The 144,179-nt window shown below is 34.8% G+C and overlaps 3 protein-coding genes across 8 annotated transcripts in view; 2 read left to right on the top strand and 1 right to left on the bottom strand.

Annotated features, from left to right (window-relative positions):
• The window catches only part of stas (Transmembrane protein stas), a 58,385-nt gene extending 4,991 nt beyond the window's left edge, over positions 1 to 53,394 (top strand). The window contains exons 2-7 of one of the 6 annotated variants that reach the window (XM_069828679.1): positions 6,969 to 7,086; positions 24,248 to 24,404; positions 34,665 to 34,793; positions 36,985 to 37,183; positions 46,385 to 46,523; positions 46,681 to 53,394. In XM_069828679.1, coding sequence (XP_069684780.1) covers positions 6,969 to 7,086; positions 24,248 to 24,404; positions 34,665 to 34,793; positions 36,985 to 37,183; positions 46,385 to 46,523; positions 46,681 to 46,850 — 912 coding nt within the window. In that variant the 3' untranslated portion in view covers positions 46,851 to 53,394. Of the gene's footprint in view, positions 1 to 6,789; positions 7,087 to 22,897; positions 23,122 to 23,154; positions 23,338 to 24,247; positions 24,405 to 33,172; positions 33,626 to 34,664; positions 34,794 to 36,984; positions 37,184 to 46,384; positions 46,524 to 46,680 lie in introns of those variants that run through there. The other 5 variants (XM_069828680.1, XM_069828681.1, XM_069828682.1 and 2 more) reach the window with 5 other exon arrangements.
• A 14,547-nt stretch (positions 53,395 to 67,941) lies between these two features.
• LOC138701611 (uncharacterized) lies at positions 67,942 to 79,623 on the bottom strand. The gene is made up of 6 exons (XM_069828677.1): positions 79,008 to 79,623; positions 78,562 to 78,719; positions 77,881 to 78,062; positions 77,319 to 77,448; positions 77,102 to 77,231; positions 67,942 to 69,164 (listed from the first exon to the last, which is right to left on the bottom strand). The coding sequence occupies exons 1-6, from the start codon at positions 79,408 to 79,410 to the stop codon at positions 69,076 to 69,078; spliced, it is 1,092 nt and encodes a 363-aa protein (XP_069684778.1). The 5' UTR covers positions 79,411 to 79,623; the 3' UTR covers positions 67,942 to 69,075.
• Positions 79,624 to 79,767: 144 nt separating this feature from the next.
• Positions 79,768 to 131,036, top strand: LOC138701610 (zinc finger protein ztf-16). Its single transcript, XM_069828676.1, has 5 exons — positions 79,768 to 79,877; positions 87,380 to 88,089; positions 109,258 to 109,498; positions 110,495 to 110,881; positions 121,929 to 131,036. The coding sequence occupies exons 2-5, from the start codon at positions 87,407 to 87,409 to the stop codon at positions 122,325 to 122,327; spliced, it is 1,710 nt and encodes a 569-aa protein (XP_069684777.1). The 5' UTR covers positions 79,768 to 79,877; positions 87,380 to 87,406; the 3' UTR covers positions 122,328 to 131,036.
• The last annotated feature ends 13,143 nt before the right edge of the window (positions 131,037 to 144,179 follow it).

Raw genomic sequence — 144,179 nt, 5'->3', positions numbered from 1 at the left:
CATATACTTTGTCTTTTCGGGATTTACTTCCAAACCTATATCTGTACTTGCTTCAAGTAAAATTGAAAATAAATTAGTGCATAAATGAGTGACGATGTAAGTGAATAAATAAGTGAGTGAATAAATAAATAAATAAATAAGTGATTAAATAAATGAATAAATAAGTAAGTAATAAATATATAGGCGAATAAATATGTAAATAAATAAATAAATAAATAAATAAATAAATTAGTAAACAAGTATATAAACAATTGAATAAATAAACAAATAAATACGTAAGGGAATATATAATATATGAATAAATAAACACGTAAATAAATAAAAAATGAATGAATAAATAAATAATGGAGTAACTGAATAACTAAACAAATAAATACGTTTATAAATAAATACGTAAATAAGTAAATAAACTAACAACCAGACAGGTGTATACAAACTCAAATGCAATACTTGCAACAACTTCTACATAGGACAGACAGGCAGATCATTTCAAACAAGTTACAAGGAACTTAGCACAGTCATAAAAAAATTACAAAACACTTCCACATACGCAGGACACATCATAAACGCCAATCACACTTACAGCAACATAAACACAGACATGGAAATTCTACATCTCCAACCAAAAAACCAGAAACTAAACACACTAGAACAATACGAAATATACAGACACACAAAAACACGCCCGCATCAAATCCTCAACACACAACTCAGTTTCAGAACACACACACTCTTGGACTCCACATTACACTACATAAACACATCCCCACAGGAAACGCAATCAGAATGCGCGAAGACCACCAAGTTCTGAGGATAGCCTACAACAGGCTGAAACTAGTCAACAAGGTAACCTAGTTAATTAGGACGTGACAACATATATATATATATATATATATATAATTTATATTCCGAATATTATACTGATATAGTGTTGAAAGTAGCATTTGAAACTTTTAATAATTATTTTGTTGTTGACTGCTTTTCTAAATCCCAGCTCATACTTTTCTGCTAAAAACTGATGGGCATCCCCCCTTTTCTGACGGTCCTTATAATTTGGATTTGAGGCTCGCCAAAGACAAGGATAATTCTTATACGTTTTCCTCATTAGACCAGTTCATCACACTCTCACATACAGATAACCTATGTGAAAATACTCGACAAACTAGTCGAATGAAGCGAACCTATACAAATGTTTGGAATGAAAACAGCAGCTCCTACGGAAGACCTGAAATCAGCTGGTGAAAAGCAGATAGTTGCCAATGTCTCCCGGTCCCAGAGCGGGAGACTCGCGCATAATTTCCCAGGGCTTGTGCGTACACAATTTATTCCTGCATCTCGACTTGCGCATATCTGCCTAACTCGCAACTGCTGTTTGCCTCTCGTTATTCCTGCTCAGTTGCAAAAGTGGAAACGACGTTTTAACTGGCAACTGTTGTTTACCTCTCATTATTCCTGCCCAGTTGCAAAAATGGAAACGCGGCTTAACTCGCAACTGTTGTTTGCCTCTCGTTATTCCTGCTCAGTTGCAAAAGTGGAAACGACGTTTTAACTGGCAACTGTTGTTTACCTCTCATTATTCCTGCCCAGTTGCAAAAGTGGAAACGCGGCTTAACTCGCAACTGTTGTTTGCCTCTCGGTATTCCTGCTCAGTTGCAAAAGTGGAAACGACGATTTAACTGGCAATTGTTGTTTGCCTCTCATTATTCCTGCCCAGTTGCAAAAGTGGAAACGCGGCTTTAATGCATGCATGGACAATCTTCGCACCGCTACTCCTCCTTCGGTGCGTTCGAGTAGCGGAATAAAGTTAATCCGCGTGTAGTGCAATCTGGCCGCCACATGCTTCAGCCCGTCCGGGCTTGAATATGCATCGCTGACATAAGCGAATGCTGAGATAGCCCAAATTTCGAGGTTATTTAGAGCAGAAGTCTGATGCCTTATGTACACAGGCGACAAATGTGTCAATAACTTTTAATGAGCGTTTGTACACAGGCAACGACGACAAAACTGTCTCTCATAAGTTGAAAGAATTATGGAGGATCCGCAACATTGCGACGACTTGTGTGTCTTACGACTAGAATGTGCGTAGTGTAATCAGATGAGACCGTGTACACCAGTAACAGTTTTATTGACCGGCCCTCGATATCTAGTTATTTCTCAATATTTTTTCTTTGTTTCATAAATTATTTTCTTCGTGAGAAGAGACGAGGAATTTTAGTAGTGTCTAGGGGCGGCATCACTCCTAAATCTCTTAGCATAATACAGTATCTTATCCAACATCTCTTAATAAATTATAAAGGCTACAGGGTATTTCAAAATTCAACCGAAGAAATTTAAGGGGTTGTAGAGAGGTCCTAGGTAAATATTTTGAGATAGAGAACTAGAGGTCTACGGGTTCAAACTTGCACGTAATGGGGTGAAATATTTATTGGGCCAGTACGTCACTTATTGAACCTGCATGTAGAATAGCGGTAAGTTTGGATACAATGTTGTTATTGTGTCTATGGCACAATAGGTAAACACTGTAGATGGTTTCTGTCAGAGGATGACGTCGAAAGTTCGAAGTTTAACAGGTACTTTTTTTTATTTTCTTAACTTAAGGTACCGGTACTGTAACTTTAAACTTGTGTTGTAACATTTAAGGGACCCTTCAGACGATGTCACTTTAGTGCCGTTACGAACGTGCGTTAGCGCTGCTTAATACGCTAAATTTTTGTGGAGAATTTTTCAGTCTTCCTGTGAATATAGACGTAGAAGGAGATATACTTTTGGTAACTTTGCTTAGACGGAGAAAGAATAAACGTAAATATAGAAGAGACTGGGTTCATTTTTAGTTTTGGAAAGACTGAATCGAGGACTATTCCGTACCTTCTTTGATGATTTATATCAGGACGATAAATATTAATTTGAAATTGCGCAAATGAGGGACATTATGGCATAAAACATATTTTTCTTTAATATGTAGGAATTCAAAATTAAATATAACAAGCAGCAAACATGAAACCAATTATATTTATAGCAGGATCGGAAGTGGAAGTTCACCTTGGCACAAATTAAGATTTTGTTAGATAGCAACTTTTGCTGGCGACCCCTTCAATTAATAACTCGACCAGCTCCTTTATTGTTGAAAATTTACGAATCTCTTCCATCATTATAGACCGAAAATTAATCAGTTGTTGAGGAAAAGTAGGAGATAAAATATGTAGCATAATATTTCCAAAGTATGTTGGCTTTTTTCGATCATTTCGTTTCCGGTTGTGCTGAATATTGATTACAGGAGGAGCGAGAATTTGGCTAAGATATTATTCACGCTTTGAACGCGCAAGTTAAGCTGCTGAATTATGATGTCCAGGCAAGTTTAAAAAAAAAATAGGTACTCGAAACCTTTCTTCTGCATTCTGTAATCATTTGTCAACTGCCAATTCATCAAATAACATCATAACATGGCGAAGTCATGTTGTTTTGAAAACAGAGTCCATTTTTCAGGAATTTGACTATTTCTTTGCTCCCTTTAAAACAGTACTGGAAAATTTCTGCTCAACTCCATATTATTTCGGACTTTTTTAATAGTGATGTGGCCATCAACTTTTGTTATTTTAGTTGGTTATTTAACGACGCTGTATCAACTACTAGGTTATTTAGCGTCGATGAGATTGGTGATGGCGAGATGAGGCCGAGGATTCGCCATAGATTACCTTGCCTTCACATTACGGTTGGGGAAAACCTCGGAAAAAACCCAACCAGGTAATCAGCCCAAGCGGAGATCGAACCCGCGCCCGAACGCAACTTCAGACTGGCAGGGAAGTGCCTTAATCGACTGAGCCACGCCGGTGGCTGTGGCCGTCAATAAATCAATGGAATTTTCTTGTAAATATTTTGAAACAATACTGGTGCACTGTAATATTTTACACTAGAAAGAACACAAGCATAAGTCCAAAGTAAAAGGGATTTCTTTTTCAATGCAAGAGCTGTATTTTTTCCGCAAGATTTGTTAGAGAACAGTATATTCTCAAGGTTTATCATCACCCGCGAGAATAAGCTATGAATTCGCGAAGACTATCTCGCAGGACAGAATTTTTTTATTATTTTTTTAGTGTGCGTTTGGTTGTCCCATTACCCAAGGCAATATTTAGTTTCTGCTATCGTGGTAAACTTTCACTAAAACACACAAACTTGCCTAAAAGTTCCTTATTTTTCTGAAAGTCATTAACGGAATCATTCAGAATTGAATTTAAATTATGACCTACACAATGTTCGTGCGAGACGAAGACAGAAAGAGTTGAACAGGTGTTGGAGAAGTAAGGGGGATTAACGTTGCAACATCAGAAAGAAAAAAATTATTGCAACTAGAGAAGTGATTGTTGAAAGAAACATAACTATTCTAAGAATGCTGTAAATAGTATACCTTTGAAATGTATGAATGAAATATGAATGTTATTCAAAATCGAAATGTCTTCATGATAATATAGAATAGTTTTCTGGGCTCTTTGAGCCCATGGGTCCCCCAGCATCGTGGATCCTGCGTGTCCATTAGTTACAGCCCTGCATGCATGGCATCAACATTTTCTGGAGTGGTCACAGAAAAAGGTCTTCCAACACAGTGTTCATTTTCTTCCACAAGTGAATTTTTTTTATGGTAGCATATGATGCCTTAATGTATCCATCATGATCGAATAAATTTTCTTGCCCGACAAACCTTTCACAAATACGTAATAATAATTCATCATTGCCCAATAAAATTGAGTATTTTATCTGGCATAATTTCTTTAAAAATTCATAATATAAACTTAGCTAAACTTATCACAAATCATGGAGTAACTATTTATGAAGCAACATACTCTTTTCCTATCTCTGATTGGATGACAATGTATCAAAAGAAGAACAATTGTTGCATACATCTTAAGTTTAATTAGTGAAATACAGTCAACTCCGGATAAAGTGAACCTCTGCTGACTTGCATATTTCGTTTAATAAATCCGAAGTGTCTCTCCCCTAACCTTAAATGATAGGTATGAATGAAATTTTGAACAAAAAAATTAAATGCTATACAGTAATTAAAATATTTCATTTTTGTGGAATGGATTACACTGTATACTGTTACTCACAGTTGATTTACTTAAACTATTCTATTGACCCACGTCTGCTTGCAAAAGACCACATTCAATGTCACTTATAATATTCGCCTTGTCTTCCAAAGAAAACACTTTACGGTTCGACATTTTTATAGAGTACATTCACTGTTCGAACACTAGAAACAGTCTGATAGGTAGAAATGACAAACGCTGTTATGGTGTGACTGCATACTCAGCCTTGGAATTTCCCGGGTCACTTAATGGAAACTGGGAGGGGGGGGTTGATGGAGTTTGAAAGCCATCGGAATCTTACCTTTATTTATGCTCTGGACATAATGTTTGTTTTCTGTTACTAAAAGAAGGCAATTTCAGTTTCCGTTGTTTTGATGCTATCCATCATAATGGAAATGTTTCCGAGAACAAAAGGCGACCCTTTGACGGTGGAGGATTAGAAATGACAGTAAAGTAGTGTGAGAACAGAATGGCAACCCTTTGACAATGGAGTGAGGCAAGGTTGTCATGCATTGTCTGGATCTACAGTACTCTTGGTTTCACAAGTAAAGAACCTTCGTTGCAGGGTTGGGTTCAGGAAGCCATAAATCTGACTGACACGCTCCACCAATTAGTAAAACTGTGGACAAAGATACTGCCAGAAGACCGCCGAGAATGCTGTGTTGTGAATTTTCCATTTTTGAAAGAATCTAACCAGTTGCAAAAGAAAATACATTTAAAGAGTCAAGCCAAGCGCAAACATGGCAACAGCTGAAAGTTTTAGCAAGTTCACCTCCCCTAACTGGCCTGTCAACACTGTCATCTGTGTAGAAGTGGTATGAGGCCAGGGTTCTTTACTTGTGGAGCCGAGAGTACAGCTCATTGTCTAGTAATCACTAAACCTGCCTTTGTCCTTTGACTAAAGGAGTAAGAAACTTAGAATGTTGATCTCAACACATTTTTTCAATTTTATACAAGAAGGTCTGACTTCAAATAAGAATTTGTCAGGATACAACTCTTGTAACTTCAATTTTTAAGGTTCACTATAACCAAAGCAAGGGTTCACTATAAACGGAAATATTAATGTACTTTTTAATGTATACGGGTTGGGATCAACAATAATTTAGGTTCACTATAGTCGAATGTTCACTATATCCAGAGTTGACTGTATGTTACTAGTCAGCGATATTGCAATGGAGGGAGAAAGGCATTGGCTACCCTACCTCATTTTTATCTCCTAGCTAGTTTCCTTATGAGTGATGCCTTATTGGACTATTGTCATACTCTTCTCCATGATAATAGCTTTTTCTTTTGTTTGTAACGAAAGTTCAAGCCTAATGTATACTAATGCAATAAGTTTTATAGTCATACAAAGTCTAGTTCAGATTCGATTCTTCTTCGTGAAAACAGACACGTAGGCCTACCTATAATAAGGTATCTCTCCCATTTTATGAATATGCATTAGTCATGATAATGTAAAATGTTGAATAAACGTGACTGTTTCTTTTCTACTATTTTTTCCTATTTAATTTACTGATGCTTGTAAAAATAAGAAATCGAAGACACACATGATTACAAGTTTATTTTTCTTTAGCTCGTTCTATCCCCATGGGAATTCTGTATGATAACTCATACAATTCAATTAAGCAGAGATATCATTTCCATGCATGAACCTACAGTGTGTGCAATGTAACAATGAAATTAATTCTCTGCTTAAATATGAAAGTGTTACTGAAAAACAATTTCTTTCTCTTCAAAAAAGGAAAGGCTATAATGCTCAGTCAGTTAACATACAATCCTCAACAACGTGCAGACACCAAGGTCAACACTCTGTAGAGCATATTAGGTATCCATTATTTTTTTTTACATAATATTTAAGTGTTTCTGCTACGTGGTACAACCATTTAGATTTCCGGCAACAAAAGGACAATAAATATAAAAATAAGTCAGTTATGTGACAGCTGGATTCTACTACTCACAGTAGCAGTCTCGGGACACATCATGGATATAATCATAGAACTAGAAGGTAAGTCTATTTTTGTGCATTGTCTTCTTAATTACTGTACATATTAATTAGCACATGGCTCCCAAAATAAATTAACTTTTTTTTACCATAAATAGCCTCATATTCCCTAGACAGTAACAATTAAATATCTATTAACAGGCAAATCCATATTATACCCTAGTTAATTTACCTTATAATTCAAATAAAACATCACCAATATTAAGAAATACCAGTACCGGGTAACAGATCTTTAGCTGTAAATTTTCACATAGCCCTAAATGGAATATTCCCTTGACACAAATTGTAAGTGTTAATAATAATAATAATAATAATGATAATGATAATAATAATAATAATAATAATAATAATCATCATCATCTTAATCATAATAATGATGATGATGATAATAATAATAATAATAATAATAATAATAATAATAATGATAATAATAATAGTAATAATAATAATAATAATAATAATAATAATAATAATAATAATAATAATAATAATAATGATGTCTTCATTTACATAGGTATATGCACAAATTGTATTCCTTAATCCTATAATATTAATTATATTACATGTCATTTTCTTCTTCCTACCCAGAGTGTAAACGATATCAGTCCACTGAACAAAATGTCTAGTTAAATTTAATTATCCTTTATAATTTTATTTTTAATTTTTAAAATACCATGGTTCTAAAATTCATTGTAGTCTAATAATTTGTTATGGTTACCATTTGTTATTAATTGAGAAAAATTCGCTCCAGTACCGAGGACTGAACCCAGGACCCCCAATAGGACCAAAAAATTAATCTTTACATCTAATTATTTGTTTACAATTCGACTGAACTTGAATGCCATTGCCAATGACCTTGTGCCCTGCACATACCAATACAGAACAGAGTATCAAACGACTGCTTCAGCATAGGTATTGGGCAAAGAAAATAATGGCTGTCTATTTTCATTTTAAAAAAAGTTATATTCACAAACCATTTTTTTATTTCGGGAAAACCTTGAAATTACAGAAAAACATTATTTGACATTTTTCTTCAGTTATTTATCCTCTACCGCCAGTATTTTTTTGGCAGTTTATATAGCTTATATTCTGTAGGCCTACAATAAAATATACAATGTACGTATAAACTTTAATATGCAGATATTAGTTTCTGACTTAATGACAATAGGCTAATTATACACACACACACACACACACAACAAAGGCATTTATTAAACTACCGTACATACTGATACCCAAAGTATTAGTAGATTTTCCACAGTATACCATTTCTTCAGTATTTTCTCCTCTCCTGTGATGTCTGTTGCAACATGACGGTCTTTTAGCAACCAAGATTTAATCATAATCATAATAATCATAATCATTTATTACATCCACTGATCATATACATGATATGGGACATGTCATATTTACAAACTAATAATTAATTACATAATATACATAAAAGCAATAACTATAATTAAATGCAACACAAATACAAATATAAAAAACTTGGAACTTGATTGAAGAAAACCACAGGTCGGTCGATTTCGGCTATGAGTCCCGTTTGCAGTATTTTTTGAAGTCAGGAGTCAATTTTAACCATCGTGTCTTTCATGAGAAGACATACAGTTTCCCTGAAAAGGAATGAGACGATTGAATATTCCTAAGTCTCAGATGTAAAACACTGTGCATGATCAGAGACCAGAACACTGATACACAAGATAACGAATATTGAGTTACTTAGATTCAAGCTATTTGGTTTGTTACTAGCATCGTTCCGGAATTCACTTCAAAAACTGCAAAAAATATGATAATATTACGTAAATAAGATATAAATATATACGTAAATCGTGTAGTTTAATCGACAATGGACCTTCATGACTAGATCGACACTCCGCACAGAAAGTAAAGCTTTCGTGTCGCTCCAATAGCTCAGACGCTAAGATCTCTGCGTGTTGTGTAGAAGAGAGCGAGTTCGATTCTTAGTCTATATCAACGATTTTTTTTTAAATAATGTTGAAATAGAGTTTTACAAAGTCCTCAGATTAAGTGTTAATGATCACAGAAATTACAAAATTACAAGTTATAATATTATAAACGTTAATCTAATGAATGCATTTATACACACACACATACAATGTATATATATATATATATTAAAAACTAACAATTAAAATCAAATTAAAAATATATTCCTAAGCCACACAGACAAACGATTACAAAGGTTTAGAGTCCTTAGGCCATGTCATTTGTTGAGTAATTATTACAATATTTTATTAGTAGCTTTCCCATATGTGTAATAAATGCACTCGCACAAAACAATTTTTGTTAAAAATGTGGCTTTGGATTATTTCATTCTCACCCCTTCAGTTGATTTTAACTATTTTGTCTACGTGTTTAATTTAATGTGCATTCAATTTAATTCATGTTATGATTGAATGTATAAGCATTGTTGCAGTTCTTGATTAATTACATATATTAATACTATTAAATGCATGTGTTAAGTAACTAGTTGCAGTATCTTTTGCAAAATCTTGAATGTTTAAGTTGTCAATAATATTTCTGTACTATATACTATAAGACGTTAAAAGAATTTGCAATAGATTTGGGATCCTCTACTTTATAATCACTAATTTTAATGAAAAAATATTTTCTTTCTTAGGATATCTACAAGTTTAACTTTAATAATATTCCGAATAGCTTTAATTGCATTATCTGTATTTTGTGCTTTTCTATTCAAATATGTTCTATTTCCCTCTTTCATAAATTTTGATAAATTACACTGTACTTCTTGTAGTATTTAAGAATATGAGGATAGTTACATTGCAGCTCATTACATATAGATTCTTCTTTTTAATACATGAGATTTTTAAGTCCCTGCATTATATACATGATTTTACTTTTGAATTTTTTCACAACATTGAGTGGAGAACATCCACTGAAGTGATTCTGAAATGAAGTGAAAAATACAATACATTTACTCTTAATATCAGTAGTACCAGTAACATATACGTTTTTCCAAGATTCATTTTGTAGACATAAATGTAAATAATCACTAGATACAGCATTTACGACCCTTTTTTAGTTTTTAAATTAATATTTTGAAATTGTTCAGTAACATTGGAAACAGGATTTGTTTATCATGTTCATACAAGCCATTGACTATAGGTGCTGCCGAATAGGAATTCAGTCTAATTCAGTGTACAAAACTTTTATCAATGGCTGTGCTACTTCAGCTTGTATGCTGGTGGGGAAATGAGTCTACGACTAAGATTTCCAGTTTCAAGGAGTGAATTTAATTTACTTTTGCGGAAAAGTTCCGAGAGATAATCTATGTCTATGTCACTACAGATCACAAATTCCATATGAGATTTCTAAAGTCTTTTCTTTATAAATTCAATGTTGGCTACAAATATTAATAAATATTAAGAAATATGAATGATTGTAGTTAGAAGTCTGATTTACATTATAAAAAGCAAGAAGTTACATTCCTCGACAAGATTCGAACTTTTCGATGTTTGGTTTTGTCGTCCAACACATAAGCACGGACCTATTCAATGCTTATGTTAATAACCTACAATTTAGCTGTAGCAATGTGGTGTCATAACTTGGGGTTTGTTTACTTAATGTAATTAGATTTAATTTGATGAGCTTCGCAACAATTGGACTTCCTGTTATATCTTGTTATTTAAATATTTGAGTTAGAGTTGATTTATTAACTCTTACTGTGCAAGATGACCCTTATTTCAATAATTCTATATCACGTTAAATAGTCATTGTCTACACTAAAGTATTATCATCATCCCTCATTTCTCATCTTAATGGCGACGTGACATGAGACAGTGAGTTATAGCTCTAGTTGAGGCTGGATATGGGGCTAGATCTGCTGGCCGTTTGGTCGGTGTTTCTGGAAGTACAGCCGAGAGGTGGGTTCATCATTACCAAAATTCAGAGGAGGTCGAAAATCGCCCTATTCCTGGGCGTCCTCAGATTTCTTCATTGGAAGAGGATGCTCTCTTATTCGAGGAAGTTCGACAGGACCCCTTTCGGACTGCTAACGAAATAAGAGCAACATCTAACTTTCCCGGTTCTTCACAGACTGTGATCAGCAGGTTGAGGAACCGCGGTATTAGGAGCCGGAGGGCTGCGCAAATGGAAATATTGGGGGAAGCACAAGCTGTCGACCGTCTTGCCTTCGTTACCAATCGAGTGGATTTCGATTGGAGAAATGTAATTTTCTCCGACGAAACAACCATCTCGAGTGATTATGAAAGTCCTGTCCGTGTCTATCGTGAGGATGGTCTCCCACATGATCAGCGCTATGTGCACCAACGTGAAAGATCAGGGCGCTTTAGCATATTGTCACAGTCTAGTATATACAGTCGCGAAGCTCAATACGTAGTAAATATGCAAACATTAGATTGTTGCTCACCACTAGGATCGCTAATATCGCCTCATTACAGGCTATGCAAAATAGTACCGTCACAGTCTATTGTTTCTAGCACCCTCAAAACTCAAGCTTCGTGACTGTATATAGTGGACTGTGATATCGTGTTGGGGTGGATGTCTTACGATGGACCTGGCGTTATAGAACACATCGATACATTGATGGCCGGTTTAATACGGGAACTTACGAGCACATTCTGGAAAATATATTCCTTCCTTCCGCCCCTAGAACGTTTTCCCGAAGGAACATTGCTGTCCAACAGGATAACCATCCTGTGCACTATGCCGCAAGCATTCAAAGATGGTTTCGAAGTAGACCCGAGATCGAAATCATTAATTGGCCTCCGAAGTCACCTGATTTGAATGTCATAAAAAATGTATGGGCGGAATTGAAAAAGAGAAGGATAGCCACCTATGCCCACCGACGCCCTCGAAATCGAGACGAATTGTGGGATCAAGTTGTTGAAACCTGGGAAGATCTCGCCGGGGATTAGAATTTATTCCACAATCTCGTGACATCCATGCCGTACCGATTTAGAGCTGTAATAGAAGCTGATGGCATGTGGACAAGATTTTAAGTTGACAGGTCTCTTTTTGTTTCTTGTGATTTTTGTTTGAGGAAAAATACTCTTAACTTTCAAGTAAGATTTATTTTTTTGACGAGGTTCAGCCCACTTGTAAGACCCAGAAATTGGGCATAAATTATTCATATTTTTCGACAAATTAGATAGTCTAGGAACTCTGAAGAAATTAATTACACCTCAATAAAAAAAAGTTTCACCTGGGATCGAACACGAGACGTTTCGGTTAAGCAGTGGAACCGACACGCTACTATATGAGCTACCGAGACAAGACAGTGACAACAGCAGTCTAGAATGTAGATCCCATAGCAGGCATTTGCCATTCGGTACAGAGAAGCAATGATAGCTTGTGACCCTAGCTATGTTGTGAAATCGTGGCCTTAAATGGCTGTCTTCTTCGTGATTCTTATTTTGGTCCTTGTCCTTGTTGTGGTCCTCGTAACAATTCTTGCTGTATTTCTCATGTTACGTATCATTACGTCGATATCGAGTGAACCGCACTGTAGAACTTTAACTTCCGACGACCAAGAGTCGTCTCATTCCTTTTAAGGGTAACTGTACTTCTCGAAGTCAAGATCTGAAAAAGAGGAAGTAAAGTCTTTTGAAGTAAGGCATTCTTTTTCTATTCAGTTATGACAATTTTCAATAAATTCAATAAATTCATTCATACTGTAAAAGCAGTTTTTGATTAAAATTTTATAAAAAGCTTTCTTAAATTTCTGATGTGCAGATATTTCTTTAAGATAATTTGGTAGGCTATTGTACGTAAGAAGACCAGCATGAATGAAAGTGTTTTTATATAGAGTTGTGTTAAAACTTTCAATAAAAATATTATCTTTATTTCTTGTATTGTACTGGTGTGTGTCTGAATTTGTAGGAAAGCTATGCAAATTATATTTGATAAAATTTAAGGTTTCATAAATATAAATACAGGGTAATGGCAAGATATGTAATTTTTTTAAGAATGGTCTGCAGCTGGTAGTTTGAGACACTTGAACTATGGCTCTAATAGCTCTCTTTTGTAGTTTAAAAATTTGGATTGCATTGGGTGAATTATCTCAAAAGATTATACCATACGTTAGGATAGAGTGAAAGTATGCAAAGTACAATGTGCGAGCAGATTCAATTGATGATGCTCTTATTAGTAATCACAAGGCAAAGCAAATTTTACTTAATTTCTTCCCTAGTTCCTGAAGGTGTACGGACCATTTTAAATGTTCATCTAGCCATATACCAAGAAATTTTGTGTTGTTAGAGTATTGAATTGTTTCATTTTGATACTCTATGACCGGTCACTCAGAATTATTATTTTGTGAATGATGAAATAAATGGCTATGGTTTTCGACTTATTGATTACCAGTCTGTTTCTCTCAAACCATTCCACTAGTTCATTTATTGTCTTTTCTATAAGAAAACGCATCGTATTGACATCTTTTCCTGATAAAAAGATACTGGTATCATCTGCAAAGAAAGTTGGTTCTCCATGACTGATGTATGACTTTAAATCGTTTATATATATATATATATATATATATATATATATATATATATATATATATATATATATATATATATATATATATATATATATATATATCAAAAAGAGAATTGGTCCAAGAATTGAGCCCTGTGGAACACTATACCCTATGCGCTTTTTTTTCAGACAGATAATTTATTATTTTACCATTTTCTTTACAAGTGATCTCTGTTCTTTGTTCACGGTTTTCCAGGGAGGAAGTAAACCAACTGTCTGCCAAGCCTCTAATTCCAATAGTTTTTAATTTTTCCAACAAAATAGTGTGATCCACTAGATCAAATGCTTTTGAGAGGTCTAAAAATAATCCTATTCCTATTTCTTTCTTGTCGATAGATTCATATACTCTTTTTAAAAAGTTTATAGTTGCCGTATTAGTTGATTTACCCTTACAAAATCCATGTTGGTTTTCAACAATTATACTATGTTGGGTTAAAAATGATACAAGCCTCTTATGCATAACCTTTTCTATTATCTTAGAAAAACAGAGAGTAAGGAGATTGGTCTATAATTTTGAACTTCCATCTGTTGTCCTTTTTTATATAAGGGTTTCACTTTTGCCATCTTTAAACTGTCTGGGAATTGGCCTTTTGACAGTGAAAGATTTACTATGAAAGTTACAGGAATAACTATATTTAGAAAACATTTCTGATAATAAAATCTGGAATCCCATCGATGCCAGCTGATCTTTTATTCCCAAATTGTTTAATAATTTCCGTAATTTCTGTTTCATTAGTAGGATTTAGGAATATGCTATTACAATTATCCTTGAGTTTTGTTATATTATTGTTTTTAATCTGTGTACTGTTACTCAGTGTAGTTTCTGCGATACCTACATACTTGTCAGGACTGAAGTAGATCAAAGGAGGCCCAACAGTTCTAACAAGAAACAGGTTTTTCATGATGCTAACTAGGAGTGATGATTTCAGTGGATAGACAAAGAAGATGAGTTTGGACGAGCCTTGGTGGTGCGAAATTCGAATATTTCTCGGTTCAGTGATCAAAAATATAACAAAAAGGTGCCAGAAAATATATATATACAGAGTGGAAGTGAAATAATCTTGCAGATTTTCGGAGTGAATAGCTCGTGTTCTATGTAACAAAAAAAGTGTAATACCATATTGGTGAAAAGTTGATAGTTTTCTCAGAAAATATGTTTTCCATCAAATGTTTAATACCCTCTTATTCAGTAACTATTGCGAGGTCGTGATTTTTGCCCATATCGATAGAAACACAAAACTTTGTTGAATCAATTTCTTTTGATCACCTCATTCACTGTCTTAAATGACATCAGACCCAGTATTTTATATGAAGTTCTTATAAGCACATCTCTCATTGTCATATGCTATGACCAATTTCCCAAAAGCAGGATTTCTGGCTTATTGATGTTAATTTTAGCATAATGTCGAACCCTCATATCACTTAATCGTTGTTAGAAGTTCTGTTACATGGTTCGGATTTTTCAGCAGAAAATACTGATCTTTTTCTTCTTGCTCTCGGATTTTGAAAATCGGCTGATAAGCCATGGCTAACGAGAAAGACAGGCTACGGTGTGCGACATCACATTCTTAGACATAACATGACCAAGATTGAACAATTACCAATTACCTTGGATTGCTCTGAACGTATTTCTTCTCAAAAACTAAGAAAAGCATTGCGTGAAGATTCTTTTCAACAATGCAGCAAATTGAACAGTAAAGGTTTGGGAGTTGTTTTCTATTCTCACTGGAAGAAAGGTAATTCGTGGATCTCAACCAAAAAGGGACTTTCGAGCAGTCAGTGGACGCAAGCCATTAAGATGAACTGTAATACAATACCTGTATGTACTCTCCCTGGTAGAACTCTTGACTCAACCCGTTGCAGAAGATGCGACGAGCAAGAAACGCTTCCTCACATCTTGGGTTTCTGCCATCATGGAGAAATGCTCCGAATCAACAGACATAATATGGTTCGTTCTCTCATCACATCTTCAATCCGTCAGAATGCTTCCTATGAGGTTTATGAGGAGGTTGGTTGCGTCTCTTCTGATGGCTCTACTAGACCTGTTGATATCATCATAATTGATCGGCAGAAGGATAAGGATGTCATTCTTGATCCCACAATCCGTTTCGAGATGAACGAGCAACAGCCATAAGAGGTGTGTCATGAAAAACAAGTCATATACGAGCCTCGTTGTCAGCATCTTGGAGCACAATACCACATCACACATTGGACAGTTTTTGGGTTTTTTAAATCAACTTAAACAATTTAAAATTTCTGATGCAACAATTGATGCCATAGGATCTCATGTGTTAAAATCATCCTTAGCTATAATTAGTAATCATTTGTACCCAACACACTTTTATTGTAAATGATTTCCTATGTTTTCCTATCATTTATCTTAATGTTTTCATTTTCCTTTCAAATTGTCACATGATTATTCTTTATGAATTGATTAGTAGGCCGATCTATTCGAACCCTTATTTAGGGCGGCTTTTTTAATTTAAAAAATTGCTTGCTGCATCTTTAACATAATATGAGTTTAATATAGCAATTCCTTTGTTTTTTAGAACTTTGAACATGTATTTATATTAGGCGATTGTCATGATGACCATGACTAGACCAAGATAAGCATGTGACTTAGATTTGCGCCATAGCCACACTGATAGGACAACAGTCAGCCATGCAAGTGCAAGCTAGACAAGTCCACTTATGTAAGGGAGGTTGACTCAAAATAACAAAAATGGAAGAATCCATTATAAATCTAGATAACTTTTGCAAGAGTCAATATTACTTTATTACGGAAGTAAAGAAGTTGCAAGCAGAGTGCATGCATGGTTGTGCTTATCACAAGACAAAAAGACAAGCTAATAATGAAAGTAAAAATGGTGAATCAGTAAAACCACGTGAGGAAGATAGATAAAGCAAAAAGGAATGACAATTTTATAAGTTGTAGTAACAATAAATAATAATGAATCTACGTCAACTGTAAATGTGCAAACTATAACAACTGTGATCAGTGTTGAAGAAAAGCAAAGTTACAAAGAATTTTTTAGTTATTTTGATAAATATTTTATTAACAATAAATTCGATTATATTTGTAATGTGTGGCAGATGGCCTTGGTTGTAAACTCTGCAAGCCACACCAATGTATTTGCGGAGGAATTGCTGATATTTACGTCCATCATGCACTCAGCTGTGCGAGGAGCAAGGGTCGCATTCCCAGACATACATCACTCAATGATATCATTAAAAGATCTCTGACTTCTTGTGGCATCCCGGCTCTTTTGGAACCACCAGGTATTAATCGTGTGGATGGTAAACGACCTGATGGTCTCACCTTAATTCCATGGTCTAGAGGAAAATCTTTAATTTGGGACTCCACTTGCGTTGACACTCTAGCTCCATCTCACTTGCCGAATACCTCCAGACGCATAGCATCTGCTGCTGAATTAGCCGTGAAAAATAAAGTCAATAAAAATGCTCATCTTTTAGATAATTATATCTTTGTCCCCTTTGCTGTGGAGACCTTCAGTCCTTGGAGTCATGACACTAAAGTTTTGGTATCTCAAATTAGCCAAATTTTGATCCCCATTACAGGTGATCGTCATTGCACTACTTATTCGCGTCAACGTTTAAGTATTGCAATTCAACGCAGAAATGCGTCAGGGCAGGGGAAGTCTGCCATCTCGTGGCGCAACAACAGTATATTCCACATTATTCCCAAACATGGGTTTCCAAGCATCCACTTGGTCTTTGCTTTTGACATTTATTATGTAGTTGCAATCTCCTGTTAAAAAAATTCAATCATACCTGTGACGAAAGAGGATAGATAAGTCGATAATGTATCTTCCCTTTCAGTCCTCTTTCCTCAAGCTGATAGAAAGTAGATGTTTGTAATAGCATTCCATCATATGTTAATATTGTCATAATCCTCCAACTAGAATATATTTATTCATGTTTTTTTTTTTCTCATTTCTGATCTATACAATTGCAGTCATCTTCTCCTGTGTTTGCAGTATACCCACATTGAGGTCTAAGAAGTCCAATTCGAGTTTACTCATTATAGAAGTAAGATATTGATATTATGTACACATTTTCGTAATAGGGTAAGCCTATACCACATTGTTTTACTATTTTTTTTAGTGACGTAGCAAAAAATATAACCCTTTTCATGTAGGCACATTACTTTTATATTATGGCAGTTATATGACCTACATGCATCCCCCAGACTGTTTGAAGGACCACATCTGCCACTGGTTAGCATGTACACATGACCTTATCGGGAGGATTGTCAGACTAGTCCACTGACCATATTCCTTCTTTACCACTTAGGAGACAATTATGCACGCCATGGCAGATCAGCATGCTGAAATGGCATTTTCTTCATTTAAGTATATTGCTGTGACTTTGTCCTCAGAGACTCGTTTGTTGAAAACAGGTTGGACTATGGGAAGGTGAGGATAGGAACTGAGTAGAAGAGAGTCACTACTCCTTGCAATCCTCATTGATTGCTGTAGAAAATTATACACAATCTGAGGAAGCTTAACAAAAAGAAAGTTTTTCAATATGTACCAGCACACTGTGGATTATCTAATAATGAAGCTGCTGATAATCTTGTTAAGAAGGGAAGTAATATCTTCCAAAACTCTATGTCAACTTTATCATTTTCAACAGTTAAATGATTAATCAACTCAAAATATCAAGATATATCATACCATTTCCACAAAATTTCAAATAATAAAAGATGGGAGTGTCTCAATGTACAATTCCTGAGTATCCAAGAAAAGTGCTGTTGCATCCTTTCGATTTTACAAAAGGCATGACTATTTGTCAAAACACTTGAACAAAACTGGCATTGTTTCTTCACCACTTTGTATATTGTGCAGTCTTCAGGAAGAAATGGATCAGAATCATCTTCAACGATGTCCAGCCCTTTCCTCTAAACCCACTGTGTGTGAAAAATATTGGAGAGCAAGAAAGTTAATGGCTTTATTGACAAGCACTCAACATTAGTTAATAACAACTACGTGAACAATTGACATTTAATGTAGCTATCATGCACGTCAAATATACAGTAGCTGTATTTATACTTTCATATTTAATTTTGATTATCTTTTGTAAGTGTTAGTGTTTTTACATGATTGCAAGATAATCTCTTCTTAACTTCGTCGTTTCTCTACTCATGGATCTTCATGACATGGCGGTGCGTTCAGTATAGTATGATCCTTATATTATCCATTATTATGTTATTCTCTTCACTATTGTCGGCAGTATTTGTTATTTCATCATTTAAAGTCTTCATTTTATTCTCCTCAACATAATTACTTTCCTGATTCCTTAAGGCTACTCCTTTGATTGTTTTACACTGCTAAAGAAAACTGGGTAATGAAAAGCACAGGAACTCCACTTCCTAACCTTTTTAAATTCATTTGGATAACATAATAAAATGGAGTAGGGTGTATAAAAACACAATGCGAATGCTGTAGTTGCTATAATCCAATCCACCAAAAATAATTGTTTTCCTCTCTTGCACACAGTGACGTATATTTTTTACCAATGTATGCAGAGGATATGCCACAACTCAAATACATATCGTATTATTGGTCCAGTAAAAATAATCGTCTTTTACAAAAGCACTTTTGCTCTTTCAATATTTCTGATGTTGTCACCATTGCTATTTTGGTCGTTGGTGACTCTACCAGAATGTCTTGCAAGTCGTGCTAAAGAAGACAATATAGCTGTCTGTGAATCCTATGCAAATTCAACATTTATATTTGATAGGTCTGTTCACTATTTCCTTTGTTATGATTGTTAGTGACAAAGTTAATGAAGAAAAGTGCCTCTTTAATGTTGTAAGTGATATGTGTGCTGTAAAGATAGTTTATAAAGATAGGCACTCACTTATTAGAATGGATTTGTTTGGCATGTTCGGATTTTTCTTTGCACTACCATGGAGCATCCCCACTTGACTGTATTGCCTCTGCCCATATAACTGGATTCCGTCCGAATTCTAGTCATAGAATTCTAAATGGATTTCCATAAGGGCAATAATGAAAATGAAGAATGTCATTACAAATATCGATTACAAGGCCTCCAATCGCGGTATTATTGAAGGTATAAATGAAATATATGACGCAATGCTTATTTTGTTAGTCCAACAGTATGAAGAGCTTAACATTTTATCAAATTGGGATCATAGCAATGTAATAAGCAAAAAGAACATAAGGGATGAGATTGGGGAAATAATGCATCAACCAGATATGTTTTTCATAGTTTATTTAAGTTATTCATTTTATTTCCAGGTTCAGTATAGAACACTACAATGGAATAATGCGCTCTAGCAGTAAATTATAACACTATTTAATAACCAATTCGGAAATTCGTACAAGTGAGTGATAATACTGTATAATAAAAATCCGAACAAATTTTTTCCAGCAAGTGCGTACTTTAATGGTGATGTTAACTCATGGTGCATTCTCATAGTCATTCGAAATGGCGTTCCCTAGCTTGACACTGAATAAAAACTGAAGTAGCATATTGTTAGGTATCGTAAAATATCTCACGGCTGACAAGAATCCACCATCTACCAATAAGTTATGGATGAAAATAGGCGATAAAATTACAATAACATATATAGGCTTACATAAGTGTTATGTCCATGGGCAGGTCTTTCACTGCAAACCCAGCATTCCCCAATCTTTCCTATTTTCTGCCTTTCTCTTGGTCGCCACATATGATTCACATATCTCAATGTCATCTATCATCTGATATCTTTTTCTGCCCCGAACTCTTCTCCCATTCACCATTCCTTCGAGTGTATTCTTCAGTAGGCAGTTTCTTCTCAGCCAGTGACCCAACCAATTCCTTTTTCTCTTTCTGATCAGTTTAAGCATCATTCTTTCTTCACTCACTCCTTCCAACACAACTTCATTTTTTATTCTGTCTGTCCACTTTATATGCTCCATTCTTCTCCATATCCACATTTCATCATAGATTAATTAAAATGACAAGGGAAACTGAAGTACCGGCTCCTTTTATCAAATTTATCACCATAAAATTAGAGTTTACAATATCTGCTAACAGCTCTTTTGTCCACCAAAAATTCCACTGGGCCTGTCAGATTTATTATTCTTGTTAGTTTGGTGAAACATTAGCTACGTACTGGTAATTTTTTTACCTCTCTGTATGCCTGTATTAGTTACTTTTATGTGCTAGGGTACCCTATACAGATAGAAAACCAATGCAAAGATGTCTCTCTTATCATTTTACTTCCCCTTGCTACACTAATGATGCTCCAGTCAACAATACCATATTGGCAATACAGTAATTTTCTCTTTTACACTAATTACATATAGCAACATGAGTTCCAATAGACAACCTGACTTGGAAAATGTGGTGGAATATGACAGCACACATTCGTTTAACACAATATGAGGAATGAGTACAAAAGTGCATTAGTCAAAAGTGTGTTTGTGTTCATTACTATATTCCATCGAGGACTTCGTTCTGTACGAAAATTCACTGAAATTATATCACAGTCTAGTATATAGCCTACAGTCACGAAGCTTGAGTCGTGAGGGTACTAGGAACAACAGACTGTGCCGTACTATTTCGCATTGTCTGTGATGAGGCAATAGTAGCGATCCTTCAGAATTAGAATTAGCCACGAAATCCCATGAAGGGCAAGGGCCTCTCCTGACTATGCAGGGTGGCTTGTCAAGCATTTCCCGGTTAGCCACTGCAGGAATGATGGTCACTTTTGTAATGCCATAGTTGAGGGGTCCATTGTTCACTAGTCACTGTTTGGGTTGCAAGTCACTTTGTGATGAGCTTCCACTGTTGTCGGTCTTTCGCTGTTCTTGACCACAGATGACCGAATTTTGATCTAAGTTCGTCTGCCCACCTTGTCGTCTGTCTTCCAGCATTGCATTTGCCAATCCTTAGGTCCCATGTCGTAAGGATGTGTGTCCACCGGTTCGCATTGAGTCGCATCATGTGTCCTGTCCATTTCTTCTTCAGCTTGTCGGCCGTCTCTGCTGCGTCTTTGAGGTGTGTTTGGCTCCTTATGTCTTCGTTACGTAGTCTGTGTCTGAGTGTGATGTTCAGCATCTTCCTCTCCATTTTTCGTTGACACTTTCTCAGCATGTCCTGCTCTCTTTCCATTAGAGACCATGTCTATGCTCCGTATAGGAGAACTGGAAGGATACAGCTGTTCATGACTTCGCTTCTTAATTTTAAATTGTATGTCTTGTCTATCAGAATGAAATGGAGGCTCCATAATCTCCATGCATTTCCGATTCTTCTTTGAATCTCGTTCTGTCGTCTATTGTGAAAGGACATTAGTTGGCCGAGGTAGATGTACTCAGTCACATAGTCTAGTTGTCTGCTTCCTATTGTGATTGGTATTTTGGAGTTGTTAGTCATGACTTTTGTTTTCTGTGGGTTTAGTTGTAGTCCTACTTCCGTGCTGAGGTTCTGTAGCTCCACTATCATTGCTTCCAGTTTTTTGGCTGAAATGGCTAGGAGTATAATGTCGTCTGCAAACCGTACATTAGAGAGCTTCTTCCCGTCAATAGTTATTCCGTCATTGATCTTTCTCTTCCTGAACACTTCTTCGAGAAGGCTGTTAATATTTTAGGGGACATAGGGTCTCCCTGTCTGACTCCTCTTTGAAGTCTGAATTCTTTTCCTTCCTTGTTCAGTCTGATTTTTGCTGTGCTGATGGCGTAAATTTTTGTTAATATTCTTATGTATTTTGTTGCCACACCATGTCGTTTCAGTGCTGTCATGATGGGTATATGTTCAACTGAGTCAAATGCCTTTGAGTACCGTAGTCAATGAAGGCTAGGTACAGGCTGAGGTTAAATTATTATCCTAGTGGTTAGCAACTATCGTCTGATTTTTGCTGTGCTGTTGGCGTAAATTTTTGTTAATATTCTTATTTATTTTGTTTCCACACCATGTCGTTTCAGTGCTGTCATGATGGGTATATGTTCAACTGAGTGAAATGCCTTGGAGTACCGTAGTCAATGAAAGCTAGGTACAGGCTGAGGTTAAATTATCCTAGTGGTTAGCAACTATCTATGGATGCATATTCCTTATGTATTGAGCTTCGTGACTGTATATACTAGAGATCATGATTATACCTTACACAAGTTTTACTGCAAAGCTTGCACACTCATCAACATCAAAGTTCGTGATGTTCTGTTCTCTTCGTCTAACACTTGTATACGACTTCTCTCTTGTGTCAGGCTTTGTTGATCATATGCCAATTCGCTTCCTTGTTATTTTCTCTATATCGAAAATAATAGTGGAGACCTGAAACAGATTATTATCTATATGTACCGTTTGAAACAAGGGATGACATGCGACTTTGAAATGTAGTGTAATGTGGACAATTTAAATAACGTATACGTATATATTTTATCCGAGTGTTTTTTAAATTTTTGGAATAAGAAAAGAGCAGCTGAAAATTGAGTAATAATTCAGTAATGACTACCAATGCTAATGAAGGTGAATTATTAATTCAATCTCCAGAAATAACTTCAACAGCTATATCATGTGTCAATAAATCATATGGCGATGTTCGTCGACGGAAACCATTACATTCATTTCCCGCATCTCTCAGGAATCCTAACCAAAGAAATATTCCTTCAACACCCAGCATCACTTTTCCCTCATTTATTATGGTGAACAATGGTAATGTAATCGTCTGAAAAATAATAACATGTAGGTTTAGTCAAATAGTATTCTTTTAAAATAAAAATGTGTATTTCTAATTACGTCTGTTTAATATTTATACACGTAAGTAATCATAACTGCAGTAGAAATTGTTAATGATTTAAATATGTGTCGTACAGTAAACTCATAACCTCTCAAGTTGCATGATACATTGTATCAATTCAACTCGCATGACCTATATTGTAGGTACCAGAAGTATACCGGTAATTGTTCATAGAAGTGTGAAATTTCAGAACACGGATTCCTTCCTTTCCCTCTTACTTCAAAATTCCAACCTTGTGCATATAAAATAAATTATTGGCACTGAAAAGTGCCTTTTCGTAAGCATGATGATGTGCATTCGACAAACGCAGACAAATCTGCCCTTTTTAGTATTTCAATATATAATTGTCGGTGAGGAATCCGTATACTGAAATTTTCCCGAAATGTGTTATCGACTCGACACTTTTCTATCTTTAAATGTAAAAGGTTAACTTTTAGAAAGATACACGTAGGCATACCTCCGTAAGTGAATGGCATTAATATTCATTCTTCATTGCTTAGGCTTACTAAGGATAAATAGAATCTCATGCTTAGCCTTCCATGTTCACGATTTTGGGCCAATTTTCGATGTCTCTCCACACCACATACGGGACTGACGTTTGATTTGCGTTTTATTATGGGTTAGATTGGTTAAATGAGGCGAGAGGCCGAGATATGTGACAAGGTTAGTGGTTTAGTTGAGGGAATATTTAAGTGACGTGAGGCCGAGGAATGTGAAAAGGTTTCAATGATTTAAGTAGACCTATGTTTTCTCTCCCGAGTGTAGTGTGGGGAGATATCGGAGTTTCACCCGATTTTATTTCATTGTCTTGTGTGTTCTTCATTCCAAGTAAAAGAGTAATTTAATTTTGTTCAGGTCCTGGTAGTGGAGTTAAAGTGTTTAAATCTTCCCTGCAATTGGCAAATCAAAATGAAGACAATACTCGCCGAGCATTTATTGTAGTAGGTGCCATATTCATCATTTCGTTACTGGCTCTGTTCTATATCTACATGAAGTTCCCGGATCTTGAACCGTAAGTACCGGCATTGAGTGCAGTACAAGTTATTAGGCCTAGTTATTCTGACCAAACTGACGGAACAGTGTCTAGAATTCCACGGCAACATTCTTAAGAACAAAGTTCTGAATGTAATAAATTACCAAACTGTGATTTTAATCTGCATACCTCACGACACTGAATGTCTTTTCTTATGCAGGGAAACAAATGTTACCCTTTCCGAGAAAGGCAAATGATCTAAATTTTCATAAGAATTAACAGAATTATCACAGACTTAAACTTCCAGAGAATTAATACAGGCACATAGAAGACTAGGCCTACTCGCAAACTACACGTTCAAAACATGATGTCGGCTGGTTGGCACAGTTGGTATAGTGCTGGCCTTCTATGCCCGAGGTTGCAGATTCGATCCTAGGCCAGGTCGATGGCATTTAAGTGTGCTTAAATGTATCAGGCTCATGTCAGTAGATTTACTGGCATGTAAAAGAACTCCTGTGGGACAAAATTCCGGCACACCAGCGATGCTGATATAACCTCGGCAGTTGCGAGCATCATTAAATAAAACATAACATAACACAACATGATTCACAAGAGTAATCTTGTAGACAAGTCTATAAATTACCGTACTGCTGTACATAAAATTTGACATTAATTCTGAAGGAATGCCTCTCCATGGATTTTAGAAGTTCTGAGCATTTATAATTATTCTATATTAAATTCTCAACATTTATATGTGTAGGCCTATATTGTTGCAAAAGGACTGTGGTTTTACATGTTTTAGATTTTTTTAAGTTATACATAGTTTTGGACAGTAGCGTAATGTTATGTTTGTTGGTAGGCAATATTTACTGCTTGGTAGCAATTGGAGTACCTTAGTTTAGGTTAGCTTAGTTTAGCCTGGGTTGGTTAGGGTACAGGTTAGTTTAGGTTGCGATAGATTAATTTGGGTTACAGTCGAAATTATGTTTTTCCGAATTTTTTTTGTATTAGCTTTCAAAAGTCGAGCATAAAATCGTCGTTTGTCAAAAGAAAAAAGTCTGACAAAGGAAAAACTTTACAGTCTGTACAAAAGAAATCAAATGATCTGGAAATGTACAAAAATTTTCCCAGACATGTTCAAACATTTTTAACAAAAGCCAGAACAGGTCACATTGTCACAGAATTGTACCTACACAGATTTCACTTTTCTGATAATCCTACTTGATCATTTTTTAAATGAATTTATTTCTTATCAGACAATCTATCAAAGGTAGAGAAGTGATCTTGCATCATATTGTAGATATGACATGCATAAATACAAACAAAAAATTTCATCACAGAATGTTGGATAGTTTTTGAGTAAGTGGGAAGTGCTTCATCATTGCACAGTGAACTGAATTTTGAAAAAAAAAAAAAAAAAAAAAAAAGTAAATATTTTTATTTAATTGTAAAAATATTTTTTCATATAGCAGAAGGACAGTGTTTTACACATACTAATTTTCATTGTTGTACAAGATACAGTATTGGAGGAAAGATATGTTGAATATTTCCAAAATTTTACTGCTGTAAGCTGTTCCTAACTCCTTAAGAGAGGAGTGTATTATGATAATAAATTATTGAAAGAATTTTAGTTTTGTTGTTTAAATATGCAGAAATTTGATCCAAACCAATTGAAGTTTTCGTTACTGCAAAGAAATTTTAAACCCTGCTGCACTGTGACAACGCTGTAAAGCTGCCTAGGCAGATGCAGCTCACGTATGTAACGAATGGGTGAGACGAGACTGATTACTACTTTAAAAATCAAAGTGGGAGGTAATTATTTTTAACTGGCTGAAGAAAATGCTCGTAGTACGACAAAAAAGATTTTTTAAATCATTAATTATATTTGTATAAGTGTAAAATAAGCTTTTCTTATTGGCTGTTTTCACCGAATATGTAATTAAAATTAAGTCGAAAGGTTTGAAAATAAAATGGTTTGTACATCAGCATTATAAACAGTCTTTATCATTAGTGAAAATCGTGCTTAATATACCACATTATCATACTAGTGCCGTAAAATATTACCATGGCAACTAAAACGTGTCCACGCCTGTGGAGTAACGGTTAGCACGTCTAGCCGCGAAACCAGGTGGCCCAGGTTCGATTTCCGGTTGGGACAAGTTACCTGATTGAGGTTTTTTCCGGGGTTTTCCCTCAATCCAATATGAGCAAATGCTGGGTAACTTACGGTGTTGGACCCCGGACTCATTTCACCGGCATTATCACCTTCGTCTCATTCAGACACTAAATAACCAAAGCTGTTGATAAAGCGTCGTAAAATAACCTACTAAAAAAAAAACTAAAACGTCATGAGTTCTATTAATAAGGCATCATAACTTGTATCATAAAGTTCACATTATGAAACGATTTGCTAGTGCTATAATATTTAATACATCAAATTTGTCATAGTAACCTCTTTCTTCAAGGACCAGGATTTCAAGCTACACATCATTACAAATCTGATGTTATTTCTTTATTATTATTCTTTTATAATACCACAGTCTGGTATATACAGTCACGAAACTCAATACTTACTAAATATGCATCCATAGATAGTTGCTAACCACCAGGATCGTTACTATCGCCTCATCACAGACCCTTTCCCTAGCAGACGATAAAATGTATTGTACTTTCAATATCGTGTTCTTTAAAAAAAATAATACCTTCCTTCCACTATTGAAATATGAAATACGTAAGGTTTATATATTATTTTCATAAAGTGTATATTATATTTTATGAACTCACCTTCCCAGATCTTTCGGAAGGATAACTCTGACCTCTTTTTCTTACAATTTATAGTGCTACAAACTTCTCCTTGTCCCATATTATTATTAAAATTATTGTATTTTAGTCATTTACAATTATTACAACCTATAACGAACATTTCACAGTTTACATAACTTTTCACAACAATGCGAAATATGGCACAGTCAATGCCTTTTCGATCTAGACCAGACCGTAATGTATGTTCGGGTTTTCTATTTTAGTATATGGAGCTCAGTGAAATATTATATTATAACTTTATTGCGTATCATTGCTAAGTTTTATTTAGTGTAATGTATCCATAAATTCCGTTTACTTTTTGCATAATATGTTGCGGAAATAATTACAAAACTGTGTTATTTTAATGTGAAGTCTAAGAAGAGAATTTTACATGTTAACATAATCTGTTCGCATCAACATTTTAAGTTTAGAATTGAAGCTATTTTGAGGTTTAATAAGAAAGAATTTTTATTATGATTTTAATTTAGCACATCTACCTTCCTTAATGTTAGACAGAAAATTTACCAAACCACTCCTGTGAAATTAGTATATGTACGATTGTGTTACTTCGTGTCTTAGGTAGTAGATAAATACAATAATTCAGTACTCAATTGTAGTATTAAAATACAGACAAATTGAATGTTCGGCGTATCCTACATGACATTATGTTTAATTATAATGTATAATTGCGAATATAGGAATATAAGTTGAATACAGTAAACATAACCTATAATTTCAACATATCTAAATATCCGTGCGGTGCAACTGAAAATGATTGAATCGTGCATAAATTAATGTACAAGAATTTCGCAATATTTAATCGAAATAAAGGCAGGTATTACACTACGAACAATGTAATTTCCACACCATAAATAATATTACACCTTAACTCGCAAGTGAATTAGGCTATGTCTGAAGTGTCTCATAATCATTGTTTTAAATGTTATTAATGCAATTACACTACATTTTAGAGAAATATATGTTACTCTTTGTGCATTCCAACTAATTTATATGGTTGAAACGCTGCCCTTTGTAATCGGGTTAAGTGAATCACATAGTCTGCTTTCTGGCATGTGTTAGATCACGATGTCAGTGGCACAGTCTGTTGTTCCTAGTATCACAGTGCTCCAAACGGCTAGCAACTATCGCGAGAAATGCAAAAAAACATCCCAAGCTTCGTGACTGTATATATTAGACTATGATAATACTGTCATACAAAAAATAGCATATGAAACTCGTTTATAATAGTATACAATTATTACATTCGTAAAAGGTATGAAACTCACTAGTTTGTTTCATAATATTACTGTTTTAATTTTGTTTGTTACTTCAACGTGAAATAAATGTATCGTATTTTTATTTTTTCCTTTAGAGTTTTAAATGTTTTAAAATTTTGTTTTTATAACGTGAAATATGCATCATTACTGTTCATGATCTCTAGAATATTCAATTGATATGGAAATGTAGAAATATTCCCTTATGTTATCCATTTAGTTTGAAAGAAATGTGTCTTATTGCCTGTGTTTTGTCAACATTTAATTAAAATTAGGTTATAGAGTTTATTTTAAATTGTTCAAGATTTTGTTTAACTTGAAACATGCAGTGTTCATTCTTCATTATCTAACACAGTTTAAACATAAAACTTAAACGGTATATCATCTGTATTTTTTCTTATGAGTTTAAATGCAATGTACATGACATGATGGCATTGACCTTCAACAACCCAGGTGGAGGGATTTGTTAAGAGCAACACAACTCCCAGCTGCTGCTTATAGGGCGCAGCATTGCAAGTTCTCATAATTCATGTATTTTAAAATGCACGTTTTTCTGAAAAACTATTCAAAATATAACGAAATGATATTTGACTTTTTTGTTGCTCTTTATTCAAGAAATAACCCACCAGAATTATTGACATTACATATATATATATATATATATATATATATATGTTGCTTATTTGACCAAAAAAAATTAATGAATTTTTTTATACAGGTACCTGGTCATAATGTTTAACCTTGTGAGAAAGTTTTTTTTCTCTTATTTTTCGCTTATATTTAAGAGGATGCTACCAGGCAATGAAATTTTATATTTTAAAAACGCATGAACGCAATTATATATGTAATGTTATTTATAAGTGTTTACTACAAAATGGAACATTATACACAACTAAATATAGTGAACTAACAATATTCTATAGGATTTTTAGAAGAGTGTCTCTATGGCAATTACTAGGCCAACATAATATATTTTTTTAGCGTCAGGGTTTTTCTGCCTGAACTTTTTTTATCAATAACAGCAAGTATTGTTTTTGTTCTTCGTTTGTGGTATCCAGTTTGTTGTATTTTTCCATCAGTGTCACTCCCCTCTCTGTAGTATCGTTGCAAACCCTCATGAAATGGACAATTTCTGTACTTGTTTTGTAACCATGATCTTTCTTCCAAATCTCAAAATTTTTCTGTAGAATCTCAAATGAAATATCAGCGATTCTGAAAAATCTGAGTGTGTTGCTTGATACAAAACATTCTAAATTTTTTGTAGCAATTGTATCTGGATTCACAATATTACGTTTTATTGGAGACTCAATTTCCTCATTCCTCAAGGGTCCAGCACCAACTGTTTACTTTCGATTGAAACATTTTCGTCAATAAACTTTCGATTGAAACATTTTCGTCAATAAAGATGATGCAACCAGTTCTTCTAACAGGTACCATAAATGGCCAAGAAACTTCTTCTTAGCTATAGTGGATTATGCTTGATTCATGTCTTCGTACTTCTTTAGATCTTTAGTAGCTGCAGGTCGTTTCTAGGTGCGCGATATGATGAGTCTGCTTGGAATCAATATTTTATGTACGAGGGCCATCCAGAAAGTAAGATTCCCTGGGATCATTTACAGAAAGAAAACATAATTTCATGGAAAGATTTAATGGAACAGATACAACAATTGTTGAGCTATTTTTCAACACATTTCTCAATGGAATTGAGACTTACGTCATACTGTGGAATCAACTTTTATATCCCTGTGTCGTAAAAGTTTGCCATTTGTGATCGGAACAAGTGTGTGACAACTGTCTGCACCTCTCTTTTGATACCACGTAATGAAAAATCTCTCAGTTCTGGTGGGGACACATTGAAAAATAGCTCAACAATTGCTGTATCTGTTCCAGTAAATATTTTCATGAAATTGTGTTTTCTTTCTGTAAATGGCGTCAGGGAAACTTACTTTCTGGACACGCCTCGTAAATTTTTACTGTAAAAATTCAAATATAACGAATTTCCTTCTTTTGTCTCTTCATCATCTTGAACTGGCCTCTGAACAAATATAGGCTATCTTTAAGAAAGAAATAGATTTTGCCATCCACTTGAGGACAGTGAAGTCCAGCAGAAACTCTGAAAGATATTCCTTTTTCAGAAACTCCTCCTAGGAAGACAATAGTATGGTTTAGTACTTTCTGGTAGTCAACTTGGGGTTAGAGCTCTTCAAGTTGTTTCTGGCTGGACAAAAGTGATTGTATCATTGGCAATATGTTGTACTTCATTCAGGGTAAAAGCATCAGAGGTAGCAGTTTTATAATGTGCGTGTTGAATTGTACTCAAGGCATTTCTGAATCTCTTAACAATGATATCTCTAGGGTTTCCAACTGTCCCGTATTTCCTAGGATCGCCCGTATTTGCCTCTAATTTTTAACAGTCTTCCGGCTCCCGTATTTTTCTCCTCTTCTAGCATTTTTCTCTCTTATTTTTGCAATATAAAAATCATTATTCTAAACATTTGATTTTGACGTGAATGATGACTGTTTATAATGATGAATTTTGTTGTTCCAGAGATGTATTAAAATGTGCAATCTTTTTGGAAGGTAATATTAATATTATAATTTTGGAAAAACTGACTACAGTAAAACCCCGATAAGACGCTGTTCAAGGGACCGCGTATTAGGCGGGTATACTAATTTTGACTCATATACAGTATCTGTTAGTATTTTTCTTTATTGAAATACATGATTCATGAAAGGTAATACAGTATTACTCCATTATGCAATTACTGTAGGCTACTGTACGTTAAAGACATTTACCATATTGTATGTATGTTCTGTACTTAATTCTTTCGAAAAAAGTCATTTATAGTTGTTTGCAGTGTGCATGTTCTCCAAGCCCTCATGTTTACTACACTTCACTCTCTTGCGCTTACATCCTTCCGACGTCACAGCTGCAGTGATTGAGTCGCGATTTTTTATTATCATTCTTAATGTCGATGATGGGATTCCTAATGAACCAGAGAGTTGTTTGTGATTAAGAGTACTGTTTTCATCGTACTTTCGTAAGATTTCCAATTTTTCCGACACAGAGAGTGCTTTTCTTTTAACACTTATTGTAATCATACTCATAGACACTTCAATACACTAAGGACAACAAACTGACCAGCAAAAATTTCCAGAATTTTATTACGGTCAAGTGAGGAATGCTGCTTGAGAGAGAGAGGATTAGCAAGAGAATTGAATATTGTAACTCTAAGCTGCGCAGGTAAAGGGTCGAATACAAGAGCATAACTAGAGGATAGAATATTGTATAGTATGAAGGTATAATTGCACAGGTAAAGGATCGAATACCAATACTTTTCAGGTTAATGGCACCAGTAAGTTCAATGGCCAAAATGTTTCATTACTGTTATAGTACATTGCTGAAAATTACATCGAAAATATTCCACAAAAACAGCATATTATGCGGGACTTGAGCGCAACAAACGGGGTATTTTATAAAGGTGTTATATATGAAATGTTCAGGGACCAGACAAAAAAGCGTATTACATGGGATAGCGTAATAAGCAGGCGCGTCTTATAGAGGTTTTACTGTAGTTTGTTCTATGCATTTCAAGTAGTAATGCTCATACAAAGAGTTGTTTCATCTCATGAACAATAATTGGACAGATGTTCAAAATAGGAGTACGACATCTAATCAAATCAGAGCTGCAAACTGCAATTGACTTCAACTATTACGTGAGACAAGATCTGTCTCAAAATACACTTAATTTAAGCTTAGCTGTCGAAGTGTAGAATAAAGGTGCTTTTTAGTAACTGAACTGAATAATTTGCCAGTTTTCTATGTGAAATTTTGTCGATTTCTTAATCTCCCTTATTTTCTTCAAAAGAAGTTGGCAACACTAGATATCTCTGACGACTCTGGCCCAGTTGAAAATCCACATGCTCTCCATGATGTGATGATGGAAAGCCAACTATAACATATCTTTGCCCATCTTTTGCTCAAGTTTAATACATACTCAACTCCTTAGTACAGTATTTACTGGAGTAGTGTAGAAGTTCATACATTTTATTCGGTCGCAAATTCTCCATGCTGTTTCATGAACAGCCAAAGCTGGCAATTCTCCTGACCCAAAAATAACTCTTGAAGCTGCAAGAAACTGATCACCTCTCTTCCCAGATACGAGAATCGGAAAATGATCCACAGTTTCATGTCCAGTAACATCTATCATTTTTTCATCCCAGCGACGAGTGGTCTAATACTGTCATAATGTCAACAACTAGCATATTGTAGATTGCATGGGGAGGGTTACCACATGAGATAAATGAAATGAAGTCATGGCACAGTGATGCCAAGTACCATATTCCTTATCTCAGGTTCTCAGAGGAACTAGTGAATGTCTTCATGTTCAGTTAAAATCACATTTTTTTTTTCGTTAATTTGATATGTGGTAGCGACCTTTAAAACTTAATGAAATGTAATAAAATTTTAATCAGCGTTTTTTCTCAAGATGGAGAACAGAATGACATGGTGCTCCAATAATATTTTAAGAGTTGGATTTTAAGAAGCACAATATATATATATATATATATAGAGAGAGAGAGAGAGAGAGAGAGAGAGAGCAGTCTATGACATTCTCTACGGCGCTCAGCAGCAAGTGGGCCCAGCGTCAGTGCTACAATCTTTCTCTCTCTCTCTTTTCCTGCCTTCAAGGACACAGCACATGGTCACATTTCAGCTGATAGCTGCTGTTCAGTTGTGTATGAGTTCTGTTGGCATTTGTAATAGTGTATGTACTTCTTAGTTGAAGATTGAAGATTGTGGCTTAATATGGCACTACAAAAGTTTACATTACAACAAAGGATTTATCTTGTCGAGTGTTACTTTATAACGAAGAATTGTGGAACATTGCGATGACGTTTTGCAACGCAATTTCCTGGTGTTCGCATTCCACATAGGACGACTATATTAAACTTCGTAAACAAGTTGAGAGAAGTGGGATCAATTCTGAATAAATGTGGAAAGAGAAACCCAAGTGTACTTATTGAGGAAAAACTCGATGAGATAGGAGATCTTCGAAAATCTCTCCGTCATCTCTTACAAGAAAAGGGTGTTTCGAAAACCGCAGCATTTAGAGCCACTAAAATTCTTAAATTTAAGCCCTACAGAGTGACAAGGTGCATGAATTACAGCCTAGAGATAATGTGAGTCACGTAAATTTTTGTAACTGGGTTTTACAAAGTGTTGCCGATGGTGTTGCGAATCCTACAGTAATTATTTTCACAGATGAAGCATGGTTTCATTTACATGGCCATGTTATAGTGCAAAACAATAGATACTGGAATACAGAAAATCCTTATCTCATTCATGAAACTCCTTTACATGATGAGAAGGTTGGCATATGGTGCGCTATAACTGCACATAGGATTATAGGCCCTATATATATTTTGATGATACAATCAATGGTGACAAACAGAACACAATACTCAACCCATTTTTTTAACAGTTAACCGATATTGAGTATCAGAGTGCTTATTTCCAGCAGGTTCAACAACGGCCCATACAGAAGCCGAAACATTGAATTTGATAAGCAAAATATTCGAGGACAGGGTTATTAGTAGAAGATTATGACCTCTAGGTCCTCCGATTTGTCAGCCTGCGATTTTTATCTATGGGGAAATCTAAAAAATAAAATATACAAAGACAATCCCCACACAATCCATGAGTTAAAAGACAGTATTATACGAGAAAAAGGGAGATGAACTAGCATGTATAAATGCCAATTTCCTTCGGAGATGTCAGGAATGTGTTGCAGCAGAGGGACATAATTTTCAATACCTTCTGTAGTAAAGATTAGTAAACAACATGAATATTGTAATTTTAATAGTCGACTCTAGTGATTGTAACGGACCTAGTTCACTGGGAATGACGAGCACTGATGCCGGGCCCACTTGCCGCCAAGTGCCATAGAAAATGTCATACATTGTTCTATATAATATACTGTATATAAAAGAAACTTCATCAATTGGTATATTGTTTGAAATAATTTTACATCTCATTGGCATTTTTTTTTTCTCTGAATGCTATAATTTTTGTTTTCATAGCAAATATTTCCATGTTTTATTGGTCGAATATTCTGTTCAGTTTGTATAGGTTTATCTATTAAGTCTTCAGATTTCCTTTTAAACCAAAGGAAGCTTCTATGGTTTAATTTTACGTCAGGAGGTCTTTCTTTGGTTCCAGAGATGAAGTGCAGCATATGAAGATACCTTGGGACATTGAAGATGCCAAACAACTTGGTCGAGTACTTGACCGGTATAAGGACAAATACTTCTTTGAGGTTCTGTTGGCTATTTTCGTCACTTACATATTGTATCCTTTTTGACATTTATACAAATCACATAATTACAATAAATGCATTTTATCGAAAATCGTGTGTCCTCAGATCAGGATTTAGTTACCTTCAAGACACTACACAAAATATTTAAATAAATCATGAGTGTAATACATTTTTATGGATTTAGCATTTGAAATGTCGTTTATTTGCCTTTGTCATTAAAACAGAAGTGAGCTTCTGGAGCAGCAATTTTATTTATTGGAATTTTCATATCTATTTTCATTGTACGAGGCACGTCCATAAAGTAACTTTCCCACTCGTCCCACAGCTAGCAAACCATATGTTGCGTGAAGCGAATGCATGTACGTGATAGAGTAATGTCCTGGCATGGCGCATGTGCTAGCAGAACTTCCCAAGTGCTCTGAGTAGCTTCGTTTCATTGATTGAAGATGGATGCTCCTATTCCAGCTCCCGCCACGTATGAAGTGCGATCAGTGATAAAGTTTTTGCATGCATGGGGCATAGTGCCGATTGAATTTTATCGTCAGCTGTGCCAGGTCTATGGGCCTAACATCATGAGCAAACAGATGGTGTGTTGCTGCTGTAGACAATTTTCAGCGGGACGCCAAAATGTGCATGACGAGCGCAGTGGGAGGCCAACCATCATCACAGACGACCTTGTGGAGCAACGCACCATCTGCTTGCTTATGACAGTAGGCCCATAGACCTGGCACTGCTGACAATAAATTTCAATTGGCGCTATACCCTGTGCATTCAAAGACTTTATCACTGATCGCACTTCACACGCGGCGGGAGCTGGAATAGGAGCATCCATCTTCAACCAATGAAACGAAGCTACTGAGAGCACTCGGGAAGTTCCGCTAGCACATGCGCCATGCCAGGACATTACTCTATCATGTACATGCAGTCGCTTCGTGCAACATATGGTTTGCTACCTGTGGGACGAGTGGGAAAGTTACTTTAACAGATTTATTTTGGACAAATTGTGGGATGAAGTGGCAACAGAATTGAATTCTACACATAAATAAATGAAAAATATGTGGTTATATTACAAATTGGAGATATGTTTATTATTTTATGAATATTGACATTATTTATTTTATAATAATAATAGGTCTACATTATTTTAATTACTAGTTATGATTTATTAATAAATAATTTAATTTAATTGCTTTATATAAAACACGTTAACAAACTGTGATATCAACAATCAAAATCTTCACTGTTATGTTCTGTGTAGAATAATAGTGGAATGTAATATCAATTTAATAACAAAATAGTTATTTTATTACTAATATTAAACTTCATAACATGTTACACAAGAGGATGCTGAAAGAGATCATTTTTTTAATATATCCCTTACATGACCTGCAGCTGAAAGATGTCTGCCACTCAAGTTTCTTTCATTGGCCCTACCTGGGAATGCTGTAACATCTCTCAAATTATGAAGCATTCCTTCTTCGTCAATAATTGCATTGTGCAACACGCAAATTGCTTCTATTGTGTCATTGGCAATCTGCACATTAGTTTCTATAGCTTTGGATAATATTCTCTATTTGCTATAAATTATTCCAAAAGCACATTTTGCTTTTCTTCTAGCTCTAGACAAATTTGTTGAAATATTTTATCTCAAGATCCAAATTTGACTATTGTATGGTTTTGGAAGATTCAACAGAGGATATGCTTCAGAACAGCAGTTGAAAATTATAAAAATTTACTCCTTGCATTGTTCCAACTTAAACACACCCAACTATTGAGGTATTGTGTTACTAGTATCATGTCTTGAACATTGCTGGTATCGTTTATTGTCACTCCAACATAAATGTAACCTTAGATAAATCCTATCTTCGAAATATAAAAAAATTCTCTATTTCACTAGCAGCGTCATCCAGACTTTTTTAATAGATTTTATTCAGTTTTGATATATATCAGCTTGCTTGTCTTTGAATTTGATTCAAATAAAAGGCTTGAATTTAACTAAACACTCATAATGTCATAATGCAGGTGAATATGTGCTACATTCCTTTGTTGAACTGTTTATTAAACAAACTTTAAGAAAGAAGTGAATAGTTGGCAGACATACTTTTGACAGTTATATAGTATTCAAATGATTTGAGGAACAGGACACGTTATGCAAGAGATACATTGTATAGTTGTATGAAACTGTAACTATTGCATTATATGCTTCTTAACTACTGCCTTCAGTTTACAGACGTTTGCTATTCCTGGCTCAATATCACTATCGATATTGTCTGGGTTTCTCTTTAACTTTCCTCTAGCTCTTACTTTAGTGTGCTTCTGCTCAGCTACAGGTGCCTCACTGTGTTATATTTTGTCATACTTTCTTGGGCGACGCCTTGTCTACAAATACTTCCCACAAAAAGCCTCAGACTGGGCTGAAAAGGTAAGTAATGGCGAACTCACTTTTCAGGAGGAAGAAGTGCTTCTTTATAAGTTGTGTAGCATATCACTTCCAAAATACTTACTTTTAATTTTCTCATAATCAAATCTATTAGGGCTTCAAGTTTTAGGCCCTTATCACATTAAAATATAGGTTACTAACAGTTTGTTAGTGACATGTTTTCCTCAAGTGTACAACTTCGTTTGAGTTAATGTATACTCATAAAAATGCATAATACTGAAAACATCTGGATTAATGATCTATAACCCTATGTACCTATGTACAATTTTACCTGAAAACTGTTTAGAGAAGAATGAAATTTTGTTTCAAGAGATCTCACAGCCAGGTGAAATCATTCCGGCACATCGTTCCAGCACGTTCTGCCAGAAAAAAAAACACATTAATATTAAGCTGTTGTTATGAAGAGATCTGTAACTAAATTATTTCAAGATCACAATTTTTTTTTTATTCAAAAGAAAATGACAAATGGAAGAGAACGGTAAGAATATACAGTAATATATATATATATATATATATATATATATATATATATATATATATATATATATATAGAGAGAGAGAGAGAGAGAGAGAGAGAGAGGCTGTGTACTCTTCACTTTGTTCTTGTCAGAAATGGACATTTTGTAATTGATTACATGATTACAGTCACTATTATTAAAGTTATTATTTATCAGAATCGCAAAGAAGGTGCGTAACAATATGAGTTTTACCATAATGTTTTAAATTTATTTTTTTTAATTGTTTACTATCAACTGTATAAAAATTAATATATAACATAATGTTAAAAAAAAATTATTTCAAATAAACTTTGTAATATGCAACTTTTTTTTCATAATTCTAATTTGCTCATTATTCAGCCTCTGTTTAAAGTTTCTATCTGATAGTCTATTGGCTTTTGGACTGTTTGTCATTGTGGTGAATGAAAATAGTTTTAAGCTAGTTAATAAAATAGCATTGTTAATCCCTCACCCATCACAATGATGGTAAGAATTGTCATGAAAATTGCACAAGCCAAAATTCTTACCTCTTCTTCCAAACAAATTACGTTGTTGTTGCACCACTGCACATTTCACTTATAAAATGTATATGGATAGGTTCGAGGAGATTTTATAATTCCAAACTTCAATTTGAATTTTAAAAACCCTGAGTTACGGTACATCTATTATGTTCTATACACTGTACACTTTTTTCTAATAGGCTATAGAATGTTTACCATCAATATTTCCAATACGATATTATTGCTTTGCGGTTTTATATTCACTTCTTTATATCTACTTTAACTCGTGAGCTTATATTGCCATAGAACACAGTGATAGAATATAGAATTCTGGACTCTAGATAGGTATAAACTAGAGATTAAATTAAATTAAATTAGATGGGTATGCCTAATTTTAACAGAGACGAGGAAAAGAATCATTTTCAATATGAGTACTAAATTACGTATTTAAAGTTATGCTTAGGCCTACATTATATGATACTTAGTCTGCCCTTACAAAAATAGGTTTACTGTATCTCCTATTTCCTCTGGAGAAATGAGTAATAAATTAATTATTGTTGTATAAGGAAGTTTAGACATTTGTATGAACTTTCTCGCTTACAGCTTTTTAGGCGAGAATATCCACATGCCAGATAGTACAGTACAACCTTCAATATTTTTTTTTTAATTAAGTCACTGTTTCTTTGTCATTACGAATAACAAAGTGCACTGTATTTCTACATATCTGTTGCTTTATTTCGCAAGCTAGTGACTCCAAGATCTACTGATTTTTTAAGCAACTAAATAATGAAAATTGGGATAAAAATGACTTCAGTAAGACTATTTAAACGTAAGTGATAGAAACAGATCGGCTCATGATGCTCGCTGCTCTGTGGTGGATATTTTCCGTCCTTGGCCCTCATATCTGTTGACTCTGTCTTTAACGTCTTATGCAGCGTGTGTCAACAGTGTACTGCAGCGAGCACTGTATTCGTTTAGACCATATGCCTTCTTATTCTGAAACCGGTATAGACTAGACTACATTTGTTGCATAGGGCTACAACTTTACAGTCTGACGTGAATGTGAATTTGATAATCTCGAAAGTTGCCATCTTCAGCAACATATCAGTACCAGTATTTGGTTGAAATCTGGCAAGTTGAGGAAATTGTATAACACATTTATATTAAGGTTATTTTGTTTTTTTTTTTTTTTTTTTCGTAATAAAACTGTACTTACATAATTTTCTTCTTATTCTTTATATTCTATGAAACTTTTGGGGTTATTAGTCTCCTGGAATTTATCATATGGGGGAAAAGGGTTTCAGGGAAAGGTAATTCGGGAAATAAGATTTGGGGGAAATGTCCATTCAGGTGATTAGCTTCGAGTGTAGGTCCAGGAATTGATTTACAGAACAAAATAACTGTTAAGATAGAAGCTAATATTAATGTAGACATCACTCGAACACAGCAGGTAACAGAGAATCTAGGAATATGGCAGTGGACATGTCTAAAGTTCTTAGTGCCTGCCATTTATACCTATCTGACATTGTCATCTAAATTTACGAGTATATTAAGTATAATTTGTGATTTTCACGGTCATTAACATGGTAGGAGGTTTTTGAAGCTCTAGTCCTAAAGAATAACTGCACACATTGTATTCTTCACCTGATATAATTAGGAACATTAAATCCAGACATTTGAGATGGGCAGGGCATGTAGCACGTATGGGCGAATCCAGAAATGCATATAGAGTGTTAGTTGGGAGGCCGGAGGGAAAAAGACCTTTAGGGAGGCCGAGACATAGATGGGAAGATAATATTAAAATGGATTTGAGGGAGGTGGGATATGATGATAGAGAATGGATTAATCTTGCTTAGGATAGGGACCAATGGCGGGCTTTTGTGAGGGCGGCAATGAACCTCCGGATTCCTTAAAAGCCAGTAAGTAAGTAAGTAACTCCTAAAGAATAGTTCTTGAAAATGAATCCAGTAAATAGATTTCTCCATTCCTCTTACCTGAAAATGAAGCTGATATGTAGCTCCAAAACATTGGATGTCTCCACATTTGTAACATGCTGCAAATAACCAAAAACTTCCCACCACATACATGTGTACTGCATGAATTGAAATGTAGATGTTTAAAAAAAAAAGTCAATTTTCAGCAAAACCATTGTATGAATAAAAGTTGTACCAAATAGCATTCTCTATTACCTTTTAGCATAAAAGCACTCTATGTCCTTACACCCATTATAATATTAAATAGCTATATATTGTTACTGCTTGATTAGAACATTTTTTTGCAGAGAGTGACTAACATAGCAATGCCTAGATGGAAGGACAAATCAAGAATGATATGACCCTCAGGTGAAAGAGTAATTGGGCTCCTTGAGTAAAAAAAAATAATAACAATAAGAACTCACCTCTTTGATGTTGAACACAGGGACGAATTTAACTCACATTCACACGTTTATTAACACTTTTCTTAAATACTAGACTCTAGTTTAGAGAGGAACTTCTCGGCACTTTGAGAAGGTAAAATCGTAAATTGTGTCTTCAAAACAAATCTCCGCCAAAATTTCATGTTCAATATTCATCAAACTTAAATTTTTTAAGTGTGGTTGTGTCATGCAATTTCTTAATCAAATTAATATTTTATTAAATTTAGCTTGGAAAATTAACATTATGCAAATGCATTGGTTACAAACAGTGTCAGCAAAATTCTCAATTCACATAACAATTTCCTACTCGAAGATGGGCAGGAATGTGATTTACATTATATTATCTTTTTTTTTTTTTCTCCATTGAAACTGAAATAGTTGATTAGTACCAGTAATCTGTTCTGAATAAAATTTTCTTAATATTTTTTTCTCGTTCTTTAGCTTTCTTTCACTAAGCACAGCCACTTCAAAATGCCTCATTACTAGTGATACGTTAGTCCACTACAGTGCAGTAATGGTTAGCACATCTGACCATGAAACGAGCAGATCCAGGTTCAAATCCTGGTTGAGATAAATTACAAGTTACCTGATTTTTACCACAACCACTTGAAGCAGAATTGCTGGGTAACTTTCGGCATTGGACCTCAGACTCATTTCACTATTATAATTACACTTTACCTCTTTCATCATCTCCGTTTCTTTCCTAAATTTTGGGCTTACTCCGATGTAGAGTCAGCTGTGGGTCACCACCAAACTTGGACCATGTGAATATGTGATCATTCATTGCTGGTGGTAGTGCTGTACACTGTGGGCTCTCCACTGGGTTTGTGGTAACTCATGGGACTGGGGATAAGGGACCGCAGTGAGGCCTATGCAGAAAGGTAAAGGGATAATGTAGGCTGTAAGGGAGTTCAGAGTCGACATGCAGGGGGATCTGTAGCATGGGGGGGGGGGCCCTTAGGACATGTAACCATTCCATCCTGGTTAGTACAATGGGCCCACCCACCCGAGTGGCCTGCATGCGAGGATAGTACCAGTCTCTGAAGAGGGACAAATAGATAGAATGATACATTAACAGGGAAGAGTGTTAGAATAGAAAATAAAATTTAATAACTTGGTAGACATACTGACACTGAATGAATACTCTCAGATGCTGTGTAGCATAAATCATTTGATGATAAAATTCTATTGTTGTAACATTTTAAAATAAAATTTCATTAAATTAGTAGTATAACAAACTACATTACTCCGATATGGGCCTACACAATAAATTAATAAAGGAATCTGGTTCCTTTGATAATATAATATATAAAAATATTTATTGAAATATAAATCATTTGAATGACTCTATTCTTACGTCAGTTGTAATGGTTATAAGATGAGAGAAAAAGAGCATGTGAGAGAGCTGAAAAGTAGCAGACTTGCAAAGTCACGCTTGAGGTAAAACAAGTGTGAGAGAGAGAGACAGACAGACAGAGAAAGCATGGATGCAGCTGAGATAGAGTATTGTCATGTGGGAAGAAGCCATCTTGAAAAGAAAGAACATGCTTAAATATCAGAGAGTGCAAAGGTTGATGAATATTAAAATAACGAAAGCTTATTGCACAGTGTCATATGAAGCATCTTGTGTTCTGGCAGCAGTTAAGCCAATAAACATAAAAATTCAAGAAATACTGGAGATATATAAAGGTACACAAATCGCTAGCGAAAATGGTACACTGACACCACCTGAAGACGCCCCGAAACTAAACGAGTGGCCCCACCCAGCAGCCAGACCAAGAGTCCAAGAGGCACAAGAAAACCTACAATACAACATAGAAATATACACCGACGGGAGTAAGATAAATGGGAAAGTCGGAGCAGCAGCAGTTATCTTCCAAAAAGGGGAAGTGATTAAGAAATTGAAGTATAAACTAAGCCCGCACTGCTCAAATAACCAAGCAGGACAGATAGCAGTTCTACAGGCACTGAAGGAAATAGAAGTCAACAGGGAACTGCAGATCAGAGAAAAACTAGGTGTCGTCAACACAGATAGCCAGATCACAGTAGCACTTCTCAGGAACAGTCAAATCCGCAACACAATGATAGAACAAATAAAGGCTAAGATCAAATGTCTGCAGGACAATGGTTGGACTATCCACATAAACTGGGTGAAGGCACACGTGGGGCTGTACGGAAACGAAATAGCAAACCAGTTGGCGAAGGAAGCTGCACAGGAAGACAGTGGGGAGGTAATATACAACAAAATCCCTAGAACTCACATCATTCGGGAAGCAGAGGAGAAAGGACTACGCAGGTGCAGGACCAATGGGAGAAGACAACCAAAGGGAATTCCAGCAAAGGGTTTTTCCCAGTAGTGCAGGAACGGCTAAAACTGAGGATCCCACTTAACGGCCAAATAACAGCCATCTTATCTGGTCACGGTAAGACTAGGGATTACTATTACAGATTCAAAATTGCTGAAAGTGCAAGGTGCAAGTGCGATCAACAAGAACAAACAGTGGATCATTTGATATATTAGTGTTCTTTACTCAACAGTGAAAGGGATGCATTAAAACTAAGCATTAGACTAAAAGGAGGTCAGTGGCTGATAAGTAACTGCGATCTCGTCAAGGTCTACTTGAAAGAATTTCTAAGATTTGTTACCAGAATCGACTTTGACAAACTTTAAGGCAAAATGACATTATTGGTTTTTATTATAACTAGAGGAATTGTAATGATAATTGTAATCGAAATAGTTCATTCGTAATCCTAATCCTAATTGTAATTCAAAGAGTTTAAAGTAGTTAAAGAATTGTATGTAGTGTTACGATGTAACGGAGCATACAGTATAATAAATAAAAAAAAAAAAAAAAGCAGGGAGGACAGAGAGGCAGCAACAAACAATGCCGTTATTGATCAGTGAATAAAGTTTTGCTCCCAAAAATTAATTCTTGATCTGACCCCATTATTATTATTATTATCATTATTATTATTATTATTATTATTATTATTATTATTATTATTTTTTTTTTTTTTTACATCCATGCATTAAAATGGCACTGCCTGGATGTGGCACTTTGTTTAAATCCAGGCCTGCTCCAGATAATAGACACCCCATTTATTAACAAGCATAATCTAATAATGGCTACATCTTTTGACAATTAAATATATTCAAAATGTAATTTTTTGCTATAGTTCAAAATCAATAAATGATTAACAAGGAAACAAACAAGTTTTAACATTTCCCTCAGTAAAAATCATAATTTCAAACATTATATTTGAAGTGCAGACCAAGAAATGAAGCAGTCACAAAGTTCCGCTTATGCACTCTGCATGACTGCCTAGCTCAACACCTCCATCGTTTTGGCTTACTACCAGACCCAAGATGTACCTTGTGTGAACTACAAGAAGATGTGAACAGGGACCACTTACTTTGCTGTCCAACCTTAACCAAAGTGAAAGAGTGTGACCGATACTGGGAGGCAAGGAACTTAATGAGACAATGGACTTTTCTTCTCCTTTTGCATTCTATATCTTATTTTTTATTTTATTTTTTTTATATTAAAGTTGTGTGTAGGTCAAAGATGTAAATCTCAATACCTGTCATTGGAAAATAATAAAATATTTGAAGTGCAGACAATATTCCAGTTTTGAAGCTTATATAAATTAGAAAAAGAAATGTGCGTATTTATCTGAAAACGTGTATCCCTGTTAAATGTTCGTAATCAAATACATATTTGTTCATTCAACAAGCCACATTGGACAGCTGTGGTTCATGTATGAATTGTCGAAATGATATATTGTAGAGCAACTTAGGAATTTTACTATTTGTTGTAGGAGTTATTCTTTTTCTATTTGATCAATTCCTTCACATAACGGTAGTAGACATTTTTCATTAGATATGTGTGAAAAATGTGATGTACTCTGTTCAACAACTGTATTTGGAAGCAGTGAAAAATACCGTTACTATATATTGCTTATCTTGTTGTTATATACAGAGCATTCACTTACATAATGTAGGTCGACCAGGCAGCATGCGACCAGCATGAAGGCCATGCAACACGTGGCAAACTGTCTCCCACACACTTGGCATTTCAGTTCAGTCTCTCTGTATGAGTGGTTGTGTTGACATTAGATTGCGTTTTATTCTTCTGATTGTGTTAGTGAAATGTTTAGTTTAGCTTGCTCACATGGCACCACAGAAATTTATATTAGAGCAAAGAGTTTTCATGGTAGAGACTCATTTGAAAGAGAGTGATTGCAGAAAGGTAAAAAGACGATTTGCCAGAAAATTTCCTAATGTTACTGTTCAACATAGCCAAACCATACCCAGTCTCGTAAAAAAAAAAAAATTAGAGAAACGGTATCAGTATTGAATAAAAGCAGCAAAATACCATGGCATATACTTATTGAGGAAAAACTGGATGGAATGGGGGAAAGGTTGGAACACACCCCACAGAAATCTCTCCATCGTCTCGTACAAGAAACTGGTGTCTCTAAAACCACAGCATATGAAGCCATTAAAATTCTTAAATTTAAGCCTTTTAGAATGACAGCAGTGCATGAACTGCAGCCTAAGGCTAATGTCAGTCGTGTGGACTTTTGCAAAATGTTGTCAATGGTGTTGTGAACTTAGAATTAATTTCGTTTACAGACAAAGCATGGTTTCATTTACAAGATCATGTTATATCCCGAAATAATAGGTATTGGAGTACAGAGAACCCTCATTTCATACATGAAACTCGCCTATACATCGAAAAAGTATGTGTATGGAGTGCCATAAGTGTACACTGAATAATAAGGCCTATATTTTTTTGACAATACAATTAATTAATGGAAATAGGTACAGAACAGAAATACTCAGGCCATTTTTTGAGCAGTTAGATGACACTGAATGTGAGCATTCTTATTTCCAATAGTATTCAGCAACTATATATATATACAGCAGATGACTCTTTTAATTTCATAAAGAAAATCTTTGAGGATAGGATCATCAGTAAAGATTTGTGGCCCTCTAGGTTGTCAGATTTAATGACCTGTGACTTTTATTTATGGGGGAATCTAAAAAATAAAGTTTACAAAGACAATCCACCAAGTATTTTTATAATATTAACACAGTAAAGAAGTTATTGTTAATCAGTGATTATACAAATATAAAAAAAGAGTACCAAACAATGAAGAATCCACATTCAATTCAGGAACTGAAAGACAGTATAAGAACTGAAATTGGGAGAAACACGGAAAAAGAACTTGCATTTGTGAACTCCAGTTTCCTTAAGAGATGTCATAGATCTGTTGCAGCAGAAGGACATCATTTCCAGTGCGTCTCATAATCAAGGTAAGTTCAGTAATAATAAAACTGCCGAGCAGGAGACAGTTTGCTGTGTGTTGCATGGCCTTAGTGCCGATCACACGCTGCCTGGTCGACCTACATTATGTAAGCAAATGCTCTGTAGTTAACAAAGGAGTATTGACATAATACCTTTTGAGGAATAATTTTCAGATATCTGAGTCACTTTCACCATTTTAGTCATTCGTGAGTATTTGTTATGAAGTGTTCATATGGATTTAATTTCATGAAGATTGGAAATGACTATTTTAAAAGTTTCGTTCATCAAACTAAATTGGAAAGTCGAGCAGATTGCATTGCTATTCAGCATTCCTTTCATTTAACATCACTTCTTTTTAATTATTGCAAATATGTGCCTCAAATTTGGTGAACCTATGATTGGGAACAATTTCATTCTTGTATGATGAAATATATATTTTATGTGTACATATTTTTCAGGTAAACAGACACAGAGGGAACTTACTAAATTATCTCTTGTTTCTCCGTATGACACCTTTCTTACCTAACTGGTTTATCAACATAACTTCTCCTATTATTGATGTACCTCTTGTTCCATTTTGGATTGGTACATTTTTAGGTAAGTTAATTTATGTACTGTATGTACGAATGTTTATAGTTAAAAATCAATATAATGCAATAAATCTGTTTGAGAATTCTACATTGTCAAAGTATAAAGGTAATATTGGTAGTTGGAGAACCTTTTCATTCATTGTTTCATTTCTTACATACATCAGGTGTGGGACCACCGTCTTTCGTCGCAATTCAAGCTGGACGAACTCTGTATCAGCTTTCTGCTTCAAGTGATGCGTGGTCATGGACATCTGTAATCTTTTTAGGACTTTTCGCTTGTATGTCATTGGTTCCTGTTGTTCTGAAAGGACGAATAAAACAAGCTGTAGAGTAGTTAACGAAAGTTATAGGTTATAATGTTTATTGTGCATACATCATTCACGTGATTATTTGATGGCGCATTTCTTGTGTTGCATTCAGATCAGTGCATTTGTGCCTACTTATTGTGGTAGGTAAATTCTCAAGATTTACTTTGTTACAGTTTTACTTCACATATTGTCTTTGTTCCTTGTTGTTGAATCTTTTTCATTCGAACAGTTATCAAAGTGCCTTAAGAGCCTTTACATTGTATACCTAGAAGCCCTGATCACATATATAACAGACTGGCCATCTCTCTGTTAAAAACAGTTACATGTGGAAGAGAACAATCACCAGGATCGCCATTGTCAATTGGTAATGACTACTAGATGGAAGTACAGTTGCTCCATGCAATTCAAATGAGAGTTACAATGTAACTACTTCTGCAGTCACTAGGTGGCAGCATAGTGAAATTGATAAAAGTTGTTGCCTTCAAAGCCCATAAGGCTTTTCAATCTGTTATATGTGATCTGGGCTAGAAGTCTCGGAAAAATTACAGGGCATGGAAAAATTGGCCAGTATGTGTCAATACACAGTATTATGTTTCTTTTTAATAGTACCACCTAAATTAAACATTTGCTACAACTGCAGAGTAAATACCTAAGAAGAGCATTTGTGAAATTTAAACTAAATAAACTAGAATTTTGTTTAGTGTGTTAAAAAAGTTACATTTCATCTTAATTTTAGATTATAGAGAATAATTGAGTGATTAAATAATAGGAAAACTTATCATTTTTATTGTAAAACAATTAATAAATAATTAAATAAATACAAACGCACATGTTTTTGTAGAGCTGATTCATTCAAAATTTCTCGATAGTTTTAAAAAAGATTTGAACTCTTATTGTAAGTGATTTTTAAAATAGAAAAACACATAAAGGCCTGCACAGATTGTAGCTTTTGGTATAAAACACTCCAGTACAGTATTTATAAAACCACAAATTTCAATTTATCATTAACTTCCTTAATTGATTTATGTCATACTTTTTTTTAGGCGGAAACAGGTTGTATTCGAAATGTCGTTTATTGAAGCCAAAAGTAAAAGGTAAGATTTTGGATTATAAACCTGACACATGATTATTCAGATTTCATAACAGAGTGAATATAAACAATGCAAGAATGTTTTGTTTACATGTTGAATTTAATGTACTTCATGCATTAAATTTAATCAGCATTTTACATTTTTTGCCTGAAAATTATTAAATTAACTTAAAATTGATGTAAAATGTTCAAATACAGGGTGATTCACGAGGAAAGGTAAAAAATTGAGGATGTGAATTCTGAAGTCATTCTGAGTGAAAAAGTTCATATGAATATAGATCTGTTTTCGAACGGTTACGGAGATATGGCTCTTTGATTTCACAAAAACTTCTGAGATTCCATTGTACCAACTCGCATTTAGAGACAGATAACAGACAAATTTAAAGTTTATATTCACGTATGCATACATACCTAATATTCTAGAAGTCGGAGTCGATGTTTTCGCGCGTTTTCAAAGGCACCTCCTCCTGCTTCAATGCACTGTTGCACTTGGGCGTGAATCGCGCTGGTTGCTCGGGAGAGTTGCACGTGGCTGTCTTTATGCCGCATCCAAAATACGGTCGATTAGCGTTTCTCTCGTTTCCTCGTTCCTTTGCTATACCAAGTCTTTCACCCAACCCCATAGACAGTAAATACTCTTCAATATGGTACCCTTCTGTTTGGAAAGCGTTGTTCATATTCAGCGACAGCATGCAAGGTACTTCCATCGCACAAACCATAAACATAGATAATATCGGTGTATCCTGCAGTCGAAAATTTATAAGGCATTTTGAAAAACACAACTTAACACTTCCGATAACTGTACCTGTATAACTACTGTACTGTAGGTAGCCGACTGAACTGCTGTGAACCGATAAGTGATAGCGTATTTGTTGTGACATTTGTTTCTCTTCTCTTATTTACATCGCTCACAATGCAGATTCCAATGTTACATCATTCATCGGTGATCTTGTTTCACGTCAGCAGCATATCGCTGGCTAAATGTTACAAGGGTGTAGTAATATTTCTGATATAGACATAGAACCTTGTAATATTGAGCCAGCGATATGGTAATGTCTGATTCACATTGGGGCGAGATGTTTTACCAAAAAAAAATGCATCTAGCTCCACCATCGTTCAAAAACGGACCTACGTTCATATGAACTTTTTCACTCAAAATGGCCTAAGATATCGTATCCTAAATTTTTTACCTTTCCTCTTGAATCACCCTGTATAAGTAATAAGAGTTTGTAGAATGGAAAACAATTCAGGAAATAACTTTGCAACTGATTGTTAGAAAAGATGCTGTGCAACTGTGTTCTGATTAGAAAATATGCCTTGCATCTCTGTTCCTACCTCTCCAGATTATTCTTCAAACCTTTCACTTAATTTTGCTGTGTAATTGTTGTATATGTTCTGTGTATATTGGATACTATTGAGAGAGACTCGCCACTATATTAAGTTTATAAATTTAAATTTTTATGTTAGTCAGCATGAGTGAAAAATTCTATGCATGACTTCTTCTGATGCAATGATGATAAGAATGCATGTAAATAATACGAATGTGTGTTGTTCCTAACATGTTAAAAACAAAAGAGTTTCATTGAATTAGGTTTTGTTTTCTTTAACAAATGGTAATACTCAAACTATAAAGTACCGATAGGTATTGTATTCATGTTCAGTTTTGTCAGATATGTGTTGTTATGTTGCTATTTATAAATATTTTAACTTGTAAGTTCTGTATTCATATCTAAGAGTATGTGATTCCTACCAGATTATAAATTCCATGTTTGAAAAGAAATTTTAGAATTAAATATTTTATACTTCAGAGTTTTATTTGTAATTTAGAATGGTAGATATGCTCTGCATTAATGAACCAAAAAGTGCATATTCGTTATGTACCCTTTTTTTAAACCTTATAATAGGGAATAAAAGAAAACTTCACAAAATTGAAGGAAAACTTCGACTAATTAACAAATTACATAAGAACATTCTGTTTCATTTGCATTATGATGTATTTATCGACACAGTAAGGCATTGAAGTTCAATACGATGATGTCAGAAGCAATACGAAAATATTTTACAATGAAGGAACTTCATTATGCTATAACAACAAAGTGTTGCAATAAATTTGTGAAACAAGGATAAGTTTATTTTTCTGAATTTTTCGCTACTTTTACGTTCATTAAAATGCTTCACTGCCATTAAGAGTAGTTTTTCTTGTTAACTTATTTTGTGCATGTCCATTTAATCCCAACACAGTAGTGTGTAGATGGTGTTGGGACTGGATACTTAAATTATCACATTAAATGGTAAACATGAAAAACACATCTTCTGTTTAAGAGAAAAATGGTGTTGTACATTAGATTTATATGTCGTAAGCATTTTACATAATATCTTTGTTACGGTACTAGATTAATTACGTTTCTTACAACTTCAATAAAAAGTGGATTGTGTTAGATGTAAATATAATTATCTGAGATCTGCTACTATACTTCTGATTCATAAATATCCTGTTTAAAAACTTGCACATGAAATCAGTTGTTAAAATAAATTTGCAGGAAATATGAAATATTGAATTGTCTTGCTCAGAGGTTCTCAAACTGTGTGTTGTCATGCCCTGATGTGTTACTGGATTTTGTCTGGGGCATTGCAGCTATAAGGAGAAACAAAAATATTTAATATAGAGTGAAATGCAACATGCATATTTTCAGTACCTGTACATATTTATTTTATTCTAATTTTGTAAGTTTACATTTAAAAGAATACAAGCTAGTAATGTAAATGATCATTTTCTTTGAAAAAATACCACCAAACCGAATTTTTTTTAGGGGTATACAAGGGCATCGCACAGAAAATGTGACGTGAAGGACAGCATGGTCTCAAAAAGTTTGAGATCTCCTGGTCTAGATAATGCCAATAGAAGATTTCCTGTCAAATGCAAGTACAAGACGAACAGTTGAGTGATTTTGTGATTTTGAGCTTTCGTCTTGTTAGCAAGCACACTCCCTTTACCCATTGTTGGGACTTATCAATGCCCCCAAAGCAAATGAAACAACAAACAGTGTATACATTAATTTACTAAAAATAAAACATTGAGAAAAATTATTTACTCACCAAAATTAACAAAAAAGATACTGCAAATGCCCACCTTCGTTTTGCAAGCATTTTAGGCATCTTTTAAATTACCCATCACTCATTGCAGTCCCCTTCGAGAAATGGAGACATTATTTTCACAGAAAGTGTTTTTCAGTAGTTCCAGGGTGCCAAATTTGATTTGTATATTTTTTAATTCTTCCAGAGATCCAAGGATAGAAATATGGCATTAAGTCATGGAATTTAGAGCTAATAATTCTACTGTTGAACACTTCATGCATTGCTTGCATTGTAACTTTGATTGTCTGTGTTCTGACAAAATTCTGTTGAAAATATACTAAATTACGTACTCACTCAGTTAACTCGCGAAACAGGGGGGAGGAGCAGGTATAAAATCATTGTCAGTTATATGTCATTAATAGTTTTCAACTTTCCAATTACAGAGGGGCAGTTAATGAAGGAGGTGGTTAGATGACTTGGAGCTCCTATATAGATTATTTAGGAAATTTACATAACTATAGGGTGAAAATAAGTTACATTCTATAACAGGGAGAGATTGTGGTTAATTTTCCCATTGTGTTCCCACTCACAAAATTGGCACCTATGTGCAGGATAGTTCTTGTACTGCGATAATTTTGTACTGTCTTATCAATAATTTCATAGTGGTGTTTGCAGTACCATAATATTGTCCCTTTACTATTGAAATTCTCTTGCTGATAAGCAATGTCATCCAAACATTCTTAGCTGATGTCTAGATTTCTTGTCTCTAACACTCCATCTCACGAAATTTATTCATCAGTTCATGAACAGCTGTGCAACTTGGAACTTCATTGTCAGGAAATTCTTTCTTGAAATCATCTTTAACCTTAATAGGAGTTATATTAGCAGATATGAATTGCATAAAAACTCTCTTTGAAGAATGTGTAATACTTCAACTGATCTGTTTTATACTTTATGACTATTCTTACAACAATACAACACATAAGTAAAAACAGCTGACACTACTCTATAGTCAATTGGCTTTGATACTAAAATATTCGTTTCTTCTAAAGTACATGAGACAAACTCTGTCTAGTGAATAACCACCCAACAGTTCACTCTGTATAAATATAATAAAGTTTTGCGAAATTAATTCATTATGATGAGATTTCGTTATTCTGAAATATAAAAATGGCTTTAATACTAAAATATTTGTTTCTTCTAAAGTACATGGGACAAACACTGTCTAGTGAATAAGTACCCAACATTTCACTCTGTATAAATATAGTAAGTTTTGCGAAATTCATTATGATGAGATTTCGTTATTCTGAAATGTAAAAATGGTTTTAATACTAAAATATTTGTTTCTTCTAAAGTACATGGGACAAACACTGTCTAGTGAATAAGTAACCAACATTTCATTCTGTATAAATATAGTAAGTTTTGCGAAATTCATTATGATGAGATTTCGTTATTCTGAAATATAAATATATATGTAATAAACTATTGGCGACCAGAAAAAATCTTTCTCTAACTACTTTATTACTCTGTAATTCGTTAAATATCATTTCATTGTATAATGACATTGATCTGAATGCAGCTTGACAGAAAAGAACATATGTGTGTCATATTTTCCTCTAAACTCAGGATTAGCTATGTTGATCTCATTAACAATGGAAACATATTATATGAGTAATTTCATTAATTCGAGTCAGCTTATAAGTTTCCTTTTCATTGCATTTGTTTATGGATGACTTCCTGGTTTTTGTGTATTGGGAATACAGTCTGCAGAGAAACTGATAAAATAATTCTTTCAATACTCCTCTGACCTGAATATGGGAGAATTTGATTTTAGAAGCATCAATTCTTAAATAAACGTTTCATAAAATGAAATTTATGGTCTGTAAAATAAGAATTCCATTTAGCTAGCTAACTCTGAGGTAATTGCTCAATCATAATTCAGCCTAAAAGGTTTTTTAATTAATATTATTTTCAATTAAGGAAGTAATAATGTAGTAACATGGTCTATTGCCATTCTCTCTGCTATTTACTGTAAAGTAATTATTGAAATAGTAACTTCCAAGTTTATTTCACTACTGATATCGGCACATTCTACAAAAGATTGCTTTAGATCTTACCTAATTAATTGTTAACATTCATGATGTAGCATTCAGTTTGTTTGAATTGAAGACTGACTATTTCTTTACTTTATAGAACAAATTACGAAATACACTGATGGAATGAATTAATTTTAAGTTCCCGTTCTTGACATGTTCAATAATTCTTCACTTCTATTTGCAGCTGTGTATTTATTAATCATAATACTGTAGAGCGGGAGCTAGGTTAGCTACATTTGTACATAATTGACTATTTGTGAACTAGCATGTATCTAATCTCTGGCAAAGAAAAAGGGATTTTTATATTAACCATAACTTTTACAGTGATTCAATTGCCTGCTCCTGCCTCCTTTATGTGCTGTTTCTCTGGAGGAAAGCAGGTAATGAATGTTACTAAGGTGAGGTCTATCAGAGTTCTGATGGAGGAAGACACTGTACATAGAGCATGTGGTGGCCTATTCATAGTGCAAGTTATATCACTGACATCAGGAGGCCATCATATTTTCCTTCTCTGAAATGCTCTCGTAAATTTTAAACAAGTTCGTAGACTGATAGACTAACTATTTTCTTGATTCCATAGTACAATAAAAGCCTGATATACTGCAGATTCAGATGTAATGTTGTCAGAAGTGTATCGAATGTCTAGACATTTGACAATTAAACCATTAATCTTCTTGCATTCCCAATGTATTAACACTAAGGTATCTTCTTCCTCTACAGCTGCACGTCTTTTAAGATGTTCCATATTCATTTCTCCATTGGTCTTGCAGAGGATATAGGAAGGTGTATTGAATACTCCTATTCGGTATAAATGGCGTGATAAACAAACAGTCATGGCTGTCAACAATCTAAACAAAACGACAGTAAATTTTCGTGGAATTTCTTCAGGATTTAATATTATTTTCCATGATTTGCCCTTTAATCTTATTCTCTATCTCTTTTTTCTGGATTAAATTAAATTTGTTGTGGATGATTTGTCGTATAGACTGGAAAAGAAAATACCTGCTGGCTTAATTTCTGTATTATGTTTTATCTCATTTTGCCAGGGCATTTGCTATTTCATTTCCGTGTTTATTACAATATGAGGGAATCCATTGTATACTAATGACCTTTTTTAAATTGATCAAATGATCAAAGTATGTTCCCTGAAAAAAAAATCTACACCAAATATCAATTTACTGAAATTCTTTTACTTGCGTGGTGCTATTTTTTTTTATCTTCTATACATCTGTATACAATGTGGAACAATTGTGTGTAATCTCATTTGAAATTCTCACTTGCAGACATAAAATAAATAATTATTAGTCATTAATTTTTTAATAAATGTGCAATAGGTATTGTATTCTGTTTCAGAAGAGTAAAGGTGTACAATTAGTAAGTTTTCTTATTTATGCTTTATGACATACAATTATGTGTAGTAGTGCATTGTTTTGTCTTTATTCCTCGTCCTCCTATCACGTTCTTTGTCACTGTACACTACAGGTAACCTTTCATTATACTGTAGATACGCTATATGCAGGGGTAAAGTGTGTCCTTTGACAGCCATGTTATATTGAGCTTTTACTGTACTATATTTACAATTTCCTATTATTATTACTACATTTCTTATTTTATTTTAATTTCATTAATACTAAAAAGTTTATAAAACAGTACAGAAATAATTTGGAAAGGGTATATGGAAAAAAGATAGTAGTGTTAAGCAGTTTACCTTTCTGAAAAGCAAGCTCACATCTTAAGCTAGAAAAGTAAATGCCCATGGAAATTTTGGAAGAAATCACGAACCTAGAGATCGTCATCTCAGAGTGGCTCCACTTTAACACTTATCTTTTCGACACGACAAAGATGTAGGAGCTGTCTGTACACTCTTAAATTAAATTTAAATTATGGTTTATTTAACGACGCTCGCAACTGCCAAGGTTATATCAGCATCGCTGGTGTGTCGGAATTTTGTCCCACAGGAGTTCTTTTACATGCCAGTAAATGTACTGACATGAGCCTGTCACATTTAATCACACTTAAATGCCATCGACCTGGGCTGGGATCAAACTTGCAACCTCGAGTACAGAAGACCAGCACTATACCAACTATGCTACCCAGGCCGACTGTACACTCTTGCCATCACATAGTCTGAACATGAAAAACTATATAGATGTACTGTTATTCTTGAATTCATTGTATTAATTGGTAAACAAATGAGTGCTCCTCTAGTTTTTATACTGTTTTTCTTATACATAACTCCTTCACACATCCCGTCCTATCCATTCTGTGGTTTCCATTAAATTGTGTGCAGTTCTACATTATCAAATCTCATTAACTGTTGTATTATCCCCTGATGAAATCTTGACATGATTTAAATCTTTCATATTATGGTAATTAACCAAAATTATCGGAGGGATATATATTCAGCACAGTTCAGTTTCGATTCTCGATTATATTATGGTTATTTTCCTCTTTGAAATCACTTGTCAATGCATTCGCCATATTCTTAACATGACGTATTATGCATGATAAATTGAATATTTTTGACACATGGTGTAGTGTGAAAGTGATGACGATGAAGCAATGACTTTGGAAGTAGTTCACATATTTTATGGGAGAACAGATTTATTTGCCAAACAGTATTAGTTTGCATTGATATTTGTAATTATTCACTAAATACAAGAATTGTCAACTGTGCTTAGCCAATATGAATCCTTGTTAATTATATTTTTCTAATTGAGCAGGATTAAAGTAAAAGTAACAGTTTTCCCTAATGGAAAATTCTGTATAGTAAATTTGACATTACTACCATATAATTAGGACATTTTTTAGATCATCATTTAACAGGGACGTGATCAAAGACTATGGTATACTGAATGTCTGTCATATTAACTCAGTTTATAATGTATGCTCCATTCCAGTCACATTACAAAGTTTCTCTTTAAAATGTTTTGAGGTAAACATTACCCTGTTTTAATTCATAGCACAATGTATTACATAAGATGAGTATGCTGTCCTGTTTTCTAGGTTAATGTTAGAATATAACATGGAAGTAATCAGACATTGCCACAAGCATTTTTCCATCCCATAATTTCTCAGTCACTGTTATTGGAGCATTTTTAAGGAGTCTTCTGTACAGAAAAACTAATCCCTTGCAAATCCTATTCCATATGAGGTTATGTTTCTAACTAGTTAAAGAAATAATATCACTATTATTTCTTGCTCCGACTCAGTTTTTTTTGTTACAGAGTGGAAGTGAAATAACCCTGCAGATTTTCAGAGCGAAAAGTTCGCGCACGCACACGTGTGAGTGCGTGCGTGTGTCACTTGCGTGATTCAGGTTCCACATACTGCATATAGATGGCAGGACTGTGACCCATTTTCAAGTTGCACCCACCACTTCGGCGGGCCATGTTATGCATGATGTGTATCTGTGAAGTGTTATGTCTTGTATTAGGGTGGATGTGTGTGTAAGTGTACTGTAGGAAATGGGTGAAGACGATGATGAAGGTGAGAAAGGGAGAAGAAGAAACCCGGTGCCTGCATGTAGCCTACTCCTGTCAAATAGCACCAAGGGGGCCACCAGGCTTAACATCCCCATCCAACAGATGAATCACTATCAACAGTGACATATGCTTTCTCTTCATATGCACTGCGGAGAGATTTGGGATTTAACCCAGGCATACTGGTGTACAATTTAGTGATTAGAAGTTGTGTACTGTCATCTCTCCTAGCCCCAAGGTAGAAATTTTACATGAAAATTTCTGACCCCGCCGGGAATCGAACCCAGGCCGGCTAGTCTCTAGGCAGACGTGCTACCACAGAGCTAACTTGGCGGGTAACAAAAAAGTGTCATATCACATTGGTGAAAAGTTCATAGTTTTCTCGGAAAAAAATGTTTCCCCCCCTCCCCGAAATGTTTAACACCCTTTTATTCGTTAACTATTACAAGAGGGATCGTGATTTTGTCTATATCGAAAGAAAATCTAATGAATAATTTATCCCTCTGGCATATTTCAATAGCATGGACGGTTTTTGTGTAAATTTAATATAAAAACCACTGATTTCAAGCCACTGAACGATGTAACCAGATTGCAACATTGTAGCCAGAGAGGGAGGTGGGAGGTAGTTCACCTAGGGATATAGACGTGAGTTCGTTGATCTTTTACATTTCTATTACGAGAAAAAAAGAGCAGTGTGTTAGTTGTGATGTTGCCAGACTGATGAAACTTCCAATTTATACTGTATATATACTCGTATATATAGTGTTTCAAAAATACACGGCAAAATTTCAAGGTTGGATTCCACACATGTAGAGGATCAACAAATTTTATATAAACATGGATCTGGAAATAGATAATTATTGAGATATCAAACAGTTGAGTATTTTATGTTAGTATATTACTAGCTTCATTTCACAGTCACTGAGATAAAACACACACATACGATCATTACACCATTATATACTGCAGAAATCAATTAAGCAGGAAGCACATCAAAAATATATGCACCAATTTAACACATTTTTAAGTTAACCTGTTAAATTTGTGAACCTTTCTTAGGTACTGACTTAGCACATGAAAGGTCAGCATACTCTATTGTGTTTAAACCTAGCACTTTTGCATAATAAACTTTCTGAGTTCTTGGTAGAGGTAAAATGTGTGCCCAACTTTTCTCCAGAAACTTTTTTCCAGCTTCTATATAAACTTGAAATACTTCCTGGATATTAATGTACTAGCTTTTCTTGCTCACAACTTGTACAAATTCTTTAAAATTTTATATTGTAAATTCAGATTTTGCAGTCAACCATGCTATTCTTTTTACAAGGCCTCCAATAGTATTTATTATCCCTTTTTCAAAGAAGTACCATTCTATAGGAAATCCAAATATGTCAGACAAGTATGTCATATTGCTTAAAAAATTTGACTTGTTTTAGGTTGGGAAGAATTTGAACCATTTCTGGAAAGAAAAAAAAAATCTCATGCAAATGTCAACAGCATACTTATATGCCAGATAATCAGAAACAAGAGCAAAGAAATTATTGAATTTCACTATCACACTCCTTTTTAAACCAAGCAACAGCTGTAAAAATTGAGATCTGACTATCATTCCAATGGGCAGCCTGCATCATACATTCACTTCTCTCATGACGACACAACTTGAGCTATAAATTTACGAAACTCAATTTCAACAGGCACATGCTTCTTGTGCAAGTCTTTGAGAAGAAATTTAATGTTTTCATGTATTATGAAGGTACGTACATTGTAGGAAATGTCATTTCTCTTCCACTTTTATTTTTTTGAACTCAGCTCTTTTCTTCCTATTTCTAACTTTCTCTTTTTCTTCCCATTCTTTATATTGGTAATGCTCTTTATACATTGCCTAAATTCACGTCTTTGTGCTGATAATTTTGTCATGAAAGAAACATACCTTGTTTAACACACTGATGTAGACTTAGCCTTAGCAGCCAACCACACGCACATTCATCTTCACTAAAGTCTCGCTTATTACTGACCAAGAAGTAGTAACTAAGAGTGTGAAGAGTCAGAGAAAATTGCACCATTACGATCTGACATTTTTGTCATGGCGTTTGTATGCAGAAAAACTTATTTTAGAGATAAATGGTTAAGTACTTTTTTTGTTTGTACTATAATGTAGATTTTGAATCTGAAAGGAATTTTTATTCCATCGTTTATTATACTGTTTAGGAAAGTATTTATATGTTGAGGTTATGATCTGACCAAACTTGCACCAAGTAATTACATGTCATTTTAGGTGAGTTAACTCTTTTCTAAAAATTACATTGTATCATCTTTTATGTTGAGAAAATATGTGACATGGAAAAAATAAATTGTTGTTTGTTGTTTTCTAATGCCAGGCATTTGACAATGAAATCATTTGACCTCTTGGACTCCAATATTTTTCAAAGATATTACCATTGTCAGCCACTGGAGCACAGATTTTGTGGTGTTCCAAATCCATTTCTTGGTTTGAGTTGCACAATGGGCAGTTAGGGGACCGATATATTCCAATTCTATGCAGGTGTTTGGCCAAACAGTCATGGCCTGTTGCCAATCTAAATGCAGCTACAGACGATTTTCGTGGTAAATCGGGAATTAACTGTGGATTATGATGCAGAGAATTCCATTTTTTTCCCTTGAGATTGTGTTATCAAATTTTGTTTGTTGAAGTCTAAGTATGTAGATTTCATAAATCTTTTCACAGAGTAATAGGTTGATATACTGCGTGTTCAGTTCAAAGTGTGCCATGGCTCGCTGTATGCCGTCACGTGGCTAGTCGATGAGCCTAGAGAATTCAATCTTCCTACACTTCCTCAGAGGTATATTACATATGTGCCAGAGAAGTTGCCTAGCAAGCACGGCGTTCATTCTGAAGAGTACTTACCGATACGTACGGTAATGCCGGTAGTGGGAAGGAATGTGAACTGTTTCGAAACATGTACTGAGGTGAGTTTTTTCTTACTGTCGGGATATGGGGAGAGGGTTAAGACGATTGCTTACGTATTGTTGACATTAACTTCGATGGTCAACATGGACACGGAGCATTTGATTTGTATTGTGGAATGTTGCTGTACGCAATCGATGATAACAAATATCCTGCGTATGACTTGCCTGCGCAAAACACAGTTCGAAAGAGGTTATGGTAGCACACAGACTTTACAGACCGCCATCTGTTGCTACGACGTTCAAGTTATACCGTACACGTTCTCAAGTTCAGATTGAACGCCTTGATTAATAGGCATCTTCTCAGACACAAAAGCTGAAACTCGCTTCAAATCGCTGACTCATCAACAGTGACGTCATGACACACTTTGAAATGAACACCCAGTAGTAACAGGTCTGTAAGTAGCAGTGCTCCCCTTCTTTGCTAAAGCATCCGCATTCTCGATTCCCAGGATTCCACAATGGGATGGTATCTATTGGAATACAATTCTTTTATTGAATGTTATTAATTGAGAGAGCATTTTAGTTATTTCGGCTGTTTGAGATGAAGGTGTGTGTCTGGAGACTATTGATAGAATAGCTGCTTTGGAGTCTGACAATATAACTGCATTCTTAAATTTATTGATGTGGCATAGAAGATTTATGAGACTTTCACTTATTGCAATGATTTCTCCATCAAAACTTGTTGTTCCATATCCAAGACATCTATAAAGTGAGAAGAGATAGCACGTAACACCTGCACCGGCACCTTGTTCCCTGGAGATCAAGGATCTGTCGATGTATAAATGAAGCCAGTTTTGTGGAGGGTACCTAATATTAATTGTCTCTAAAGACAATTGTTTCATTATTTCAGTGTTTGCTTCTGATTTCAGTATTTCTTCTGTTAAATTTAGATTATACTCTACAGGGTGTTTCAAAAATACAGGGCATAATTTCAGGTATGTATTTCCCACATGTAGACAATCAAAATAGTTCATTACAACATGTGTCCGGAAATGCTTTATTTCCGAGTTATGGCCTTCACAACATTGAAATTCACCGGAACATTTTTCTTTCCGCAGGTCGTTGCCGTCAAAGGAGACATTAAGAGGGCACTCTGACAGTTCATTCCGAGGCGAAGGTTACATTCAGTGTTGTGTGGGCGTTAGACTGTGCGACATGTATTCAAATCAAGAGCTGGCAGAGATACACTTCATGTACGGTAAGGCGGACGGCAATGCTGCGCTGGCTCGTCGTTTATACCAGGAGAGGTACCCACAGCGACAATGTCCAGATTGGAAGACATTTGTACGTCTCCATTACCGTCTGTGCGAGTATGGAAAATTTAACTCTCCTGGTTTGGGAAGGGGACGACCAAGATCTACAACTCCAGAAGTACAGGAGGAGATTCTGGAGGCTGTGAACATGACTCCTATCAGCACACGAAGGGTAGCGTTGCAAGTCAATGTTCCTCATACAACTGTCTGGAGACTGTTGAAAGAGTATCAATTGTATCCTTATCATTTGCAACGTATACAGGCCCTGTCACCAGCAGATTACCCTGCACGAGTTAGGTTCTGTCAGTGGTTCTTGCAGCAGTGTGGTGTAAATCCCAACTTTTCTGCCTTTGTATTATTTACAGATGAAGCACAGTTCACACGAGATGGCATAACAAATTTCCACAATCAGCATGTATGGGCGTATGAAAACCCACGTGCAACTGTTCCATCTCATCACCAGGTGCGGTTCTCCCTCAACATGTGGGCCGGTATCATTGGTGATCGATTAGTTGGACCCCATGTACTTGTAAACAGACTTACGGGGCAGGCGTACACAAACTTCCTGGAAAACACCATACCTCATGTTTTAGAAGACACTCCACTGATCAATCGTCAACACATTCACTTCTTGCATGATGGCGCTCCTGCACACTTCAGTCGTATGGCTCGCCGGTACTTGGATCGAAGGTTTCCTGATCGATGGATAGGTAGAGGTGGCCCAATTGCTTGGCCTCCACGCTCACCTGATCTGAACCCTCTCGATTTCTACTTGTGGGGCCATTTAAAATCATTGGTTTATTCGTCTCCGGTGCCTGATTTGGAATCCCTTCGGAATTGAATTGTGGCATGTTCTGAGGACATACGCAATACTCCTGGAGTTTGGGATCGTGTTCGCAGGTCAATGAGACATCGATGTGAGGTCTGTATTCAAGCAGGAGGTGGACATTTTGAACATCTTCTGTAATGACAACGACCTGCGGAAAGAAAAACGTTCTGGTGAATTTCAATGTTGTGAAGGCCATAACTCGGAAATGAAGCATTTCCGGACACATGTTGTAATGAACTATTTTGATTGTCTACATGTGGGAAATACATACCTGAAATTATGCCCCGTATTTTTTAAACACCCTGTATATTTAATAGAGTTAAAGGGTTTGGTTTAATTTGTAAGTTTTCTTTTAAATTCAGAATGTTGATTTTCTGTTTTAATTCTTGAACCATGGATATGAAACTTTTTTGAGTTTTTAATCTACAGAGAGGACTGTATGAATGCCAACTGTTTCCTGGTAATCTGATAAGTTTTTCATATTGAATCAGTGCTATTTCTTCTGTTGTCATTTTGATGCTGTTAATATTAGTGAGGAATCTCATAGAATTTATTGGAGTTGTTTTAATTCCACCATTAATGAGCCTGAGAGCTTGGTTTTGAACAAGTTCTATTTCGTTTATGAAAGGTGAAGTAATTAATATTTCTCCGCAGTATGTCAGCACTGGCTGTATAAACATTTTATATGTAGTGTTCAAAGTATTTCTAGAGCATCTCCATTTCTTTGCTGCTAGTCTTTTCAGAAGAGAGAATCTTTTACGAGCTTTTTCAGAAATGTATTTCAATGGTTGCTCCATGTTAACTTACTGTCTAAAATAACTCCAAGATATTTGGATTCATAAATCCTAGGAAGGTGTTGGCCATTGTATTGGATATTGAATTCTCTTTCTTTTTTACTAAGTGAAAATATTTGGTAGTTACTTTTGCTTAAATTGAGTGACATCAAATTTGATGTGTTCCATTCATGTAGTTGATTTAGAGCTTTAAGAGCAGAATTTTGAATTTTGTCTCTATGTTCGTAAGATCCGGAAGTCCACAAAACTTTATCATCTGCAAATAGTGCTGTTTTCATGTTTGATTCCTCTAATAGGGAGGGTAAGTCATTTATATATATATATATATATATATATATATATATATTGAATAAGGTTGTGCTGAGGACAGCACCCTGAGGTAGACCTCGATATGTATGTCTGTAACTAGAAAGTGAGTGATTGAATTTAGTGGCAATGAATCTCATTCTGATATTCATCTGAACATATTTCTGGAGTTTAAGTAATAATTTATTTCTCCAAACAGAGTCATATGCTAATTAAAAGTCAATAAATATTGCCAAGGTGTCTTCTTTCTTGTTAAAACTGTCTTTTATTTCTTGGCCAAGGCGTATGACTTGTTCATTGGTAGAGTGTAGTTGTCGAAAGCCGGCTTGTCTTGGTGATAAAAGATTTTGGGATTCTAAATACCAAGTTAATCTGTTGGAGATCATTGACTCCATAGTTTTTGCTATCATGCTTAATGGTGCTGTTGGTCGATAACTATTAATCAAGAGCAGGTTTTCCATTTTTGTGAATTGGTACAATGATTGCTTTTTTCCAAGCTGCAGGAATGAGGTGTTCCATGATAAATTGAAAATGGATAAAAGTACAGACTTGGCTTTTTCCCCCAGATGTTAAAAAAATTCTAAATTAATGTTGTCGGGACCAGAAGATTTCTTGGTTTTTAAATTTTATATAGCTATACTTAATTCTTTGGAAGTAAAATTTTGATGAAATATTTCAGGTTTTGTGATATTACTAGTAATATTGTTTTTATTATTTTTATGTAATTCTCTTTTGATAAATTTCTCGGTTTTTTTAATATTGGGATGTAATCTGTGAGAGTTTGAGTAGTGTTTATTAAATGCGTTTGCTATATCTCTACTATCTGTTAGTGTTTGCTATTATGAATAGTAGGTTGGCTAGTATTTTCCTGTGTATTGGATATATTCTTCAGAAATTTATATGTTTTAGCGCTATCGGTTCTGTAATTAATATTTTCAATAGATTAAAACTGTTCTTTTTTGCTGTTATGATTGCTTTTTTAAGAATGGCAGTCTTCTTCCTCCAATCTTGAGTGTCTTCTGGTGTTTTGCTATGTTCTGCTTTGGTTCACTTCATCTCTATGTTGTTTCAATAAATTCAGGTTTTCTATTTTTTTTTTTTTTTTTTTTTTTTGGTTTTACTACGATTTCAGCATGATTAATATCGCAAGTTTTATTTATGATACTTACGTTCATAACATACTTTTTTCCAAAATATAGTTTCACTTTTTACCCCTCGAGTTGACATGTTCATGGAATCACTCATTTCTGACAAGTGAAACATAAACTGCAAACTTATAGAATGCATCTCACCTACATTTTCAAGGATGTTCCTCATCTTTCAGTTACAGTCTTCTGTTGGTAATGTGGAATATATTATAATCATAGATTGTTATTCTGTTTATTACGTTTGTTGCATTATACTCGTATGTTGTAAAAGTTTGTGGGGGGAGGGGAGGAGAAGCTGACAAGACATTATATGTTAATCCAAAAGTGCTATCATTGAAGTTTTATCTTCTAGATTCTTTCATAATACAATTTTTCAAACCTCTTCTGTTGTAATTGTACATAATGAGATGACATTAAATCCTCTATACATAATATGACTATAGACATTTTATCTTACAATTGAGGGGTCTAAAAGGAAGGGGGTACAAGTTTCCTTTTCTGACTTTTGAGAAAAATATTTTCCAGATGATTGGTTATTTTAAATTCTGAAGTAAAATTTTGATTTGTTGTGTATACTTTAGTAAAAAGTCCCCACGTCGTGGTCTAAGGCATCCTGTCTAGGACTCGCATTACGGAATGCGCGCTGGTTCGAGTCCTCATGGGGGAAGAAATTTTCTCATGAAATTTCGGCCAGTGTATGGGACTGGTGCCCACCCAGCATCGTGATACACTTGGGGAACTACAATAGGTAGCGAAATCTGGTTACGCATGCTAATCACACGATACCTCCATTCTGGTAAAATATACATACTTTAGTAAAAAAGTTACATTCAGAGGTATTTTTTCATGCATTTCAAACCAATTTATATCACCTTATTAGTAAAAAAAACTATTGTTACATGCCACTTTTTACACGTTGATTGCTAAATGTCCACTTTCTCTTTCACAGTTTGACTGCTAAATATCTAATGGCCGGTTTCACCAAGCTTCAGTAAATCAATCCAAATGAAACATTAACTTGTGAACATTAAAATATTTAATGATTCACTATAATGCGAGCTGTTCACCAACCAAATTTTCTTAACATTTAACGAAAAGTAAGTAATGGGTCATTACAGATAAATAAGTGCGACCAATGAATTTTTCATAACTATATCAGAACATTTATCTACAAAACCACAGTCTACTACATCGCAAATCATGTACAGTCTTAGAAAAAAAGTTTTGTTGTGTCTCTGGTAGTGAAAATGTTGAAGTTTTGACCGTGATCTACACGAGTACGTTTATATGTGTGCTGTCTCCATAGACTTCAACCAGAGCAGCTGTAAGTGTCTCGTAGCATGACTTAATTTATGACTTTCCGGTGGAGCAGTCAGTAGCATGCTGGCTTGCAGACTCCCAGACTCACATTCGATTCCCAACCAGAACAATTTTTTTTTTATTAATGTAACTAATTTTTATACATGTTACCTCTCTTCATCTTTTTATAGTGGAACGAATTATTTCCCAACTCTGGCTTGCCTAGGAGAATAAAAAAAACTCTTCAATTTTCTTTCTGAAGTAAAAGAAAGATAAACAAATTAAAGAAAAGTAAAAAAAAATACACATGTGGATTTAATACTTTGACCACATCCACTGGCATCTATCACCGCCTGGAATCTTTGGGGCATTGAGTCCACCAGATCGCAGAAATAGTTCTGGTCCTCAGCAAGATCTCCCCAGGTAGCCAGAACTTGATCCCACAACTGATCTGGATTTTGAGTGGGTTGTCTCGATATTTGTCAATCCTCTTTTTTTCAGGCCTTCCCATGACACATCTTTGAACGTTTATGGCAGTGTGCTTGGGGTGGTTATCGTGCTGGAAAATTAAATATCCTTGGGAAAGAAAACTATTATAAATTTCATGAACCAGTTCTTCCACTTCTGTTTTAAACCCGGTGCAAACAATAACATTCCCTCTGGATCCATCCTCTTGGCCATCTTGTAGAAAATGTCTCTGATGAAGCATTATTATAGCATCTAGTGTGTGCATGTTCATATCTTATTGCTAGCTATAATATCGCATAAAAGCATAGCACTATATAGTATAGTGTCCTCTGTGTGCTGGCCTTTAGTCAACAGTGTGACTATTAAACATAATAAAATATTAATAAAGATTTAAGTTACATGTAGTTAAGGAATAACGATTTTCACACCCCATTACTTTATTTATAAGTCACAGGGCAAAACATATTTCCACAAATAATGCGAACCGTGTCTAATTAATTTCAAGTAAATCAAGATAATGGTCCAATTTCCTGATAGTCATATCCTGGAGTATTGCATTGGTTCATACAGAACGTTTTCACAGATGGCTTTAGTCTAGTGGACAGAGCGCCTGTTTCCGAATCAGTTGGTCGCGTGTTCGACCTCGCTGTTATGCATTTCTTTTTTTTCCCTATATTTTTTAAATTAATTTACTTCTTTATTTGTTAACAGTTTTTACCGCACTACTTATTTACACCGAATTCTTTTCCCTGGAACTTGTTCTAACTACTAAGGGGCAACATACAACGAAACGAAACTAATTATACTACCTTAACTAGTTGTTCTCTTGTTAATCAGATCGCTCGTCCTCTGCTCATGGGCACTGCCTCCTTTATGGGACTATGCGACAAAACTTTTTTCTAAGACAGTACCTGCTACATCATATGCATGCAGGCCAATAATGAAGCAAGGCAATTACAAAATAATAGTAAATGGAGAAAAAAGTATTATATTATTATTATTTTCGCCATAATTATAGCTTTGTAATTATTGCATTCCTGATTACAGTGGTGACTTCATTTGAATTGATTTTATTTTATTGGGTTATTTTATGACGCTTTATCAACATCTCAGGTTATTTAGTGTCTGAATGAAATGAAGGTGATAATGCCGGTGAAATAAGTCCGGGGTCCAGCACCGAAAGTTACCCAGCATTTGCTCGTATTGGGTTGAGGGAAAACCCCGGAAAAAAAACTCAACTAGGTAACTTGCCCCGACTGGGATTCGAACCCGGGCCACTTGGTTTTGCGGCCAGACGCACTGACCGTTACTCCACAGGTGTGGACCTTCATTTTAAGGAGTATGATATTTTATATACAATAACTGCAATTTAGATATAGATAATATTCTTGAAATCTGTGATTCAGAATGAAAAAAATTAAAGATTTATGAATTTGCTGTACTATGAAGTATAGTTGCAGAGCTGAAAGAAAGTAGAAACTTGATACCAAATATGCTGTGTTAAATAACTATTTTGAAGGTAGATGTTCAATGTATGCGTAAATTTAATTTTAATAAATGGAAGTTAATATACCAATTAAGTTTTGTTATGTTTGAATGCACATTGTGTATTAATTTACTAATATTTCTTAGGTATATAGTTATAATAATCACTTTCATGTATTAAAATAAAAATTATGTTGTATGTTACCTAGTTGACTAGTTTCAGCCTTGTCATAGCCGTTCTTATGATATTCTAACCTATGATCAGTTTCTTCTAAAAATTTTTAGTACCATGATCTTCGTGACGCGGTATCTTTCGTGAATTTTTGTGTCATTCAAATTTTCAAAATGATCGTTTCCTAAATGGTTAACATTATCTCCATCTGACTTTTAATTTTCGAGCAGTTCCAGAAATAAAAATTCTACATCAAAACGTTCTGCCATTTTGTATTGTAACTAGTGAACCATTAAAAATTTAAAGACGGAAATTTCTATCACTAAATTTAATGATAGCTTTACAGATTCGTTAGGTTAAAGATGCTTGGTGAGCTATAAAAATGATTTAATGAACCGGCAAATAAATTAATGAATCATTAAAACTTTAGTGAAGCTTGGTGAAACCAGTCCAGTGACTGTTAAATTTCAAGTGGCTTATCTTAGCCGTGGGTATCAGCATATTAAAAAGCATTGCAACCTTTTCCTATTTCCTCTCCTTTCCACTGCAAATGTGATGTTGCACAGTGGCAAAGATAAAATATAAGATCTGTACTATGTACTACTGCACTTATCACATTGTAAAATGAATATGGAAACAGTGAAATAAGTAGCAACTCAAGTTCACTAAAATTGTATTTAAAAAAAAATAATTACAGTTGTATCAAACAGTCTTTCTCGCTGTATACCATACAAAATAAAATCTAAATGGATGGGAAGAATTCAATTTGAACACATTCATTCTTCCATTAACTAGGTACCATATTGGATATTACAACACATACCACCATGCTTTTGCTGAAATCAAACTCAATATAAGTGCTACTAATATCCCAATCTGTGTATAAAAACATGAACTCGAAAATTAAATTTAACTCTAAATTTTACTACATTATAAAAAAACTCAGTGGATAATATCCAAACTCACAGCTTTTCTATTCAAGACGTATCTTGAGCACGATATTAAAGTTTATTTAAAAAGATAATAATTCCAAATTGTCTATTCTGTAAAGATAAAACAGTGAGCAATGAAGAAAAATCATAGACAAACTAAAGAACATTTACTTACTAGGAAGGGAAGCGGCAATTGTGTCATATCAATGACAAGTTTAGTTGACTTTTTTTATCGCTGAAACAAAGTATGAAAATAGGATATTTTGATTGTTGAATCTACCTTCTTTAATCAGGTGAAGAAATGTTAAATCTCATTATTAAAAGCAAAACACTACCTAAAAGTCTATTTGTATTTATGTGCCATTTAAAGGATTTAAATGTCAAATCGTGGTAAAATAATGGCATTTCATGGATTATCATTAGTCATATAGTATGATATTACAGTTGTTGGAATTTCTTAAATGGGAACAGGTCATTATAACAAACTATGGGTGTGAATGAGAATGATATTATTGTATGCTTGTTAGGATTTTTGAAGTCGGAATAGGTCATTTCGACTTTAACTACTGATGAAAATGATAAGTGACATTATACTTGCTCTTTTCTTGTTGAAGAGAAAATAGATACTTTATGTTGATATTTCCCATATGGTATTTCATCGATCTCCACAAAATATGCCTATTTGGTATGACAAAATCTAATTTTGGGATAGTACTTGTTTCCTTAGTGCATTAAAGTTTTAAAAGTTGTAGTTACATGACACTCTACAATATTAATAACATTATGCTGGAAGTCAATATTATTATTTTACAGATGTTCTGGTACTTGAAAATTCATTTGAAAAGGAAGCTAATTCAGCTATAGGGAGCCTATGTAGCTGATGCTGATGGCCGTGCTGTTTGCAACAGGACTGCTCTTTGGTCGGTAAAACCAGCTGTTATAGTACACTGAAAGCAAAAAAATGCACACCATGGATTAAATAGAGTGTATCATTTACTTCATGTACATACATTATTTGTTAATAAGCCATAATCTGAAACTATAGGCCTACTGGAGTGAAATCTGGACCGAAATATGAACAAAAAATTGTCATTACATACATTTAAATAAGTACAATAACGGTAAGCAATTATTTTGTAACTAGTATTTTGAATAACTGCTTTGAAATTCGCCCATATTGTCTCTTATTAGTATAGCAATATTCAAACCTACCCAATACAAAAACACTCATGATATATTAATCTCGCATTTCACTGACACTGCATTGGTATGCTTCTGAGATACCTTTTTTTATGGTGCATCTGTTGTTAGGAATTGGCAGTTTGTTTCTATGCTCGACAAGATTTTAACTTTAATAAAAGGTCTTGTGCTATTAAGTTAAGGTGACTATATTTCTCAGAGTCGAAGCTGGGACTAAATGGGTAACTACCACAAGTACCCACGTCTCAGTAATTTTGCCAATTAGTTAGGCCTACAAATATTATCACAGTCTAGTACATGCAGTCACGAAGCTTGGATGATTTTTTGCAATTCTCGCGATAGTTGCTAGCCACTTGGAGCGCTGTGAGTATTAGGAACAATAGACTGTGCCACAGCCATCGTGATCTAATATAGGCTGTAAGGCAGACCATGTAACTTGCTTAACCCGATCACGAAGGGTGGTGTTTCAACCATATAAATTAGTTGGAATGCATAAACAGTAACATGTGTTTCTCTAAAATGTAGTGTAATTCCATTAATAAAATTTAAAACAATGATTATGAGACACTTCAGACATAATTCACTTGCGAGTTAAGGTGTAATATTATTTATTGTGTGAAAATTACGTTGTTCGTATGTGTAATACCTGCCTTTATTTCGATTAAATATTGCGAAATTCTTGTACATTCATTTATGCACGATTCAATAATTTTCAATTGCACCGCACGGATATTTAGATATGTTGAAATTATAGGTTATGTTTACTGTACCATTTGCCCCTTTCTGTCTAAATTTAGTGATCTCCAATGCCTTGCCATTCATATGAAAATTATAGGTTATGTTTACTATATTTAACTTATATTTCTAAATTCGCAGTCATACATTATAATTAAGCATAATGTCATGTATGATACCCTGGACATTCAATTTGTCTATATTTTAATACTACAATTGAGTACTGAATTATTGTATTTGTATCTGTGGAGTAACGGTCAGCGCGTCTGGCCGCGAAACCAGGTGGCCCGGGTTCGATTCCCGGTCGGGGCAAGTTACCTGGTTGAGGTTTTTTCCGGGGTTTTCCCTCAACCCAATATGAGCAAATGCTGGGTAACTTTCGGTGCTGGACCCCGGATTCATTTCACCAGCATTATCACCTTCATTTCATTCAGACGCTAAATAACCTAAGCTGTTGATAAAGCGTCGTAAAATAACCTACTAAAAAAAAATTATTGTATTTATCTACTACCGGTACGAAGTAACATAATTGTACATATAGTAATTTCATAGGAGTGGTATGGTAAATGTTTTGTCTAAAATTAAGGAAGGTAGATGTGTTAAATTGAAATCACAATATAAATTCTTTTTTATTAAACCTCAAAATAGCTTCAATTCTAAACTTAAAATGTTGACGTGAACAGATTATGTTAACATGTAAAATTCTCTTCACATTAAAATAACACAGTTTTGTAATTATTTCTGCAACATATTATGCAACAAGAAGTAAACGGAACTTATGGACACATTACGCTAAATAAAGCTTAGCAATGATACGCAATAAAGTTATAACATAATATTTCACTGAACTCCATACACTGAAATAGAAAACCCGAACAAACATTATGGCCTGGTCTAGATTGAAAAGGCATTGACTGTGCATTTTTGTGAAAAGCTATGTAAACTGTGAAATGTTCGTTATCAGTTGTAATAACTGTAAATGGCTAAAATATAATAATTTGAATAATAATATGGGACAAGGAGATGTCTGTAGTACTATAAATTGTAAGAAAAATAGGTTAGAGTTATCCTTCTTCCGAAAGATCCAGGAAGGTGAGTTTATAGAATATAATATATAAACCTTATGTATTTAATATTTCAATAGTGGAAGGAAGGTGTTAATTTTTTTCAAAAGAACACGATTTCGAAAGTACAATACATTTTATGGTCTGCTAGGGAAAGAGTCTGTGATGAGGCGATAGTAGCGATCCTGGTGGTGAGCAACTATCTATGTTTGCATATTTAGTAAGTATTGAGCTTCGTGACTGTATATATTAGACTGTGATGATATTCTACAACTGCTTCTTGCTTCCTCTATGCGCTGCACTTACAGAAGCATCAACCTATGAATCATGAAAACGCGAATATCTTACGATTGTGAAACTGATTAAACAATGTCATTATTGAGTGCAAGAATGGCATATTTAACATTCTAGAAATTTTATTAGAGACTCATTTTTGTAATTGGGTTTACTTGATGAAATGCGAGGAATATTGTTACGTGAAATATGTCCTTTTTATTATGTCCATTTATAAACGTGTAGTTATTTCAAAGTCTTCGCAAAACTATACTGTAATGGCCTATTTTAATATAGTTTGTTATGAAGAATGGTTTCCCTAGCAACAAGTTTCTGTGTGGGAATTCTAACTTTCAAGGCCTAAGTTAGGTTAGATTAGGTTACAGGGGGTCTTTCAGGAGTCTTAAAAGCCTCCTGCACGTCAACCTAAAAGGCTTATTGTGCATCCCCATTGGAATGGACACTAGCATTGTCTTCCAAAATCTGTTCCTTGGACTAGCAACAGTATTTTGGCTCTAACAGTCTCCATTCCTAAATCTTCTCTTGTTATGGAAAGGGAAAATCTTTTTCTTTTCAGGAATGGACAGTCAAACAGGATATGTGAGGCAGTCTCTTCCTCCTTTTTGCACATTCGACAGATGGGTTCCTCTTTATAGAATGTCACTGTGCGTAGGTATTTCCTGAAGTGACAATGCCCAGTAATTAATGCAGTTACGCTTCTCATACCTCTTCTGTCCAATTTGGGCAGAGAAGAGGAGAGACAGTTGTTTAAACCTAAGACCAGTTTCCTGGTCAGTTTTTGTCCAGGATAGCCACCTAATTTGGTGTCTTTTCTTAATCCACGTCCTAACTGAGGTTTTGGCAGTGAGTAAACTGATTTCCAAGGCCTAACAACAATAGCTCTGTAAATACAACAAAAAACACGTTCATGCGCAATTCTGTGCATACACATACAATCATGCGTGATGATGTAGCCTAGTCATAAATCCTATCAGCATATAGTGTTGTTAATTAAATTACAGAATAAACTAAGTAATAAGCAAAGCTTAAAAATTTTATTTTGTAGTGTCAGCTCCACATGTAAAGCTTTGAATATTTTTATTATTGAAACTGAATAATCTGCAGCAGGCTGTATTAATGATATTTCGGCGTCCTGTCATTCCACTATACATGATAGGAGCAGGGCTGCCAAGAAGGGGGGCAAAGGGGGCAAGTGCATATGAGCCCGTGAGCAGTAAGGGCCCGTCAGATTAAGTGAGTCTGATTACTTTTTATTATCACGAATAATTGAATCGCTTATTTAAGAAAGGACATTTGTCCACAAAATAGGCATTTTCATTTTATTGTGTGGATGAAATTCTTATACCAAGGCGCTTCATATAGGCAAGAAAGGCCGCATGTCCAACTCATTGTGTGTGTAATATGGGGTTTCGTAATAACTGTTTATTTACGAATGGCCCTATGTCCTGGAGTAAAGACCATTCATAAATAAACTTGGGTTGTAATGGTTGGTGAACGGAAATTGGAAGTATGTAAAAAAGCTATTCATGAATCTGTTAGCTATTGGTGAGAAGGTTACATAAACTCATTTTATTGGATAAATCCCAAAAGGACAACAGAGGCAAACAACAGAACCAGAAGACTATTCCATTCACTACAGTGATGCAAGTAAAAGATCACATTGCAAGTTTTTCCTTGAAAACAAGTCATTATTCATCCAAGGAAATACACTACCTTGATGCAAAGTTCGACATTAAAAAATGTATACTCTTTTTAAGGAGAAATATTCTGATTGCTCTGTAAAATATAGTTTTTACTATAACATTTTTAAAGAGTATTGTTTGGTAGACCACAGACAGATACATACTGTGAATGCGAGGAGCTTCACTTTTAATGAAACTGCTAAGAGAGTGGCAGAAGCTCAACTAATTGTTCACAAAAGGAGGGGCAATTAATTTTACTCGTATGCATCACCGAAGCAAATGAAAAAAGGTTATGTTTTATTTAACGACGCTTGCAACTGCAGAGGTTATATCAGCATCGCCGGTGTGCCGGAATTTTTTCCCGCAGGAGTTCTTTTACATGCCAGTAAATCTACTGACACACTTAAATGCCATCGACCTGGCCCGGGATCGAACCCGCAACTTCGGGCATAGAAGGCCAGCACTATACTAACTGCGCCAACCAGACCGACGAAGCAAATGAAGGAATACTGCAAAGATAAAGACAATGTTTTATGTTTAACCATTGATTAAATGCAGAATACATATCGACCTCATATTCCATTCTAACAGGTGTTTTACTTAAGGCCGCTGACACTGAATGTATTTTCTATTCACAATGTTAAGTCTGGTGAGGCCTACGTTTTTGTATATCATGAAGGCATTGCAAGGAAAGGGAGTAGTGATGTGTGCTCTTTCTTGTCACATATGTGAGGGAAGAGGTGTCAAGTAAAATCGATGAGCTGCTTATTTACAGTGATAACGCAGCAAAGCAAAATAAAAATCATTCCATGATTTGCTTCTTGATGGCACTTATGCATACGGATCGCTTTTCAAGAGTTGTGTACGGACTACCAATACATGGACATTCATACCTGCCAAATGACTGGGATTTTGGTACGGTGAAGCGCAGCCGAAACAAAGTGGATAGACATTATACAGTCAGAGATATGATAGAAATTATTGCAAGTGCAAGTCACAAATTTTGTGTTAGGCTTGTCAAAATTGAAGACATCTTGGACTTCCAAGCCTGGTGCTCCACAACGTATAAGAAATCTCCTGTATCAGAAGAAAGCCAAGTTCACAGATTGAAGAATTCTAAGAAAGGAAAGAGAAGTCTTTGCAATATCAACATACCACGAGTTCATCTGGACAAAGAAAGAAATGGATAAGTAGAGGCATTACCTTACACTGGAGGATTATAAACCAAGTACTTTCTATTTGCATTTGGAGCAGAAATAGCTCTGCCAAACCAGAAGGCTTACACTGATCGTCAACTAATTACAGAGGACAAAGTTCGTGACCTGAAATTGCTTTTGCCCGACATTCCCGAAGACAAAAGCGAATTGTTCTGCACTCTCACATCTTCATGGCCAAAAAGCAAAGTAGGAGGCAAGTGGAGGAAACACAGAAGGGAAGAGGTAAAAAAAATAAGGAAACACAGGCCTACATCTCATGTTTTATGCTTATTTTTGTAATAAATGTTTTATTGAAGAATGGAAAAAATGTGTTTATTTAAGAAAGGCCCTTTGTCCAGCCATTTCAAAAAGCTGTATGCTTGACAATTTTGATGATAGTAACTGAAAATTTCCTTAACATGTTCCCTTTATTTTGTAGTATAACATATCATGTTTTCAATTTTTTAAATATTTAGTATTTTCAATAAACAGTTTTTTTTTAATTTCCCACAAAAATATGTTTTTGGACAATGGGCCTTTCATAAATAAGTGATTCAATTATTCACAGATACATACCGGTACTATAAAATTTTGTAAGAACATTTGTTACATGAATCTGACATATTAACCAACAGTAGTAGAATTAATATAAATTACCACTTCATTATGTAAATGTTTAACTTTTATATAATAGAATATCGGTTTCCCACATTAAAAATCATCGACACGACACTTGAGGGCTCCGGGATTTGCCAGAAATATGTTCCCGTCACTTGTACTGAACACGTTCAATTGGCTTGTCCTCTTAACTACCAACCCCTGCTGGCCCACCGCAATATGCTAGCAGACTCTCCCAAATCCAAGCCGGAGGATTACGTTTTCTTTTCAGTAGGGCCTACATAGTATGTTTCGTGACGAAACTTTCGTTGTCGTTTTTCTAGCAAATTCTGCTCATTAGTGTTACCAGTGGACAATGGACAAGTAGAAGCACAAGTTGGGAGCTGAGAAGCGCAAGGAGAGACAGAAAAATTGGAAGATATTAAGAAAGGGAGTAGAACTTTGTTCGAAGTTGAGCGACCTTGGAAAACTAAAAAGTAGCAGACAAATTGTGTCACTGAATGTGTTGTTCGAAAACAAGAGCCTTTTCAAAAACAGTATTACAGTATTTTTAAAACTCAAGAATGGAGAATGTGTTCCCAGAGACTGGCTAGTGTGGAGTGAAACAAATCACGGAAAATAGTGCAGTGACTGATTTGTTTCACTTCACACTAGCCAGTCTCTGGGAACACATTCTTCATTCTTGAGTTTTGAAAACAATACTGTAAAGGCTCTTGTTCCGTCACTTAGAAGGTTATTAGGCAGGTTGGAACTGGTGTGTGTAAATTTGTTTCACTTGCACATATTAACAAATCATTTTTACTATTGTTTGCTTGTTCTGATTCAATATTACTGTTATCAATTTTTTCTTATAGACAGCCACAACCATCAGTATTCACTTCTAAGTATGAACTGTCTTCATTTTTGACAAGCTGAACAGACGGGCTTGAGATTGGTTCATTTTCTGCACCTTCACTAGCAACGCTCAATTTCACACCAACTTCAAACAAAATGAAGGAAATAAAAATGTATTCAGAGTAACAATGTGTCAAAAAAGACTGAGTAACCTTGGCCTCCTTAGTCTGGAGAGCGATCTTGCTAGGTCTTTAAATTTTGATGATTTAATTGACGATTTTGCATCAGTGAAGTCAAGAAGAGTTGTTTGTTGATGTTGGCCTGCAAGTCAGAAATTACAGCTGTTTAAGAATAGTGTTTTATGAAAACGAAACAAACGACAACGAAAAGACGAAAGTTTCGTCACAAAACATACTATGTAGGGACTACTGAAAAAGAACCGTGATGAATATAATATATTATGGTAATGTGAAGTTTTGCTAAAAGTTTTCAATGTAACAAAAGTGTTGTTGTTGTTGTTTTCTAATGCCAGGAGTTTGACAATAAAGTTATTTGACCTCTTGCACTCCAATATTTTTCAAAGATATTATCATGGTCAGCCACTGAAGCACAGATTTTGAGGTGTTCCGAATCCATTTCTTGGTTTGAGTTGCACAATGAACAGTTAGGGGACTGATATATTCCAATTCTATGCAGTGCAACAAAAGTGTATATTTTTAAACTCGTATCTGTGTATGGGGTTATTTTTTATTTATTTTGCAAATAATTATTATGGTCAGAATAATTGGTAACTTGTCATTTTTAACTTTGTTTCAACGTAGTCCAAGACAATATTGCACAGGGGCCCATAAATCCTGTCGGCGGCCCTGAATAGGAGACTTGAGTATTTTGTTTCCTGAAAGACGCATTCTCTTCATAGTTCGTTTCTTTTGATTATAAAATATATTTTAGAGGAAGAAAATAACATGGTTAAGGCTGGGCCAATCCTATCGGATTTCAGACAGTGGCAATCCTCGTCATACTGGATATTGAAATACATAGTCACTCTTGAAACAGTCTAAACATCAGCTCAGTGATGCTGATTAATCTCTCGGTACCAATATTAATGAAGTAAAGGGCTAAACAATGATGATAAATTAAGTAATGATTCATAATTATGTCTTTTATCAAAGCTATTTCTTTCGTTCTGTACAGAAATAAGTCAAAATCATAATAAGCTGCACAAATGCATAGGTCTCCCTGACACAAGCCAATGACTTACAGAAATCAGATGGCTTCAAGAGTACAGACACCCTGGTACAGTTGATGCTGCATCCTTCAACAGGCTCCAGGACCAGAAGACGTTCCCCACTGCCTTGCATGATGAATACCCGATAGCCTTCTGGGAAAGGCTACACAAACAAACCACTCAGTCTTGTGTTGTATATGATTTGGTAATTGATGAGTTAGTACTAGTTTTAGAACATGAAAACGCTCACCAGTTTGTACTGTGGAGCTTTCGGCTCATCAATAAGGACGAACCTCTCCATATTTACAATGTTGGGTATGAAAGTAGGTCGAGGAAAGAGTTCACGCAGGATCCTAGCTGGCTCGAGGCGATTCACTCTCCTGAAAACAAACATATCTAATGTTAGAAATCGTTATAAGATAGCTTTTTATTTCATTACTGTGGACAAGATAATCCTTTAGAAGTGAGAGTTCATCTTAAAAACGCTTTAGAAAAATTTCCTTACTTCGAGTTTATTCAGTAAAGTCGTTATGACACAAAGCAGGGTTCTAACACACTGTTTTCTCTTTAAACCATTTTCCTTGCCACGTTTTATTTCGTTGTATCATTATCTCGGCAATTAAAGAGGTCGTTAAATAAATATTAAATTAAGTACAGTAGATTATACTGAACGATTTATATCCTATGAAGCATTGGGCGTCAATAAATTCTTCAAAGATTCCCTGTCATATAACTAGGTCTATGTGCCATCTTGCAGAGACAGCAGCATTATTCTTAAATGGCGTATCCTCTAAGCTACCAAATGTACGTACCATTCCACATGTGCATCTTGTCCTACTGTTGGATTCTTATCCAACCTGTACTGCATCAGATCTGCAACTGATTTCCACTCAGGCACATTGCTCGTGATTCTATAAGCATCTCTATCTATTAAACGTTTATTGCACGAATACATGTTTTCTAGATTTCCATAAGTCACTACAGCTGCTGCACCCTGAATGTAAAAAAATATAAATTAGGCATATTATCCCTTATTACAAAACCTCATATAAACTCAGGGATATAGAAGTCATTGGATTAATGGTGGGCACTAGAAGGACCATAACAAAACAATTCGCTCATTCTGTCATAAATTTGGAGTCCGAACAACAACAATTAAGGAAATTTCTATGATAGTTTTGAAGGGTTCTCTCCAGATTTTACGGCGATACTTCTACTTCAATTCAAATTACATTGAATTTTCTCATTCTATTTTTATCTGTTTTTCATTTTACTGCAAATTTTAATTATTGTAAAACATTATCTACTGTAAATTTCAGTTGATTGTATACAAACTTCTTGTAAGACATTTTTAATGTCACATCTTAAATGTTACTGTTTAACATTCTTTGTCTTTGGCAACTTCACAAAGTTGAGGAAGATTAAAAATTAAACATTTTCATGAAATAATTCCAGTGTTGTGCATTATTTCCATTGAAACTAACTGAGCCTACCTTAACAATGTAAGGAAATCCTGTATGAGGTTGAAAATCTCTTGGATTATTCATCTCAGAGAGGTCAAGAACACTGCGAACTTCTTCACATGCCCAACAATTGATATCAGTAACTCGAAAATACGGATTCTCAATCAGACACATTTCATCATACCAAACTGAAATGAGAAAAATACTGTAAGATAAAAATAATATCGTACCAAAAATCAATCATGTCCAAGTCGAATTTATGTGTTTAAAATCAGCTTGTAAATAACACAATCACTTAAGACGGTCTATCTAGAGCATCCACCATCCACTAAACGAATATTGCACACTTTTCACCAGCTTGTAAATAACACAATCACTTAAGACGGTCTATCTAGAGCATCCACCATTCACTAAACGAATATTGCACACTTTTCACCCTTAAGACTATTATGTAATGTTCTATCCTAAGCACTTACCTGTAACAGATGGAAAAGATTTAACAATTGGAAGCGCGATTCTTCTTACGAACTTCATGGCAGGATAAATTAATTCTTGTACATTTCTGACAACCAGATTGTAGGCAGGTTTGTGGTACGAAATGAAGAAACATGTAATTATTAAAATCAGGAACACTGTAATTGTAATCTTTATTATAAATCCAAACGAGCAACAAACACGAAATGAATTTGTTGCAGTTCTGTCAGAAGCTTTGGCACTCTGTATTGTATTGTGCTGTTTTTGTAAGAAATGGAACGAATTTTGAAGTATTTCATCAATGTCACTATCTGTGAATCTCCATTCCTTCCCCAAACGACGAAGTTTCTTCACCTCATGTTCATAAGACGACAAAACCTCTTCTCGAGATACATTTAATGGCATTATTATTCGTTACAATTAAATGCTTGTATCCTAGACACATCAAATGACAGCTGACATTTTTAACTTGTTTACAAACACATTCGGGACTGCAGACTAGCCAACCATACAAACATGAAAATATGCGAATTGGTAACCCATCACCACAAAAACTACTGATAGCCAAATGTCTGTAGAACTACGTTAACCTTTGTTCTTTCATTGTATTCGTCTCATTTGAATATTTCATATATACCACATATGTTCTATTTTTATGAATAATTATCCCAATAATTTAATGAGAGATTTAATAAGCCTACACCTGGGAATCTAAGAGGCCGTATGAGAAACCGAACGGAAATTTACAACCTGTAACACTTCCTACTTCCGGTAGGTCACTGGAATTAATGCGGTCATGAATGTTTAGGCAGTTTTATTTGAAAAATGTTTGTAAATGAATGAACTGAAAACTTGTTCGTTCGTGGGGATATGTAAGTATTAAAGGAGGGTTTGTAATTCTGAATTATTTGTTGTCTTGTATGCTACTACACTTAAAATTAGAGTTCAAAGTCCCGTTGTAGGCCTATCCCATTGCTGTCTTTCACCTGCCTGCAACCTGGAAATGGAATCCAGGTCTTCAAGAGACCTAATAAGAAATAGGGCGAAACGTGTACATGTCATTGGGAAAGTTTGTCGGCAAAATTAAAACGATTTCTGATACTCAGATACATTGAACATAATGTCGTTATTTCTGTAGAGGTTAGGATTTTGAAGTAATGTGTTCCATAAGTATTGTGTATAGCATGTAAAATATTTTATGATATAAAATAAAATTATAGCATCAGAATTGAGGTTAAATGTTTTCTGTGGTCTTGCATATTGACTGTTTCACTGTGATGTTAACTTTGAATATTAACTTAGTTTCTAATAATCTTGCTTAGCATAATTATCTGCATGAAGGATTTTGCTCCCTAGATTTTAATGTAAGTATGATCAAATAACAAACGGTAAACTATACTGAAATATATTTAATATAACCTAATCAGTCACATGGAATGTCAGCAATTTGTGGTTTAATACAATTGCCTTGATGTTAAAAAAAATTAATATATACGGTAGGTAAGTTAGGAAATTTTTTAATTATTAATATAAATTTTTGTTATTGACGTATGTTAACATAAAAGTTTATTTTTAAGCCTATAAGTTTATTTTAATTTGTAACGTCGTCGATGTACACCTATGTAAACACATGTACCCTTATTGTTATACAGTATGTACACGGTGAAATCTTATTTCTGCCCTATATATTCTTCAGGTTACAGTAAGATAGATTCAGTACGTAGTATAAAAGCTTTCTTATCATGTAGACCTATATACTTGGAATGAGCGTTTGGTATGATGTTTAAGTCAACCTCGGTAGTGTAGTTGGTATAGTGCTGGCCTTCTGTGTTCGAGGTTGCGGGTTCGAACCCAGCCCAGGTCGATGGCAGTAGATTTACTGGCGTGTAAAAGAACTCCTGCGGGACAAAATTCCGGCGACACTGATATAACCTTTGCAGTTGCGAGCGTCGTTAAATAAACCATAGTTTTTTTATGACTCTGAATGTTCTTGAATGAAACAGTTTCTTGAATCCTAGACTTTAAAATTAACATTAAGTGTAATTTTATGCCTCCAAGGCAAAATATGACGTCATTTCTTTCAGTTTTTTTTTTTTTTTTTTTTTTTTGGAGCGTGAATTTAGATAGAACGACTAGGCCTATATAAAATCATAATATGTTTCTTCATAACAACGGATTAGAGAGGAAAATAGTAGGTTAGATATATGTCATCTTTTGCCACAATAAAGATAATATCAGGGTGCATAACATAACGTAAAATCTCATTTTCGCCAAAAATTGACATATCACCTTTTGTCTTGGAACCACAGAATTAGCATTAACTTATAACATTTCTAAAAGTGAGCCACCATGGTGGTCGTCTAGTGGCTAGAGCGCTGGGCTTATAATCCTATGGACCCAAGTTCGATCCCCAGTGTACCCTCGATTTATAACTTGTGTTGGGTAAGCTTGTGGTCCAGGTAACAGGAATTTTCTGCAGGAACTCCAGTTCCCCTGAGGCCCTCTATGGTGCACTCTGGGCAACAACTCTGTCAATAAATTAGTCTACATAACTGACTTAATATGGGTGAATTACGTAAATAAAGTATTTGCCATCAGTAAAAAAAAAAAAAAAAAAAAAAACATTTGTAACAGTTGAAAAGTTACTAATTTAGTCTACAGTTTTTCCTTGAAAGGTTACACGCGAGTTTTCAGGCAATAACGCTTGTATTGATGCATAAGTATGTATTATAAGTAGAATATAAATTCTATACAGTACAGTGTATTTTTCGGTATATACCTCAGTTTCTTGTGTATGTAGAGTCTTTCAAAAGTGATGGTCAGAAATTTAGGGATGAGATGTAAAAACGAACAGAAACAAAAAAGTTCCAGTAAACATGGGTCCGAAAATGAACCGTTTATGAGATAATGCAATTTTTTTTGCTCATTGGGGCTGCCAGTGAACTGAGCGCCTGGATACAGTAAAGCAGCAACATTAATGTTTTGTATGTATGCTACACTTTCCCCATCCCATTTCCTTCTAAGTGTGAGACGATATGCTGAATGGTAGATAGGTAGAGAGGACCTGTACCTAGATCACCAGATTTAAATCCTATGGATTTTTGTATATAGGGTTATACATAAAGCCTAGTTTACACAACAGACATCACCACACCTGAAGAATTGCAACATAAGATTGTAGATACCTTCCAGCAAATGAAGAATGACTCCGAATTGCTTGAGCGGATCTTTGTGGAGAAGACTAGACAGATGCATTCAAGTGCATAGTCAGCATTTTGAACACCTGTTGTAAAATTCTTCAGTTAACATGTTTATACTATGCTGTACCTTGTTTATCTACAAACTTCACTGTTCAAACAAAAAAGTTTTTTTCGTGTATGTTCAGTCACATTTCTGTAGTGTTGAGCCAAAATTATGAATTTTACTCTCTCGTGTAGATAAATTAATAAAATTTCACTGCTTTTCGTGGAATTAGTACTTAGTATTTAGTGGGCCCCAACCAGAACAAAATGGTTAATTTACGGACCCATGTTTACTGCACCTTTTTTGCTTCTCTTCGTTCTTACTTCTCATTCCTAAATTCTTGACCTTCACTTTTGAAGCACCCTGTATTTATACAAGTCAATATTTGAGCTTGCCGCTGAATTTAAAATATTTGTTGCCATACAAGGTGTCTCCTTTTGCTAGGGTTCTGCTTTTATCAACTGCAGCTTTATCCTATGCACCGGCGTAGTCAATAGTCCCTTCAGCGACAAACAAAACGATAATAATTCAGTCAAATGTCTCGCGAAATTGAGTTTTTTGGTCAACTAATTTTCGTTTAAGGGACATTATACCAAGTGATCTTCATGAAAAAGTATGACAGTGAATTTTTTAGGTGATCAATAGTCCATCTGCGGTAACTTTGTAAACCAAACTTTAATCTTCTTTAGTGATGAAGCATTCTATCATTTCAGCTGTTAACGTACCTACGTCATTGACCAAAATAATCGTTTTTTGGAGTACAAAGAATACGAAAATTCGTGAAGTGTTTGGTAATTGTGAGTCATGGTTTGTGTCTTCTTAAAATAGCCTACCCTTAATTTGTTAAGAATTTATTTTTTCCTGGAAATTATTAACATTCGAGGAGTGTTTATGGGAAACAAATGAGTGCTAGATGATAAATTTTTCAGAAAATGAAAAAAAAAAAAAAACTATTATGGAGATATTCCATGCGCACTCCTTTGGACAACTATTTAAACCAGATGTGACTGCTTGGCACTTGTATCTTTTTCTGCAGTATGTACTAACAATAGTACATAACACATGAAAACGTGAAAAAGTCGATTGAGACTTTCTGGCACTTAATTATATAATTTCCCACAAACACTCCTCATTTCACTTGAAGAATTCTACAAGATTCGGGAAACATAGTGCGAAGCTTCTATATGTCATGTTGAGCATCTATTATATAGTATCGGTAATTATCAGCTGGCTACGGACTGGAAGGTCTGGGGTTCGATCCCAAGTGGTGATGGGATTTTTCTCATTGCCAAACTTCCAGAGCGGCCCCAAGGTTCACTCAGCCTCCTATAAAATTGAGTACCGGGTCTTTCCCGGGGGTAAGAGGTGGTCAGAGCATGGTGCTGACCACACCATCTCATTCTAGTGCCAAGGTCATGGAAAGCATGGTGCTCTACCTCCATGTCCCCAAATGCCTTCAATGGCGTGTGATGGGGATTCCTTTACCTTTTATCTTTTTTACCGGTAATTATAAATGTAAGTATTTGTTATAGCCGAAGTACTTACACACAATCTCGAACGTTGGTAACAATGTTTTTATTTAGTATTTATTTATTTTTACTAGGTGTTTCCTCTTTTCAGCAATAGTCTCATATGTTCTTTACTCCCAATACAGGAGAGGACACTCAGAAGACACCAGCGTAGCTCAGTCGGCTAAGGCACTTGCCTGCCTATCTGGAGTATCCGGAGATGCACTCAGGTGCGGGTTCGATCCCCGCTTGGACTGATTACCTGGTTGGTTTTTTCCCTCGGTTTTCCCCAACCATAAGACGAATGTCAGGTACTCTATGGCGAATCCTTGGTTTCATCTCCCAAATACCTTCTTGCTATCATCACCAATTCCATCAATGTTAAATAACCTAGTACTTGATATAGCAATATTAAATAACCAAATAAAAAAAAATACATTCAGCCACTTCCGATACTTTTCAGACAGATGACTGGTCTGTCACTGGAGTGACAAGATGGCATATGGAATTGTTATGAAGGATTGTAGAATTGAAAAGTAAGAAAATCGTGGTCCTTGTAATTTGTACTATCCCAACATTTGCCTGAGACACTTGGGAAATCACGAAAAACAAAGTCAGGATAGCTCGCCCCTGGGATCGAACCCCGGACCTCCCTAATACAAGACAGACGTGTTAACCATTACACCACCATATTGGCAGATGGTTCATTGATATAACAAAAAATTGTCTTGCAAGATGCACAGACCAGAGACGGACTCTGTTTCATCTGGCAGTGTTCGTTGTTCAATTTGAGTTAATAATTTATTTCCATTGGTTGTTACTTAGACAGTTGACACTGTTGACGTAAAAATGAAATATTCAAGGAAAATCACTTTAGTTTTCATTTAGTTCAAATGGAAACATTTTCATTTCTTCTTCCATGTGTTTAATGACTGTAATTTTACAAGATTACTATTGTAAATTATCCTGATTTTTTACAAGTAACGAACTGTATAACCTATATTGTCTGTATACATTAAATCTCCATTACATTTCAATAACTTTAAAGTTTCTATTGACGCTGCCTTGCAGCTGCAAATATTGTCATATAATTTGTCATATTTACGAACCTCCACAGTAATATCTTGATTTTTTTTTTTTTTTGCAGCTTTCGACTAAACAAAACAGTAATGTGTTAAAATGAGAGGTTAGTGTAACATATACAAATATAAATATTTATGGTATGTTAATAACAAACTAAATGGACCTAACCTGTAACTTTCCCTTTTAATAGCCGACATTGGTGTTTACATGGCTGTTACAAAATTGTGAGTTTATGAATTCTGTGTCTTATTAAAAAAAAGCTTGAGTTTATGATATGAAATAGGCCTAGTGCATTCCAGCTCAAAATAACCTTCTACACACTAATATAAACTTCGGGTTGAGGTTTTGACTGATATGTACATCAATTATCAGGCAATGCATCTCACTTAACGATATGTGTCAGAGGAAGAACAGTTGTTTCTGTAAAGTCCAAATACTCTTTTCTCTCTAAAAATATACCCTATTATTACTCTTTTCTTTATCTTTTACATCTTTCCACGTATTTTCTAATTGAATGTCCTGTAATTTTTAAATTCTAAATACATTGCACAAAATGTAGTTAAAAGTTAATCATAATGTCATGTAAGTTTATTTAAATGCGTTATGAGCCATTCAGTTAATTTTAAAGTTACTTGGTGCAATAAGATCAACTTCTGCATCCACGTGCTTATTTATTGGTCAGGTGTTATCAGTCTTACATATGGGGTGTTTACATTTGAAGGCGTTTCAAAGATTCGTTGTACGTATATTATTTAACATATGGTCACGAAACTGTACAGTTACATAGAAAAACCACCAAATTTTTTGACATGTTACAGGTACTTGATATGTTCTCCTCTAGTGACTCTGCACACATCAACTCTGTAATAAAGTTGGTCCCACATTCAATGTAGCATTTTTGTCAATTTCAGCAAAGATGTTAATGATGAAGCTCAGAATTCGTGCAGATTATGTGGAAATGGTGGCACAAACTCTGAATTCTTCACACACCCCCTCTCCACCCCCACACACACAAAAAGGTCGCAAAGGACTAAGTTGGGAGAGCGTGGAGTCCGTGATAGCAGTTTGTGGTCATCATTCCCAGTATGATCAATTCATCGACTTTCCAGTCTGGTGTTTAAGAAGTGCGAAATTGGCCTATACGCACTCACCTGTTTTTTTCATGCACAGGAGGACATTGATTTCTCTTTGCCGAGGCATAAAGTACCTATACTCTATTTTGTCGAGAAATTTCTGGTCACCCTAATAATATGTTACTAGTCAGCAATGTATGCAAAGAAGGGGAAAAGAAACTGACCACTCTACCCCATTATCTCCTGGCTTAGTTGTTTCATGAGTAATGCCTTATTTGTGTCACTTATGAGGTTCAAACCTGTCTTTGGACAGTTGACTGAAAGCAACACTAATATAGTAGTACATAATCACACACACAGATACAATTATTTATACACACACTCTCATACACCTCTATTGTAGCCTATACTTCAACTACATTTGTAATCAATTCAGTTTATTAATCATTATTAACAATGGAGATTGTATCAACAATTTTTTTGTGCTTGTAAGCTTGAATAGTTCTATATGAATTTTAATAAAAACACAATAACGGAGAATATTGATGAAATAATAGCAGATGAACTGGGAGTGTCCTGAAAATATTTGATTTATCATTGTCTTTGGTAAAAATTACACTTGGTCTCACCAGAGGAAGCAAATGCAGTAGTCACTTCTTCCACACACACGAAGGTTAGGGTTTAAGTCATTGCAACTTTTTTTTTTTTTTTTTTTTTTTTTTGAGAATGCGGGTGCTGTTCGAAATTTTCAAATATGCAAATGAAAGGGCAGGATATGTGTACTAGTAGGATAGGGCAGGGCTCAAACATCCATGACCAATATGATACACTATCATGCTACTCACGTTTATTATTGCATAGCATTACAGCACACACATCCTCTCTAAAAAAACCCATCAGTTTACACCCATTGTACCCGGTGGTTGACTCACAACTTCATTACGCATAACATTGGTCTCTGTGCAATAACCATATCACACTGCCATCTAGTGATGCGACCATGCACTTTTACTATGAATGCACTGCACAACAGTTGATTCACCTTTAATTCACATTGCAATAACCATACATCATACTGCCATCTAATGATGCGACCACATAATATGGATGCCAAGTTCACTGAAGACATGACATCTCGTAATACCATTGCTTAACTTTGAAAAAAAATAGTTGCCATGACTTCTGCCCCAACCTTCGTGTGAGTGTGTTTTTGTATATATATATAACTTTTTCGATTCACATCACCATTGGCTACACCATGATCACTAAATTCTATATTGTCCAATATAAACTAAATTCTCTCCAGTAATGTTCATCGTTGTGTGTGCTTCTCATCATGTTATTGTTTATGGTAATTGGTAGGAAATGCATTCTCTCCTATTTAGCTTAATGTTTAAATCTATAACTGACTTAGAAGATATGGTAGTAGAAATATTGGTGTATGAAGATGATCACACTTTTTGGCAGGCTGTGGGCAGAGTGAGAAGGCGGAGAATGGCAGAGCCAGATAGGAGCTCCACAGATGGAACACCAGAAAACGAGAATGAGGCTGATTCAGGCACTCAGAACGAGGGTGGACATAGCAACGAGGAGAATGGTGACCAGGACAATGAGGCCGACCAATCTGGGGGACAGGGCAGTCCTCTAGCATCAGGTGGTCCAGATGGTGCTCTGAACACCAACTATGACTCCAGTGATGGTGCTATCCCGGTGCACCGGTGTGAACGTTGTGACAATTACGAGACATTGTCACGGGCTGCACTCCTTACACATTTGTCGCGATGCACAGGGAATGAGGGTGAACCTTCTGTCCCTGGGGAGGCACATCGAGGCCATGACCGCAAAATCTTCGAGTGTGATGTGTGCAATATGAAGTTCTCAAATGGCGCCAACATGCGGCGCCACAAAATGCGGCACACAGGAGTGAAACCCTATGAGTGCAGGGTCTGCCAGAAGAGATTCTTCCGTAAAGACCATCTGGCAGAACACTTCACTACTCACACAAAGACGCTGCCCTATCATTGTCCTATCTGTAATCGTGGGTTTCAACGCCAGATTGCCATGAGGGCTCACTTCCAAAACGAGCATGTGGGACAAAATGACATGATCAAGTCCTGTCCACTGTGCAGCTATAGGGCAGGATCTATGAAGAGCTTACGGGTCCACTTCTTCAACAGGTGAGCCTGGGAAAAATGTTAGTGTGTTACGTAGCTATTTTCCTGTGATAGTGTTCAGATTTGAAATACTTATAATATGAATGAAGACTGTGAAATTGATTGGAATATGGTTATTAATTTGGTTATCTTAACCACTCTTTCAGTGCCACCTCAGGGTTTTCATTATTGATTAGTCATTGAAATTGTACATTATTTTATGTTAGAAGTTGTTATATAACATATATTTTGATTTTTTATTGTGAAACATTTAAGCGGAACACTATATGGATAAAATTGTCCCATTTTCTTTTAATACAATGACATCACATATGATACTGTGGAAACAGAAGTAACCTATAAGTGGTTTTCTACGCAGTATGTCGTGCTCTGCAGTATTCTCTATTTAATGTGCTTCAATGTTTTCTACTCAATATTCATGGAAATATTGGTGCACGGATTATGTGTATACCTGAATACCAGTACAGTGTTAAAGAAAGTAGCTAGATAATGTATTCTATTGCTTCAATTTGAGTATAAACATTTCACTCAATCATTGGGATTTCCTTAAATCCCCTGTCTCTTTTTTGAAGTTGTGGGAGATATGGAGTAACTTTATAAGAATTGTGAGACATTTTGTAGTAAGGAAAATTACAGATGATGATACATAATATTCAAGAGCAGCATAATTCTTAGTTTTAATACTTGATAGTGTAGCATTTAAATTTGATGTGAATATGCAGGGAATTTTGGAAGCTTCTGCAATAATGGATATAGTCCTGCATTATACTGCTTCAGGTATATTGTCTGTTAAATTAATAACCATTGTGAAAGGTACTGCTATATATATAATTTTTTATGCATTACTGATACGTAAACTGCTCTTTTTTTGTCATCCTTAGCAATCTAAATAATGACTTCATCCTAAGCAGTGAATTAGAAGTTTTGATTTTCTGAAGGTGCCCTCCAGGCTGAAACTAGTCAACAAAGTGATCTAGTTAATTAACACGCGAAAACATGTATATACTTTACATTCTGAAGTAATGTACAGGGTGCCCTATAAGTCTGGAAACATAGGCGAATTACTGAAAATGTTTTTTCTTTGTCTTCAAGACAACTGAGTGATGTATTTAAGTAAAGAGGAACATATCCAACTGATCCTGCTTGTTGACAGCCATAGTCACAGGGAAGTTGCCCATGAATTTAATGCTTTGCACCGAGAACGAGTGCCATTTATGCACATTCATTGAGACGGAATCCATCGCAGACAAATGCGTAGTGGACCACTGATGGATTCTATCTCAATGAATTTTTTAATGATTTTTCCCACACAACTGTGTGTAATTGGCGCTCGTTCTGGATGCAAAACATTAAATTCACGGGTAACTTCCCTGTGACTATGGCCGCCAATAAGCAGGTTCGGTTGAATACATTCCTCTTTAGTTAAAGACATGACTCAGTTGTTCTTTGGACAAAGAAAAAACATTTTCAGTAATTGGCCTATGTTTCCAGACTTATGGGGCACCCTGTAGTGTTAAAAGTTGTGTGATCAAAATGTTTAATTTAGAGTTAGGCCTAATTAAGAGTTTTAAGTCATTATCAAAACTTTTAAATTAGTATACTCTCTCTTTGACAACGTACAAAATACAGTCTCTTTGACAACCTACACAATACCGAAAATAAAATTCACACATTCCTATTCTTTTATCATTTCACAACCAACGCTTTATCAAAAATAGACCTACAATTTAAAATTAAAATTTTCTTGTATACCTGCTCTGGTTCAGATATCAGCAATGCATAAAATATTGTATGCAAAACAAGAGTAAATCGATTTTATCCTTTCATGGAAATATCACTTTCCACTCATGAAGAAAATTATGCTTTACTCTATTGTACCATGAATTACTATGAAGTAATTTGTCTCTCAGAAATTCTAGATGTCTACTAGTCTTTCTAACACTATCAGAAAGAGTATCTACAATAATTGAGGGCTTATCTATCCATATAAGAACATATCAAGAGAACTGCAAATGTCTGGTGACAAGAGACAGATTTTAATTCAGTTTAATTTTCCTTTGCAACTTACGCAAACTCAAAGACGAGACCTCAGAACATCCTCACTTCTGGCGCTTCAGCCCATTGAGAGACAGGGTTTTATTGACCATTTGTTTCTTCTCTCAATGCAGTCAACCGTCTTCAATTTCGAATCCCAAACTGCGCAAGTCATCTTCTGTGTTATTAAGCCATTTCTGTCTCAGACATCCCACTGATCGGCTTCTCTCTGGTTTCGTGTTCAGAACTTTCTTCAGTACTCTGTGGTTTTTCATCCTTTCCAAATGTCCCAGCCATCTCAGCCTGTATGCTTTTGTATCATTTATCATTGTCGGAGCTTTGTAAAGTTGTACCAGTTGAGCATTAGTTCTAATCTTCCACTCATTATTAATACATACAGCTCCAAAAATCTTTGCGGAGGATCTTCCGTTCTGAGACCTTAGAACACATTCTGCTAAATGGAGTTACCAGATGTAACCAGGTTGCACCAATACACCACAAAAGGTATGCTGAGCATTAAAACTTATAGAGATCATATTGCCTTCTATGCTCTGGTTGAATGTATGTAAGAAGAAGAAAATGAAGATTCATTTGTTTTCATTTTTGTTCACGTAGTCTTATTTAAAAATATTTGGGGCTAAGAGGGATCAAGTTACAGGAGAATGGAGAAAGTTACACAACGCAGAACTTCACGCATTGTATTCTGCACCTGACATAACTAGGAACATTAAATCCAGACGTTTGAGATGGGCAGGGCATGTAGCACGTATGGGCAAATCCAGAAATGCATATAGAGTTTTAGTTGGGAGGCCGGAGGGAAAAAGAGCTTTGGGGAGGCCGAGACGTAGATGGAAGGATAATATTAAAATGGATTTGAGGGAGATGGGATATGATGATAGATAGTGGATTAATCTTGCACAGGATAGGAACCGATGGCGGGCTTATGTGAGGGCAGCAATGAATCATTGGGTTCCTTAAAAGCCATTTGTAAGTAAGTCTTATTTTAAAATTCTTTGATACTATCACGTATGTGTGATTTTGATGCACAAAATCCTTTTTTTTTTTTTTTTTTTCGGATAAATGCTTGTACTATACAACAAACAGGTCTGAAACCTCGAAAAATATGTGAACGGAAATACTTGATTCTGCTTCTCTACTTGTAAATCTTTCTTCTTCTGAATCTGTTCTCGTCCCGAACGACATCTCCCCCCCCCCCCCCAACCACCTCAAACCTGACCACCTGTTTAGTTCATAAATTGAGATACTACTACCTAGTGAGAGTCTGTGGTTGCTGATTTTCTAAATCTCATTTTCGTGGCAGATATAGTGTTCATTTAGTTTACTTTAGTGCAGTTTCAATATTATTTAATTTTTTGTATCAGTTCATTTAATCCATGTCTGGTCTTAGTTGGTGCAAAGTCGAAGACCTAATAATAATAATAATCATGATGATGATGATGATGATGATGATGATGATGATGATGATGATGATGATGATGATGATGGACGGGAACTTGAAACAAAAAAAAGTTTCTGTATCAACATCTCACCTGCATTCAGCAAAATACCCTTGAGACATTTATGTCTTAAGAAAAACTAAGGTGTCATAGTAATATTTATTAACATAATGTCCGAATTGTTATATCTAAATGAATGGGTGAGTGGAAAAAGGATAATATTCCAAAATTATGGAAAATAAACGGAGATAGCCACACACACATAATAAATTCACAAGTGCACATACATACATGCATACCTATATACATCATTCCAAGGGTTTATCACAATCTTCAGCATGAATATTCATGAACCATAAATCACAGCCAGATTAATCCTATTGGTTAAGTGAAATAAACTATGCATTCTAATTGAAAGTGCTGGAATGTTATCCTTTTTCCACTCAGTGATTTTACAGCAGATAAAATTGCTAATAATAGCACTTTCATGCACACTACAATCTTGGCATCTAGATCTTCACTGTTGTACATGTCACTTTTGTGTTTTTTTACCATTGAGTTTGTAACATTGAGCATGTAACACTCAGACTGACTCATGAGTAGAGCCCGCAATTTTAGGTGCTAAAAGTTAATATTGTTCCTCGATATAATTCATAAATGTAGAAGCCAGTCCCCACTTCTTTGAGATATCATTCTTGTCATTCAATATTTTCCTTTTGGTACTGTTAAAGGTTTTTAATCCTTTTAACCACCACATACAAATTAGCACATGATTTGCAAGATACATTGCCATGCTCCCACTTCATTGAGATGTTAACTCTTGTCATTGAGTGTTTTCCCTTTGGTACTGTTAAAGATTTTAATTCTCTTATCCACCACTTACAAATTAGCTCATGATTTACAAGATCCATTGCCCAATCCTTGTGATTCTGTTGTCTATTATTACATATCAGACTTTTGTGAACTAGGCTTAAGACTCTCCTCACGGGCACCACATCTGTTCATCTACACTCAGTGGCATTCTTAACTTTTTGGTGTGTAAAACACACACACTGTCCTGGTAGCTATAATCTTTTCATTGTTAGAATAATCCTACAGTAAACAATAGCACGTGAGTGAAATGAGACTTGATTGGCCGCAGCTTGGCACCACCAATTCTCAGTGCGTGATCCCACCCACTCCTGTACATTCTGTTTCATACTAAACATTTCCTGTTACTCATTAAAGTAGGCCTAACAAATATACACGTACCATTTCTTTTACATGACATAAACATGAGTCAAGTTTTATGTTTTATCGTATTTACATACTAAAATTCAAATTTTCTTTTAAAATAAGTACAAGGTTATGGTCCTCAGATAGGGAACTATATTTTCCTGCTTTGCATGAATGTTTCGACTAATAGCCAATCACGGGTATGACAGCCAAATGCTTGTTTTACATTAGGATTTTTCTAACAGCGAAAAGATTATAGTTTGTTTCTAGTTTTAGTCTTCATGAAATCAACTGTAGAAAAAATTCGTTCTACAACTGCAATAGAATGAGGAAGACTTAAAAGGCACCAAACAAAATTTGGATAACATAGGAAACATTAGTTTTGAATCAGCATATAGTTTCTCACACAATTCCAAAATTCCTGAATTCCACTGCTGTTGTCACGCTCAATTTCCGTATTACAAAGCAATCTCCATTCAGAGTCTGATAGCAGGATTTCATTCTCTTTGGCAGTGTTGAGGAAATGGGTCACAAGTTACATATTTCAGTAGTTAATTTTCAGTGATCAGATGCTTGCTGCTTGCTTTTCATTAGCTCTAACATTTCAAGTGACTTGACAATGGGGTCCTCAAATGAAAAACATGACAGCTTTTGACACAGAGCTTCAATATAAAAATCAAGGCAAAGTAGCTTAAATAATTATATTTTGTTCTGGCAAATTTGATTTTGTCAAATTTTGGACCTTGGTACCAAAACACATACGTATGTATTTATTTACACTGCAAGTGGGCAAACACCCAGTGGCAGTGGTAACTTAATTGCACACAATAAAATAATACACAATACAAATAATACACAGTAATTACATTAATAATAATACATAAAATAACCTAATTAATAAGTGAACCTAATTTTCTATTACAACCCACATATATATAGACTCTACGTAAGTTTTACATTGATACTGATAACCTTTCACTCCACTATCATCTCACTCACTGCACTGGAACTATGACACATTTCACTGACACTATATACCACATTTCACTGACACTATAGAACACACTATAAATTATCACTGATCGAAACTATTCACTGCTATCGTAAACCATAACTTCACTGACTCACCACACTTCACTGATACAACAATTCAAATAAGATAAACAATTACACCCTTATTCATACTTATAAACAGAACTACATTAAACTGAACTGACCCTCTTACAAGCTATTTTAAAATAAGTTACAATTCAAATCAAGGGAATAACTCGTCAGGCTAAGTAAATATATCTCACCTTAAGTAATGTAACGTCTCTTTTTTTTTTTTTAATTTACACTTTATACACAACTTTTTAATTTATTTTTAAATCTCCTTAAGGAAGGACAACCTTCAAAGACTGCTGCAGGTAGGCCATTCCAATCATTTATAGTTTGATTAAAAATGAGAATTTACCTACATCTGTTTTCTGTTTCCTACAGTTGATTTTAAACTCATGATCTTTCCTACCATAGTACATTGGCTTCTCTAACCAAGCCATTATGTCTTCCTATGCTTTTTGACCTAGATGTGCTCTGTACAATGATGTTATTCTAGTTTCTATGTCTGTTTTCCAATGTTTCCCATTTAAGTTCTTTTATCGTATCATTCCCATCTCATCTTTTACCTTTAACAAATTTAGCTGCCCTATATTGGATTCTTTCTAAATACAGTCTGTACAAAAGAAACTATATGACCTGGAAATGTACAAAAACTCTTGGGTTTTATAAAATGTTATAGATTTACTTCTAGAACTATTTATTTTCATCCTATGCATTAACGCGCAGTTATAAATTTTATTCAAGTCCGTTTGAATAGCATCCACATCTGAACTACTTCCAATCTTTCTATAGACAATGCAGTCGTCTGCAAATAGCCTCATATTTGATTTACGTATATTATAAAGAGTAATGGCCACAGAACACTACCCTGTGGCACCCCTGAACTTACATTCCCAATTTTCGATATTTCATGACCTACTCTAACTCTCTGGGTTCTACCTTTTAAGAATTCTTGGATCCATAACACCAGTCTTTTATCTATTCTTAGGCTACTTAACTTATCTATTAATATGTCATGTGGCACCAGATCAAATGCTTTCGAAAAGTCAATCACAACTGCATCGATTCTTCCGCCTTTATCTATCTCTTCAGCTAGATCCTGAACCAGCGACGTAATTTGACTATCACATGAGAAGCCTTCCCTAAAATAATGCTGGCGGTTGTAAAACCAGTCTTTCGCATTTAGAACGTGACGAATGTAATCCAATATCAAATGTTCCTTGACTTTGCATGTAACAGATGTAAGACTAATCAGTCTGCAGTTTCCGACATCTACTTTATTTCCACCTTTATGTATGGGTACCACTATAGCTGATTTCCAGTCACATGGAATAGCTGCATTGTTTATGGAAACATGATATATACGCATTAAGTATGGAATTATGGTCTCAGAACCTAATTTAAGAATCTTTGTAGCAATACTATCTGGTCCTCGAGACTTCCGATTTTTTAATTTCCTTAGTCTCTCTCTAACCCCTTTGGAAGTTATTGTAAAGTCAGTTTTGCTTCACATTCACACTCTGTAACACAACCACCCCTATCAGCGGCATTATTATTATTAATATTGTTATTATTATTATTATTTGGAAAACTGAAATGAAATACGAATTTAATAAGTTGGCTTTTTCTTTGTCATCAGTTATACTTTCTCTGTTTTGATTTCGTAAAAGCACTACCCCTTCATTTTTTTCTTTTCTCCTGTATACATAATTATAAAACTGTTTTCAATTATTACTTTCATCTTCTTTTAAAATTTCTTTTAGAAAATTTTCCTGAGTTATCCATTTTTCACATTCAAGTTTCTTAATTAATTCGACATATTTATCCCAATGCTCATGGCTTCACTTACGTTTACTAAATGCAAGTCTTGCCTTTTTCTTTAGGTAGTGAATATACCTAATTAGTGTAATATTCTGGATCCGGATTTTTTAAAATGACTTTACAAGGTACACATTTTACTAATGCCTCGAAAATTATGCTCTTAAATTTATGCCACACATTCTGCATATTTCCTTTACCCCTAGAAAATCATCATGCTTCTGTTGTAGAAACATTTGTAATTCATGGACACCAGTTTTGTTGAAGTTCCAGACAGACACTGGACTTGATGTCGGATTTATTGTGTTTTCCCAGAAGATTTCTAATGTGACACTATTGTGATCACTTATTTTATGAATGCTTTCAGAGTTGACAAAGAGAGAAACAGGTCTTAGTAGGTTAAACATCTAAGAGGGCATTGTCATGAGTTGGGCCATTTACTACCTACATGAAACCGTTACGCCAGATCAATTCATTAACAAGGGTCTGTGCATCTGAATTTGTACCTGAAACCCCTTTCCAGTTAATTTGTGGAACATTTAGATCCCCAGCAATTACTACGGTTTGGTCTTCTGATACTGTATTAAGGAATTCATTAAGTTTGTGCATAGTTAAATTATTTAATTCACTGGATGGTCTGTAACATGCTAATACATCTAAAGTTTCCCGCCCATTTCTTATCTGAACATTTAATGTTTCAACTTCCTCATGTATCCACAGAAGATTGCTACTTATTTCTATCTTAGTACAAACGAAAACTCCTTCTCCCCTCTTACTTCTATCATTTCTGAACACCCTATAATCCGACCTAAAAATTTCCGAATCATTTATGTCTTCCCTAAGCCATGATTCCGTCCCAGTTATTACATCTGGATTATAAACATCGACTAAGTTCCAAATGGAATAAGTTTATTTCTAATACTCCTGCAATTAACCTGCAGTAGTCTTAATAGGCCTGTCCTTATTTGAACAGTCTGCATCTCTGTGGCACCTCGTCATCACTGCTGGTCTCCACTGTCTGCTGATAGGTCTTCTATCCTGTCCCTGCTGGTCGTCCTTTGACCTCACTGCCTGCTGGTAGTCCCCTCAACCCACCATCCACTGGTAGTCCATCTGTCCCGCTGTCTGCTGATGGTCCTTCAGTTTTGCAGCTCCCCTCCAATTTAAGTGGATTCCATCTCTTCCAAAGCTTCTGTCGTCTGTCCAGGAGTTTGGATCGAAGGCTTTATTTGCACGACCCACTTTTCTCCAGTTCACATCCCTCAGTCTGATGATTCCACTGATGATGATCCCAGCTCCCAGATATTTCTTCTTTGTTTCCATCACCTAGTCATACACGTCTGCCATGATATAATCAATACCTCTCTGTCATAAATCATTTGTTCCTACATGAAATATGATGTTTTCTGGGTCCTCTCATTCGTGCTTCTCGATTAGGGTAACACTCTGTCATCAGCTCCGGTTATAGATTTCATATGTGACGAATGATGGAGTCTCCGATGATGACGCTTGCCACACCATGCTTCTTCTTTTCCTTCTCTTCGCCATTTTCAGTTTGCCATCGTAACAACTTATTTTCTTCCTCCAAATACTTAATTCGTTGCTCTGCTTTCTCTAACGTCTTGCGTAGCTTCTTTACCTCGTTCCGAAGACTGATGAGCTCCCTATTGCCTGCCTCGTTCCCGCAGTCCTTACACATCCACGTTTCTTCTACTATCTGTTCCTTCTTGATCTTCTGACATGTCAGATGAAACCACTTCTCACACTGGTTGCACAGCACGCCTACCTGTAAGTTCTTTCTGCAGCTCCCACACTTGACATTGGTCATCTTGCTGCCACTTGCAGGACAATCAGACAAACCTGCCAAAGCTGTCCCTTTCACTCTTTGCTGCATCCTTGACTTTGCTGTCCAGCTGCCTATCCTGGCCCGGTATAACTCCAACTCAAAGACAATTGTTCTGACCTTTCCTTCTCCATTGCATAGGAATGTGTCCTTCCTTTCCACTGGCCTGAAGGAGACTATCTTCAAGAGGGAGAAATATGTGGATATCCCGAAACTGTATTTTGTACAACTTTACAGGTTTCAGATGCTCAGGCTTAACGTAACATTCTAGAATGATCAATCAAGTAATCTTCTTAATGTGTGACAACATAAAGTCCACTGTAGTCTATTCAGTTTTTGTTTTTCATGAGAAATGAGGGGTGTTTTGATTGGTGTTCATTATAGATGCTTGTTGCTAGTAGCCAGAGGTGGGGTGTAGTCAATATATACTGCAGGGCTGTGTCTTTTGCAACTGGTACTGATGATATTAATTTACTTCTTTTGTGGTTTATGGATGGACAGTATAGAAGAATGCGTTCCAGATCTTCATCATGATTATTACACCACAGGCAAGTAGGATTATCAGAAAGGTGAAATCGGTGTAGGTACAATTGTGTGACAATGTAACCTGTCCTGGCTCTTGTTAAAAATGTTTGATCATGTCTGGTCAAGTTTTTGTATATTTCCTGGTCATTTGGTTTCTTTTGTATGGACTGTAAAATTTTTCCTTTGTCAGAAGAGAGCCAATTGAATGATCTTAACAAAAGAAATAATACTATCCCTCAGCTTACGAATTTGAAGTGTTTTACTTCGCATTTGCTTATTAAGCATGTTGAAAACTGGAAGAACAAACTCTAGGAATTCTGAGTGCAGTTTGTTGTAAGTGCATTTCAGTCTCTGAAGAATGGTATTTGATGTTAGTAACCTATCTTTCGAAGCATTAAATTTATTATGTTTGATTTAAAATTTTAAAAGAAGAATGAGTTAATTTATCCAGTAATGTATATTATAACATTGTATTTAGTTTTCTTCCGAACTTCCAATGCACTCATTTTCACTGAAGTTAAAAACTTCGAAATTGAAAATTAAATAATTAAATATTACTGTAAATGAATATCTACAATGTTTGTTGTAAGGGCATTTGAGGTTCTGAAGAATGGTGTCAGATGTTAGTAACTTATCTTCCGAAGCTGCATGAATGAAAAGAAAAAAAAAAAATAAGAGGATCATATATATATATATATATATATATCTGGGAAACAACTTTCTGAAGAAACAACCACCTTGACTGACTTCGATGTAACAGTTTGCAGAGCCTAACTTTCAAGAAATTTTGAAACTCTTGTAAAGTTGCTGTGTGCTTTGTATTGGAAGTAACGAAAGTAGTTGAAGACATCTCTGGCCAGATCTTCAAGAGCCTGTGGTATTTTGACACGTGTGGGAAAAGCATTAAACTGAAAGAATGGCATATGCATCTCATTACAAATAAAGCTGGAACGTATTTCTTTAAAGGAGTGGATAGCAAAGTGTGCTTGTCCATCATAACACTGTCCCATCAGTGGCAAAGCCTATGAAGTTTATTGTATGGGGGATGTTACTAGTATTAAAACACTTTGAAATTATAAAAGTGAATGGAAAAATTGAAGACAAATTTAAGTGTTGTTTGCAATCGGATAAAAAAGTACTAACCTTGCTTTTGTGAAGCATGTGACTGTGACATAACTTTTCGTCAGGAGGGAAAACTACATTAGAAAGACATGTAAAAACACTAAAACATGTGCAGGGTTTTAAAAGATTAGTAGGTCAGAAAACCTTCACTTCATTTTCATTTCAAGCCACAAATACGGACAATAAAGTTAAAGAAGGCAAAATAAGATTTTGTGCCTTTGGTACTGAGCATAATCTCCCTTTCAGTATTATGGAACATTTGCTGCCTCTTGTGAAGTCCATGTGTCCTGACTCGAACATTGCTAATAAAACTAAAAAATAAAGGAACAAAAACCACTGTCATTGTAAAGTACATTACTGGTGCTGAGAATAAGCAAACTTTATGTGAATTGCTTCGTGAAAAGAAATCTTCAGTGATGGTAGGTGAATTAACAAATAGCAGTGTCACTAAAATCGTAATATTGGTTGCACTTCACAATGCTCGAGTAAAGGTTAACAGAATTAGCTTTACTAACTGGAAGATCTAAAAGTGCATAAACTATTTTTCCTTATCTTAAATCTACCGTAGCAACAATGCATAATTTTTTTTGTGGTTAATTTATCATGATTGGTTCTTTGTAAAATGCATTATCATGATTGATTCTTTTTAATATACAGAAAAGAGACTTTTCAAATATCACAGTATTGTAGCATCATTTTTGTCATATATTGTCTCTCTGCTGTGATGCACTGTCTGCAGAAAAATCTGTAACACAGAAGTATTGGAAAGCGAGAATGCTAATGGCTACATTGCCAAATACAAGACATTAAACATTTGTTACAAATGGTAGTTACAACGTTGTTCAAGGAAGGTGCTCAATTTATTAAGTAGTTTGCAAGAAATCAATAATAATAATAAACTTATTTTAATGATACATCAATTATTAAAAAGAAGAAACATGAAGCATGAAGAACCATAAGTACATGGTATGTAAATCACAGTACTTCATTACTTGATAAATGATTTTAATTATTTATCTCTTTTCTTTTAAGTTTATATACTTAATAAAATTAAATTAAATAAAGTAAAATAAGAGTATATTATAAAACCTGTGTAAGACAAATTCTGACATAAGCCACAGAAACAAGGGCAGAAAGAAAAAAAAAAGAACAGTTAATGACAACAGTAGAAATGCAAACACTACATGGCATCACAGATTGTAGTTTGTATGACAGAAAGATAAATGAAGGGATTAAGATTAAGTGTGGAATATAAGATGTGGTAAAATGGACAAAGGAAAGAAGAAAAGGATGAAGAGAACATATTTTAAGAATGACTGATGATCATCTACCAAAGATCGCCATGAGTAAAAGCCAAATACTTCTAGACCTCTGGGACAACATCCAAAATGATGGAAGGAAAGTTAAACACCTAATGTCCAGTAAAAGCAGCATTGCTTGAAAAAAATACGACTGAATCCTAATATACGAAGAAGAAGAAGAAGAAATTAAACAATTTAAATATACTAATTACAATAATATGTTTCATAATGTAATCTATGGTAATATGTTTCATGATGTTTTCAATATTTTTTCAGTAGAGCTATTGACTAAAATTTCTGTTCATTTAATCAGATGTCTTTAATTGATTAATTGACTGGTTAATCAAATTTTAATTGATATTAAACAGTGTTTGTAAGTGAACAAAAAAACCTAATGTAATTTTATAATTCCATATCCTATAAAGAAGAACAGACGTTTTTACAAATATTTTAAATTTTATTGATGTGGGTATATTGCAAATAATTTATTAAGGAACAATTGACACTGTTGAAGTATACAAAAAATTTGAAAAACAAAAACAGAGGTTTCGGTTGACACTTATTTATAGTAACATATCTTTGCGAAATATATCAATACATTGGAATACTTCACAAGTTTATTTGTTATTTCAGTTTCTTGGACACAGGATATACAGGCTTCACCTTAGGTGCTTCAGCGTTGATTGAGAAGATGAACTGGACTAGCAACGTCACTAGCCATAGATCCATCTTGGAAATGATGAACATGTTTAAGATGATACTGGAGACTACTTGTGCTTCCACTATAATTAAACTATCTTATACATTTCTCATAGAACATTGTTTTTCTGTTCATAATTTTTCCACAGTCGTTTAATTTAAATCCAAAACTTTTTCACCTAACAGGTAATAATTCACATTTGTAACTAAATTTCACACATATATATATATATATATATATATATATATATATATATATATATAAAACACTGAATACACTAACCCAATGGTATTCAACTGGTGCACCATGAATGACCGCCTGGAGCGCCATGAATTATTTTTGTAGTTAGCAGTAAGGAACACAGTCATTGGAAATTTCATTTTTGGTGTTGGTCACCCTGCGTGACATTAGAGGAATTCCATTTTAGATGTTGGCCAGTCTATGCAAGCCATAGCCTTGGAATCAAACTATTGAATTGTTACGCTTAGCAACTACAGTGATTTTTGTGTTTTCGATGTGTTTTTATTATATTGTAACTTTGTTATAAAGTTGATAAACTATGGAAAAGTTTTTAATTTTGGAAAGTGGTAGTAAAAAGCGAAGACTTGTTGAGGGTACCAAGGAAAGTGATAATGAGTATAGGAAATGCATGAATAAAAAATAGTTACTTAGATTTTGGTCTCACATGCACTCTTGTGAACAATGAGGAATGTACACAGTGTGTTTTATGTTTGAAAGTATTCTCTGTTGAATTTATGCTACCTAGCAAAGTGAAGCGCCATTTAGAAAGTGTTCATAAGAATGACATGATCAAACCAAGAGAATATTTCTCTTGAAAACTGAGTTAAATGAAAGAACAAAAATCAGCTTTTTCTAAGCAGGCAACAATTTCGAATAAAGCACTTCTAACATTCTACAATGTAGCTTACCGGATAGCAAAATGTAAGAAAGCCCATATGATTGCAGAAGAACTAATTCTACCGTGTGCTGTTGACATGATGTCCACTGTGCTTGAGAGTCCATGGCAAAACAGTTTTTGCCCATGCTTTTGTTCAATACTATAATCAGTTGTCGAATTCAGTATTTAAAAGAGGATCTTCTTGAACAAATTGTAGAAAAATGAGGGGAAGGGATTTTGATTTGCAGATTGATGAACCCATTGGTAGCAATAGAGATGCTCATTTAATTTGTTATGTGTTATTTGTTGATGAAAAAAGTAATGAAATGGTGGAAGATTTTTTTGTAAGGCAATAAATGCAGGTACGACAGGCAGAGATTTGTTTGAAATTGTGGACAACTTCATGACAGAATGTATACTAATAATAAATCTGTAGCCGAAATTTTTCTGGTAATTTTCGATTTTCCAAAAATAATTGGTCCTAACATATATAATTAACCACCCTGAAACCGAAAATCGCTTTTTTGAAATTTTTGTTTGTATTCTGTCTGTCTGTCTGTCTGTCTGTATGTTTGTTACCTTTTCACGCGATAATGACTGAACGGATTTCGATGAAAATTGGAATATAAATTAAGTTCGTTGTGACTTAGATTTTAGGCTATATGGCATTCAAAATACATTATTTAAAAGGGGGGTTATAAGGGGGCCTGAATTAAATAAATCGAAATATCTCGCTTATTATTGATTTTTGTGAAAAATGTTACATAACAAAAGTTTCTTTAAAAATAATTTCTGATAAGTTTTATTCTTTGAAAAATTTTGATAGGACTGATATTTAATGAGATAAATGAGTTTTAAAATTAAAATAACTGCCATCTAAGGCGGTGTATTGAAATAAAAAACAAATGACTTCGTCTATAAGGGCTCTTGGACACAACAATCGAAAGCTATGAAAGATAGCCTACAGACAATGTTTCTGTGTTTTATGAAGTAATATCGGAAGCTAAATTAACCGATTTGTATAATTAATTATTGTTTTATCATTGGAAAGTGTAGTTTCTCTGGATGGACATGATGCTATAATGTTATTACAGTAACTTGTGAGTGAATTGAGGACAGGTAAGATTAAAATAGCTTCTTATGCACAGAAAACTTGATAGGTTATTCTGTATATTCATTTCCTGTATTTCTGAAAATAATGTTTATGAACATATTCATTTTTATCTCAGAGAATTAACGAACAACGAGAGTGTATTGATTTAGTATGCAGTAATAGTACGTTAGCTTAGCAATCCATTATTTTATAATTCAAATTTTGACTATGCTCAATTGAATCGTGTTAAAATACATAAAATATATATGCAATAAATGCAATGCAAAAAAATTGGGTAATGAGCCAAGCAGATTATGTTGCGCTGTTGTAAAAGCTGTTTCTCCTGAGATTCAAAAGCTCCCACAACAAATTAAAAACTTTCTAATTCGAGTACATCCGTTATCAACACACTTTTTACATAATATACTTACTTACAAATGGCTTTTAAGGAACCCGAAGGTTCATTGCCGCCCTTACATAAGCCCGCCATCGGTCCCTATCCTGTGCAAGATTAATCCAGTCTCTATCATCATATCCCACCTCCCTCAAATCCATTTTAATATTATCCTCCTATCTACGTCTCGGCCTCCCCAAAGGTCTTTTTCCCTCTGGTCTCCCAACTAACACTCTATATGCATTTCTTAATTCTCCCATACGTGCTACATGCCCTGCCCATCTCAAACGTCTGGATTTAATGTTCCTAATTATGTCAGGTGAAGAATATAATGCATGCAGTTCTGCATTGTGTAACTTTCTCCATTCTCCTGTAACTTCATCCCTCTTAGCCCCAAATATTTTCCTAAGCACCTTATTCTCAAACACCTTAACCTATGTTCCTCTCTCAGAGTGAGAGTCCAAGTTTCACAACCATACAGAACAACCGGTAATATAACTGTTTTATAAATTCTAACTTTCAGATTTTTGACAGCAGACTAGATGATAAAAGCTTCTCAACCGAATAATAACACGCATTTCCCATATTTATTCTGCGTTTAATTTCCTCCCGAGTGTCATTTATATTTGTTACTGTTGCTCCAAGATATTTGAATTTTTCCACCCCTTCGAAGGATAAATCTCCAATTTTTATATTTCCATTTCGTACAATATTCTGGTCACGAGACATAATCATATACTTTGTCTTTTCAGGATTTACTTCCAAACCGATCGCTTTCCTTGCTTCAAGTAAAATTTCCGTGTTTTCCTTAATCGTTTGTGGATTTTCTCCTAACATATCCACGTCATCCGCATAGACAAGAAGCTGATGTAACCCGTTCAATTCCAAACCCTGCCTGTTATCCTGAACTTTCCTAATGGCATATTCTAAAGCGAAGTTAAAAAGTAAAGGTGATAGTGCATCTTCCTGCTTTAGCCCGCAGTGAATTTGAAAAGCATCAGATAGAAACTGACCTATACGGACTCTGCTGTATGTTTCACTGAGACACATTTTAATTAATCGAACTAGTTTCTTGGGAATACCAAATTCAATAAGAATATCATATAATACTTCCCTCTTAACCGAGTCATATGCCTTTTTGAAATCTATGAATAACTGATGTACTGTACCCTTATACTCCCATTTTTTCTCCATTATCTGTCGAATACAAAAAATCTGATCAATAGTCGATCTATTACGCCTAAAACCGCACTGATGATCCCCAATAATTTTATCTACATACGGAGCTAATCTTCTCAAAAGAATATTGGACAAAATTTTGTACGACGTCAACAAAAGTGATATTCCTCGAAAGTTATCACAGTTGGTTTTGTCCCCCTTCTTAAAAATAGGTACAATTATGGACTTCTTCCATTGTTCTGGTACAATTTCCTTTTCCCAAATGGCAAGTACAAGTTTATAAATTTCGCTATATAATGCACTTCCACCCTCTTGTATTAATTCTGCTGGAATTTGATCGATACCTGGAGACTTGTACTTTTTCAGATTTTCTATCGCAATTTCGACTTCTGAAAGCGTGGGTGCAGGTATAAATGGCTCAGCAGTTTGTATTTCAATTTCGTCCCGATCATTTCTATTTGGCCTATGTACATTTAGTAGTTGCGCAAAATAGTTTTTCCATCTGTTTAGGATTGATGGAGAGTCTGTAAGCAAGTCACCATTCTCATCCTTGATCACGTTTACCCTTGGCTGATATCCGTTCTTAAATTCCTTTATACCCTTATATAAATCTCGAATGTCTTTATTCTTACTATTTGTTTCTACCTCATTCAGTTTTTCCTTGAAGTAACCTCTCTTTTTATTCCTAAGTGTACGGCTTGCTTCCCGTCTTTCATTGAAATAATTATCTCTCTTCTCTTCAACTGGATCCTGTAAGAATTTCAATTTTGCCTGTTTCCTTCTTTCTACTGCAATGCAACAATCTTCATCCAACCACGATTTCTTTTTCTTAGTTTCATAATAACCTATGCTCTGCTCAGCTGCAATTTTGATACTATCTCTGATATTTTCCCACATGCTGTTAACATCTAATTCTTTCTCAACTTCGTCGGAACTTTCTAAAGTGGCAAATCTATTCGAAATTTCGACCTGATAATTTTGCTTAGTTTCCTCGTCCTTTAATTTCAAAATATTGAATTTAGTAATATTAACTTGTTGCTCTATTCGCTTGGCTACTGATAGTCTTTCTCTTAATTCTCCAAATACCAAATAATGGTCAGAATTACAGTCTGCACCCCTGAAAGTTCGAATGTTTACTATACTAGTATGTCTCCGTTTATCTATCAAGATGTGAACTCTTTGGTTGTGTGTCAATCCATCTGGAGAAGTCCAAGTATATTTATGTATATCCTTATGGGAGAATGTTGTACTTTTGACAATTAAATTTTTCGATGTGGCGAAGTTGACTAATCTAACTCCATTGTCACTACTAATTATGTGTAGGCTCTCTTTTCCAATAGTTGGTCTAAAAATATCCTCCCGTCCTACTTTAGCGTTGAAATCCCCCAATAAAATTTTCATGTGATATCTAGGTAACTGATCAAAAGTATGTTCCAATTCCTCATAGAAGCTATCCTTTATATGGTGGTCTTTCTCTTCTGTAGGGGCGTGAGCATTTATAACTATGATGTCGCACCATCTACCCTGAAGTACTAAATATGATAACCTGTCACTGATAAATTCCACCTTTTTTACTGCTGATTTTATTCTTTTATGAACAAAGAATCCTGTTCCTAATTGGTGATTATTCTTTCCTTCCCCATAATACAACAAGTAATCTCCTATTTGTGATATGCCATTCCCATCTAACCTAACCTCTTGTACTCCCGCGAAGTCTATTCTATATCTAGCTAGTTCTTTTGCTACTAATGTTACCCCTCCTGGTCTATAAAGACTAGTTACGTTCCAAGTGCCAAATCTCAAAACCTTATTCCTTTGCTGTGGTCTTGCCAGAGAATCAGTCCTATTTCGAGGCTTATTGTAGGGATTCGTAACAAGCTGGTTTTTTATGGTGATGGGTTGTTAGCCCTTCGCCCAACCCCCAAGCTGGAGGACCACCCCTTATCGGCTGTCCACGACTGCTTATTCAATATATTCGCAGCTACCCTCCATATCTGGAGGCCGTCTCCTCTATCCGCAACCTGAGGACGCTCCATGCCGTGGTGATAGGGACCCATAATATAATATAATATAATATAATATAAACATAATAATAAATCTGTAGCCAAAATTTTTCTGTTAATTTTTGCTTTTCCAAAAATAATTGGTAATAACAATTAAGAAACATGTTAAAGGAATTGTCATTGCACCAAATGAGTGGTCTCTGGATCAAAATGATCGCATTTTAATATTTTAAATACAATTTAAATTAAGTTACATATTAAACGATTTATATTTCTATCAAACACGAATGTTCCCTGGATCAAATGTGCTATTTTAATTATGTAATTACTTTATATTTATTTCTAACGGGTGCTGCGGAGCGCTCATTTTGTTGGTGTGTGCACTGATGGTAATTGTTCCATGTTGGGACAATACAGTGGCCTACAAGCACTTATCCGCAGCAAAGCTCCTGATGCTATTTGAACCCTTAGTATTTTGCTTCACATTGAGTATTGATCTGAATCAAGTTCTGCAAAGTGTTATAAATGTGGTGAACACTATTAAAACTCGTCCTCAGAATGCTAGATTTTTTAGTCAAATCTGTCACGAAGTGAACATATATCTCTCTTATTTTATAGCAACACTCATTGGCTTTCCAGAGGAAAAGTACTGTGCTCATTTTTGTGCTTAGGAGAGAACTCTTCTTACCTAGAACGAGAAAACATATCAGTGCTAAGTGCTTCCTAGACTATGCCTTTCTGTCAGAGGCCACATAATTATGTGATCTTTTTGAGAAGCTAAACTCATTGAATATGTCTTGCAAGGTAGTGTAACTCATTTGATTCAGTTTACTGACAAAGTTTCGGTTTCCAAAAGAAGCTTCTCCTTTGAAAGGGAAAAATCAACAACAGAGGAGAAATGAACTACTTCCCATGTTTTCAGCATTTCATAAAATACAATGAGATAGACATTATTGCAGATATTGTTTCTGTAATTGTTGAAGGACACTTGTCTGAACTCTGTTCATTTTGAAAAACTGTGCCAGGTTTCAGTGGATTCAAAATCCCTTCAGTAATAATGTTCCTCAAGACTTCAATACAAAATGCAGAAGAGGAAGAATTGATAGAACTTTCATCAGATTCTTCACTAAAAGTAAAGTTTTCATCCTTAGTATTACCTAAATTTTGGTATTCAGTAAGATAAGAGTTCGCAAGCTTGAGCAAGAGAGCACTGTTGTTGTTTAGTCAACTGTCCGAAGTTAGATCGAGACCTCACAAGTGATACCAAGAAGGCACCACTTATGAGGCAACTAGGCCAGGAGATAATGGAGTAGGGTGGCCAGTTCCTTTTCCCCTCCATTGCATATATCGCCGACTAGCTACATAATACACTAGTCAGGCTTCAGATGCAAACAAACAATTGTTCTTCCTCTGACATATCGTCAAGTGAGATGTACTGCCTGATAATAGATATACATATCAGCCAGAACCTCAATCAGAGGGCAAGAGAGCACTGAAGATATTAATTCCTTTTGCAATCTCCTATCTTTGCAAGAGTGGGTTTTCAGCAGTGGCTGTCATAAAAACCAAGTACAGATCAAGACTTTGTGTGCCACATTGAGGTGAATTGTACTTTATTTATAATCTTTTTTCTTATTAATTGTTTTAGTTTTACTGTTGAAGTTTTTTTGTTATGGAGACTGAATGATAAGTGCAGTATATGAGTGCATTTTTCAGACATAAATCAAAATTAGAAGAACAAAATATTAAATTGAAACTACATTGTGGTATGTGCTGTTTTCATATTGTAATATTCTGAAGTAAGAGATTTTCAAAGTACACTATATTTTATTTTTCTTGTACCATATGTTTTACTGTAATTTTCCACAGATTGTCTAATTAAAATACCTTGAAAATTAAATTTAAAAAAGCCTTTCCAAAACTCGCCTATAAAACATCAATAGATTTTACAAGGTATTACAGGGGGGTCACAGACTCAAAAAAGTTGGAAATCACTGCAGTATCTATGGATAACCAGCAGTCATGCACAGTCTTTGAAAGTGAATTAATAGTCTAGAACTACAGAAAGCTGAGCTGTGGCATTTTCATAAACAACTAATGGACAAAGGTGCATGTGGATGAAATGTAAGTATTCAATTACAAGAAATGCATTGTAGCCTATGGTACATCCTTTTCATAGTTTGTGAAAGTAAATGGTTGCCCATGCTTCGTATTCAAAGAAAAAAACTATTAAGAAGAGATTTGTGCGTAGCTTGTACTTAAAGTATTATTGCTTTTAGCTTTCTGAAGCAAGAAGATAAGAACACTAGTTGACACTAATGACCTGTCAATCATTAGCTTAAGAGTTTACCTCACCAAATGATATACAGATTTTGTGCTACACAAACTTCACAAGGCAGTTGTTTCCTTTACCACACGATGATTTTTAATCAGTTTTATTAATCGATTAAAATACATGTGTATAATAATATGAATGTTGTGTTTCTTATAGACATGGTATTGACTTAGACAACCCTGGACCAAGCACTCCCAGTGCATCATCATTGCTGCAGTCCAGTCACTGCCCACCATTGGAGGTGAGCTGCAATCTGAATGTTGCTGCAACATATAGTGACAGTGGTGACTCAATGGGGGCAAGGTCTGTTGATAATGCTACCCCACCCATGCACTTCCTCACACCTCACGTCGAGATATCCATGGCTGATGCTCCTGCATCTTTTTCACCTGCTCAGGTAAGATGGTGTATTCAGTCGAGTAAAGACACACTGTGAAGCAAATGATTACTACAGCCCTCATTGGAGGTGCAACAAGATGCGTCTTTATGCTTGAGTGAGTGTCACAAAGATGATACATACTTTTCTAATATGTTTTACACAATTAACAAGAATATCTTACCTTACTATGTTGTGAATGATATTACCATTTATATATTTTTTAACTGTTATTTAAAATAAATGCATAATTAAAACTTAAGCTTTCGATTTCTGGATTGCACACAAGAGGCATTCTTTATGTAAAAAATTAAGACATTTGGCTTCATAAATTTTATGGATTAACTAGATATATGTAATTATTTCATTAATTCATTTTGTATATTGTAGACATTTCTAATATTTTTTTCTACTTAATAGTAATTGGTGATCTAAATGTCAAAAGGTATAATGATATTCTGAATGTTACTTACTTTCAGCGCATGCATTATGTTCAGATACTCCCCCACTCTTCCTACAGAGCTGTGCACGAGATTGGATGAGTCTACTTACGAATTATAGGGGAATGGGTTTATCTTTGTCTTGAACTTGGTGGACACACACCTGACCTTCCCTTCTATTCCTACCCCCTCCACAGAAACGTTGTCCCCGTACTGCACATTGCGAGTATCTTGACAAAATGCATGATCTGATGATCTGTACAAATGGCTTTTAGAGAACCTGGAGGTTCGTTGTCACCCTCATATAAGCCTGCCATTGGTCCCTATTCTGAGCAAAATTAATTCAGTCCCTAGCATTATATGCCACCTCCCTTAAATCCATTTTAATATTATCCTCCCATCTACGTCTCTGCCTCTCTGAAGATCTTTTCTTCCTCAGGTCTCCCAACTAACACTGGATTCTGCATTTCTGGATTCATCCATATGTTCTATATGCCCTGCCCATCTCTGACATCTTTAATTGTTTGCAAATATCTCTTTATAGATTTTAACAGTTATGTTGTGTATCTTATTGTAGTGTGAACAGCCTATGGGAGGCAACTCGCAGTCTAGTTCAGAGCCCTCCTCACAACGAGTGAATGGCGAGTGCCCTGGTTCACCACATTCGGTTGATTCAAACTCGAATGCTCCATCAAGCAGCCATACAGTGGGAGGAGCCAGCAATGGTGGAAACAGCTCAAATCGCACAGTGTCTGAGCTAGAGGTAGCCACAACAATTACTCCGTCCATCTCACTCATCCCAATCAAACAGGAACCTGGCAGTGGTACTGATGAGCCCTCACAGCGAAGTAATGGACCCGTCAATCTCTCCACTGCTCGCACAATGGCAACAGCACCAGCAGAGTCCAACAACAATATTCAGTTCCAGTCTGCAACTTCCAGTAGCCTCACCAGTCTAATTAAGGTACTTTGCTTAATACTGAAACAAATATTTAACATTTTGTAATTCAACTTCACTTGCTTGCCAGCAATAATAAGTAAGTTTTAGAAACCTTTTGCCCCCTTTAGAATTGTAAGTCTATTTTCTTGTATTGTGTTGTTTTACAGTAACTGTTATGTGTGCAGTGACATTTTTGTTTCATCTTCCATTGTAAGATTTCTCTTTCTGTAGGACTTTGAGGGTGCTTTGCAGTAATGTAACTAAGAAAGCATGGGGCCCCTCGCATAAAGGTTCATTGGGCCTCCTCATATCTGCTCATGCCCAAAGTTGATTGCTATGTTAACAATGTACCATTCACAACTACACATGCCACAATATTTCAGTAGTGAATTTGAACTTACCAAATAATAATAATAATAATAATAATAATAATAATAATAATAATAATAATAATAACGGACTTATCTCACAGTTTTCTAAAGTGCTGTTGCTTTGTCGACAGTAACTCACTAGCGACTTTCTTAATGTTAATATTCCTGCTTTCTTTACTTTCAGTGGCGAGTACAGATAATGAACTCATAAGGAAAGCTCCCAAGTGATAATAGATTTTCACAACGATTTTTCCTCCATACGTTCCATTTGAAACAAGAAACTTCTCCATAAATTTCATCTGGAAAGGGCGTAGGTTTTTGAGAAATGAGTTTTTCAAACTCTTCAATCCAGAGCTATAACAGCTAATGCAAACAGTGCTATATGCTAGACATATCAGGCAATAAATCTCATCTAGTTGCATACCGAACTGTCATAATCTCCTTAAATAATATAAGTTATGAAAATTACATATTAAATACATAATATTCATGAAATTTACTTTAGGATAGTCTATGAAGAAATGATAAGGAAATATAAGCATACCTGAAATTACTCACTGCATTGATCACAGTAGTGGAAATCGTTATAAAAATGCTTAAAATACAGTGGAACTGTGCAGCACGAACATTTCAGAAAAAATAAGTTTCTCCTGGCTTAGTTACCTCGTAAGTGTTGCCTTATTGGTCTTCAGATCTGTCTTCGAACAGCTGACTAAACAACAGTCAGCTTTAGAACTGTTCTATACATCAACATGAAAACAGAATTCTGTAGGAGTAACGAATTTATCAGGTTTGTTGTTGAGGTACCCGGCTTTATATCAGCCACATTTAAACATATTTACATATGTAGGAGATGAAAACTGATTATGTGTTAAGGACTGCAATTTTATCACATTATCTCTCTGATGCAGTATAATATTCGTGTCAAGTAACAAACATATCAGAGGTCTTCTGAATGAAATTTTTCCAAGACCTAAAGTCATAAACATAAAGAGGCTGAACAATAAGAGTTATGCACTTTGGAATTGTTAACACTTCCACCGTTTTACCTTCTGGAGTTATTCTTTCTGTAGCATGTCTACCTCGGTAACTGGTCCACGAGTCTTTCAAAAGAATGCTATGATCACTGACAGATGAAAAGTATACTTCTTGAAACCATTTGAAGAGGTGAGTTTTCATAACCTTCTTTGATTTTGAGGGCAATGCATAAACATTTGAGGCCTTAATCATTTTCTTCTTCCCATGGCACTGAAGATATGAGACTTATATGAGTGTCAAGTAATTATTTAAAAAAAATCATGTCTTGAAGGCTAGGTCTTCTTTGGATGTAGAAATTTATAGGGAGGTTTCTTATTCCAAATGGAAATGTATGGGGGGAGCAATCTGTTGTACCCAGGGATTATGATAAGCAATCATGACTTTGTTATGACCATAAGCAATATATTTTCACTTTATTTTAAAGTAATAAAATCGTACTTATTAAAAGATTCAAACATGCCTTTGACATATGATAGAGATCGCTTCCTGTTGCTACAGAGTACAGCTTAGCCAACTTAGCACAGTCCAGTCCTTGAACCATGTAGATATGTGTACGTTGCATTTTACTTGTAGCACGAAGTCAAACCTTAGTAACAGCTGACATGTTTTATGCAGCGTCTCTCGCGAGACATCAATTTCTATTGGTTACTGGTAAATCAAAAACAGAGATTCAGTCGTGAGAGTTCCTTAAATCTGTATTGTTCTAAATGACGACCGGAAACACCGATTTTAAAGAATGGTTAAGAATCAGAAGCGTGGTGTTTAGTGAATGCAATACCGTCTTTTTAGAAGATTCGCGGGTAAAATAGCTTCACTCTGTTACGCCACAAAGGACGCGATTCGAGAATTTATAAAAGGTCATGAAACGCCTAAAACGCTGTCATTAGTTATTGGTCAAGACAGCGGTCATGGAGTAGCGCTCGTAACTTCCCGATGTCCAGGAAGAAATCCAGAATATGGCATCAACTGGGAACAGCATTAGGGTTCACCCTACTATTTATTGTAAGTAAAATCATCAGATCATTCTTTAAACTTTTCATTTAACTAGTTATCTTGGTACTTCAGAATAAACAGAAATTTTCATACTTTCCAAATCGTTCAATACTCAACATTTTATCTGTAGTAAATTGATATTTTATTAATAAACTTAGTAATAGTGAATTTCTACACTTGTGATTATTTCGAAAGCCTGAGATCACATTCTAATAGGAATCCCTCCTATCCATAAAAAAAGAACAGTTTATAAAGTATAACGCAGTGTCTGATTCGTTTGTGTTATCTTGATAGAGATTATAACTCGCGATTATCTCAAAGATAAGCCATCCGCCCTTGTGGTGGCAAGTGACACAACAAAACACTGGTGTCAGATATGATAGAGCTTAACAATAAATTATGGTGTCAGAAATGGTATAATAAATATTGGTGTCAGAATTAGTATAACAAAAATTGGTGTCAGAAATGGGCACAACAAATCGTTGTGAAAATCCATTATCACTTTGTGAACCTTCCTTGTCAGTCTCATTTGCAACATTGTACTATGCAGTTGCCTCATGAAGTCGATTAGTTTTGGCTTACTGAATGAGCTCTTGGCCATTCTGTAGTGACTTGGTAAAGCGAGAAAAAGTTGTAGAACTGTACACAGATCAGGAACACTGCTGGCAATAGCAGGATTTTCTACAATTAATAATTCGGCCAGTTCCTTTATTATTGAAAGTTTATGAATCTCTTCCATCATTATGGATCAGAAAGCAATCAGTTGTTGAGGAAATGTCGGAGATAAATTTGTAGCATAATATTTGCAGAGTATGTTAAAGCCTTTTTGATAATTTCCTTTTCAGTTAAGATGCTGAGTTTTGATGACAGGAGCAGTGAGAATTTAACTGAGATACGCTTTCAAAACATATTACTTTAGAAAGCTGAATTATCATGTTCAAGCAATCATTAAAAACAAATACTTGGAACCTTTCTTGTGCATTCTGTAATCGTTTGTCAACTGCCAATTCAGCAAAGAACTTTACCTAACATGGCGCTACCATGTTTTGAAAACAGGGCCTATTTCCCAGGAATTTGAGATTTGCTTTGTTTCCTTTAAAACAATACTAAAAAATTGCTACCACAGCTTTTATCATATTATTTTGGGCTTCTTTACAGTGAGATAGCTGTCAATAAATCATTGGACTTTCCTTGTAAATATTTTAAAACAATATTGGTATACTGTAATATTTTACACTGGTACACAAGCATAACTACAAAGTCAAAGAAATTGAATTCCTTCTTCAATGCAAGAGCTGTATTTTTCCGGAAGATTATTCGAGAACAATTGAATCGGTGAGTTGGAAAAGGGGTCAAGTCCATCATTTTTCAAAATGGCGTTTATTGGCGATATCTGACTGCTATGTCTGTACGCACCATTTGGTATAACAAGGGGTCATGTCCCAACCACAGAAGTGTGCGTTAGATTAGTATTCAGTTGGAGAAGGGGTCATGTCCGGATATGACCCTTTTTCGAAGTATTCTATGGTAAGATACTAGGTGTCGCACATGTCACGGAATTGTGTAGGCCTATAGTCAGAACTTCCATTTTGTTTTAAGCTTTTTTTTTTTGCTTCTGTTAAGTTCAGTGAGTGAAACTTCTCTGGTGTAGAGTTTATTAGTCGATAACAATGAGTAGTGACAATGATACATCCAGCAGTAGTGGAAATGTGTTACGGCGAAAACGTCGACGTCGCGATGTGACAAACTATTCACCGTATAAGAAGAAAATTGCACAAGTTAAAGGACAATCTTTCACAGTATCTAGGGGGAAACATCGCACCTCGCAAGACTGGGTCTGACTGTTCATAAGTACTTGTTTATGCTATTGACGCGTAGCGGATTGTTTACTTTATTAGTTATCACACGTACCACTTATCCACTAGAGATTATATTTGTGTACGTGTCGTGTTTTACTTGCAGGTGTCAATTGAGATGCTTTGATGCATTTTCCAGTGAACAAAAAACGCAGATAATTAGTAGAATCAATGAATGTGACAACAAAAATTATCAAGACTCGTATTTACAGTGCCTCATTCAATATCATGCTGTTGAAAGACACAGAAGCCGGAATAAAACAACGGAATCTACCCCAAAACCCAAGACATATTCGTATGAATATTATGTGAATGTGAGCGGTGAAACAGTGAAAGTATGTAAAACAGCATACATAAATTTACACAGTGTTTCAAAGAAACGAGTGGAGCGTTTGCAAAAGCTGCAGGTTCAAGATAAATTGCCGAAAGATCAACGAGGTAGAAGTGCCGGTTCCCGACATAATGTCATACCAGGAGACATTTTTCTCTCAATCCATGACTTCATAAAGTCGATTCCTGTGCATGAAGTGCATTACAGTGACACAAAGAAGTACTATTTTTCAAGCAATTTGAACATGAAAATTCTGCACAACATGTTTATCACGAAAAATCCTCAGAGTGGGGTGAAATATGACTTCTTTGTGAGGTATATGCATGAAAATTTCAACATCGGGTTTGGGCAACCGTAAGTTGGTGTTTGTGGTTACTGTGAAGAAAGGAAGACAAAATTGCGGAATTCTACATTATGTGATGCAGTGAAAAGGGTTGCTGCTGGTGAACTGAGTATTCATAATCGTAGAACAAAGAAATTCTACCACATAATGCAGAAAGTTCAGCAGTTGTGCAAAGAAAGAGACGATTTGGCAGGCTTTGTCTTTGGTTATGTGTCAAATCTTCCGCTACCACACATTCCTGTCCAAAAGATTTTCTACTACCGCCAGCTGTGGGTGTACGAATTTTGTATTCATAATTTGAAATTGGGCGAAGCATACTTTTATTCCTGCCATGAGGGTCTTGCTAAAAAAATGACCAAATGAAGTATGTACTTGTTTGTTGCACTGCGTCATGAAAAACCCAACTTCTGATGTGAAGCAGTTGTATTTGTTTGCTGACAACTGCCCTGGCCAAAACAAGAATAATACTGTTCTTAGATTCTTGCTAACAATGACGCATCTTATTCCAGAGATACATTATTGCTTTCCCGTGCATGGTCACTCATTCAATGCAAGTGATCGCGACTTTAGTGTCGCAAAAAGGAAAATAAAACGAGAGGACAGGATATATGCTCCAGAGGAGTATGAAACTTTGATACGTTCATCGCGTCTCAAGAACAACTTCAGAGTCATAAACCTGGAAACAGAAGATATTCTGAAGTTCAAGTCGTGGTGGCCAAACCACTACAAAAGGAATGTTACCTCAGTGTGCTATTATGGTAGCAAAACAAAAGTGAAGTTTTAAATATCTATGTACAGCCACTTCACTTTCCGTTGCGATTGTCCCGGAATCATTGAAGCCAGGACATCCATTGATAACCTCTCTTCAGTACAGTTTTCACTGCTCAAAGGAGGATGTAACGCAGATCTTCCAGATCAACAAGCATATAGTGAACCTGTTCCAATAAACAGGATGAAACTAAATGATGTAAAGAAAATTCTGCAATACATACCTGACGAGCACAAACCATTTTATGACACTATCTGCCAGTGGCCAGCAAAGGATGGAGAAGATAAAGATGGCTGAAATATACCTACCATTGTCTGCATTCGTGATTGTATTTTGGGTACATTGTGAATAAACGTGTATGCACAAAACACTCTTTCATTGATATCTAACGTACGAAACATATAACCTTGCATAACATGACCATTCCCCTGCAAACAGATGGCTAGTGGTCTCATCAATGTCATCAGGTTCGAAAAGGGGTCATCTCCAGTAGGTTTAAACTGGATTACTGACCACACTCAATGTCTAAATTAACTTGTAATGGTGTATATTGTTTCACCCTGGAACCCATTGCTTCGTACCAACTCCACGACATCATGCTTAAACCCTTTGTATAGTAAAACAGTTTTTTGTCTCTCCTGAACAATTTACTTTTCAGGACATGACCCCTTTTCCAACTCAACGATTCAATTATATTCTCAAGGCATATATGTCATCTGCAAAAACCCACTTTCACTAAGTTGTCAATAATGACAGCAGAAGGAAGCCCTTCTAATGTACTGGCTGCAATTTTTCTTTCATTTAATTTATTGGTGTGAACTCAGTGGATGAACTTGTGTTTGAAATGCTTACTTACTTACTTACAAATGGCTGTTAGAAAACCCGGCAGTTCATTGTCGCCCTCACATAAGCTCACCATTGGTCTTTATACTGAGCAAGATTCAGTCCCTACCATCATATCCCAGCTCTCTCAAATCCATTTTAATATTATCCTTCCATCTACGTTTTGGCCTCCCCAAAGATCTTTTTCCTAAGGTCTTTCACCTAAAACTCTATATGCATTTCTGGATTCGCCCATACATGCTACATGCCCTGCCCATCTCAAAAGTTTGGATTTAATATTCCCAATTATGTTAGGTGACGAATACAATGCGTGCACTTTGTGTTATGTAACTTTCTCCATTCTTCTGTAACTTCATCTCTCTTAGCCCTAAATATTTTCCTAAGCACCTTATTCTCGAATACCCTTAACCTCTGTTCCTCAAATTTCAGAACCATACAGAACAACTGGTAATATAACTGTTTTATAAATTCTAACTTTCAGCTTTTTTGAGAGCAGACTAGATACAAAAGATTCTCAACCAAATAATAACAGGCATTTCCCATATTTATTCTGCATTTAATTTTTCTCGAATGTCGTTTATATTTTGTTACTGTTGTTCCAAGGTATTTGAATTTTTCCACCTCTTCAAAGGATAAATTTCCAATTTTTATATTTTTATTTCGTACTATGTTCTGATCACGAAGCATAATCATATACTTTGTTTCCCCCCTCCCCCCCCGGAACTTACTTCCAAACCTATCTCGTACTTCAAGTAAAATTCCCGTGTTTTCCTTAATAGTTTGTGGATTTTTTCCTAACATGTTCATGTTATCCGCATAAACAAGCAGCTGATGTAACCCGTTCAATTCCAAGCCCTATCTGTTTTCCTGGACTTTCCTAATGACCTACTCTAGAGCAAAGTTAAAAAATAAAGGTGATGGTGCATCTCCTTGCTTTATCCCGCAGTGAATTGAAAAAGCATCAGACAGAAACTGGCCTATACGAATGTGCTGTATGTTTCAATGCGACACATTTTAATTAATCAAACTATCTTCTTGGAAATACCAAATTCAGAAATAATATTATATAAAACTTCTCTCTCAACTGAGTTGCATCTTCTTCTTTTTCTTCTTCTTCTTCTTCTTCTTCTTCTTCTTCTTCTTCTTCTTCTTCTTCTTCTTCTTCTTCTATGGCATCGCAGTTCGGGCTAAGAACAAAATTTATCATATAAACGGCAACTCAAATGTTTAGAATAGTGATTTTTACATTATGCAAAAGTAAGGAAAAAAAAATGCTTGAAGAAAAGAAAAATATGGGAGCCGGGAGACTGTTAAAAATTAGGGGGCAAATATGGGAGATCTTGGGAAATACGGGAGGGTTGGCAACCCTAGTCAGAGAAGTTTATTGAAATAATTATCTTTATTCGTCTGGACTGGATTCTGTAAGAATTTCATTCTTCCTTTCTACTACCATGGAGTAATCTTCATAAAAATAATAACCTATGCTCTGTTCAACTGCAATTTTGATATTATCTCTAATATTTTCCCACGTGCAATTAATATCTAACTCCTTCTCAACTTCGTCAGAACTTCCTAAAGTAGCAAACTTATTTGAAATTTTGACCTGATAATGTTGCTTAGTTTCCTCGTCTTTTAATTTCAGAATAATGAATCCCTTAATATTAACTTGTTGCTCTACTCGCTTGGCTACTGATAGTCTTTCTCTTAATTTTCCAATCACCAAATAATGGTCAGAATCATAGTCTGCCCCTCTGAAGGATCGAATGTCTGCTATACTAGTATATCTTTGTTTATGTGTCAATATGTGATCTGTTTGGTTGTGTCAATCTATCTGGAAATGTCCAAGTATATGTATATCCTTATTCGGGAATGTTGTACTTTTCACAATTAAATTTTTTTAAGTTAACTAATCTAACTCCATTATCATTACTAGTTCCTTGTAAACTCTCTTTTACAATAGTCAGTTTAAAAATATCCTCCCATCCTACTTTAGCATTGAAATCCCCCAATAAAATTTTCATGTGATATCTAGATAACTGATCAAAAGTGTGGTCCAAATCCTCATAGAAGGTATCCTTTATATGGTCGTCTTTCTCTTCTGTAGGGGTGTGAGCATTCATAACTATGATATCATACCATCTGCCCTTAAGTACTAAATATGAAAACCTGTCACTGATAAATTCGACCTTCTTTACTGCTGATTTTATTCTTTTATGAATAAAGAATCCTGTTCATAATTGGTGATTGTTGTTTCCTTCCCCATAATACAACAAGTAATGCCCTATTGGTAATACCTAATATGCCATTCCCATCTAACCTAACCTTCTGTACTCCCACAAAGTCTATTTTATATCTAGCTAGTTCTTTTGCTACTAATGTTATCCCTCCTGTTCTATAAAGACTTGTGACATTTCAAGTACCAAATTTGATAACCTTATTCCTTTGCTGTGATTGCATCAAAGAATCAGTCCCATTCTGATACGTTCGTGGCTAATGAGAAAGACAGTCTGTGGCACTATTCAGAGTCACGTGATTATCATAGTCCAGTCATGGCCATCATGACATTCATGGCTAATGAGAAAGACAGTCTGCTGCACGTTTCGGAGTCACGTGATTATCATAGTCCAGTCATGGCCATCATGACAATCGCCTAATATAAATACGTGTTCAGAGTTCTAAAAAACAAAGGAATTGCTATATTAAACTCATGTTAAATGTGCATTTATATATAAATTTGTTCACTGTTGGCCGTGTTATGACTAAGAATGTGACGTCGCACCGTAGCCTGTCTTTCTTGTTAGCCACGCTTACGTTGCAGTTTTGTAACAGATTCTATTTTAAGGTGATGGGTTGTTAGTCCTTTGTCCAATTCCCCAAGCTGGAGGACCAATCCTTATTGGCTGTCCATGACTGCTTATTCAATATATTCGCAGCTATCCTCCATATCTGGAGGCCATCTCCTCTATCCACAACCTGAGGACGTCATGCTATTGTGATAGGGACCCAAAATACATGGTGTTGAAATGCTTACAGTTTTTCTTTTTCGTAAGGATATTCTGACATGTACGTGTCAGAGGTAAGTATCATTATGTAATATTAGAGCCTAATGAATTCACTTTTCGAAAATTGTTTTAGATCTCTAATATTTACTTCTTGTTTCTTTTAATAAATGATCGTACTTGATAGGGTTACATGGGGCACATGTGAACAGTTCCTTGGCAGAACATTTAAACCCTGTTCAAAACTGCCCCACAACATTAATTTAACAATACTGTGAAAAAAGTTTTAAAAGTTTTATGTAACGAATTTATTGATGATATTATATTTCTTTTTAGGGCATAAAATTTTTCAGACATACAGAAAAAAAAAAGAACAAGCATGAATTATGCAGTGAAATTATTCAGGAAGCAGCAAGGTCTGCTAGTGAAGGGAAACTCTCATTAAGAACTGCAGCTTCATAGTATGACATGTCTCATGAAATGACATCGAGGAAATATTTTGCTGACATAATATGCAACAAAGGAAACCGAAGTTCTCTGTGTTGGACAAGTAGAAGAGAAGAGGTTGATGGACAATCAGGTTTATGTGAATGTTTCCACAAACGTGAAACTAAAGACTGCAGTAAGACAGAGAAAAGTGATATTTTCATGAAATTCACACAACCGGAGAATTCAGGAGGAACAATTGAAAAAATAATGTAACCATAGTAGTGCTTTTTACATAATATTTTTAGTGTTGATTACCAGTAGTTCTTTAACAGATGATTTGGACATTGTTCAAAAGTTCCACATACCTGTTCGAAGGTATCTTTCAAATGGCGCAGTTTTGAACATGTTACAAGAGTTAGTTTTGACTTAATTTACGTTTCATGTATATTGTAAGTTTATTAAGCAATGTCTCATTATTCTGTGCCATTTAAAGTTCAAACAATTGATAATGGATGTGAATAAAAAATGTAAATAGAAAAGCTGTTCAGATGTGCCTCCTCTTCCCCTATCACTAAAGCTATGAGATTGTGATCCTCTACTTGCAGTGAAAAAATTAAAATTATCAAATACGCAGGGGAAAATGTAAATTTGTTGTAAGTGAAAGTTACATCAGAGACTGGAAGAAAAAGAAAGAACTGTTATTAAACAACAATGGAAACCACGTAATATCATACAAAATAAAGTTGGTTAATTTACTAACTTTGCTATTACTGACATATATCATGTAAATGGTCGATTGAGCAAGACAATTGACATGCAAGTAGTATATGCATCCTGTTCAGGATAAAATTTATCTAAACTATATTTGTGTTGAATTGTTTTTAATTTGCCATGAATACGTTTGTCGAAAGTTTCATTTTTGTACTTTGTGTTTGTTATTTTTTTTTTCTTTTGAAAAGTGGGGTGTGCGGCTTATTCGAGGACACGAGATATTCGATAAAATACAGTAATTAACTTGTGTATACAGGCAGTAAACTGCTGAAAAATGTTTCAGACATAACCATTATAGCTGTTTAAGAATTTAATTCTTTAATTGAAGGTTTCACCTCTTAAGTCACTCCTTCGTGACGACCTGAAGCGGAAAATAGGAAATCGCAGCAATTCCTCAGTCCCTGCTCGAGGCCGTCCATCCACAGCATCTCCAAGGCCAGAGAGTTCATTCAGCCTGCAGCCCATTGCAACAACCACAAATGGAACTATCACTTCAACGGGACCTGAACAGCCATCTGACTCCACTGGATGGCGATCACCTCACAAGCGCTCAGCTCCAGCACTGCAGTGTGTGTTCTGTGGCATTGCTTTCCCAGACCAGACACTGTACTTCCTGCACAAGGGCTGTCATTCTGACAGTAACCCTTGGAAATGTAATATCTGTGGGGAACAGTGCTCTAATGTCTATGAATTCAATTCGCACCTACTCAGCAAGACGCACCAATAGCAAAAACTCAGTGGAAAGCACATAGGTAAGCCTTATTTGTTGGTAGCACTTCTAATATGAGATTCAGGAGACTAAGATACTATTCGTGTTAATAGAATTCCCATATAGTTGTCAAACAGAAAAGAATCATGGATCTCATCTTGTGTATAATAATTTCAGACTCTCACTTCTAACCCATGAACCAGGTATCTGTGATAATGTTTATTCATAATATGCTGCTAATTTTTTCTTCTTTAACTTATTCTGTTCTCTTTGAACCCATGAGTACAAGATCAATCTTACAGGAATATTTTTGACTGAGGGAAATATTTTATCATATCATCTTCCATGACATGTTGAGTTCCTGCATTTTACCTTTCAGCATATATTGTAAAATTATGTGCTAACAGAACTGAAATTTGTTACTTGTTCTAAACTCTGAGTTTAGAATAGATTAGTCAGTTTAGTTCATATAGTATTTCTGTGGTAGATAACTGAAAAATCTTAATAAAAAATAAAAGGTAAAGTTTATACCAAATAGGTATTATCCATCACAGTAGATGGAAATCTTTGATAGTTCATTTGCCTTTACTTGGATTATAGAAAATTTCAAAAATGTCTATGATGATTGATCACAATACCATTCTGATATTGTCACAATATTGATGGAGTTTTTTTCTTTTGTATCTAATGGCATGAGCTCTTCCATAATATATTTATGATTACGAGCATATTTATGATCATTGAACTTTTCTTGAAGAATAACAGTTAGTCAATAGACCTCTCATTGCTTTGAAATATGTTATTGTTAACCAATGCTGAGTTCTTGGTAATAAACCCATTAATTCTCTTGCTTCCCAATATACTGTAGATGAGTGGTGTAGTGATAAGTGTAACTGTTTTAATGTAGACACCATATTTTTATGTTATGGCAGTTATATCACCTACAGGCAATCCCCAAACTGCTTGAAGGACCATGCCTGATATTGGTTAGCGGGTCCATATGACCTAGCTGGAGGCATTGTGAGACAACTCTACTGACTGTACCCTCTCTGCTATATTTCTACATTTCTCTGAAGATGAACCAATAACAAGTTTCGAATATTGAAGACATTTCTTTCCATGGCATGGATTAGTATCTTAAACTTCCATCATAACAGATATGCATTATTCATTTAGTTCTTATTAACATTCATTGCATGTGTAAATCTTGATTTAGTTATTGTCTAAGTAAATGTTGTGGCTTACGACTTTTAGTGAAATATAGTGCATATACAAGAGCTATTTAATTAATACTTGCACAAACTTTATTACTCACATTATCCGAAAGCAAAATTGTTATGCAGTATGGTCTTTTATAAGTAGTATCCTTCAGTATTGGTTCACTTGTTCTGTTGTGTAGTCATTTTTGGGCATCCATTTCTGAACTTTCTATGCCTTCATTAAAACTTCTATTTAATTGAAAACGTTGACCTTGAAGCTCCTTCTCATGTTGAGAAATAGACTTCACATGATCCAGGTCGTGGTAGATGAGGGACAACTTGTTCACATTTTGTTTTGTTAGATATGTTACCACTATATTTGCAATGTGAGGGCAGGCAGTGTCATGATACCATGTGACACAGAAGTCAGTTGACAAATGTGAAACAGTACTCTAATTTGGAAATATAATTGTATACAGTAACTGGCCACACTATCCCATTATCTCCTCATAAGTGGTGCCTTCTTGATATCACTTGTGAGGTTCAAGACCTACCGCAGACAGTGTCTCACTTGATTCTGACATTCTTCTGGCACATTTAAAAGTATTGCAGGTGAGATATGCTGGCTAACATGGGTGATTCTTTGATTTAAGTCATCTATAATGTAGGCTCTATCTGAAAAACGTTTCACAAATCCACATAAAAAGAAATCGAGGGGTGTGAGATCTGGTGACCGTGGAGGCCATAACTGAGGTCCACCTCGTCCCAGTACACACTGAGTATCTCATTTAGTTTCTGGTGAACCATTAGAGCATAATGTGCCATGGCCTCATCTTATTGAAACAACATTCTTATCTATCTGTTTAGTGACAAATCATACAGTAACTTCATTACAGTGCTATCCAATAATTCCCCATATGTGTGTTGGTTTACATTTCCATCAAAGAAATATGGTCCCACAACCATATCACCTAGTATTCCACACCACATCATAACTTTTGGAGCACCAGGGTTGTTAGCTTCATTCATCCATCTTGGGTTTTCTTTGGACCAGTATCTTGCATTTTGTGTATGAGCGTGCCCATCCAGAAAGGATAAGCATTCATCACTGAACAGAACATGCTGAAGGAAGGATTGATCAGTATGCAAATGCTGTGTGATCCACTTGCAATATGTTCGACTCTTGAGTGGATCTTCTTGTGCATTGTGTGTAAATGCTCTAATCTGTAGGGGTGAAAATTTGCAGATTTCAATATTCTGCGAACAGATTCTCTACTGATACCACTTTCTCGAGCCACATAGTGCATTGACCTTTTAGAGCTGACCATCATCTTCGCAATCACGTCTGTTGAATGCTCTGTCAGTAACAGATTTGGAACGATCAATTTGTTTCTTGTTGTTTTAAATTGATATAATAATTTGGCTACATTTTGGTATGATTGTTTTGAAATGTCAGGATGATGTCTGTGAAACTCGTCTTCAGCTTCTCTTCGCTGTTCAGGAATCAACATGATCTCTTCAACGTCCAATGAATATCAATATCATAACTTAAAACAATAAACAGTAATGTCATCTTCTTCACCTCTTACTCAACTCAAAGAAATAACTCAATAGCTTAAAAAAATTAACGAAAGAAAACAGAAACTAATTGTAGCATTGTTGTTTACTATACCATTGTCTACTTCAATTTATGTACTGTATTCATTTTATGTATTCCATAGAAACTAATTCAGGAAAACTGATAAAGAAGACAAAGGGTGGAGAATTCTAGTGGTACAAAAGGGAAATATATACTGCCAACCTAACAGTACAAATGTAAAAGTTCACTCAGATTATGGACTTCTTGGAGGGAACACATCATTATGTTATTTGTACAATAATTATTTCAGTTTTACAATTAGTAATGTTTTCCATTTGTCAACTGACTTCTGTGTCACACAGTACAACCTCATGCCGGTAATCTATTGATGAAGATGAAGCTTTAGCAGAGAATTCTAGAACACACTAATCATAAACTACTATTTATATGTGTTAATAGTTAACTATTACCTAATGATTAAAGTCTCAGATTATAATGCCATAATATTTTCAGTTTACTTCACAACATTAACTATCTTTGTTTTGGAAGCAGTGAGCTTGTTCACAGATAACTTTGCCCTCACGTTCATAGGAACGTAGCCATGTATCATCCCTGTAATGCATCCCATCCTTACTCAGTTCAGATTTTATATGCTATTACATTATGTTTGAGACAACGAATTCTGACTTGAAGTAATTTGAGATTGTAAAATATGAGACAAACCTCCACTCGTCATTGTTTGTAACTACACCATTATTGTTTTACCTTGGGCTCTGAATTTTTAATTTGTTATGGCGCCATCTAATAATGAGTTTCTTCCTCCCTCCAATAAAAACATTTGTTTGTCCCTACATTGATATTGGAAACCTACAGTATGTCATGTAAGTCCCAAAATTGCTAGCATTGGAAACTAAACTCCTTTTCATGCAACTTAGTTCATGCAGGTCACAGCTTTTTAGCCACCCAGAACAACATGAGCCATTTGCACTTAAGCAATGTTGCCTAGTTGTAATGGTAAAACTCAATCGTAGTTAATTATGATAAATTAAATATTACATACTCCCAGACAAAATATCATAGCCACAAAAAAGGTGAGACATATGAACTAAGTCGCATGAAAAGCATTATAGTCATACCACAATCTAGTATATAAAGTCACGAAGCTTGGGATGATTTTTTGCATTTCTCGCGATAGTTGCTAGCCACTTGGAGTGCTGTGAGTACTAGGAACAATAGACTGTGCCACTGCCATCGTGATCTAATACAGGCTGTAAAGCAGATCATGTAACTTGCATAGCCCGATCACGAAGGGCAGTGTTTCAGCCATATAAATTAGTTGGAATGCATAAAGAGTAACAAATATTTCTCTAAAATGTAGTGTAATTGCATTAATAAAATTTAAAACAATGATTATGAGACACTTCAGACATAATTCACTTGCGAGTTCAGATGTAATATTATTTTTGGTGTGAAAATTACGTTGTTTGTATGTATAATACCTGCATTTATTTCAATTAAATATTGCAAAATTCTTGTACATTCATTTATGCAGGATTCAATAATTTTCAGTTGCACCGCATGAATATTTAGATTATGTTGAAATTATATGTTATGTTTACTGTACCAGTTACCCCTTTCTAATTTTAGTGGTCTCCAATGCCCTTCCATTCATATGGAAATTATAGGTTATGTTTACTATATTTAACTTATATTCGCAATTATGCATTATAATTAAGCATAATGTCATGTATGATACCCCCCACATTCAATTTGTCTGTATTTTAATACTACAATTGAGTACTGAATTATTGTATGTATCTGCTACCTAAGAGAAGAAGTAACACATTCGTACATAGACTAATTTCATAGGAGTGGTATGGTAAATTTTCTGTCTACAATTAAGGAAGGTAGATGTGCTAAATTAAAATCACAATATAAATTCTTTTTTATTAAACCTCAAAATAGCTTCCATTCTAAACCTGAAATGTTGATGCGAACAGATTATGTTAACATGTAAAATTCTATTCACATTAAAATAACACAGTTTTATAATTATTTCTGCAACATATTATGCAATAAGAAGTAAACAGAACTTACTGACACATTACACTATGATACGTAGTAAAGTTATAATATAATATTTCACTGAGCTCCATACACTGAAATAGAAAACCTGAACATACATTACGGCCTGGCCTAGATCGAAAAGGCATTGACTGTGCCATATTTCGCATTATTATGAAAAGTTGTGTAATCTGTGATAAGTTCGTTATCGGTTGTAAAACTGTAAATGGCTAAAATACAATCATTTGAATAATAATATGGGAGAAGGAGACTTTTGTAGTACTATAAATTGTAAGAAAAAGAAGTCAGAGTTATTCTTCTTCCGAAAGATCCAGGAAAGTGAAGGATGAGTTTATAAAATATAATATATACTTTATGAAAATAATATATAAACCTTATGTATTTCATATTTCAATAGTGAAAGGAAGGTGTCAATTTAAAAAAAAAAACACGATATCGAAGGTACAATACAGTTTATAGTCTGCTACGGAAAGGGTCTGTGATGAGGCGATAGTAGCGATCCTGGTGGTTAGCAACTGTCTATGAATGCATATTTATTAAGTATTGAGCTTCGTGACTGTATATACTAGACTGTGGTCATACTAGATTCCCTAAGAATGAATGGCTCCATATTTTTATTGATGGATCCCTGCTGTCCAACCAAAGTGGAGCAGGTGTTAATGATACATGTCCACTTTTCTCGTTTTATGAATCCTTAGGTTATGGAGCTACAAATTTTGATGGAGAAGTTGAAGCCATCTATTCAACATTTCAAAATCTATTGTACCAGATCTCTTATTTTCAACAAGCCGCTATTACTGCTGTTACAATCACTGTCACCTAAAAGTTAAAAAATAACTGATTGTTGGATGAAGCCTAACAAAAGGTTGGTTTTGCAGTGAATACTGGCACACTGTGGATTATCTGGTAATGAAACTGCAGACCATCTTGCTAAGAAGGGAAGTAAAATTTTACAAAACCACATGTCAATTTTGTCATTTTCTATAGTTAAAAGATTAATCAGCTCAAAATATCAAGATATAATGTCATACCATTTTCACGAAATTTCAAATAATAAAAGATGAGATTATGTCAGTGTACAACAAAATATAATTTCTGAGTATCCAAGGAAAAGTGCAGTTGCATCCTTTCGATTACTCACAGAGCATATCTGTTAAAACACTTGAACAAGACAGGAATTGTTTCTTCAACACTTCGTTCATTGTGCAGACTTTAGGAAGAAATGGATCAGAATCATCTTCAGTTATATCCAATCCTTTCCTCTAAACCACTTGTATGTGAGAAATATTAGAGAGGAAGAGAGTTAATGGCTTTATTGCCAAGAACTCAGCATTAGTCAACAACAACAACTTTTGATAAAATATTATTGAAAGTTGATCGGATATTTGTAAACATTACAGAAAGAGCATTGCTAATGCACACCATTCTGTACTATCCCATCATATCTACTCAATTTTTGTTTGTCTTTCAAAAATTTCTTCCATATTGAATAATGTTGAGAAACATTCATCACTGTTGGCATTCTTTTCCATGGAGTTAAGCTGTAAGTCATGCTATCTTAGATTTTTATTCCATACTAAATATGTAATTTAAAATCTCGGAACCACTTCAACTTTAAACTAACAAACAAACGTGCAAATAAGTTGTAATATAATTATTACTGACTATTCTTAATTAAATATCGTGAGCTGACACACTGAACACTAGGCTAGCAAGTAGTGGTCACGTACGATGATGATGAGGAGCGAGTTAGTGAATGTCTTTTCATGCTTTTTCTGCATAATTCCCCCCACTGTATTTTTTTTTTTTTACTGTCATTATTTATCATACACTTCTACTCATGTTTTTGGCACTTACATACACTCTCAATGATCAGCTGGTCTAATCTATATACACAAAAGGTCTCAGTTATTACCATGTGAAACTCACATTTCTTGACAAGATGTGTTGGAGTGATTCAGTCATATTATCTCTATATAGACCATTCTGAGTTCTACCTGGAGATAACACTCGTGTTGCTATCTGTGCTTGGAAAGATTGACTGACTGATGGAATTAGTTTCGACTGGTATGCTTGGAAAGAGAGGTGTTTAGTTGATGGAAATCTCGCATGTAGCTTATGGTTGTTGGGAAAAAACATGACTGAAATTTATTTTCACAGGTAATACCATTTCGTATTAATTCGATGTAGTTAAAATAGAATGTTGAGATCGCAGTTCTGTATCATAAAGCACATTTTGTTACAATGGTCGTACAAATGCCTTTCAAAACATTTATAGGGACTATAGTTGGTCGTTTTGTAGGGAAATTCCATTGAGCAATGTACTCTGATGCATTAAAATAATAAAAATGGAATTTTTTGAAATGGTGTACAGCATTAGACACAGAAAATGACTGCTCTTCTGCAGCGTGAATTTGTCTAAGTCCACTTCAGACAGCGACTGGGTCACATGACGAGGGAAAGAATGTTTATTTTGCATGTGATTTACCCTTGAATATATTATCTTTGTTATAGATCAGTTATAACACTTGATCTATAAACAAACAAAACAAAGGAAAAACAGCAGAGACATGCAAAATAAATTCGTTCACATGTAAATGTAAGCTCTTGCAGAATCAACCGATGTCTTCCAAAGGGGACTTAGCATATGGCAATCAGTGAAGTCATATGAAATATTTCTACTGTTAAGAACCGATATCTTGAAGTGCCTGAATTTTTCAGTTATCCTCACCCTACAAAAACAAGTGCTAAAAAAGTATTTACTTGGTACCTCCATACCTATCATGCTATTCTGAGGAATTTAGATATGAAGATATGAGTGAACTCCTTAAATATGCTCTAATAGAAATGTACATCAATAATTGCTGGATATATTAAACATAGCTATATTAGACATTTAAAATTAAAATTCCTCAGGAATGGAAAGAAGCTGTAGTCATCCCAGTTCTTAAAAAAGGAGAGAGATGGAACTACAACGATTATAAAGGCATTCATTTATTAAATTCTCTATTTAAACTGTTCCAAAAATAATAACTGGATGCTTAAATACAATTAGTGGAAATAAACTTAGGGAAGATTTGTACGATCAAAAATAGACAGTCATACAATGATTACGTCTTCGTAATTCAACAAATTATAGAAAAAAGGGAAGATTTTAACCTGTCAACATATATTATGTTTGTTGATTACGAAAAATTACGAGATAATTTTACATTCATTATTAGGTAATGGAATATTTCTAAACTTTATAATTAAAGAAAATATACATTATAATATTTCCTCATTGTTGATTGAACATGCACATGGAGCAGGAGGAACAGAAATACGAATTCCAAGAAAGCCGATAGAGTGAGAAGCAATGAATGCATTGTTGACTGCGTTTTGAAAGCTAGACTCTGGTGTCAGTTATTTCAATTAAAGGAGCAGTCCGCTATAAAATTAAGTTGGCTTTAATCAAACACGTTTTTCAATCTAAGTAGAATGTAATTTGCCGCATGTCAATGCGAGGCATGGTTCTTGAGTTACTGACTCCGCACAAATACTTCTGATGTCACAGCCACTGAACTGGTGTGATTGCGTAGTAGACCGAGAACATCAGCGAGTGCAGTGCAGCGCAGCGCTTTATATTAAAATAAATAATCTTCTCTTGCCGTAGTAAACGTGAACAGAATTTCGGGCTTATTGACGATTGTGTGAAGTCATGTTTTGCTTTTAATTTAATCATAGAACCACCACATACCAATGTTGTGGTTTTATGTAGACGTATTTTCTTTTATATGAACGATTTTGAATTACAGTAGACTAAATAGAAGAAATTGTATCGTAATACAGTTTAAAATGCCGTGGTGATGTGATTTTTCGTGTTCAGAATTATTTCATGTATTTCCGAACTGAGAAAAGTTACTGCAAAGATTTAAAACATGGGTGAAGAAAATCAACAGAAAAGGTTTTACACTATCGAAAACTACTGTTGTGTGTTCCAGTCATTTCCGTGAAACTAATTTTGAAGAATCGTCTTTACTAAAACTAAGAAAACTTCTGTCCCTTTCCTATTTTTGAAAGGAGAATCTTCCCAAGACAGTTCTGATCTACGCGCTCCTCTGCTTATAAATGAAAGAAGGTCGTCGAAGAAGCAATAGCAAGTTGCAGTGATGCACCTATAGCTGAAAATATTGACATGTGTGTAGTTCTCGATGAGTCTGAAAATTCACAGGAACCTAATATAAACAAAGCTGTACAGTGCGAGACGCTAAGAAATGTGTGTGGTGAATCAGATGTGAATGAGGCAGAAACTGACTTAGAGACATATTTTCAAATAGAAAAAGAAACTTCAGATTCTAATTCATCAGGTTCTGAAGACTATTTACTTATGTGCAGACATAAGTAAATAGGGAGTCAAAAAGATTTTTTTTTTTTTTTTTTTTTTTGCGTTACAAATTTTGTTTTTATTCTGTAATATTTGTCATTCCTCTTTTACAAATATTTGGTAGAAACAATAGGACCATTGCTGAAAGTTAATGCAGTGTGTGCCAGAATGCCCGTAATTGGGAGTGGAAGTCTGAGAGGTGAAGCATAGCAGTGAGTTCTGCGTTATACTTGTGCGATATAAGATACAAATTGTTTGAAAAATTTTCAAAAACTTTACAACTATGTTTCATCGGCAAGACAACATTTTATGAAATAATTTCAAAATTCGTAGAACCAACAGTGAGATGTACTTATTTTCAGATTCATGAACAACTTATCAATTCCCTAAAAGATAAAAACGTGCGAATCGCGGTGATGGCCAATTTGACTCACCTAGTTACAGTGCAAAATATGTGACTTACAGTGTAATGGACCTCGATTCAGATAAGATTATAGACTTCGTAGTTCTGCAAAAAGGTCTAATTGTAGGCGAAGCAGCATGCGAAAAAGGTCTAGATCGCCTAAAAGAAAAAATGAACATTACCCTCTTTCTATCGGACCGCCATAGAGGAATTAGGAAATTGATAAGGACCAAATATGAATGGATGGGCTATCAATTTGACATTTGGCACATGGCAAAAAGCTTAAAGCCGCCACACAAATGTGGAAAGAGAGCATCATAAATCACCTATGTGGTCTTGTGCTACATGTGAAGGTGATTCTGACGACTTAGAAGACAGATTCATTTCTGTATTAAATCATGTTTGTAATATACACGAATGGGGAGAAACAGAGACATAATAAAAAATCTGCACACATTCACCCATACAATAGTGAGAGGGAATGGATCGAACCTGGATCCAGCGATTACAATGCTCTGAAAAAAGTTGTGTGTAACCCTGCCCTTTTAAAAGACCTAAATCAGACTAATCAATTTTGTCACACCAGCAAATTTGAATCATACCATAACGAGAGATTGCTTTACACTCCTAAGAGAAAACACTTCCCATATGGTGGAATGGTAACAAGAACTATGATTGCGATAATGGACCATAATTACAACGTGAAAAGAGATGTAACTGGCTCCAGACTCCAGTACTCTAAAGCCACTAAACGATGGGTGGAAGACAAAACATACAGCTGGAAGAAAAATGCGTGAAAAGGAGATACTATACAGAAAAATGTCTTGGAAGTAGTTCTGGTTATCGACTGCCGCAATTCGATGATCCACATGTTTTAGAGGTTCCCCCAAACATAGGTTCATGCCTAAACCGTGTGACTCAACAGCTATGACACAATAGAATAATATAAACCATGTACTAATGTATTGTTGACGTGAGATAAACACGTATTTGCAGTCCATTCATAACGAATATTTCACGTCTCACATACATTCACTCACTCAGTGAAGGCATTGACTTAGATTATAATGGATCGACATATTAAACCTTTTCAGTTTGAACCCTTACCAGACCCAAGTTGTTCTAATCACTATGAGTACGAAATTCAAAATGGTTAAGTTGTTGTTGTTGTTATTATTATTATTATTATTATTATTATTATTATTATTATTATTATTATTATTATTATTATTATTATTACAGTATATGCATGTGACAGGTCCTAAATGTGTTAATAATAACTGACTGTAACGTATGAATATATATTTACTCGTTCTATGCTGTATGTCAAACGAACTACAACGCAGTCTTGAAGCGATCAGTGGTTATGACGTCAAAGCTTGCAGTAAGACCTTTAATATTTCGCAAACTAAAAGGCGTAGAGTTATGCGACAAACGCCGTTAATCCAAGGATTACTTTGGTAAACATCCTATAATATAATCGAAATATGGAATTTTATCGCGGACTGCTCCTTTAAGGATGAAAATAAAATAAGAATGTGGAAAGAGAAGAATAAATAACGCGTAAATAAAAGGAAACGTAGGTGTCTGAATGAAAAATGAAATTTTAAATATTCGTAGTCGAGCAGCTTTTTCAGGTGTGAGGCACTAGGTGGCAGTCTGTTTTGCCTCTGACTGTATACATTTGCAAATAATAGAAGAGAACATTAAAAACTTGTTTAAAAGGACAAAATTATATTTTTATATATAATTTACAACTTATTATGCTCTGTAGTTACTGGATTTTGAAAAATTTCTACAATTTTCCCTTGAAAAAAATCACAATGTGTTATTTCTTTAAAACTGAAAGTAGAAATGTTTGAAAGGTGCTGGTTTCGACATTTATATAATGATAAAATCCGTTAAAAATAATTACAGCTTAAAAGTGTAGAGGAAACCAATTAAATATCTCACAACTACATTTCATGTAGATATCGATTTAAAAAACAAAAAGCTCCTCAATTGATCATCTTAAAAAAGAAAAGAAACATGATGAAAAATAACCTCGGAGTGCCCAACATTGAAACTAAAAAAAGTGGAATTTTTGGGAGCAGAACACATGCAAAATTGTGATGGATGACAAATTAATAGAATAAATATTGGTTTTTAATTATTTAGATTGCGCAATATTTTGTACTCAAAAGAAAATTATATCAACAACTAAGTAGATATATTTCAGATAGTGTGCAGAACAATGAATTATGTACTTATAAACAAAACAGTTAAAGATACCAAATAGAATTTTAGGAAACTTTAGTTGTCTTACTTACACTGTGGACATGAAAGCTGGGCCCTAAAGAAGATTGCCAGACTAAAACTATAAAACTAGAAAGTGAAATTCTTCACGAATGTAGCTGGGTATACATTGTTGGACCAGCAAAGAAGCGAAAACATAAGAAATGAATTAAATGTTTTTAATTTAGTTCAAATAATACAAAATTGATACCAGCACATTAAGAGAATGCAAGTTCATCTATTACCGAAGGTGATTCTCAACTATGTGCTGAGAGAATTGTTGGCAGACCTAGCAGTCGCTGGACAATCTGAAGTTGGAACAGACCATTTAGCCTAAACCTTGTGGCCGTAGAAAGGGACATGAATGAATTATTTCTTATGAAAAAAATTATTACAATGTGTATATATAAACTTGAGGTTAAAGACATGTGGCAAAAATTAAGTTGTCTGAGAATATATAACATGTAAGAAATGTTTATTTTATATATACACTTCATTTACTTGAGTGGCTTTTCAGCATGGAATATATCAAAGATATTTATCTATAACATTAGTCATTGAACCGCAAAAAAAAAGTGGTGCTAGATGCAAACTTTTAAATTGAAAATTATAAAAATGTTGTTGTTTTCTAATGCCAAGTATTTGACAATAAAGTCATTTGACCTCTTGCATTCCAATATTTTTCAAAGATATTATCATGATCAGCCACGGAAGCACAGTTTTTGAGGTGTTCCGAATCCATTTCTTGGTTTCAGTTGCACAATGGGCAGTTAGGGGACTGATATTTTCCAATTCTATGCAGGTGTTTGGCCAAACAGTCATGGCCTGTTGCCAATCTAAATGCAGCTACAGACGATTTTCGTGGTAAATCGGGAATTAACTCTGGATTATAAAAATGTATATCTGATACATCAGAGTAATCTTACATTCAAAAGGAACTCTTAGTAAAAATCATGAATCTGAAGATGAGTTACATAAATATAGAAGAGTATAAGTTAATTTTAAAGAAGGTATAAATCCTGGGTTTAACACTTTAAATCTAGTGGTAGTATTAGTATGCCTTGTACTTAAATTGCTAGGACTTTCCAACGCGTGTTCAAATTTGCGATTTTTTGTCGAGAAAATAACAGCATGTTTGACCGTGAAATGAACAGGTCAGGGTTCAAATCCTGGTTGGGGTTGTTTACGAGGTTTTCTCTCAACGAACTGAAGCAGAATTGCTAGATAACTTTCGACTTTGAACCTCGGACTCCTTTCACCATCATTTATCCACATATCATTATCATCATTACCATAGCCCGGGTTAAGTTCATTGTACATCATGCTGTATTTATACAAGAGTGTGACTGTTTGGTGACAAATATCATTCAGACAATAGGAGTGGTAAGCACAGTAAGTCTCAGACTGTGGTGTAAGCTTTTGGGCCACTCCTCTATAAGGGAGGGGGGGAGAGGAGGAGAAAAAAAGAAACTGTAATATTGATGTGAATTCTTAACCATTCGACAGTCCATTTCATTTCATATTTATGCTAAATATAGATTCTTGGCAATTTAAATGCCAGACATCCAGACATACTAGTAACATCACTAGATTTAAAATGTTAAATATAATCTTATAACTTATAATTGTTACACTTCAGTTACAGTTGGATGTGATATTGCCTGCTATTTTTGTCAGCCTATAATGTACTCATCTTAACCTCTCATAACTTAAGTAAATTTAATTATGTATTGGGAACTGTTTTCTACATCCGTAATTTACTGCCAAGTAGGATATGAGGTAATTTCTTTAAATTATTTATCATGCATATATTTTAGTTACAAGTTCATGACATTTTTAGTAAAACGTAGTATGTTGTATACATTTACTGAGTCACATCTAACAAGCTGATTAACCCAGACATATCAGTCAAGACTGCTCACACCATCAGTCACTTTTCATTGACAGAAGTGAACTCCATGTTATACTGTATATTACGACTCAGTGAAAAAGATAGAATATTCTTTATCTGAAGTTAAAAGTCTTAATATTATATATTATTTAGTTAGTAAAACCAATGTTCTCAGTTTGTGACAGTCAAGTCATTTTCTATCATACATCCTAGTATTTCGTTTTGTTATTCTCTCTAATTGATAGACTTTATGTCCAGCATCCATTACTTCTAGTTCTTTACATAAAACACAATTTGTGGACATGAAAATTTGTCATGAATTTTTTGTAAGCCAATCGAAAATGGACATTTTGACTCTTTATGAACAGTTTATTTGGACACCTAAATTTAAAAAAAAAAAAAAAAAAAACTTTAATATTCATAAATATTATATAATATTGTAAGGATTCCAATGCATAGACAAGACTGTTAGAATGACAGAATTGATTAATTTTAATAATATCCAATCTCTCTACATACAGTTTTCAATATACAGTAGAATCCCTCTTTCCAGCACCAAATGGACCAGGCTAGTTCTGGATACAAGATTTTGCCAGTTAATTGAATAAATACCAGTATATACAAAAAAAAAAGTTCGTATTTCATGGCACCAGATGTTGAAACTGCAGCCATGTGAAGCTTATTTCTCTATCACGTACTCATAACTGAATAAACATAAAAACTGTGTGGATTTTCCTTATTAAAACACATCACACAACACAAATAATACACTAATTCTAGGTTCGAATATTCACTGAAAATTAAAGTTCATGCGAACTTTCTAATGTAGGCAACACTGATGGCCCAAACATAACTAAATATAAATGAAAACTGTGTGGATTTTCTTTATTAAAACACAACACACAACATAAATAATGCATTAATTTTAGGTTCGAATATTCACTGAAAATTAGAATTCATGCGAACTTCCTAATGTGGCATCATTGATGGCCCGAACATAAGTAAATAAACATAAAAACTGTGTGGATTTTCCTTATTAAAACACATCACACAACACAAATAATACACTAATTTTAGGTTTGACTATTCACTGAAAATGAAAGTTTGTGCGAACTTCCTACTGTGGCAAAACTGACGGCCTAGACTGTGGCAATGTGACAGATTTAAATGGTTTTTTTTTTTTTGGCCTAGCTAAAAGTGCCGTTGTTTTGATATTGCCGGTTATTTGTGTGCCTGTTATGAGGGATTTTACTGTATTATTAAAATCAATCTATAAGCTCATTGTCTTATTCACGAATCATAATCACTGTTTCTAAACACCTGAACCTGGAACTAATTACCACAAAAGGTTCATTGACTTTTCTTGTATTAAGATATATCAAGGATCAAAATGTGTAAAATATACATCCATATCTTGTTGCAAAAAAATATGCTGTATGTAGAATTTCCGATTTATTACATATTAAATACTAAAATAACATTTTAATAACATGTCTCCAGCATAAAGGCAATACCATATGTAACACTAAATCTTCTCTTGATTATCAGCTGTTTCTTCAGAACTTGTGCAGTCTTTCCTTCAACAGCTTTTGCATAGTAATGTATGTACACAGGAGTCCATATTGATGGCTCGTACATTTCATATAACATGGTTCATCAGTTGTAATTTTGCAGACAAAATTTATATTATTCATCAGTCTTTATGGTGCAAAGCTCATGTCTATTATAATTGGTTAAGATTCATCATTTACCCTTTGCTATTCGCATAGCATAATATCAGGAGCAGTCATTCGAAGATTTTTCCAAGTGATGCACTACAAATGCAAATGGAATTTTCTGTTGGAGGCAAACTGGAAATGTGTAGTTCCTTCTGTGTAGAAGCTACTTTCTTCATGTATCTTCTTCATACCTTGACAATCCCTTGCCACCCTAGTGTTTGATATGTCAGTATGTTGCACATTGCTTCTTGAATGGCTCAAAATCCATGAAGCACATTGACTTATTATCATATTTTCTCCATGTTCTATACCTGAATGACTTTTAATATATCTCATAAGCATTTACTCGATTCACATGTCGGTCCAGAATCCTGACCACATTTTGTCATCCCATCCACAGTAAAATCACTATCATTCAGCAAGACATATTCTTCTGGATTCATTTACACATTTCGCATAATTATTGTGACCAAAAAAAAAAAGCATCTGAACTGCTGTAAGTGCATTACATAATTATTCAAAATTACCTGTTCAGTCTGCCCTAGTGAATGTCCTGACAATCCTTACCATGTTTAGATACAAAAGCTTCGATTTTGCTTCTGAACAATTTATCATGAAGCCCCATAACATTGTTCGGATTTAGGTCTATATCTTCTGCCTCTACTTCCATAGATTCATATCTCCTTACTGCTTGATGCATTTCTTATAGGATAAAGCAAATATGTAAATAATATTTTTGCGCAATATTATTAATGTATATTTTTAATAAGTTAAAAATGTCGTCCTGAGTGGCGCAGTTGGTATAGTGCTGGCCTTCTGTACCCAAGGTTATGGGTTCGATCCCGGCCCAGGTCGATGGCATTTAAGTGTGCTTAAATGTGACAGGCTCATGTCACAAGATTTAGTGACATGTAAAAGAACTCGTGCGGGACAAAATTGTGACACACTGGTGATGCTGATATAACCTCGGCAGTTGTGAGCATTGTTAAAAAAAGTTTTAATTTAAGTATGTTGAATGAAAGTGTGTTATTTTCACTTTAAAGCAAAAAGCATTTATTAGTTCCACCTTCTTAACTAACCTGACTCGACTACTGACATTTGTAGTGAAGACAAGTTCACTGAACAGATGAATTATATTTGTTATTGCGCTATATCCTCATATTTCAGACCAGTTCATTTTCATGAAGGTTGGTCAGCATTTTTTAATACCGGGTTGAAAATCATCCATTTCATGTATATAATAAGATACCATTAAAATTAAATTGTACATACAATAAAAATAATTATTTGTAATGAAATTTCGTTACAATGAGATAATGATATGAAGTACGTTTTTAGGGCCAGAAAAAAAAAACATTTCAATGAATGAAGAATGTTTTGTTGTATTGACTTTCTTCAGAATTAAATGTAATTTCTCATAGATGTTATCTTTAATCATTAAATCATGTCATAGAAGAATATAAATTCTATGTCCAGAACAAATAGTAAGATTGATTTTCGTTTTCTCAACTATTTTGCAATTTCTTAAGATTTTTTCAGCATATATAGTAAATTGATAATGTAATGAAATTGTTGAGATCCAAAGAACAAATTTCCAATTACTTGTATATTTCATTAACACAGCATGAGTTAAAATGAAATGAGACTGATATATTCCATTCCAGCTCTACTGATCTTGTATAAGAAGTGTGTGGTTGCAATTGAGGTTTATTTTTGGAATAGTATAGGTGCTAAAGTACCATGCCTAAACATAGTTTTTGTACAGTGTTATTTTTTTTAATATGGAGCTATTGTTAAGTCTCTTTTTGTTTATTAGGAATGCTGTTATGTGTTGCACGTTAAATTATTTCTGCTAATGAACACAGACAACACTCCTAACTTCTATACATTCCATAGTTACAATTGTTCGAGGCTGCATATGATTGATTTAGGATTATGGAATTATAAGACGTGAAATGTTTTGAGTTATATTCACTTTTCAGTTGAGTAATTGCATAAAAGTTGTTAAGCATTGCTTTAACATCACAAAGATTGTAATGATAGTATTTATTTTGTATAAAATAATGGCTAAAAGTCATATTTTTATCTGCTGAAGACGTCTGAAAGAGCATAATAACATGAAAGTAAGAACATTCAGTTTAGTCTAACAATAGAAATATAGTTCTAACAATTTGCAATAAAATATATAGTTTGTTTTATATAAACTGTGCTTTTGAGACGTTTATTCAATTGCAAATGCTGCTAAATCTAATGTTTCAGATTTCCATTAAATATCACTCAGTGCGAAAATGTAAGTGCTGTTCCACATAACATTTGGATTTTCTTATGTTGTACTAATTTACAGATCAAATCAAATTTTCTGAAAAGTGTGATTGATTTTTATATTAATTTGTTTATTGCTCTGATTTTGAAAATGTTGAAAGTAATTAGTAATAAGTGAAGTGTAATAATTTTGAGATGATTGGATCACAAGATTTGTGTGACTTCTAGCATACCAAATAATTTCCTCAATCATGAACCAAAGCATTTCACAGAAATGTGTACAATGTAAATGCTTGGACTGTTACGTAATCAATCAGCCTCGATCTGTTTGTAAACTGTTCAGTAACATGATAGTCATGTTTGTAATATAATATTTTATTGATAGGACTACTGGAGTAAGTACTGTTACATCTTAAGACATGATACATTTGAAAAGTTCAGGAAGTTGAAGATTATGAAACATCCAAAAGTAAATTTTTACAATGTATGAATTGTGCATTTTGTTATAAAGATACATAGCAGTATTAAAACTATTTCAGGGTTGAAAGTTGAATAACTGAACTTAGGAAGTGCAAGATATAAATCACTGCATTACGCAATTCATCATCCTGACAATCTCATTGCCCTGAAAATGTCTCAGTTCTCGAAATTTTTCCTTCACATTTTATTAACTTTATGTACATCCACCTGGTATACTTCGCACGAAAACATGACGACCTTCCCTCATCCCCTTCACCAGTTAACTGCAGGCACGCGCAAGGGATAAACCCTTAGCCGAGTTGCCAATTCTTGAAGTCATTGTGATTTGCGAACGTTTTTCAAACTCTGTTCCGTGAAACCGCGATTTTCAGCGAGACTATATTATCTTTGTAAATATACTTTCATTTATAAATTACTAAAACAAAATTGGTATAAAAATGAACAAACTTATTTTAAAAATACTTTATATTTATATTTTCACTAACATGTTTTGCCTAAATAAACAAAGAAATGCAGAATTATATAATAAGTGTTAAATTCCCATGTTATTGAAGTTCCAGAATTTTATACTTAATTAAGGATGTTACGCTGGTAAAATTTTCGGAAACTGTGATCATTGAATAGCAATTTATAGTACAAGAGAGTAAAATTAGATTTTATCCGCTTCGCCTTGGGTGATAATTTCCACAAGCAATTAAAATGTTTACTCTAGTGTGCTATACAATATTTTATTCATTACTGGTATGTAAATTTAATTTTAAATTGTAGGTCTTTTCTTTGTAATGTGTTGTTGGCAAAGAAGTTCGTATATATTCATTTTAATTAATGCTAATATGTTGGTTGTCATATAGAGAGTGATTTAAAAACATTTCATTCACTGCTGTAAGTTAGAAAACTTTTAAGCACTGCTGTGAATAATGTCATTATTTAGGTTGCTAAGGACGGTGAAATAAAGACCAGTTTAGATACCAGTCATGGATAAATGTATTCCTTTTAGATCATTTTTTCATAACACGAAAATCATATTAAAGCACAAAAAAGAATATATTTGTTTCTCTGCCAATTTAGTTGCTGATTCGATGCAAATTTTCTGTAGGCCTAAGGAACGTTATAAGATACGAAATATGATTGAATTAATTAAGGATGCATGTACACTTCTTATACTTTAAAATTCTGTTATGTAAAATATAGGCGTAATATAAAATTTAAATTTCTACACCAACTGTTGAAGTTCATTCAGGTAAAACAACCTGTATTAGTTTTTTTAGTTATTTAACGACACTGTATCAATTACTAAGTTATTTAGTGTCGATGGGATTGGTGATAGCAAAATGGTATTTGGCGAGATGAGGTCGAGAATTCGCTATAGATTACCTGACATTCGCCTTACTGTTGAGAAAAACCTCGAAAAAACCCCAATCAGATAAATCAGTCAAAGGGGGAACTGAACCCACGCCCGAGTGCAACTTCGGATCGGTAGTCAACTCAGTCAACTGAGCTACGCCAGTGGCTCTGTATTAGTTCTGAAGTTATGATTTTTAATGTAAAGTGTGGCATTGGCTATAATAGCTGTTAAGTGGAAAACGGCATGAGCTTTTTTTTCCTCTTCGCAAACTATATTCCTTAAAAACCCTTTTCCTGGTAATTCCGAAAGTGCTGGATAGAATCGAATGAAATTTTTTCTGTATTCTTAAACATAATGTACAAATCAGGCCAGAATATTTCCGTAAGTTTATTTGCTGTTGGCGATATCTTTTTCGCGTACTGTTCACATACTGTTCGACGAAGTAAATCACGTATAAAATCGTCTATCTTACCGAATTCTGTTTTAGTTTATTTTCTCTTCAGTTGGTGAATTGTAATTCTTAATTTCTATGCCCCATATATAATTTTTTTACTAACTCCGCCGGTTGCATCCGATGTTAAGTGATTAAGATTTGTACTTATCAAACTGCCTTAACTTTCGATTACAATATGGATAGAATTTCTAACGTTAGAATAATGTTAACACTTTGTTTTTTTAGCTATGCTCCTCTACAAATAAGATATTCTGTTTTCTTCGACGGTGTTATTTGTTCTTGTGATGGTCCTGGATCTTCAGGTGAATCAGGAGGCCTGGCTGCAGATCATCTGCTACAACACTCATTAATCATGGCCGGAATAAATAGACATATTGAAGCGCACAACGGTATAAAACAACACGTCGACAAATGTCTAAAAAGATACTGAAAACGGGTGAAACCCAAGAGGTAGAGGCAATGACTGCTATATTTGGCAATGCTGGGATCCATTGTATTTCTGCCACGCGGCTAGGGGTTGAGTAGAGGATGGGGGTTTATGAGGGATTATCAATTCCAAGAAGAGAGGCCGTCATGTTTTCGAGTGAAGTATACTATACCTTTCGCAAATGATACAGCAAGTAGCGACCAAGCTATTAGTTGCACTACTTGCCAACAGTACCCCATCTTCTTCTGTCTTTCTGCAAAGCAAAAAAGAACCTTGAAATAATTTTAATTGTATTGCAACTATCTTTTACAATATATATAATCTACTTATGAAGGTTGTCCCAACAAAAACGCCAGATTTAATAATGTTAATAAATGTTGCAAAAATGGATAAGAGTGCCACTAACCGAACAACAATGATGCAATGTCTTGTTGTTGGTTTGGTGGCACTGTTATCTGTTTTTGTTGCATTTATTCATATTATTAAATCCGACGTTCTTGTTAGGACATCTTTTATATATAGTAAAATCTGCACTCATATTTTAGTTTAAAAAAAAAAGGAATTCCAAGGAAGCCTTTCTGGTGACATTGTGACAAATGCTCTACTTTTTGTTCATCTTGATTCACAACACTTTTAACACTTGTATATCGTTTGATACTTCTTGTGTCAAAAATACACTGTGAGCACAAAAGATTTAGACGACTTTCTTTAATTACTACAATTTTTTTATTTCACTTAGACTCATGTAACCTTTAAAAGAAAGAGAAAAATTTCTGAAACTTCTAAAGGTGCTCAGTATGATTGTTGGTTCAATGAAGAAAAATGATATGTATATTTTTTTGCATAACATTGAGCAGAACACACAAGCTTTGGTGAACCACACTCATGCTCAACATATGCACGTGAATTTTCATATCCCCAAATTTTCACGTTATGGTGATTGACATTTCCACTCATATGAAAGGTTTGTTGCCTCATTGCTGAATATCAGTTTGTCAGCAAAACCATCATCTTGCAGTCTATGGAACTTGATGCAGAAAATGTTATGATGCATGTGGTCATCATCAGTTAGCTGTTTTATTTTTATTTTAGTAGTTTATTTTACGACGCTTTATTAACATCTAAGGTTATTTAGCATCTGAATGAGATGAAGGTGATAATGCCGGTGAAATGAGTCCGGGGTCCAGCACCGAAAGTTACCCAGCATTTGCTCATATTGGGTTGAGGGAAAACCCCAGAAAAAACCTCAACCAGGTAACTTGCCCCGACCGGGAATCGAACCTGGGCCACCTGGTTTCGCAGCCAGACGCACTGACCATTACTCCACAGGTGTAGACAGTTGTTGCAATAAATGTAGTCAGTATGGTTTCATGTGTAATTGCTTACG

This window comes from Periplaneta americana, chromosome 6 (assembly GCF_040183065.1).
Source record: "Periplaneta americana isolate PAMFEO1 chromosome 6, P.americana_PAMFEO1_priV1, whole genome shotgun sequence".
NCBI lineage: Eukaryota > Metazoa > Arthropoda > Insecta > Blattodea > Blattidae > Periplaneta > Periplaneta americana.
Note: the sequence above shows the minus strand (reverse complement) of the source record. Positions and strands in the feature narration are given on the sequence as shown.

Coding starts and splice junctions, on each gene's coding strand:
- LOC138701611 (XM_069828677.1), bottom strand. CDS start 79,410: ATGCCATTAAATGTATCTCGAGAAGAGGTTTTGTCGTCTTATGAACAT. Junction 78,720..79,007: donor ATCTTTTCCATCTGTTACAG/GTAAGTGCTTAG, acceptor TTCTCATTTCAG/TTTGGTATGATGAAATGTGT. Junction 77,232..77,318: donor AAGCTCCACAGTACAAACTG/GTGAGCGTTTTC, acceptor TTGTTTGTGTAG/CCTTTCCCAGAAGGCTATCG.
- LOC138701610 (XM_069828676.1), top strand. CDS start 87,407: ATGGCAGAGCCAGATAGGAGCTCCACAGATGGAACACCAGAAAACGAG. Junction 88,090..109,257: donor CGGGTCCACTTCTTCAACAG/GTGAGCCTGGGA, acceptor TGTTTCTTATAG/ACATGGTATTGACTTAGACA. Junction 110,882..121,928: donor GCCTCACCAGTCTAATTAAG/GTACTTTGCTTA, acceptor CTTTAATTGAAG/GTTTCACCTCTTAAGTCACT.